This window comes from Sciurus vulgaris, assembly GCF_902686455.1.
Source record: "Sciurus vulgaris genome assembly, chromosome: 16".
NCBI lineage: Eukaryota > Metazoa > Chordata > Mammalia > Rodentia > Sciuridae > Sciurus > Sciurus vulgaris.
In genome coordinates this window covers 15095382-15201886 of record NC_136477.1, presented here as the reverse complement: position 1 = coordinate 15201886, position 106505 = coordinate 15095382, and the positions used below count along the sequence as shown (strand labels likewise).

The 106505-nt window shown below is 45.7% G+C and overlaps 2 protein-coding genes and 3 long non-coding RNA genes across 5 annotated transcripts; 2 read left to right on the top strand and 3 right to left on the bottom strand.

The window, feature by feature from the left end:
- Positions 1-5888: 5888 nt before the first annotated feature.
- On the bottom strand, positions 5889-8970 carry LOC306645937. The gene is made up of 2 exons (XR_013759763.1): positions 8104-8970; positions 5889-6733 (listed from the first exon to the last, which is right to left on the bottom strand). It is a non-coding gene; the product is annotated as an uncharacterized lncRNA (long non-coding RNA).
- Positions 8971-8988: 18 nt separating this feature from the next.
- BRD4 (bromodomain containing 4) lies at positions 8989-93457 on the top strand. The gene is made up of 20 exons (XM_079114069.1): positions 8989-9440; positions 58634-58952; positions 62619-62756; positions 64052-64187; positions 66013-66302; positions 66989-67351; positions 68297-68425; positions 73946-74155; positions 74771-74970; positions 75360-75655; positions 76673-76783; positions 85914-85966; positions 86107-86497; positions 87062-87649; positions 90212-90324; positions 90423-90585; positions 90719-90849; positions 90975-91180; positions 91264-91510; positions 91834-93457. The coding sequence occupies exons 1-20, from the start codon at positions 9058-9060 to the stop codon at positions 91900-91902; spliced, it is 4536 nt and encodes a 1511-aa protein (XP_078970195.1). The 5' UTR covers positions 8989-9057; the 3' UTR covers positions 91903-93457.
- On the bottom strand, positions 27795-33434 carry LOC306645939. Its single transcript, XR_013759765.1, has 2 exons — positions 33060-33434; positions 27795-31322 (listed from the first exon to the last, which is right to left on the bottom strand). It is a non-coding gene; the product is annotated as an uncharacterized lncRNA (long non-coding RNA).
- On the bottom strand, positions 93260-96568 carry LOC306645938. The gene is made up of 2 exons (XR_013759764.1): positions 96369-96568; positions 93260-95979 (listed from the first exon to the last, which is right to left on the bottom strand). It is a non-coding gene; the product is annotated as an uncharacterized lncRNA (long non-coding RNA).
- A 217-nt stretch (positions 96569-96785) lies between these two features.
- On the top strand, positions 96786-101373 carry EPHX3 (epoxide hydrolase 3). Its single transcript, XM_079114091.1, has 7 exons — positions 96786-97427; positions 97577-97662; positions 98057-98214; positions 98334-98462; positions 100251-100354; positions 100445-100581; positions 100676-101373. The coding sequence occupies exons 1-7, from the start codon at positions 97185-97187 to the stop codon at positions 100899-100901; spliced, it is 1083 nt and encodes a 360-aa protein (XP_078970217.1). The 5' UTR covers positions 96786-97184; the 3' UTR covers positions 100902-101373.
- The last annotated feature ends 5132 nt before the right edge of the window (positions 101374-106505 follow it).

The following is a 106505-nucleotide window of genomic DNA, read 5'->3' as shown; positions in this document are numbered from 1 at the left end:
CTGTCTTCAAAATAAAAAATAAGAAGGCCTGGGGATGTAGCTCAGTGGTTAATCCCCCCTGGGTTCAATTCCCAAGATGCCCCCTCCCCCCAGAATGTGAAAGCTGAGGAAGTAGAGTCTAGCTGGATGTATGTCAAAGCTTTAGTAACTTAATGGTGCAAGTTGTTTTCTTTCACTCGCTTTTGCCATACTCTTATTTTTCAGAAGCAAGTCACATACAAGGGAAAGAGATTACACAAGGGCCTGACACTTGGAGGCAGGATCACTGGGATCCATTTGAAATTTACCTACCACACAATGTTTGTATAAATCTAGATTGATCAGTTCATTTTTCTGGAAAGATGAAAGGAACAAGACAAGATTTAAGCTTTCCCTCCTGATATGTACTTAAACCCACAGGGGGAGGATGTTATTCCTGTACATTTTTAGAACAGGCCTTCCCCTGGGCTCCTTGTTGAAATGTTATCAAACATCCTTCTCCAAAATCGGCTAGTTTCAACTACAGTGAAAATCTGCCAAGGCAGGAACCCTTCGCTAGCTGGACACAGTGGCACACAGTTATCCCAGAGACTCAGCAGGCCAAGACCATTGAATCCCACGTTCCAGGCCTGCCTTGGCAACTTGGTGAGATAGGTCTCAAAATAAAAAAATCTAAAGGGCTGGGGGTGTAGCTCCGCGATAGAGTGTCCTGGGTTCATTATTCTCAGTACTACAAAACACAACGAAACAAAAACTTTCTCCTTTCCTGCTCGGCAAATACCAAAGAATTACTTCAACACCCAAAGCAGTCTCACTTAACCCACTGTCACATATTCTGGCCTTGAATTTATGGGATCACCAGAGGCTCAAACCCCAAATTTTATTTATTTATTATGCTGGGGATGGAACCCACAACTTTGCTCACACTAGGTGAGTGCTACAACGCCAGCCTTTGTGCCCAAGATTTTAATAGTACTTTTCACCTTGCTTAGTTTCTATATTTTCAAATTGCCAGCCTTCAGCAGGAGCCTTAACCGCGGTATCTTGCAAAGCTGCCCATTTCCTGGCCACACATTCAGAAGTTTATCCATTTCAATTGCATCATTAACTTTTTCTATTCACTTCTCCTGTATTGTCCTCATAGATTGATTCATGCTTTGTTTTCCCCTCCCTTAAAAGTTTGAGCCAGGTATGGTGGTACACACCTATAATACCAGGAAGTGGGGACGGTGAGGCAAGAGAGTCGCAAGTTTGAGGCCGGTTTCTACAACTTAACTGAGACTCAGCAACTTATCAAGATCCTGTCTCAAAATAAAAAAAAACAAGAAGGGATGGGGGTATAACTCAGTGGTAGAGCACCTTAAGTTCAATCCCCAGTAAACCTCCCACCAAAACAATAAAGATTGAAAAAATACCTGAAATATCAAACAAGAACACATGCATAAAGCATAGGTATAGTGTATGACTACAAACCTAATGCAGATTCAGAAATTTTTAAGTGTATGCTGCAGAGAGATTTACTGTACAACATGGGGCTTATAGTTAACAATATCGCGGCCTACACTTAAAAATTTGTCACTGGAGGGCTGGAGTTGCGGCTTAATGACAGAGCATATGCTTAGAGTGTATGAAGCTCCAGGTTCAATCCCCAAGACAACCCCCCCAAAAAAAAAATTGGTTATGAGTGTAGATTTCACATTATGTGTTTTTTCCCAGTGTGTGTGTGTTGTGGGGTCTGGGCAGGGGGACAGAGGGAAAAAATCAGCAGGGCTATGCCAAGTCTTTGCCTTTTTTTTTTTTTTTTTTTTGGTACCAGGGATTGGAACCAGGGGTGCCTAACTACTGAGTCACAGACCCAGCCCTTTTTATCTTTCACTAAGTTGCTTAGGGTCTCACTAAGTTGCTGAGGCCGGCTTTGAATTTGTGATCCTCCTGCCTCAGCCTCCTGAGACACTGGATTACAGATGTGCATCACCACACCTAGCTGAGTCTTCGATTTGGAAAACAAATTCATAAAAGAGAAATACAACATTGCTAAACCTCAGAAACCTACCATCTCCTCCCTGCCCTCATCCTTTCCTGATCATTCCCTCAGTTGGTTTGTTTTTAAAGTTTATTCAGTCTATTTTTGTCTGCTTTTGACACGTACACAAAAATTAAACCATCATATATGCACATGTGCCCATTTCTTTGGCTTCCCCTTATGTTCATAAAAATCACTCATGTTGCCATACATGGGGCTGGGGAGATAGCTCAGTCAGTAGAGTGCTTGACTTGTAAGCACAAGGCCCTGGGTTCGATCCCCAGCACCCAAAAAAAAAAAAAAGAAAACAAGTAACATGTTGCCATACATGCCTGTGGTATGTTCAGTTGTATTACATTACTATTTATGCTACCATACATGGACATTTGGATTGATTTCTGTGTGAGCTTTTATGAACAGCACCATTGCAAACCTTTAAACTTCCTTAAGTGTGTCAGCAAGTTTCTATGAGATTACAACTACTGGGTCATAGGGTTTACTGATCTTCAGCTTCATCAGATAAAGTCAAACTGTTAGATTCAAAGATGGTTGAACCAACTTAACATGCATGAGGTCCTGGGTTCAATACCCAGTACTGCAAAAACAAACCAAAAAACCGAAGATGGTTTGAATCAAACATCCAGGTATTCCTTGTTTGACCTTCAGATTTATTCCTCCCAAGGACTTAATTTATATATATATATATATACACACACACACACACACACACACACATATATATGTATGTATATATCTATATACACATATACACACACACACATTTTTAATTTTATTATTAAAATTAAATTTATTATTGAGAAGAGTCTCCCTGAGTGACTGAGTCTGGCCTTGAACTTGTGATCCTACTGCTCAATCTCACAAATCACTGGGATTACTGGTGTGTGCACTGTGCCTGGCCTATTTTATATTTTTATTGTGGTGCTGGAATTGAACCTAGGGGCACTATACGACTAAGCTACAGCCCCTGCTCTTTTTCATATTTTACTTTGAGACAGATTCATTAAGTTGCCCAGGCTGGTCTCAAACTTGTGCTCCTCCTGCCTCAGGGCTCCCAAATACCTGAGATGACAGGCATGTATCACTGCGTCTGATCTACCGACTTTTGTCTTATGTACAACCTCTGCATTTTATTTATATTTGAAACTTTGAAAAATTTACTTGCCAAGCATGGTGGTGCATGCCAATAAATTCCAGACTTGGGAGGCTGAAGCCAGAGGATCATGAGTTGGAGGCTAGCCTCAGCAACTTAGGTGAAGCCCTAAGCAATTAAGCAAGACCCTGTCTCAAAATAAAAAATAAAAAGGGCTGTGAATGTGGGTACATGGCTTAGTGGTTAAGCACCCCGGAGTTCAATCTCCCATATTAAAAAAAAAAGAAAACTTAAATTTACTAAGTAAAAACATAGCAAAATACAAATTAATGAAACAGTAGAGACTAAAATGATCCTCAGGGCCAATGTATACCTGTTTTGGCAGGTACAATTATAATGCTGTACTCTGAAGCATACTTTTGTTCCTAGCTAGTTTGGGTCAAAACTTGGTAAGATTAGCTGACCGTCATACCTATAACCCCACCAAGTCAGAAAGCTGAGATAGGAGAGTTGCAAATTCCAGGCCAGCCTGGACAATTTAGTGAGACACTGTGTCAAAATAAAAAGTGGGGATATAGTTCAGTGGCGGAGTACCCCTGGGTTCAATTTCCAGTACCCCCCATAAAAAAAGAAAACCAAAATAGATTATAGAACTAAATATAAGAACTAAAACTATAACTCATAAAACATGGAGATAAATCTCATGACCTTTGACACAAAAAATATACAACAAAAACACTGAACTATGGGCTTAATCTATGGACTTTTGTTAATAACAACCTATTAATATTGTCTAATTGTGTCAAATGTATCACACCAAGGTAAGTTAAGGAGGGAAATGGGGATGGAGGAGTGATGTAGGAACTCTGTACTTTCCACTCAAGTTTTTTTAAAAATAATTCTTTTTGTAGTTGTAGATGGACAGCATGTCTTTGTTTTTTTATGAGGTGCTAAGGATCGAACAGTGTTTCACATGTGCTAGGCAAGCACTCTGAGCTATAGCCTCAGCCACCGCCACTCAAATTTTATATAAATTTAAAATGACTAAAAAAAGTCTATTGCTGGGTCTCATGGTGCATCCCTATAATCCTAACCACTCAGGGGACTAAGGCAGAAGGATCACAAGTGCAAGAAAAACGAAAAGGGCTGGGCTAGGATTATAGCTCAGTGGTAGAGTGACTGCCTGGCATGGCATGTGTGAGGCACTGGGTTCGATCCTCAGCACCACATAAAAATAAATAAAATAAAGGTATTGTGTCCATTCATAAATTAAAATATTAATTAAAAAAAATAAAAAGTACTAAGGATATAGCTCAGTGGTAGAGCCTCTGCAAAGTCCTGGGTTTAATTCCAGCACCACAAAAAAAAAAAAAAAAAAAAAAAAAAATCCACAAATTAAAGTTTCAGAGTATTTTCTATATGACAGTAAAGAAATATCTACTTGAAAGTCCAGAGCTGGGATCAGCAAATTACTGCACATGAGACAAATCTGGCCTCATTATTTTTTAAATTTTTAAAAAATGTTAGAAAAATCAAAAAGACAATATTTCATGACACATGAAATTTAAGGTATTCTAAATTCTAATGTTCATGAAGTTCAACTGGACCACAGCTACATCCATTCACTTACCTACTAAACCTAAGACACTATTCAGTTCTTTTCAGAAATTTTGTCAATCCCTGGGCTATTCCCCGCCCCTGCAACCCTTTTGGTCCTGGGAATTGAATCAGGGATGCTGAGCTACATTCCCAGTCCTTTCATTTATTTACTTATTTTTATTTTGAGACAAGCTCTTGCTAAATTGCTGAGGCTGGCCTCAAATTTGTGATCCTCCTGCCTCAGCCTCCCGAGTTGCTGAGATTATACTGTCCAATAGAAATATGAAGTGAGGGTTAGGGATATAGTCAGCAGGAGAGTGTGTGCTTAGCATGTGTGAGGGCCTGGGTTTAATTGCCAATACCAAAAAGAAAGAAAGAAATATAACGTAAGCCATATACATAATTTTATATTTTCTAGTAGTCTTATTAAGGAAGTTAAAATTAAATATTTTATTTAACACAATAGATTAAAAATATTATTTCAAAATATAATCAATATAAAAATTCAAAATGAGATATTTTACATTTTTTTTCACACTGATGTTTGAAATACAGTATGTATTTTACACTTACAGTAATTTTCAATCTGGGGCAGCCACATTTTAAGTGCTCAAAAGTCACATGTGGCCATTGGATTAGATAGCACAAGACTAAAAGTAAACATTATTAAGATCATAACTTTGGTTATTCTGTTGGGGTAGGGAGAGATGGGAAACTTAATTTTTCCTCTGTTCTCTTGTATTGTTTAGTTAAGCTGGTTTCATGTATTACTTTATTTAAAATGAGTAATAGATATTTAAAATCAATAAGAATTATTAATGTACTTCATGTTTCATTCCTTAATATTTTCATTAATTTCTTTAGGTTTTACTATTACAAATACAGTACAAACAAGAGAAAGTAAAAAGAACTTATTCAAAATGTAAACCATTAGCCACATGCAGTGTGGTGCAAACCTGTTGTAATCCCAGCAACTGGGGAGGCTGAGGCAGGAGGATGGCAAGTTTGAGGCCAGCCTCACAACTTATTTGAGGCCCTAAGCAACTCAGCAAACCTTATCTCAAAATTTTAAAAAAGGGGATGAGAGGCCTGGAGATGTAGCTCAGTGGTTAAACGTCTTTGGGTTCAATACCAAGTACAATAAAAAAAAAAGGAAGAAGAAAGAAAAGCAAACCATTAAGTAACAAGACCATTTTTATTAACCCTATTCAACCAGATAATCATTTTCTGAGTTTGAGCTATATATGAAGAGTTAGGTTAAGCCCTGTGAAAGGAAAAAAAAAAAAGAGAGAGAGAGAGAAATTTTTCTCCTAAAATTGTTTTGGAGATAGTTTCTGGAACTGCCTTTATAGCTTTCACAGTTTTTTTAGGTTAGATTTAATTTCTAGCAATAGGCAACAGTCATCTAGTTGGGTCTAGTCTTTCAAGTTAGACATATGGTTTTGTCTAAAATGAGTGGGACTATATAATAAAATAAAGATATTTTCTTTTTGTTCTGTTAATTGTCTTCTGTACCTCACAACCTCACCCCAGGACTTACTGTTTCCTTGTTCCCTTCCTTCCTTCCTGTACTGGGGATTGAACCCAGGACCACTCTACTGAGTCATATCCCCAGTACTTTTTATTTTTTAGACAGGGTCTCAGTAAATTGCCTAGGCTGAGCTCAAATTTGTGCCAACACACCTGGCTTGTGTAAGTTCTTTTCATAATAACCAATGTATCTCTCAATAGCATTCTATTTTCCTCTAAGTATTCATAAAAAATGACAGATTTTATTGTGTGACTTTCAAACTGGCAGCTCCCAATTCCAAAAATATGTTGCCTGTAATGATAATGCAATATGGATAATGCAAGACAACTAAGGGAAAGGGAAACCTAAAATGGATACATTCTTGTTTCCTTAACAACAAACTAGTTGTCATATTGACACAGTCCTGTGTACATTCCTATTGTTTTTCTTCTGATCATCTTCCACAAATTGCAAAATTAGGAGCCAGAAGATATTCACAAGTTTCAATATTCTGCAACAGAAAATTAGAAGGAGGCTTTGAGGAATGAATTACTATTAATACCTGTAGTTCTTGCAGTTAATCATTTATCCCATGCTCTGTTAAAATAAAGAGTAAATTGAGTACAGTGGTGCATGCCTATAATTCCAGGTACTTGAAAGGCTGATGCAGGAGTCTGAGGTCAGCCTGGGCAATTTAGAGACCCTGTCTCAAAATAAAAATTGCTTCTTGGCCTTTTGGCTAAGATCAAGTGTAACAGCTGATCAAAATAAAAAAGGGCTGGGGATTAGTGGTAGAGGATCTGTCTAGCATTTGAGAGGCCCTGGGTTTCAACCTCCGTAACACGAAAATCAATCAGTAAGTAAATAAATAAATAAAAGGTGAAATTTAGTTTTTAGTTTGCTTATTAGGATTTATCAGTAATTTGTGATTGCCATTTGTTATTCATGAGCAAACACCATAGTAGAAAAAATACACACACACATAATTTTAAAAAAATTGGTGGTACTGAGGATACAGCCCTAGCTCTTTTTATTTTTTACTTTGAGACAGGGTCTCACTAAATTCCCCAGGCTGGCTGCAACCCTGCAATCCTCCTGTCTCAGTTTATGCAGGGGCTAGGATTACAGGCATGTGCCACCATGCCCAGCAAAAAACAATTCATTTTAATGGTATCCAGTCATGTCAATATATTCTAAAATAAGAAACCATGAGGAAAAATTTTACTACCTAGAATATTTTATTTTATTTAACAAAATTTTTTTTGACCTGGGAATTGAACCCAGGGGTGCTTTACTGAGCCACATTCCCTGCCCTTTCCTTAATGTTTGAGACAGGATCCCACTAAATTGCTTAGGTTCTAGCTAAATGGCCCAGACTGGCCTTTCCATCCTCCTGCTGCAGCCTCCCCAGTTGCTGGGGTTATAAATTGCTGGGATTAACGGGGTGCACCATCACCATGCCCTGCTAGCATTTTTTTTTTTTCTTTTTTTCTTTTTTGCTAGAATTTTTACTTTGCTTTCTTTTCTTTCATTCTCTCTCTTGTTTGGTTGTGTTGGGGGTTATGCTTGCTGGGCAAGCATTCTACTACAGAGTTACAATCGTGTCTATTTTTAAAAGACGGAACTAAAAGTGTTGAGAGTGAAGATAAAGGCAAAAGGGAGAGGCGGTGGTTATGTTTCCAGGTTTGAAAAGTTTCACAGAATCGTCACATTAAGTTGCAAGAGACCTAACCTTAACCTCCTTTGACGGATCACAAATAAACCCAGTGTTTAAGACCTTCTGTGCTCCAGGTCGAGTGTTTCTTTGCAAGCCCCAGAAGGGGTGTGTGACTGTCCGAAGTCACATCTAGACTAAGCACATACTAGAAGGAGCTGACTTACGGGCTGAGTCTCAAGGATGCGAAGGTGCCCGGGCTCGGTGACCAGCGCTTTCCGATCTTTAGATCCAAGCGGCCAGCCAAGAAAGGTGGCGCCTCCGCCTAGCGACAGCCTCCTCTTACCTCCTTTCCTTCTCTTCACCTCAGCCCCAGCGCCCCCATCGTAGCTCTCGCCTTCGCTTCCAGGCACCGCCGACTTCAGCGCTCGGCTTCCACTGAGGCGGCCTCCCGCTGACAGGAGTCTCTTCCCCGCCCCGTCCATCAGTCTTCGGGATCGCTGCGCACGTCCTCCCTCGGAGGATCTATCACCGATGCCCTCCTTCAAATGTTGGACGTCGGTCTCAACCTTCAGATCTTTTCCCAGGCGCAGCCTCCGGTCTGTGGGTCTCCCTCGGTCTGCGGGATCCCCGGTCTCGGTCTGAGATCGCCCTCATTAGATCTTCCCGGTCCCCTCTCTCGGTCTGCCACATTACTCCAGGCGGCGCGCCGGCCCCCAGCACTCTCCTCACCTCCAGACCTACCTCTGCGCAGCTTGCTCGCTCCGGGCGCCCGGATAGAGCGCGCACGCAGGGCGGCGGCGACAGCACGTGGTCGCGCGCGCAACGTGCGCGGTGACGTCAGTGCGCTGGCGGCGGCGGCGGCGGCGGCGGCAGGGCTGTTTGTTCTGCTCTCCGCAGCCGAGGAGCCGAAGCAGTGGCGGCGGCGGCTGCGGCGGCGGCAGCTGCCGGCGGTGCCCGCGGGCGAGCTGGGCCTGTGAGTGCGACGGAGCGGCGGGCGCGGCGGGCGGGCCCCGGCGCCGCGCAGGCAGTCCCGGAGAGGGGGCGGCGGCAGCGGGCGGCCGGCGGGGGCGGCGTGCGGCCTAGCGTCTCAGGTAAGGACCGGTGTCCTTCGGGGCGACGGGCGGCGCAGGGCGGGCAGTGGGGGTCCGCCGCGCGTCCCGCGTAACCTGCATTGCGTAATGGGGCCGGTGCGCCACCACCTACGCCATCGGCGCGGCGCGGGGGCGGGGAGGCCGGGGCTACGCGGGCTTGGGCCTGCGGGCCTCCCGCTCCGCTCTCGCCGGGCCGGGTCCGCTGCACCCTTGGTGTCGGGGTGGTTGGGTGGCTTGCCGGCGTCCCACCTTTGGCGTCGTGGTCCCATGCTCAGGTCGACCGGCGGGGCAGGGTTGCAGGCGAGGGGCGCGGGCGCCGCGGCGGGGCGGGCGGCCGGGGGCGGGCGGGGGGCGGGCCGAGGCGCCCGGCACTTCCTGCCGCCGCCATTTTGTCAAGTGAGGAGGAGGAGGAGGAGGAGGAGGAGGAGGAGGAAGCGGCCGCCGCGGGGTCCGCGGCGCGCCGGGCCGGGGTAAGTCCGGGCCCGGCGTGGTGGCCGCGGGCGCCTCTGTGCCGGGCTGAGGTCGTGCGGGTCCGTCAGGGCCTTGGCGCTCACGTGGGTTTTGCCTGGCGCGCTCTTCTTCCGGCACCTGGATTCTTCTGTCCGGGCTGGGGCAGCTCGCCCCCGCCCCATATTCTTACCTTCTGAGACGCCTCCCGTGGCCCTGTGGAGAACCAGGCAGGTTGCCTCTGGAGGGAGGAGGCTGCGGTCTCATGCCTGTCCGAAGACAACCCCCAGGGAACAGGAGAGGTGACTTGGGCGAGCCGGGCTCTCCTGACCCACCCACTCCCAGCTTGGCAGCCCCTCGCTGGGCGCTTTGTTTTGCTGGGTCGGTCTCGCTGGCGTCCTTGCCATGGTCTCTTATTTGAGGTGTTGTGTGTGTGCGTGTTCTGGTTTGGGGTGGGAATGTGGGGGAGTTGTGATTCAGCGAAATAAAATGATCCACCCTGCACGCACACACACACGGAAATAGCACAACTTCACTCTCCTGTGATGCCCCCAAGGCTCGGCCTTGGATGGAGATGGGAAATCCCACTTTGGGTGTAGTGGACGGTGTAAATACTTCTGTTCAGGCCCGTGGATGAGTCATGTGCCTCTGCTGAGTGGCTGACCTCCCTTTTACTGAAGAAAACGCTTTGTTTTTTTAATTGTTGTTTTAATCTTCTTGTTTACTTGTTTACGTTTTGTGCAACCGGGTGAGGTTTATCCTCTCGGTTCGTGGGATCATTTTTGTGTGTATATATTGGTTATAAGTGACCTCTTGTACTCTGTGCCTGCTGAGAATCGAAATGTCTTTTGAGAGGGCTCTACTAATCCCTAGTTACCAAAAAAACCAAGCTGCAGTGTATCTCTAAGCCAGTGATCTTTGGTGCTGTAATAATGGTTGGGAGATTTTTATGAATGGAGCTGTTAGGTTTCCGAAATTTTTAGTTCTTCGAATTTGTAGATCTTTGAAGTTGTAAAGAAAGTGATATTCAGAAGAATTTATGAATGTGTTTCCAGTTTCAAGGAGATCTTGTATGCCACAGTCTGTTTTATGACATTGACAATAATTTGATAAAACATTACTTTTGGTTTAATTTGGATAGGGGTCTTTTCCCACCAAGAAATTGCAGGTAGCCCACTGCTTCCCCAAAAAAACTTTGGAGAAGGATAAACCTCTCAGATGATTTCCATTGATCAGATTGAGATGGAAAAACCTGATCTGGAGCTACACGCATTGCTACTCTGTTATCCACCATACTTGCATAGGCCTGGAAAGCATCTAAAGGCTCAGGCTGGAGTATAGTTGTCTCTAAACCTCTTAAGATGATTTTAGTTGGTTTCAGCTGAAAATGGAAGATTCCACTTCCTTGTATCTTGACGGCATTCCATACATGCAGATTGCTGAAGATTAAAGGAATTTTGCATACAGATAAATTAGAACCATGAGAGTGGCTAAGGATTGTTTGGATGTTCTGGGTTATCTATATTCCTAGCTTGGAGGACAGGGAGGCCGGGGAAAAAAAAAGAAGAAAAGAAAACTCAGCTAGAGCAGGCCTCTTAGTAAAATTTCCACTAAATTATTGAATTGTTTAAAGGAATTTAGACTTTGTTTCCAAAAGTTACCTTTTTGAGTCAGTTTTTGTGATCTTTGTACTAAATTGTTCTTTTGGAGGTGGGGGAGAATGCAATATTTTCACATTACACAATTCAAGTTATTGAATGACTTGAGATCCATAGATTTTGGAGAGATTTGAAGTTTGTTTTTTAAGTAAAAACTGTTCGATGCCTCAGCAATTTGAATCCTGTACTGTTTAAATGAACTTCCTACAACCCACAGTCATGGTCTCAAGATTGTGAGGATGTCAGTTATTTTGATTTCTAATTTTGAATAATCTTGTAAAGTAGACCATGTTGGTCTTATAAAAGGAAAGAAAAGCTTGTCATTGGAAACTGCTACTAATGTTTCATAAATCTTTATGATTTTTAGTGTTTAGGAAAGAGTGGTAGTTTGAATGTGAATGGTGGGGAATTCCTTGTTGATGCTAGCATATAAGACATGTTTGTAAAAACAGTTTCCTTAAGCTCCTTTTTAAAAAAATGTAAGTTCTGGGCTGGGGTTATAGTTGAAGTGGTAACTCGCTCGCCTAGAATATGTGAGGTCCTGGGTTTAATCCTCAGCACCCCATAATAATAAAGATATTGTGTCCACCTACAGCTAAAAAATGTAAAAAGGAGAAATATAAGTTTAATGAAGGCAGGGTTTTTGACTTTGTCATTCTTTCTGTTAGAGATAACTGAGCAAGCATTTGGCATGTCCATATTACAAAATGCAAATAATTCTTTAAAAATATTGTTAGTGGGCATAATTGTTCAATAGCAACTACAAGGAATGTGAACTTTAAGATAACATTGACAATAAAAAAAAAAAAAAAAAAAAAAAAGATAACATTGAGGTCCCTAGGGATTTCCGTAGACCTAATGTGAGCATCATGGCATGCAAATTGCTTCCATGTACTGGCTATTTTACATTTCCCATCTAACTGTTTGTTTATTTATTTTGTGGTGGGAGCACACCCAGGGCCTCACATTCTAGGCAAGCCCTCAACTACAGACCTACATCTGCAGCCCCCCATTTAGCAGTTTGAAAAGTGATGAGTGAGTTTAGGTTGTATTCAACCCAGACATAATAAACATGTATGGGTAACATTTCTTAATGTGAATCTCATGTTGTCAGTAAAAACATAATCACGTTAAAACACACACACACAGTGAGCACATTCTTTTTAATATTGTGATTTCATGGGTATACAATCAGCTCATCTATATAATTACTAGATTCTTACTATGTGGAAGACAAAGATAATTTTGTACAATAACATTGTTTTGATAATATATTTTTTTAAGTGTTCATTCCCCAGATGTTTATTGGATATCAATCATATATAATTTGAGGATGACACTATTGAAAAAAAAATCCTGTCAGACATCTTTTTGTGTTTTTCATTCTTTTTTGTTTGTTTTTCTTTTTGTGGATACGGAGTGTTGAATCCAGGGGCACTTCACCACAGAGCTACATTAGGGCTACATTATTGCGCCCCCGCCCCCCCCCCCCCCACACACACACACAGGGTCTCACCGAAGTTGTTGAATCTGCTAAATTGTGTCGGCTGGCCTCAAACATTCAGTCTTCTTGCCTCAGCCCCTGGAAGGGGCGTGGATTATGGGCAGGGATTACAGGCTTTGCCATAGCGCCTGGCTTCTTTCTATGTTTTTAATAACAGTTTTGAGATACTTTTCACATATGACAAAATAATCAGTATTCAAGCATATTCACAGAATTGAGCATCCATCATTATAATCAATTTTAAGATATTTCCATCTCCCCTAAAAGAAACCCTATACCTGTGTAGCAGTCACTCCCCCTCAACCTTGGAAACCACTAATCTGTACTGTTTTTAGATTGGCCTTTTTTAGGTATTTTTGTAATCATATATAACATTTTGTGTCTTTCTTTCACCCAGGATGTTATCAGAAGGTTCAAGGTTTGTAGTGTGAATCAGTACTACCTTTGTTTTTAATGGCTGAATGATATTCCATTATATGGATATACCATATTTTATTTGTATCTATTGATCAGTGGTGGAATTTGGATTGTTTCCACTTTTTGTTGTGAATAGTGCTGCTATAAATGTTTATATTCAATTGTTTGTGTGACATGTATGAATTTTCCTGGAGCAGCTATCTAGGAATGGAATTGGCTAGGTCGCATAGTAATTGTAATTGCTGAGCCTTTTTAAGGATGGATGCAAAGTGACTTTTTTAAGCTCATTCATTTTCTAGAGTTTTTAGTAGAAGTGTCAAAAGAAAAGCTTTATGGAATGCAATGTAACCATTTAAATGAATGAGGAAATGGAAGTGCGAGGTCAGCATGTTGACATGTTGTACTGTGCTCTGCATGGTTTGATCCTTATTTGATTTTTAACTTGCCTGTGCTTACAGAACAATTTGAAATGCTGGTATATAAAAACATTTTGGAAGATGTACCCCAGTCTTAACCAACTACTGTTACTGTAAAGGTTGATTTTAATATTTAAAAAAAACCTTCATTTTATTTTTTCAGTCTAAACAGGCCTCCAACCTTCTTAAAACCACAGCCGTGTGTACAAGCATAAGTCATAGAATGTATTCCATTCTGAAGAAATAGATGATTTCAGTGTTAGGGTTAGGGAAAAGGGACTATTTGTTCCGTTCTTTATTTTTGGATGTGCTGAGATGGAGCCCTACGCCTCATCCATGCTAGGCAAGCACTTTACCACACTCCTGAGCTACATCCCCAGCCGCCTGTGCCCCCCTCCCCCTCAGTGGGGGAACACAATCTTGTTAAATTGTCCAGGCTGGCCTCTAACTTTGGATCCTTCTGCCACAGCATCCACAGTAGCTGGGATTACAGGTGTGTAAGTGAAGCTTTTAGCATTTTTTCCCTATAAATGATAGTTGTTTAAAAATAAAATGTGTTCTGGGGGATTCTGAGAGGCAAAAGCATTTTTGGCACATGATCTCTGTTCTTTCTCCTCTCTTGCCTGGAGTTGGACTTTGTTTCCTCAAATTAAGTCTCTTGACCCTGGGATAGCAGCCCAGTGTTGTTTGAATGTGCTAGGGAGAGTGACTGTAGAGGACTGAAGCAGCTTTCTGGGCACCCAGTCCAGTCTCACTTTTGCTGTCTGGTCCCAAAGACTCTTGAAACCACCTTTCTGGCACAAACCCAGTTTGATTCCTGGCCCTGTTGCCTCCTGTGCAATCTTTAGTCCCTAATTCAACCTTCCCTGAGCTTCATTTGCCTACCTTTCAGATGAGGGTAAAATGAGGAACTCAGAGGGCACACAGCACAAATCTTGGCACCAGTGCAGTGCCCTCTCAAGGTTAGCTGTCTGCTCTCATTGCCCAAGGTGAAGAATAGAAGTGGGTCTGGACTCAGTGCATGCCTGTTAATACCAGCAAACTCAGGAGACTGAGGTAGGAGGATCACAAGTTTGAGGCCAGCCTGAACTATTCAACAAAGCAATAAGCAACTTTGTGAGACCCTATCTGAAAATTAAAAAATTAAAAGGCTTGGGAATGTGACCTAGCACCCCTGGGTTCAGTTCCCAATACAAGTCAATCAATCAATCAATCAGTAGAAGCAGGAGGAAGACACAAGGGATGAGAGTAGAGCCATTGACAGTTGAGAATGTGTACCAGTTGATGCAGGGGTTGGTTTCCAGCCATGTCAGTAGGTAACACCAGAATCCTCCAGTGCCTTGCAGGGATACTGTGTCATCTTCTAAGGAAGTTGTGAGTGGAGATCAGTGGAGGAGGGGATTTGAAAGGGGATTGCTTTTGTTTTATCTGATAATGAAATAAAGAATGGTGATAATGGGCTTAGTGAAAATGAAGCAACTCTGGAGGCATCCACCCTGGGATGCATCCTGCAGAGTTTAGAAAAATGATCCAGCAGGGGAAGGTGATCCACTGCATCTGCTGGCCTAAAATGTAACTTATCCCTTTTATGAAAACCTAGTTATCTGAACAAAGGTGTTGGACAAGAACCAGAGGTGCTGGTGGACTGAAGCTTTTTCAGTGATAGGCACAACATCTCTTCATTCCTTCTTCACCTCCCTTGGCCTTGATTTAAATTGTATTGGCATCTAGGCTTTGTAAAAGTATTGTGGTCCTCAGGAAGGTATGTGCCACCAGTCATAATCTCCTGAGAAGGGTTTCGTTTTTTGAACCAGGCAGCTAGATGGGCCAGGGGAATGGAGTTCTTGACTGAGAGACTAGGGGTCTACTTCTGGTCTTTGGGTCTTTTGACCAGAAAAACTAGTTGATGCCAGTCACTATTACTAAGGCCATAGGGATCCAGTTCCTTAAGGGATACCTTTTGTTTTTGTGAAATATCATTAGAAGCATGTATTTCTTTCAGACCTTGGTCAGATAATCTGAGCATTAACTTAAGAGAATTTGAATAGATTTCTCATGTGTTCTGTTTGATGTATGACATAAATAAAGACCTTATTTTAAGTTTGTACTAGGTATGGGATCTTCTGTGATATTTTCTTTGATGTGTGTTGACCTGTTGACCCAGTGTAGAAAGGCTGTGGGACCTCATGCTGTGTCAAGTAGGGTTGGTTAGGCTTGGGTGGAACTGTGTGTATGGAAGGAAGAACTGTGGAATCCCGTCAGAGTTCAGACCAGCCCCACCCCTTTGTCCTTGACCTTCAGCAAGTTACATAATCTCATAAGCCTTAGTTCTGTCCTTTGTAAAATTAGGTCAGTATTCCTCAGCATTGATGGTGAACAAAGGTGGCACCATGTGGGTACTTGAGCAGCACGTCTTACTGTAATACTGAGATTCCTTAGGGTAGAAAAGGGGGAGATCAAGAATCTTCCCTTGCCTGAAGGACTATGAGAACAGTTGTTCGGACCCTTCCTATTTTGCATTTGCCACACACTTTGTCTTGATTTCTGCTCAAGGCTGAAATTCATTTTTTTTTTTTTTTCTAGACCCCCGCCCTCCTTTGGCAGTATCAGGAGTTGAAAACTCAGGCATTGTATCACTGAGCCACATCCCCAACCCCTTTTTATTGTTATTATTGTTGGGTTTTTTTTGTTTGTTTCTAGCTGCTGTTTAGTGAAGAGACACTGGCACACTGCGGAGTCAGTGCCAGGGGAGAGGTGTTGGGCTTGGTATTATGCAATTTGGAGAAACTCCCAATTAGTAATTCTCCTGTCCTTGTGTAGGGCTGATATCCCTAGTTGTCCTGCTTCAGGCAGTGACACATACATGCCTGTGGGCAGATTGACCTATTAGGTTATGTTGTTTGTGTAAAAGAATAAGAAGATGGTGTGTTTAATTTGGGCACCTTACATTTGAAACATTTTCTATGCAGTTTGAGGAACACATATTGTGGGAGTGGTTCATTATTTTGAAGGTTGATATGAGCTAGAATATGGAACCTTTCAGTACAGCCCAGCAGTGTGGGCAGCCATACTTCAACTGGGGCAGACCCCATCTGCTGTGTAGCCTTGGACTATTCACCCATCTTCCCTTTTTTTTATTAGTATTTTTACTGGGAATTGAATCTAGGGTGCTCTACCACTGAGCTACATTCCCAGTTCTTTTTTATTTTGAACAGAGTCTCCTTAAATTAGAGGCTGGCTTCAAACTCGGAATTCTGCTTTAACCTCCTGAGTAGCTGGGATTATAAGGCATGCACCATGGTGCCTGGCTCCAAGTCTGGTTTTTTTTTTTTTTTTTTTTTTTTTTTTTTTTTATTTTAAGTGTATTAAATAGATGTGAGTTCCAGAGAACTTGGACTGGAATCTGGGTTTTGGGGTTTTTTTTGTTTGTTTTTTATTTATTTATTTATTTTTTTGTAGTAGTAGATGAACAGAATGCCTTTATTTATTTGTATTTGGTGCTAAGGATTGAACCCAGTGTCTCACGTGCTAGGCAAGCGCTCTGCCACTGAGCTCCAGCTCCAGCCCTGAAATTTGTGTTTTAAGGAAAAGTAATTCTTTGTATCTGGGTTATTCAAATCAGATAATACAGTGAATTTAGTGGGTTGCAATCTCTGTTTAGGGGAAAAGCGAAATGTCAGAGAATGTTACTCATTTCAAGTTTTAATTCACAAAACCTTTGCTCTTACATGTTGTGTACATGATTAGATGTGTTTCTTACTGTGGGTCATGCTGGGAATGTAAATAACATTCTTTTTTGTTGTTATTTTGTGGTAATTGTGAGTACCTTGGGTTTGTTTTGTTTTTTAAGCCCTTTATATTCCATTTTTTCATCAGTGGTTATCCTTATTATGCTTTCTAGTAGCTGGTGAAATGCATGTCTTTATTTTTTCTTCCTTGTACCCACTGATTTCTAGAACCTTTGTTGGAGATGGGGAGAGACTTGAGGAAGTATGTGGTGGTGAAGGTCTAGTTAGTATTTTGAAACAAGAAGTATATAAACAATATTTTGTACATGCTTGTGGTTGTTGTATGGTAAGGTACTTGTTCTTTATTTTAAGATAATGTCCTCCCACCCTGTTTATTAAGATGACTTCTTTTAGAAAATTCTTGACTGATGTGACAAGGAAGTGTGAAGTCAGTCTCAGACACAGCTGAATCCAGGGGTTCAGAATGATGACTTCAGAATTTGTTCTCTCTTTAATATGGTGACTTAAGGTTAAGAGTGCCCTCCCAGTAGCACACTCTTATGGCAGAAGGCTCTGGGTTGAATCGTTGCCCATTCCTCTTGTGCAGAGTGGGATGCTGAACCACCTTGCCTCCAGTACAGCATCTTTGACCAGTCTCTCGTCCATTCATTCACTCATCCCAAGTAGTAGCTCCAGCTGCATCTTGCTCATCATTATGAAGCATACCAGGTGGGATGCTTGTTCAGCAATCTCCCCTGTACTGGAAGTAGCATGTACCCTCTAACTTCAAGCAAGAAATTTTGAATGCCTGAACAGTGGAAGCTAATTTTCCATACTAGGTCATGGTCAACCAGAAGTCATTGAAATCTTTATAGAATGAGTTGCTCGTGAAGAGAGTAAAGTGAAGATGCTAAAGGATGTATGTATCCCAACCAAATCTGTTGTTGGAGGAAGAAATGAAAGACAAGGTTTATCTTGTCAGGCACAGATGGTTCTGCTGTGGGAGCTCTGGGAGGAGTCACGCCAAGTCTTGAGAGTCACTTGGGGCCAGACACAGTGATGTATACCTGTAATCCCACTGACTCAGGAGGCTTAGGGAGGAGAATTGCAATCTGAGGCCAGCCTCAGCAACTTAGTGAGGCCCTAAGCAGCTTAATGAGACCCTGTCTCAAATAAATTTTTTTTTAAAAAGTCACTTGTTTGAGCAGGTGGACTCATTTGCCTTATTAGGGTTAAGTTTGTCAAGAAATAGCCCTGAGAGAGCACAAAGGCTTGACAGTTTCCACTGTCAAAAAATTGAAGGAAAGTCCTAGATTAGAAGCCAGGTAGATAATACATTTCAATGAATGTTTACACAAATGAAATTGTACTGCAGGACATTTCACTATACTAGACTAATCATCTTCCATGCCTGCAAAAGCTACAGTTGTAATTTTGCTGTTTGCTACGCTGTTTCTGTACTCAAGTTCTTGTAGTCTGCTGCTTGGCATTCCTCTAGTATTATAAAAGGCCTACTCAGATTTCCATAATCAAAAACAAGTGTTTAGCTCTACTATAGTAATCTTTTCCCTTTAGCTTCAACCATTGGAAATATTCAGTGTTCTTTAAGGGACTAAAAATAAATGAGAATCCTGTGGCCAAGAATGAGACCAGCCCTGCTTCTCACTAGAGCATCAGTTCTTGAGAAGAGGTTGGAGGACCCCTTGAGAATGTGAAGAATGCTGTGGATTCTTTTCCCCCCAAATTGCCCATGTGTGTGAACCTTGAACCCTATAGACTATCTGAAAGATTTCCTGTACTTTTTACTTCTAGGATAAGAAATTTATAATGTTGTTAATCAAAAGACTCTTGATGGGTTGTTTTGTTTTGTTTGGCACTGGGGATTGAACCCAGCAGCACTTTACCATTGCGCTGTACCCCCAGTTCTTATTTATTTATTTTTTAAGTTTTGAGACAGGATCTTGCTGAGTTGCTGACACTGGCTTCAAATTTGTGATCTTGCTGCCTCAGCCTACCAAGTTGCTGGAATTACAAAAGTGTACATCACCATGCCCAGCTCTTGATGGTTTTGAAGACTCTCATATGTATGCTGCTTTTGTAGACATTTACGAATTTATCACCCAAGTGTGGAACACCCACTTTGTCTTTGTAAAAATTCTACAAAGGGTTTTTGTTGTTGTTATCATTGTTGTCTTTTTTGTTGTTGATGGATTGAACCCAAGGGCGCTTAACCACTGAGCCACATCCCCAGTCCCGCACACCACCCCCCAGTATTTGTTTAATTTTGAGATAGGGTCTCACTAGGTTGCTTACAACCTCATTAAGTTACTGAGACTGGCTTCAAACCTGTGATCCTTCTGCCTCAGGTCCCCCTCCTCCCCGCAGCTGTTGGAATAACAGGTGTGCACCACCACACCCTGCCTACAGAGGGTTTTTAAAAACTCAAGTTACCTGTGTGTAAACAGTGTGTGAACCTGTCCAGGATTGGTGTGTCATCCCCACTTTTTCAGTTTGCGCTCTTTCTGAGGGATGAGGAATTTCAGAATAGGCAAATCGCAGTGTCTACAATTGAGGAAAGGTCTTTGTTCTGGGTCTGTCCCTAAGCTGCTGCTGTTTCATAAAACTGTCCCTAGGATTTTGTGTTTCTGGAGCCTTTGCTACAGAAGATAACACTGTGGGCCTCTAGCCAGCCTGATCATGTATTTGGTGGTATTGGATGTGGGTAGACTTAAAAACTAAGATTTATGGCTGTGGCCTCTTACATGGCTTAGCTCCCGTTTTTAGCTGTGGGACATTTGTTTAACCATGCACTTGAACCTGCAGCCTGAGGAAGACAGCTTGTGGGACAGTACCATCTTAAGAATAACATGCTTATGCTTAGAATTTTGGACACAAAGTGACATGTGAGATGCTACTCTACTCTTCCTCCCCATGTCCCTGTCTGGTGAAAGGCATAGGCTATACAATACCATAAACTAGAATAATTCATACTTCTGTAATTGGGGTGGAATTGAGTCAGAGGGTAGAAAAGAATTACTACTTCTAAGAATGGTGCCTATTGTAGACTTCACCTCCCACATCTCTAAAGTTTAAAAATTAAATCCATATGCCCTAATGGATATTTTCCCTCGTTCATTTACTATTGATGTTGACTTTAATTAATCCTGTTTCACTACTCTGTTGAATTGTGGTCTTACTGTGCAGGCATGACTTCTGTTAAACAGAAACGAGATTGAGTATGTAAATTTTTGTTTTATAAAAGGTGGTGCTATCCATGTGTTTGTTGTTTTCATTTTAATCTTCATAAAAATTACTTGGCTTTGAAGTGCTTTCAGTTATTAAAAATACTGCTAAATAATAAAGTTGTGTGTGTGACTCTTCATTTGTTTCCCTTTTGACACTAGGAAACCATTGAGCTGACAGATTAGCTGTCTGGAAATAACACCACCTTCACATTCATCTGTTTCAAGGTAATAACTCACATATCTTTATAATCCCAAAAGCGCAGTTTTGAATTACCAGTGTTGGAGCAGGTTCTCTGTAGGACCCTTTGAGTTGCACCAAATACTGTCTGCAGCTTACCTATCCTCAGTGTCATCTTACAGGACATATCTGGGCCTTTTTGTTCTGGTAACCAATGTATTTGCTTTTTATGTGGCCTCTGGCTCTCTGGACTCTAGCTCTTCTCACTTGCCTTTCTGATCCCCCATTTCCCATTTTTCACCTGAAGGCAGTGCTTATCTTTGGTGGCTCTATGAAAACTTCAGGATTTTTAGCAAAACAACTGCCAATGAATGGGCTTACCTGTAAAGTTCAGAACTATATTTTGACATCTTTTTTTTTTTTTTTTTTTCTGTTACTTCCTGCATGCCTCCTCTGAAATGGTGATGCCAAAGATCAGCTACTGTGATGTCTGTTCAGCCATAATGTTATCTGGAGCTGCAGTGCTGGTGCCTTTCCTCCTTCACCATGTGCTGTCTCCCCAGGCTATGAGCTTGAGCTCACTGCTTCTGCTCACTCCATTTTAGTGAATATATGAGTAATTGTTGTGTTCTGGCACTGAATCTGTAAATTGCTATGTATTCCTCAAGTCATCAAAAAACCACCTCATTAAAATTGGGGCAGTCGTATCATCTCCACTCCTGATAAGGAAGACTATAACCTGGAAGAGCTGAGTCACTTGGGCAGGTTTGCAAGGTCACAGAGCTGGTTTAGTGGTAGCAACTGGCTACAGAGCCCATGAATTCTGAACTCCTGTGCTACAAATTGTGGGAGGAGGGAATCCATCATGTGTAACTTTGTTTTCAGGAAACTCATGGTTTAGATGATGCATTATATACAAAAGGCAACCCAAGAAATACTCAGTAAGGTACAGTCTGAGGAGGGAAAGAAACTTTTCATCTGAGTGTAAGGAAGGAGGTAGGTAACCTATAGGCTGGCCCTTCAGTGTTCACCAGGGTGGGAGGTTAGAAGAAGACTGCATAACTAATTGGGCAGATCTTATTTTCAGCTATCAGTAAAAGCAGTGCCACCCTGCTGAGGAGTTTGTGAAAATAATCACATAGGTGAAATTTAACCTCATCTTGATGTTTCCACTAGAGCACCAGGCTGCCTTGATATCTTTCACTTCCATTGTTTTGTTTTATTTTGCTTTGTTTGATACTCCAGTGGAAGCTGTGAGTGAGAAGGGGTTTGAGGAAGACTGTAAACTGGAGCGAATTTGTCCTTAATCCAGGTTCCCAGGCTTTTTAAATGGTAGTGTGAGCTAGATGATCTCTTGGGATTTTAGGGAACCTCTCAGTCTTGAAGTACTGCTTTTTTGTAGGATGGTATTAAGTTCTAGACTGTGGGTGCTTTTTTCCAATTTAGGGACTCTTACTCAAAAAGAATTTCCTGCCAGGCACATGCCTGTAATCCTATTTGGGAAGCTATTTGGGAGGCTAAGGCAGGAGGATTGCAAGTTCCAGACCAACCTAACAGACAGTGTAATTTGGTTGAGACCCTGTCTCAGAAAAAATAGAAAGAACTGGGGATGTGGCTCAGTTGTAGAGCGGTGTCTAGCATGCACAAGACCCTGGGTTTGATTCCCCCAGCACCACAGTAAAAGACAGACAAACAGAAACCTGAATTATTTATTTATTTATTTATTTATTTATTTATTTATTTATTTATTTTTGTGGTGCTGGGGATTGAACTCAGGGCCTTATTGCTTGCGAGGTGAGCACTCTACGAACTGAGCTATCTCCCCAGCCCAGAAACCTGAATTTTGATGTGGGAAATAGGCACATCACTCTTTCCCCTGTTGAAGTTTGGAAATGGAGTTCCAGTAGGATCCCAGGCTTGAGAAGAGTTCAAGCTCGTGGGAGGGTAGGAACACTTAAATTTGCCCTCATCAGTGGAAGGACTTTTCTTTTCAAAATGGTTGTCCTGGAATGAATGCTAATTATCTAGATAAGGATCATGTCCTCTAGTTTTATTCTTCTGTTCTTGGAGAAAGTTCCCCACCTCTCTTTGGAATTTGCTTTATATGACATCTTTCATTTCATTTCCCCCCTCCCGTTTTGTGAGCAGTGCTTGGGAGCAAGACTGACCCATTTTGGTGCATTATCTTTATGTGTAGAGAATGGGAACAAAAGTTCGAGTGAGGACTTAGGTTGAACTGTGATTCTGGAAGATGCCACTAATGTTGGGTCCACATGGAGTGAGTCAACTCAAGATGGCTTAAAAGTATTACCTGATGGATGAGGCAGGATGACTCCTGAGCTCCCATAGCAGATTCCAAAATTTGACCTATATACCCCTTCCTGTCCTTTATTATGGGTTTTTTCTAGTGAGCACTTGTTCTGTCTTGTCATTTAGCAGTTTGTGCTGAGTGTCAGGGACCATCCAGAGCTGGATGTCAGCTATGAAGAAGGTGGATAAATCCTGTCTTCCTACAGAACTCATTTGCTAGTGGACTGCAGGGCAAACTGTGCCACCACTTGGTTTTACTCCATGATCATAGGTTTATGAAATGTAAATATTTAAAAGTTGTTAGTAAATTATGACTTTATTAATTTGGGGTGTTTATTGAGCACTTTTGTGTAGCTTCTCTTTTGACATTAGACCATCCCTGTGAGGGTTTTGCCTTCATTTTATTTTATTTTATTTACTTATTTATTTAGTGGTGCTGGGGATCGAACCTGGGCCTTGAGCTTGCGAGGCAAGTACTCTATGAACTGAGCTATATCTCCAGCCCCTTGCCTTCATTTTAGAGTTGAAGAATCTCAGATAAAGCTTCTTGTATACATGTGTGTTGGTTTGGGGGTTTGTCAAGATGCATTAACATAAGCCGAATGTGGTGGTGCACACTTATGATCCTAGCTAGGCAGGAGACTGAGGCTCTAAGTTTTAGACTGCCCTGGCAACTAAGGGAGGGCCTATCTCAAAATTAGAAAGGACTGGGGGTTATACCAGTGGTAGAGTGCTTGCCTAGCATGTGCAAATTCCTGGGTTCAATCTCCATTATTTCACACACAAATTTGCCACTTTAACCAGTTTTCAGTATAAAACATGTTTATATATGCACGTAGTTGTGCAGTAGATGTTTAAAAATTTGGGTTTTTTTTTTTTTTTTTTTTGGTACTGGGGATTGAGCCTGGGGGTATTTAACCACCACGTCCCCATGTCCCCAACCCTTTATTTTATATTCTATTTAGAGATGGGGTCTTGCTGAGTTGCTTAGGGGCCTTGCTGATTTGCTGAGACTGGCTTTGAACACAGGATCCTCCTGTCTCAGTCTCCCAAGTTGCTGGGATTATAGGTGTGCTCCATCACACCCAGCTAAAATTTTTTTTCTCTTGCAAAACAAAGTATTGAACAATTCATTTTCCTCCCCTCAACAAACTGTGACAGTTACCTGTCTACTTTGTGTTTCTGTCAGTTGACTATTCAAGATATGTTATATAAATGAAATCAGATAGGATTTGTTTTTTGTGACTGGCATTTCACTTAGCATAATGTCTTCCAGATTGATCAGTGTTGTAGCATGTGTCAGAATTTCATTTTAAAAACTGAATAATACTCCACTGTGTGGATATGCAGCATTTTATCTCCTGCTCTTGGACACTTGGGTTTCTTCCACCTCTTTACTGTTGTGAATAATGCTGCAGTGAACATGGGTGTGTGAATAACCACAAGGCAAGTGGTTATTCACACATACTTGTTCACTTTGTGAACACAGAAGACTGCTGGTCCCTACAAACCTCCCTGGATACTGCCTGCACACTGCAACTGATTGGGGATTGGGAGAATTTTGTAGGGGTGGCTGTAAAAAGTGGACCCAAGGGCAGTGGAGATGGTTCAAGCAGTGGCATCAGGATGTTTAGCCAGTTGTTTTTCAGAGCAGCCTAAAAGAAAAATCAGAGGCCTGTTAAAGATGGATTAGGCCTCACTCCTTTACTTGCTAGGATCTTACCTTATAAGTTATCTCACCCTGTGCACTTTACATAAAAATTCACATAGCAGGTAGTTTGAATTCTGTCTTGATTTCAGCTCTCTCCTCCAGAAATGACTCCGAGAATCAAAGTAGCTTAACATTTCTCTATGTATTGCCTCAGAAGGTATTCAGAGAGCTTAATTTCTGAAATGCTTTAAGCCAGGGGGTCTCCTCTGACTCTTGATAAAATGTAGCAGAGGGTAGGCAAGCCTCTAGTGATGCCTGTAATGGCAAGCTGTCTGTTTAATGACTTACGCCTGGACAACTTCTTTTACTTTCTACTCTTCTTCCTTTAGTGATCCTTGGATATTGAACATTAGTCCTTGTAAGTGGGGTAGCTTGGAGATTGATTACCATATTATATAATTTGCTCCCCAAAAAGGATGTCCCCCCACCCGCGAAAATCTGGTTCATCCTTATAGATGAGATGGTTTACTCATCAGTTCATGGGTTTGTTTTTTTTTTTTTTTTTTTTTTTTTTTTTGTTTTGTTTTGTTTTGTTTTGTTTTTGTTTTTTGCAGTGCTGGGGATCGAACCCAGGGCCTTGTGCTTGCAAGGCAAGGCAAGCACTCTACCGACTGAGCTATCTCCCCAGCCCTATTTTTTATTTTTTTATGTGGTACTAAGGATCCTCACAAGTGGTGCTTGTGTCCTACAAGTGCTAGGCAACCACTCTGCCACTGAGCTACAGCCCCAGCCCCTCATGGGTATTTTGGTAATTCTACTTTTTGCTTTTATGAATGTTCATATGTTTTTGTGTACAAATGTTTTCCTTTCTTTTTGGTATATACTTAGGAGTATAGGGGATTTCTGGATCATACAGTACCTTTGTTTAGGTACCTTTTGTAGAACTGCCATACTGTTTTCCAAAGTGGCTGCTCCATTTTACATTCCCACCAGCAGTGTTTGAGGTTCTGATTTCTTCACATTTTTACAGTACTTGTTGATTTTTATTATTATTATTTTTTATTACAGCACAAATTCCTTTTAAACTCACCAGATACTGAGGATTGAACCCAGGGGCCTTCAATTACAGAGCTACATCTCTAAACCTTTTTACTTTTTATTTGGAAAGGGTTGTGCCAAGTTGTTCATACTGACTGCCAACTTGTGATCCTCCTGCCTCAGCATCCTAAATAACTGAGATTACAGAGGACACACCACACCTGGCTTCTGCTTTGTAACCCTTCCCTTACCACTCTGAGCAGCAGTTGAATGAAAAGTGGTTATGTTTTCAGGTTCTTGGAGGATATATTTTCTTCAAGTGAGTCTTGTTATGTGACCAGTTACAAGATGGTCCTTGGTGCAGACCTGAATGCATGGTGTAGACAAGATGATGTTTGTTTGTTGATCATACTAGAGATTAAGCCCAGGGGTGCTCTACCATTGAACTTCACCACCAGCCATTTTTATTTTTGAGACGTTGTTGTGCTATGTTGCAGAGGTTGACCTTGAACTTGAGTTCTTTCTGAATCTCAAGTACCTGGGATTACAAGTGTGGACCACTGCACCATCTAAGTTGTTAAATTCAAAGTCTGTATTATTGGGCTTATTTTATGTGTTTTTATTCAGCTAGTATTTTAATTGATCTTTTTAGTAGTTCGATACTGAGATCTTGGTTCAAGGATTCCAGTTCACATTTGAGTTTACTCACAAGCAAACCATCTTACTCTTTGAGCTTGTGCTGAACAACTTCTGGTTGACAGCTTCATCTGGAAGATGAAGACTTGATTCATTAGGGATCTTCTGCAGGTGGTACCTCACAGGTTTGGCAACCAGACATATCAGTGAAGCTGCTCTTTACTGTTTCACCATCATTGATGTTATTTTGTCTTGGGAAAGGAATGGGATAGTCACTGAGTGTTGGATTTCTTGATTAGTTGATTAGTTGAATTACCTGTTTCTCTGATGTGTTTGGTAGCCTGGTGAAAATGGAGTAGACTACCTAAGAGGTAAGCAGATGAGTACCATTGTGGCTCTTAGTACTGAAGCTGAAAACAGTTGCTCACTGAAATTTGGGTAGTCATCCTGGGATAAGCTACTTGGCCTCCAGGCCTGTTTTCCTATCCAAAAAAAAAGGGGGGGGGGGGTTGGATAACAAGCCTTCCACCTACCATTCCAGGATTATGGAGGTCCTACATTTGGGATCAAGTTCTGCTTGGGACAAATAGAAGTCAAGCATAGAAGAGAGCATTGTACCTACCCACCCTGAAATGCTCAGTTTTCCTGGAGATGCTGTGAGACTCAGTTGTAGGTGATTGTTTGGTTTGCACTTAAAATTTGAATGACTGATTTGTAACTCCCAGTGTGAGATTTTTTAAAGTTCTTTTCTTGTGATTAGGCAAATGATTAGAGCATTTGAAAAATATATTTCATGTTTATGAAAGTATATATAAGGTATGTATAAGATCTAGATTATGATTTCCTAGCTATTTTAATGCATCTTTGTCAGTTTCATTGAAATAGTAACAATTTAAAACTTGGGGCTTATGGGGTTAGTGATTCAAATATGCTGCAGTAGGTATAGCTCACTCATCTTCACTGAAGTGTGAATGTGGCATGGATTATTTATTCTTGTACTGGTGAACATTTGGGTCATTAGAGTTGTTGTTTTGTTTTGTTTTGTTTTGTTTTGTTTTGTTTTGTTTTGTTTTTGGGTGCTGGGGATCGAACCCAGGGCCTTGTGCTTACAAGGCAAGCACTCTACTGACTAGAGTTGTTCTTTTTCTTTCCCTTGGGCAGTACTGGGATTGAACCCAGGACCTTGCACATGCTAGGCAAGTGCTCAACTACTGAACTGCATTCCCAGCCCTTAGAGTTGTTCATATTGAAGGGTGAAAGAAACACCGTTATGAACATTCTGCATTCATGTGAGATGTGCAGGTTTCTCAGCAAATGACCAGGAAAGGATTTGCAAGGCTATCAGGGATAACCACAGTGTCAGATTATTTTCAAAAATAGTTGCAGCAGTTTACCTTCCTATATCCCAAAATGTTGAACCATGTTTTTGCTACCATTAAATTAATGGATTTTTTTTTCTAGTTTTGATCATATACAATGTCATTGTGACCAGAGTTATAAATTAATGAAGCTGAACGACTGTCCTTCCTCTCCCCACTCCAGTACTGAAGGTTGAACCCAGGGGTGCTTTACCATTGAGGTATAGCCCCAGCCCTGTTTTTTCTTTTTCTTTTCCTTTTTTATTTTGAAACAAGTTCTCACTAAGTTCGCTGGCCTGGAACTTGGAATCCTTTTGCCTCAGACTTCCACATTTTGGGAGTATAGGCATGTGTCTGGCTGAGCATCCCTTGTATTTATTCATTGTCTATGTTTACAGTGTCTGTGTAAGTCTTTTGTTTAATTTCTTTTAGGTTGTATATCTTTTTTAAAAAAATTATTTGTAGTTCTTTATAGGATCATTGTGGATAATATATTTTGAAAATATCTTCCCCTCATTTGATGACCCCTCAATAGTATCTTTTGATGAACAGAAGATCTTAATTTTAATGTGTCTGAATTTATGAATCCTTGTTTTGTGGTTTATGGGAAGAACATTACCCTGAAGTCAAATATATTCTCTATTCTAAGAATAATGTTGTAAGATTTTGCCTATCCAGTTTATGCCCTTGATTCATCCAAAAATGATTTGTGGGGGGGGGTAATAGGGTGAGGAGTCATGTAGATTCTAAATCTCTTATGGATTCTGTGATCTCAGATAAATCGCTGATTTCTTTAGTATCCCTTCCTCAACTGTAAAACTGAGTTCCTAGATCCTACCATGTGCAAGGCTCTCATGAGATTGGAATATAACATACAAACACATTGAGCCTTCTGCCTCATAGGCATTCAGTAATTGCTTCTTGATCTGAATCCAGCAGTGTTCCCTAAGCATGTGGACACTCAGGGAAAGTTGGCACTTAACTGGGAAAATTGCTGCTAGCATATTGCCTGCCAACTACTACAGGCATTGTGGCCAGCCTGGGTTTGGCTGCTCAGCAATTCCCTGGCAGGGCACTAGCAGCCTGGAGAATGTATAGCTACATGGAAAGCTTTCCCAGTGCACACAGGTGTTCAGTGAGTCCTAGAGCTGAGTTTATTTGGTGTGAAATGAAATGCATTCTAGAAATGAAAGCATAAGAACATGTTCTAACTGCTCACTATGTCCCTAGTGTCGTCACAAGGCTAAATCCAGACAACCGCTTGCTTAACCATTGTGAGGAGCCTTAAGGCCATGAGTGGAACAAAGCTTTCTGAGGTAGAAATGCTTTAGTGACCACAGTTGAAGACATCGTCAGTTCGTGAGGGCAAGCAAACAGATTGCTAGGGATCTGGTGGTTGCCTGGCATTTGTGTTGCAATGTGTCTTCTCTGGATGACTTGTGAAGGGATAGGATGGATTGGGATTGTATGGTAGGCTTAAGATGGTGGAATAAGAGAGGCTTTAAATTTGTCTTCTCTGGAGGAGAGTAATGACCGTGAAGCTTGGGTTGGTCATTTCTTTGTGTGCTCTGAACTCTTTCAGTCCTAGCCCTTGATGGTGAGACATCAGAATGAGGGCCTCAGTTGTCCAAAGGGCACTAAGTCCAAGCATTGCCAATGGAGTCTGTTGTGGTGAATGTTTTTGTTGGCATCTTAGTCAAGGGCTTTGACCTGTATCTTTCACGGTGGGGACTGTGGAGCAGGGCACATAATAATTAGATGTCAAATGCTTGTTGATCCCTCTCTTGACCCTGTAATGATAATACCTGAAAAACTGGAAACATCCCAACATAAATAGCTAGGAGTGGTTATATGCTCATGGGCCCTTCACAAGGTAGTGGCTATAACATCACAGTTAAAGGTGACTGACATACAATATTCCATTAAAAACAGAACACAAGACTGAGACAAACTTTGATTGCAGGTAATCCTGTGGTCTGGGTGTGGAGATAGAGGTTATGGTGCCAGGAGGCCTTATCTCTAGCACTTTTTTCAGGGAGGGGGTGGTGGTAACTGAGGCTGTACCCTAGGGTCGCTACATCCCCAATCCTTTTTATATTTTATTTTGTGACAGGGTTGTGCTAAGTGGCGAGGCTGACCTTGAACTTTTAATGATCCTTCTGTCTCAGCTTCCTGAGTCTCTGGAATTATAGGCATGAGCTGCCATATCCAGCTCTTCCCTCGCTCTTTTGTATTTTATTGTAATAGCAGTTATATGATTTAATCACAGGAACTCAGTTCACAGGCAGAATTGTTCAATGCTGCTTTTTCCCTCTGAACCTGAAGATGTTCTGCTATTGAAGCCGAAGGAGGTTTTGAATCTGGCTCTTTGTTGTCTAGGAATTCTTTTCCTTTCCCCATTGTTGCAGAGACAAATATCTTTACTAGTTTGAGATTTAATCAACACTTTAAAAATTGGGCCAAGTTCCTCCAGGAAACATTAGTATGAAAAACATTCTAAATAGCAGCTTTGCTCTGTTAGCACAATTGAGTTCTCTCAAATGATTAGCTATACATTAAATTCTCTTGGATACCTGGGTATCAGCTTTTCCCCACTCTAAGCTAGGAGTTGCTTCTCTTCTCCAGCAGGTGTAAATGCAGGGGTCCCACAACCTACTCCAATTCTTGATTACTTTCAAGTTACAGAATCCTTTCTTTATCTTAACTAGAGATTTTGTTTCAGAAAAGCACTTTGTAATTGTTACTTGTTCAGCAGTGTTCCAGTAGCCCTTTGTCTTGGAGGAACTCCCAGTCTACACTAGATAGATGAATCTTTCCAGAAAGAGAATAGTTTGCATTATATATCCCTCCACAGTGGAGTCTGATTGAACATCTGTTGAGCAAACCATCAGGCACTATTTGTAAGCCTGCTAATCTTTGGAAAAAACCTGAACTTGGATCCTCTGAACCATTTTGGGCTTTTTTTTTGCTTGGGTAGGGTGAAGGGATCTAAGCCTAATGATGTCTGTCACTTAGTCTCCCGGGTTAGCATTGGACCTTGGGGTTCTGAATAGACCGTCCTTGCCTGATCTCTCTCCTCCCCTGCAAAACAGCACCCTCAGGACCTCCCTGCAGTGGTGGGGGAGGGGTCTCAGTGGTTGTTTTGAATGAAGCTGCTGCTATAAAATGGTCTCTGTGTGAACATATTTTCCTTTTTTTTGTGATACGGGGATTTGAACTCAGTACTGTACCACTGAGCTACATCCTCAGCAATTATTTTTTATTTTGAGACAAGGTCTTACTAAGCTGACCATGCTGGCCTTGAACTTGTGATTTTACTATGTCAGTCTCTCAGCTTGAATTACAGGTGTGTGTGTGTGTGTGTCTCCATGCGCAGCCATGTTTTCTCTCCTCCCTCCCCTTCTCTGTAGGTCTCAGTTAAAGACCTGTACATGGGATGGCTGGGTAATTAGAATAAGTATATTTGAGCTTTATAAGAAACTGTCAGACATTTCCAGAGTGTCTATGCTATTTTTCTTTCCTATCAGCAGTGGATGAGAGTTCTTCACTGGCACTTAGTTTTGTCAGGGGTTTGTGCCGAGTATTGAACCCAGGGCCTCACACAAGCCAGGCAAGTGCTCTACCACTGAGCCACTCTCCAGCCCTGCATTTCTTTTTCTTTTTCTTTCTTTTTTTGGGGGGGGGGGGGCTGGGGATCGAACCTAGGGCCTTGTGCTTACAAAGCAAGCACTCTACCGACTGAGCTATCTCCCCAGCCCCTGTATTTCTTAATAAATAATTATTGAGCATCTTTTCAGATGTCTGTTGGCCCTATATTGCTCTTTGATAAAGTATTTCCAAATCTTTTCTAAAAAGTTTTTTCCTTGAGTTTGGGGCTTCTTTATATATTCTGAATACTAGTCCTTTGTGAGATAAGTAATTTTAAAATATTTTCTCTCTATCTCTTAACCAACTATAATTGTATTTTCTGGTTTTGTGTGTATGCATCGCCCCCCACACATACACACCTGCCTCTCCCCCACCCCCCGCCCCTTTTGTGGTACTGGGGATTGAACTCATGTACTCAGACCTGCTGGGCAACACTACTGAGCTATATTCCCAGACTAGTGTGTGCAACTTTTCATTTTGCTACAGGTGGTCCTTCCCCTACCCCACACATGGATTTTTAAAACAAGCTCCCTAGCGATTGTTCAGTGAGAGATGAGAGCTACTACTTTGCAGGCTCTCTCTAGAGCAGCAATTAAGTTGTGTTTTTGTTTATAATCCTTAGAAGACCAGAGTGGGCAGAAGCAGATGACTGCTTACTATAAGGAAAGGTAGCCCTGAAATTCTAGGTCCTGCTTCCCAGAGTAATGGTGATTTACTACTGAAGCCTTGCCCTGGGGAGGAGGAAGGAGAAAATTATGCCCCAGAGTTCACTTACATTGGAACTAAAAAACACTATAGAAGTATGCCCCTGTTTTCATGTGCCTCTCAACATGTAGTCATATTTGAGAGTTCTGCCTGAGGCTGAAAAATCATAAAACAGACTGCAAATTCTGTGAGCCAGCTCCTTAGCTGGAATTGGCAACTGAGTCTGGATACCTAGGTCCTACTTCATGCCCCTTCCTCCCATCCCCCATCCCTGCCATGATACTCTCCAGTTGATAACTCTGCTGACTGGGCACCTTTATCACTGCAAAAGAATTGGGTGACTTTATATGAAAGCTGCAGAATTTCCTGGTAACCATGAATCTGAATTACTGGAGAATTCTTTTAAAAATGTACACTGGGAGTGGGGGTGGAGGGTTTTGTCCATTCATTGCTTAACAATCACCTTCTAGTAGAGTGATGCAGCGTCCTACCTGAGACAAGACACAGGTCACAAATAAGCAGCTCCTAGGGCTGGGATCGTGGCTCAGTGGTAGCACACTCACCCAGCATGTGTGAGGCACTGGGTTCGATTCTCAGCACCACATATAAATAAATTAAAAAAAAAATAAATGTCCATCAACAACTAAAAAAAAAAACCAAATTAGCAGCTCCTGACCAGGAGAGCCTCTCTTGCCCAGTGTGGAAGTCTCTGCCTCTATGAAGTGGGATGTCTTACTTAGGCAGATGGTTGGGATAACTGAGTGTATTTGTGCCCTGACTGTCCACTCCTGCAAGTGTTTATGTTGCCCCTATAACTGAGGAAGTGCTATATGCCAATAGAAGCAGGTTGTTGCTATAATGTTTAGGATATGACCTGCAGGGATGACATCAGAATGTGCCCACAGTTATCCGAGTGCTGGAATCCAGGGATATCTTCGTGTGTGGCCAGTTTTCTTTCTTTAGGTCTTGGGTGGAGTTGGATTGATTATTTCACAAAGGATGTGATTTTATATATTTGTGTGCTGCTGATTTTCTTGTTGGAAATAGATTGTTACAATTTTGGTTTAGTCCATAGGTGTTGGGGAAGCTGTGTGGGAGTTCTTTTCATTTGTTTTTCAGGGTGGGATGGGAAAAAAAGGGATGTGACCACAGCTTTTTACATGAAGAATGCAAGGAAAGTGTGTTACAGTTGTTCTCTTGAAAACCATTTGAGTTAACTAGTCTTGCACAGACTTAGCGAAGGTCTAGGCAAAAAGAAGCCAAATATTCCAGTAGTGTGTACACTGTTTCTGTTTGTAAACATGTACCCATGTTTGTGTCCTCTCCAGAGTCCACAAATAAGCCATTGCTTAATAATGAAGTCCAAATTGGGTTTTGAGTAACTGGGTCTTGCATAGGACAGGCAGAGAGGCACCTTTCTGGTGATTGTTGGCTGCTGGTGTTGGGCAGCTCATCATATTGTGACTCTAGTGGTACTCCCAACTAGGAACATGACTGGTTATAACTGAGGTTCCTTTAACTTCCCTTTCACCTCACAGGTGAGATTGCAGAAATGCCTGACACTGGGAATGGGAACACACACAGGCTCCAGCAGCACCCCCGCCCCCGCTGCTGGGTCCTTGTGTGCTACTCTACATTTCACCTAACTTTCTGACTCTTCCATCATTTCCTGTGATGAGGGCTGGCCTCAGACAGAGGAAACAAGACTCTCCTAGTTGGAGCCCACAACTGCATTCCTTTTGTGGGTAAGTGTGGCATTCCCCACTAGACCTGAACCCTGTACAAATGCAGGTCTCTGAAAGAGACCCATTAGCTATGCAAGTAAAGTCCCTCGTGTTTGCCCAGTAGACAATAGTATTGGGAGTATGTCAGCCATTGATGATTAAAGACTCAAAAAGTATTCAGAGCAAAAAGAGCAATTTAAAAACCCCAAGGCAATTCAAAAATCAAGTGAAGGCAAATTGGGGGGCCTCAGTCCTCTGGTATATTTTGTAGATTGATTGATTAGGAAAGTGAGGAAGCAATTTTCCATCTCCTGTTTTCTTAGCAGAAGGAACAACTTGGAAAGCATCTCAGTCTCTATGACCTAGTTAGTAGAAGGGCTCAGTTCAAGTCCTCCTACATTTGAGGGTGCCATAAAGAGATAATACCTGCCCTGGCTGTCTTCTTGTGTCTTTTGTCAAGGTGGTGAGAATGTAGCTGAGGACTGTTCCTATTTTATATCCTGTGAAGACCATTTTTAGTAGGGGAACATACCTTTTGTCTGTGTATGTATTATTTTTATGTGTATTTATCTGTTAGAAACTTGCTGACTGCTTTTACTTTTTCTTTCTTTCTTTTTTTTTGTAATAGTCCTTATAAAAATACAAGGTAGATTTTAGAATCCCTTCCCCCTTGGTCTGAGGTGCCTGCAGAGATCTAGTTGGTTCACCTAGGGTGGAGTTGGTCACCACCATCCCCAGACACACAAAATGAGGAAGGAGCAGCTGCAACTGGGGTTATGTGCTTAGAAAAACAAACATGTTGATGTTACTGAAGTCTCTGTCAACACACCCCCTTTGTTAAATTTATTTTCAGAGGATTTAAGACAAGTTGGTTTGTTTTCTTCTATGACCCTGAATTTTCATACTTGAAGCCCTGCTGTTGGGTGAAGGGGTGCTATAGAAGCTCACTGAGATTGGGAGGTCAGGAGACTGAACTTGTGTACCACCTCACACCTTGTTTTGGTCCCCTTGGCACCCTGCTCACTTCAGCAGCTGTAATATTGTCTGCAGACATCTGGCCTCTTTAAACATTTATTGAGACCTTCAACTTGCTAGGTACTCACATAATGCTGTCCATATGAACTTGGAAGAAGAAGAATAAATATGATCACAGTATCACAGTATGGAAGGTGTAGTGATTGTAATTTCAAATTTTAATTCTTTGTTGCTGGTATGTAGGAGAGTAATTGACTTTTATCTATTAACCTGGTATCAATAACCTTGCTTCTTAGTTCCAGTAGATGGTCATGTAAATAAGTAAATAAATAGTTTTATTTCCTCCTTTCCAACCTGTATCACTCTTGTTTCCTTAATTTCATTTAGTTTGATTTTCAGTGTGATTGAAAGGACATCCTTGCCTTGTTCCATATCACAAAGGGAGAGCATCTAGTTTCTTAGCATTAAGTAGATCCTGTGATTATAAGATGAAATCTGACCCCAGGAACAGCTGGGAAGGCCACTCACACCAGACTTGGTGGTAGGCAGGTGAGGTGCCATGAAGAGGACAGGATATTCCAAGCATGGGAGACCTAGTGTATTCAGAGGACATTTCACAGCAAGTACCTGTGAGAGCAAGGAGGAACCTGCTCGAGTCCTTGGGTTCCTTCTATGTGCTAGGTGCCCTGAGGTGCAGGGCAATCTGTGTAAATGTGTAGACATCAGATGCGCACACCTGGCACCCCCTGGCTACAATTTGGTGTGGCATAGCTTCCTTCAGCACACTGTTTTTTGGTGGGTGGACAGGTTCTATCAAGGTTCAGCTTTAGCCATATGATTTGTTCCCTGGGCTGCCGTCCCCCTTCACAGAATCTCTAATTGGTTGCAGACTAGGAAATTATAATGGCACATGGTGTGATGGTGAGTGTTGAAACAATTAAGAAAATGTTCATAACTGAGGTGGAATTTTATCTCCTCCCTTTTTGGAGCGGGGTATAATGGTTCTTTGCTTTCTGAATGGCAGTTTGGGCATGGACCCTGGGACAGCCTGCCCACCTTTTACTATCCTTTACTGCCGTACAGCTTCACCACTGAGGGCCCTAGATATGCCCCTCAGTGTGACTCTGCCTCTCAGCGATCTTGGAGGTAAGCCAGGCCCTTGAGCCCCAGGCTCTGAGGGGATTTGCAATTCTGTTCATTTTGGATTAGTCCTGGCACTCAGCCATCATTACAGCATTCTTCTCTGGGAACCCAGCAGAAAAGTCCCAAAAATTGGCTCCATGAACCTTTGGAAACACAAGCCTGTCCTAGGTTGTTGACTGACTGTGGTATTTTGAGAAGACTTATGCAGAAACAGTGGGAAAAGGGGGAAGAGATTAACCTTGAGTTCCTTCCGTGTGCTAGGTGCCCTGGGATTTCTGGGCCATTTTCAGTGTCATCTGCTTCCCCCCACCCCCACTCCCCACCCTCCACAGTGGCAGTATAGCCAAATTTCAGTTATGTTCAGTTCTGGCAGCAGAAATTGCATTCATCAGTCCTCCTCTTAATCCTTTTGACTTTTAGATTGGAGAGGAATCCAACAGGCCCAGGGCATCTGCCTTCCATGAGGACATATGCCACTTAGCTACAAAGGAAATCAATCAGCCAGTCTCACTCCTCCATTGTGAACTACACATCCAGACCTTTAATGGTTACAGGTGCAGAAACACAGGGAAAGAGAATATTCCACTTTGGCATTTTCTTTTGTTTTACTTAATACAGAGATGTTTTGCTTCAGATTATAGGAAAATTACTGCGTTACATTTGTGAAAACTCAAAAACTCTTGGTGTGTTCTGCCATGAATCTCCATTACTTGATCATACAGTAGTTGAAAAGCATGTCTTCATTGTTAGAATCACACTTAAAAGGGGGGAACTTTTGAAAATTCCAATACTTGGGCTCCAGCTGGGGACCCTTTTTATTGAAATCTCTGTGGGAAAGGGCCCAGACAGCAGTATTTTTTAAGGTGTCCCAGATGCTGCCGGGTATGTGTACACCACTTTTTTGTAGCACATCGCATCTGGAGTCAGAAGCGGCACAATCTTGCAAGAGGAAACATAAACTAGTCAAGTTGCATACTTTCCTGGACCTGATTGACTAAACACTTTTCTTTATGTCTGTTCCTCTGTTGTCTTATTGCAGAGTACCTCCTTCTTAGTCTGAGGATGGTGACAATGGTAATCTGGTTTATGAAGACCCATAGGCTACACCTGGGCCCTATGAAATCTAGGAAGTAGGGTCCTAATTTAAATACTGAAGCTACTTTTGCTAAGTCATTTGAGATGGAAAAATTAACTTAAATGAATGAATGAAATAGACAGTCTTTGCTCTGAGGTAAAAATAGGTATGCCTTCATTGATTCTGATAGCAGCACTATTTCCAGTAGTCAAAATGTAGAAACAGCACCATATGTCCCTATTAGAGATAGATGGGTAAGCAAAACATAGTATTCATGCAGTGGGATATTATTTGGCCTTGAAAAATAAGGTTTTTCATTTTCTTTTTTTTTTTCTTTTTCGATGTGTATTCTTTTAGTCGTCAGTGAATCTTTTGTTTAATTTCATTTATTCATATGCGGTGCTGAGTTTCGAACCTAGGGCCTCACACATGCCAGGCAGGCACTCTACCACTGAGCCACAACTTCAGCCCTCATTTTCTTTTATTTATTATTATTTTCCTTTTTTTCTGTTTTTGCAATGCTGGGATTCAAACCCAGTGCCTTACGTAGACTAGGCAAGCCCTCTGCCAGCCCAGGAAGGAAATTCTGACAAGTGCTACAACACGGTTCAACCTTGAATTCTTTATACAAAGTGAAAGCAGCCAGACACAAAAGGACAAAGACTGTGATTCCACTTGTAGGAGGTACCTGTAGTAATTAAATTTCCTAGAGACAGAAAATAGAATAGTGGTTACCCACAGGTAGGAGGAGGGAGTGAGGAGTTACTGTTAGCAGATAGAGTTTCTGTTTGGGATGATGAAAAGTTCTGAAGAAGGATAATGGTGATGAGTGCTCAACAATATAAATGTACTTGATGCTATTGAATCAGACACTTAAAATGGGCAAAATGGTTAATTTTATGTTCTTTGTATTTTATCACAATTTTTTACCCCTTAATGTGTGTGCCTTACCTCTTTCCAGTAGCTAACTTATAGGGACACCTTAGTGGTCATTCGTTGTATTCAGCAAGGATTGAAACAAGTGGTGCCTGCACAGATCAGCTAAGGCTGTTGCCCTTGGCCATGGCAGTTAAAAATTTTTGGCTGGTTTTTCTTTTGGTGAAACAGCATTGCTGTCTCTCTGCATGCTGTCAAATTGCCAGCTGTTGCTTCCTGTTTCTGTACCTTTATCTGCTGGTGTTCTCTTTCGTGGGATACTTCTAATCTGTTTTCCTGGGACCTGGGATAAGCTCGCCTTCTAGGTGGTGCTGGGTTTTGTGGTAGCTTTATGCCTGGCACTGCCCTCCTGGAACCTTTGGTTTGGGGCTATATTTTGAGGCTCAAATGGCCAGGAATTCCTGAACCACTCAGTACAGTTTCAGCTTTGTTTTTTAGTTCCAGTTTTTACATGGGCATCCAGGTTCAACTAATCTTGCTTTGAGTTAAAGATATTTATTGTTTGTTAGTTTTTCAGTTCAAATGTCACTGTTTCAAGTTGTACTGTCATTGGCCTCCTTGAACTGGTGGTAGACAGCTATTTCAAGGTTTACCTTACACAGTGAGGTGGTGTGGGTGGAGCCACCCTTAACTCCAGGAGGTGATGCTTGTTCTCCGGCCTACCCAGTACGAGCAGAGCATTGCCTTCCTTCCTTCCTTGACTGGAATCCTCTCAGAGAGGTCCAAAGTTATGAAACTTGAGACCTATTCTCAAGGAAACATCCGTAGATTTGCCTCTTCACCAAACAGTTTTCTCTGTAGTCCATCATGTCATAATAATGCTGTGGCTTCTGAATCCAGTGTTTCCACTAGTGCAGTGACTTTTTGGGTGTAAGTTATCTGAATCTACAGCCATGGGAAGGCACCTCCCCAGATGGTTGTAAAATTTTTTTTTTTTTTTTTTTTTTTTTGGGTGGTACTGGGGTTTGAACCCAGGGCCTTGTGCATGCTAGGCAAGCACCCTACTAACTGAGCTATATCCCCAGCCCATAAAATGTTCTTTTGCTCATAGGAGCTGAATTCTAGCCTCCAGAGAAGACCTGGGTAGGGTCATTAAGTGCAGTGGCAATTTATAACCAGCAGTCTCTCTTTGGCTTGCTTTCCCAGTTAAAACTGGAATGTATATTATTGAACTAAAAAAATTTGACTTTGGTTAACTGAGTAGTTGTCATTCAGCAGTGCTTATAACGTTGACATTGATTTAAAGAATCATTTTGTTACTACCTAGCAAAATGATTTTACTAGAAGGAATAACCACTTCTGCCTGTGTAATAGTGTAAACCTTCAGGTTGCTATTGTAACCCATCTAAGGGGTGGAGTCAGGATAATTGGCTTATACTTGTCTCTGCAGAATAATATCTAGGCAAAATACAAAAAGCATGTAAATCACTGAAGTTGTAGTATAGAATTGATTACATGAGCTGCATTGCAGTTTTTAAAGTTATACATGACAGGAGAATGTATTTTGACATATACATACATAGAGTCTAATTTCCCATTTTTGTGGTTTGTTGTACATGATACGGAGTTACACTGGTCATGTATTCATATAAGAACATAGGAAAGTTATGTCCTATTCATTGTACTGTCTTTCTTATTTCCATTCCCCTTTGTCTAATCCAGTGAACGCCCCCACCTCCCTGCTATTGTGGGTTAGCATTCACATATCAGAGAGAACATTTTGCCTTTGGTTTTTGGGATTGGCTTGTTCACTTAGCTTGATAGTCTCCAGTTCCATCCATTTACCAGCAAATGCCATAATTTTATTCTTCTTTATGGCTGAGTAATATTCCATTGTATGTATGTATCACATTTTCTTTATCCATTCATCTGTTGAAGGGCACTTAGCTTGGTTCCATAGCTTAACTGTTGTGAATTGAGCTGCTGTGAACATTGATGTGGCTGTGTCACTTTAATGAGCTGATTTTAAGTCCTTTGGTTATATACTGAGGAGTGGGATGATTAGGTCAAATGGTGTTTCCATTTCAAGTTTTCTGAGGAATCTTCATACTGCTTTCTAGAGTGGTTGCATCATTTTGCAGTTCCACAGCAATGTACGAGTGTACCTTTTTCCCCTAATCCTCACCAACATTTATTGTTAATTGTATTCTTTGGGGGGGGGCAGATATCAGGGATTGAACACAGGGACACTCGACCACTGAGCCACATCCCCAACCCTAGTTTGTATTTTATTTAGAGACAGGGTCTTACTGAGTTGCTTAGTGCCTTGCTTTTGCTTTGAACTCATGATCCTCCTGCTTGTACCACTGCACACAGCCTCATATTCTTGATAATTGCCATTCTGATTGGACTGAGATGAAATCTCAGTGTAGTTTTAATTTGCATTTCTCTAAAACTACATTTTCTTATACGTAACTTCCCAAAGGTAAATAAATTCAGTCCTTTTTCATTAACTTTAAAGATGGTAGTGTAGCTAGCTATTACAGAGTGGAAGCCCTGGTTTTAAGTAAGCCATAGCCCCCAGTGTTCAAAATAGATACATATCTTGGAAACCTGCTTTAGAGTAATTTGTGCATGAATAAGATGGTCTAGGGGAGAAGGTTTGTTCACTATATTTAATACATTATTTGGAGGAATTGAGAAGAGATTAGGACCCACAGAACCTTACTAGTGAAAGGCACAAGGAACAGGAAGTTAAAATGCCCTATTCCATCTGTCCCTTTTTTTTTTTTCTCTCATTGCACTTACCACATGCTAATATATCACATGGATTTTGTTGTTGTTTTAACACTTCCAAGAAGTGGGTGAGTGGTTTTTTGTTTTTTTGGTTTTTTTCCGTAACTTTATTTATTTTTTTGTGTGGTGCTAAGGATTGAACCCAGTGCCACATGCTAGGCAAGTGCTCTACCCCTAAGCCACAACCCCAGCCCTTTTGTTTTTGTTTTTGATTATCCTTGTGAACCATGAAAGCAAGAATCTTTGTGTCAAATCCCAAGAGCCTATGGCATTGTGAAATATGTAGGGTGTTGTTGAATGGATGAATCTAGTATCCACAGTTTTCATCTAAGCCAGAAACAACTCAAGCGACTGAGTAGCAGGGGGAGGAGAGTCATACCAAGGCAAATGCCTGCTACTTGTCCCGCCTCTGCTTTCCAGCAGCTCCTAAAAGGAAGCCAAGTGTTGGGGCAGCAGAAGTCTGAAGCAGACCCCATATAAACATGTTAGTGAACAGGAGGTGGTAAGCAGTAGTGGGATCACAGAAACAAAGTTAATGGAAGGAGCAAGCTGAACCCTTAATATACCCCTTAACTTGGCTTTACAGGGTCTGAAGTGCCATCAAGTCTGCTTCTTTCCTTTTGGGTCTTGCTGGAATCAAAAATACCATCTGCCTCTATAATTCAATAGGAACCCCACCACTACCTTTACCCTCTGCCCCCACTTGGTACTTGGGATTGAACCCAGAAGCACTGTACTACTGAGCTACAGTCCCAACCCTTTTTCTTTTTTATTTTGAGATGTCATCTCCTTAAGTTGCCCAGGCTGCCCTTGAATTCACAATCCTCTTGCCTCAGTGTCTCAAGTAGTTGGAATTACAGTTGTGCATCATACTTTTTAAGATTTTCTCTTTTTTGTTTGAAATACAATCTCTAATAGCCTCTCTCTCTATCACTGCCCAGTAGAGATAGTGAACCCAACCCACAAAGAACTTGTTTCTGTTGCATGAGGTGGGTATTGTTTTATAAATATGTGCCGGTATGAGAATGTCATCAACCAGAAACATGAAAACTGAACTTAGGGAAGGGGTATGTGTTTTGTGAGCGCCATCCCTCTGGGACCCAGCTCCTGCAGAATATGGTGTAACCTAGAGGGGAGGGCAGAGCAGGGCAGCTGTGTTTTCCGTGGGTTGGTGTACTGTACCTTAAAATGAATGAGTGAAACTCCTCTTCCCCAATCCTGGAATACATGTTTAGGTGGTATTCTGGGTGTACTTGCTCCCATTTATTATTAAAAGGGTTTGAGTTTGTATTGGATGTGATGAGGATTTTTCTTCTTTAGCACCAGTGGTGCGTTTCTTCACCTTAACATGTACTGCATTTTGATGCCATTTGTGTGGCAACCAGTGAACTCCAAGGGAACAAATTCTATTTTTGTAATATGGTATAACAGGATTACTGAAGGCACATAGAAAATTCCATTACAAGTCACTTCTGTGTTTTGAAGAGAATGTACTGGTCTAGTACTAAATTTTTAACATTGACTCTAATTGTGTACTCTTCTAATAATCTACATGTCCCTCAATTTAGTCTTGGCTTTTAAATGTCATTAGAGGTTTTTTTTGTTTTGTTTCGTTTTGTTTTTAAGGGGAGAGGCCTTGATGGGGGAACTTTTGATTCCAATAAAGAATCCTTTGTAAAGTTTTTAGGGACTTCAGTCTTTTGAGTTTCAAAGATATGCACACCTGCTAAGAGTGGTGGTGCATGTCTGTAATCTTAGCAGTTTGTGAGGCTAGGGCAAGAGGATTGCAAATTCAAGGCCAGCCTTGGCAATTTAGAACCTGTCTCAAATTTACAAAAAAAAAAAAAAATGGTGAGGGGGTCTGAGGATATAGTTCAGGGGTAAACCCCCCCGGTTCAATCCCCAATACTCCCAAAGGGAAAGAAAAGAAAAGAAATAGTGTATGTATACACATATATCGATCATTAGGGGTTCACGTATTTGCAGTATAACCACCCTTCTGCCCCAAGATTTAGTGGTCTCTGATTGTTTCAACTTTTCTTTGGCCTTAACAATGCAGGGAGTTCTATCATTTCAGTTTCTCTTCACCCCCCCCCCCATGCTGGGTATTGAACCAAGGGACCCTCTGCCACTGAGCTACATCCCCAGCCCTCTTCATTTTTTTGAGACAGGGGACAGGGTCTTGCTATATTGCCTTGACTGCCCTTGAATTTGTGATCCTCCTGTCTCAGCATCACAAGGTAGCTGGGATTGTGGGATTATAGGCATGTGTGATGCCTGAGCCTTGAAGTAAAGTGACTTTAGTCAGTACAGGAACTCTCATCCTCAAGGGATCAGGAGCTTCTCTTTTCAGTTTTCTCAGTCCTTCCTGTGACTTCAAGGATGTGGGTGCTAATTTGTTCCCTTTGTTCAGATCAAGTACACCTCAGAACCTTGGGCCAACAGCCTGTTTTTGTTACTGTTACTTTCTTTTCATAGTACCTGCTGCTGGATTTTGCATTAGTGGCCTTTTTTCTTTTAATTTTTGAAAAATTACAGATTTAGAAAAAACTAGATCTGCCAGTGTATTCATCACTGCACACAAAGGTTCCCCCTCCATTTCTTTAAAATAAATTGCAGAGGGTTGGGGTTGTGGCTCAGTGGTAGAGTGCTTGCCTAGCATGTGTGAGGCACTGGTTTCAGTCCTCAGCACTGCATATAAATAAATAAATAAAATAAAGGTCCATGGACAACTAAAAAGAATTTAAAAAAAGTAAATTGCATATGTGATTTTATCTCTGTGTATTCAGACATCTCAAGAACAGGGCATTCTTGGAGCTCCAGGCGTATGGTTGGTTAGTGCATGGTACTTATAAGAATAGGGCATTCTCTTGAATGCAGGAACTTGACCAGGTATTTATACATCTGTGTTCATAACAGGACTGTTCATAGTAACCAGAAACAACCCAGATATCCCATGATGGGATGAATGGGTAGGTAAAATGTGATGTATTTATAATATGCAGACAGCTCTAAAAAGGAACAAAATACTGGCATATGTTATAACGTGGATGAACCTGGAAAACATGCTGAGTGAAACAAGCTAGTCATAAGAGGGTAAATACTATGGGTGGGGGGGTTCCACTCAAGAGAGATCCCTGGAATAGTCAAATCCATAATGACAGAAGGGAGAATGGTAGTTGCCAGGGGCTGGAAGAGGCGGGAATGGAGGGTTAGTGCTCATGGGGTACAGAGTTTCCCTTTTGAGGAATGCAAAGAGTTCCAGAGATACATGGTGATAATGGCTGTACAATAACATTAAAATTTTTATGTTACTTTAAAAAGAAAAGAATAAGAGCATTTTTCTCTAAAACCAAGTAGGAACAGGGATGTAGTACAGTGGTTAGTACATTTATTAGCAGACTCCAGGCCTTGGGTTCCGTCCCCAACACCACAGTAAACATGGTTACATACAGGAAAGTTGGCAATTTTTGCATCTGATATTGAGATTTCCTGTTGTTGTCCAAAAATGTGTCTCCTCTGTTCACACATTGTGATGCTAATATTTTCTTTTACATAAATATATTTGGGTTTGTAAAAAGCAAGTTGATTTGAAACACAGGTGAATACATGGATGATAGAGGTTGGTGGGTGGAGAGGGTCCAACAGGAGTTAACCCAGCCCTGAATATGTAATGATTTGGGTCTCTGTGGCTCTGCAGCCAAGTTCCTAAAATTCCTGCACTTGAAAACTTATAGTGCGATCTTCACAGTGCGGTTATTAACAAACCTGTGTATGTGTGTGTCTGTGTCTGTCATGGAATCTTGCTAAGCTACCCAGGCTGGCATTTAACTCGCAATATTTCTGCCTCAACCTTGATAATGGCTGGGATTACAGGCGTGTGCCACTGCATGCAGCTTGTGTGTCTGTCGAGCATCATAATATGGTCAATGCTATTGAGGAACTAGATTTAATTATGTTTGGGGTACTTTGATCCTCCAAATCTACCTTTTCAACTGCAGGTTTTATGGAATCTTTATGTATTTCATTCAAATTTTAAATAATTTAGCACCCAAATTGAGATGTGCCATAGTGTGGAGTATATACAATTGAACTTCGAAGATTTAGTGTGGAACAAAATGTTAAATATCTCAATTTTTTTTACAGTGATTTCATGTTGAAATGTTTTAGATATATTGGGTTCAGGGAAACATACTATTAATTTTATCTGTTTCTCTTACTGTGCCTACTAGAAAATCTTAAATTGCATGAGTCACCACAGTAGATTTCTGTTGGATGCACACAGGTATGGAATTTCACTTCCTCACTGTAGCCCCACGGCGGATGCCTTCCATCCAGTCAGTCTTCTTACTTTCCTTCCTGTGCTGGCATGTCTTTCCTTTCTATCCTAACTAGGCTTTAGGCCTGCGAGTGCCCCTGGTACCCAGTCTCTGCCTTGGTATAGCTCTGTGATGACTTCTACACTAAGTGTTAGGATGGTGGAAGGGTAGGGTGCATCTGTTACCTGATGAGGACTGATTTTGGTAGTGGATATATGGGAGAAGACTCCTCTCTTTGTCACTTTGCCTAAACAGCAGGACGGAGACATGGGAAATATTGGTAGGAGGGCGTTGGTACCCTCCCTGGATGAGACCTAAGCAGAACTAGATATTGAGGAAAGCTGTGATGCGTGGTTCTCTCTCTTTGCCCACACATGCATTGTAAATCAGGGGATGCTCCATTCTGACTAAGTTGTTTGTTGTTCCTGGTATTTTATACCCCTACCTACCTCTGACCAAAGTATTTTTTTTCCTTGTTCCTGATTGAAAACTATATACATGTCATTTCAGGAGTTGGAAAACACAAATGTGTCAAGTAGAAAATTAAAAACTGAAGATATATATTGTCTTTCTTTTCTACCCTAGGATGCTTGTGTACTCATATTTTCCTTAATTCAGTCATTCTGTACTCTAGACCCTGGTGTAAAACTTCATATGTAATGAACACTGTTTCTACATTCTTTAATATTTTTTCAGTTGTCAATGGACCTTTATTTTTATTTATTTATATGTGGTGCTGAGAACAAGCACTCTACCACTGAGCCACAACTCCCACACCTGTTTCTACATTCTTAAATATTTGTTGAGTTTTTAATACAAGAGCAATGAGGAGTTAATGTTTCAGGTTCAGTGGGAGTTTGATAGTCCTTGCCTTGGCTTTTGGTTTCCCCAAACTGAAGAAAGCTCTCTACGTAGCAGCAAGGGGCTCTTAACTCCTAATTGGACTTAAAGAACAAAGGGAGTCTGCAGGGAAGCACACTTGGACTGTATGATGAGTTTGTGAGGTACCAGTCCAAGGCTGCCCCTGAGGCTCCCTTAGATGCTGTGTACGAGTAACTGACTATGCTGCTGGTTGATGCCTACCTGCAAAGGCTAGAAGAGGATGTTGAGTGAGCCCTTTGAGGAAATGAGACACACTTTGTGTTATCTTTTCCTCTCCAGCACCTACATCCTCCTTGTTAGTGTCAGTTGGACATCTTCACATTTGTAGGTTATTTGTGGACTATAATGTGAAAGTAATGACAAACAGTATTTTGAGTTCTTGCAAAGTGATTGCTTCCTGCCAAGTTCTTTACTTCCTTAATTGTTCTAATCCAAAGTGGTGTGGAATTTTGTCCCCATTCAGTGCCTTGCGTCCTGAAAGTTCCTGAGATCCAGAAGTTATCAGTTATTATGATCCAAGCATCCCTCTCAAGCTGACTTGGTTAAGTGATCTGGGCAGGAGACATGGAATGTTGGCTGAGGGTGTCCTGGCAATGCATGGAGGTGGTTGTCTGGGCAGCTTACTCAGATAAGAAAGAGTAAGACTAAAAGGAAGTCAAGGTGGTGTAGAAGCTAGAGCCTCTTGTTCTGTTTCCCTGGGGTCACACGACTGTCAGAGGCTTCTATGAATATGGAGTAAGTGACCTTTCCTGTACTCTTGGGTTATTTATTAGATGTGAACCTGGCAATTTAAACACTGTCAGCTTTCACTGACTTGCCATCCTTGGTCCTTGGGTTAGTCTTCAGTTCCTCCTCTGTAAACTGGGGGTTTGGGTGGGGTCTTTCCAGTTCTGGCTTTTTTTTTTTTTTTTTTTTTTTGAGAAAAGTGGTTCTCTCCCTTCCCCCACCCCTTGTAGTTGGAATTGAGTACCTCATGAGAGGAGAGGCAGGGTGAAAGAAAAAGTTGTCTTTCCTGGAATGACTTATTAAGAGTGTACCTGGATATTCACCAGTATAACCCAGATCTTTCTTTCAAAGTTCACCTTCACAACAAAGGGGTAATGTTCTTGAAAAAAGGGTCATCCCAGTAATATCAGCTTTTCATCAAGGTAACCAGACTAGATATCTCAACCCTAAGTTGAGTAAATGTGTTTCCTTGTCCTGCTCCTGGGTCCCTAGTACGTCTCCCTGTCTCCTTTTGGCATCAGAGACCTGGTTTGACTTTCTTCTCCAGCTGCGACTTCACTATTGCTCCAGAATGTCTAGAAGCATTTTGCTACCTTTGTTCTCTAAGTCCTTTTTGTTCCAGTTAGCATAGGCCAATCCTAGGGATAACTGGGTTTGTGCAGTCTCAGTCATTGTTCTGCTGCTTTGAGAGGAAATTTAGAGGCACAATGTGCTCTTGTTGTCTGGGCTGCTTCCCAGTGGAAGGCAATTGCTGAAAGTTGGTTGCATTTCACTTTTCCTGCTCCATTGGATTTGCTTATGAATTCAGGCTGTTTCCACTTACACATGAGCAACCAGTGTGCCAAGCTGATGTGTTCTGGAGTATTTTCGCCACAGGCAGTGTGGTCATCAGCTATGTGGTAGATTATTTGTTGTCTGCATCTAGTTTATCTCCCTTTTCTTAGCCTCCAGATTCCCAGTTTAATCTTGACCACATGCATGGAGGTTGACATTAATGTTTTCTTGGTATTTGTTGTGGCAGAAGTGCTATATAGTTATCTTTAAATATGTGTGTGTGTGTGTGTACGTACGTACACGCATATGCACATGTGGGGAGGGTGTTTGTGAAGCTTGTTAACTTTGTTTTTAATCCTTTTGTGGAGAATGAAAGGTTTGAGAAGACAAATGTAATGTCATCCTCAGAAGCTTTCTGATCTATACAAAGGATGGCCCAAGACTGCATTATCAGCCCGGTTTGACTAATTTAGGTTTCTCACTTTTAGATCTTTTCCCCATTTCAATTCTTTGGGTCCTTCAAGTGAACATTACCTCCCACTCTTGGCTGCTTTGAATTTTTTTTTTTTTTTTTTTTTTTTTTCGGTGCTGGGTATTGAACCCAGGGCCTTGTGCCTTTGTGCTTACGAGGCAAGGACGCTACCAACTGAGCTATATCCCCAGCCCTGCTTTGAAAATTCTTCTATTCTCCAGTGACTCCTATATTTTCTTCCTACCAGAATCCTCTAATTAGAAGGAAGTACTCGGCTTACTCTCTAGCTATCCTGCAGTTAGCTTCTCTCTCCCTTCCTCCTTCCTCCTTACACTCTTTTTTTTTTTTTTTTTTTTTTTGTTTGTTTGTTTGCTTGTTTGTTTTTCGCAGTGCTGGGGATCAAACACAGGGTCTTGCACATGGTAGGCAAGCACAGTACCACTGAGTTACACCACAGTCCTTTTTCTTGAGATAGGATCTTGCTAAGTTGCCTAGGTTAGTCTTGAACATGTGATTCTTCCTGCCTCAGCCTCCCAAATAGCTGGGATTACAGATGTGAGCCAGAGCAGAGTCTGTTAAATCAGAATTTTTCTACACAACAGTTCTGTTCTCTCATGTTTCATATTATGGTATAGATTGAGCTTAGGGCCTTATATCCTGCACCAGCTCTATTGAAAAAAAAGAATAACCAAAGAAGTATAAAGTGAAGACAGGTGAAAAAGATGAAGTAATAGCTTCAAAGAGGCAACCAGAGAAACTGTTGCTTTTAACCTGTGAAAGGCCCAACCTGAAACACACTCCTGGCACAGCCTGAATTGGTTGGGGATGCATAATTTGAATTAATGATGTCCTGTTTCTCTCATTATGTTTCAGCCTCTTATTTGGGTTTTAGCCAAGTCACAGCTCCTTTGGAAAATAGTGGTTGGAAGCCAACTTACCAGGTAGACACACAGACACCCAGAGAGGCTGGTGGAGGCTTTTGAAACAGGGCAGATGGCAGGGGTTGGACTGTTTTTTACATAGATAAAGTCATTCACAAACCTGCTACCATATCCTACTTCACTCTGTGGTCCCACACCCACATGTTTATTGTTACCTAATTTCATCTGAAAATTACTTTTCTAGTGTAACATTTTTTCATGTACACTTCCCTTACCTTCACAATGTCTATAAACCTGTGGAATGGGGGCCACAAACTGTCATCCTGGAACCAATCAGAGTTCTATTGGCACACAGCTAGGCTTATCTCTTTAATTGTCTATGGTTGGTTTCATGTTGTAGAGACAGCAAAATGGGTTATTTTGACCTATATCCTGCACAGCTGACTGTGCTTATTCTCTGGCACTTGATAGGAAAAGTTAGCCTCGTCTGTCCCTGCTGGAGTATGTTTTAGCCCAGCGGTCTTGATCTTGTCCACAACAGTGTTTGTTGTGATTTTTTTTATTGCATGTGCCTCACAGACATCTTTTAAATTCATGAATTCATCTGCCCAGATTTAGTAATCGATACCATGATGTAACCTGTATGTAACAATGGAACCTTTTATTGTACCTGAAAGTCTCTTGCCTCCAGCTGCTGGCAACTTTTACAGAGAAGAGAGAAAAGTGCAGCATTCTCAGTGCTCCTAATGTAACTGGCCTCCTGCTTGCTTTTTAAAGGAAAGGGACTAGAATTCTGGTTGGCAGGGCTGTGTCCATCCCAGGTCTGGCTCCTTGTCCTCCTGGCTGCAAGATCCTTGTTGGCCTGTGTCCCTTTCAGTAAGGGACAGTTTGAGACTGTTTCACATCCCCCTACTGGGAAGGCTGGCTTATCTCTGCCTTTTGGGTCAGGGCAAGCTGCAGAGTCTGAGGTAATGGGACCTCACTTGGCAGGTCCAAGAAACAGGGGGCAGGGTGTGTACAAGCGGCATGAAGGAGGATTAAGTCTTTTAAGGGCTGCCTCCGCACATGGCCACTGGCCCAGCTCCAGGCAGTGCAGTCTGGCTGATGACATGAGCACTGTTCTCACCAGCTGCCTGAGCCAGTCAGATGGAAAAGTAATCCTGTTTGTACTTCCCCACTGACACAGATTGCACAATTATATAGTGCTGTCATCATGGATATGAAGTAGCCACTGCACTAAGAACAGGAGGGGAACAGGCCTTCTGATACTCAATGTTGTGTAACCAGCATTTCAGCAAAGCTGTCCCTAGGATAGGGTAAGATACTCCACAGATTGATTAATATTTGAGAAATTACCAGGTTTTTACACAAGTTAGGATTCTCCCCAACCCCCTTCTCTTTGTCCCTGGTAGAATCTTTCATTTCCTCAAATGATTGTTTAGACAAGAGCCTTGCAGCAGTGGGGAGGTAACACCTCTGTCTGAAAGTTAAATGTGTGCATGAACTTGTATTTTCGAGATAGGGTGAATCCACCAGCATTGGTCAGCACGAAACAAATTCAAGCTGTATTCCCTCAGGTTTTTTCTGCTTGAGATGCATAAATAAGAACTTGGTATTCATACCCCTTGTCCTGTGTCCCATGGCTTCAGTGGAGAACTGTGCTTCAGTTTCACCTGTGATGTGCACCAGATTTCATGTAGATGGCCAGGTGCTGTGAGAATTGTTTCAGCTCTGATTTGTTTATGGGGTGAAACTCTTTGGAATTTTTTTTTTTTTTTTTTTTTTCTAAAGGAAAGGGACTGAACTTCTGGTTAGCTGGACTGTATTCAGCCCAGGCCTGGTTCCTGGCTTCAGGCTCCAGAAATCTGACTTCAGCATTCAGATACCTTTTCAGTGAGAGTCGGCCCACTGGTGGATACAGGAAGTGTGGTGCTGATCAGTGGGGCCTCCCCATCTCCTGTCCCCCTTGTGGTTTTTCTGTGCTTAGTTTGAAGACAGCTCTGGAGCAGAGCACACTTGAATAAGTGCTGCTCCAAGTGACCTTCAGACAACCAGGCCACCACCTACGCTGCTTCTGTGTTGCCATGGATAGGATACTGATGCTGATGATGCTGTTGCTGCTGCTGCCACCGCCACTACTGTGTGTTCTGTAGTGTTGCTCTGAGGATTAAGCTGATGCAGGTCAAATGCTCGTAAAGAGCATTAGCCCATGAAGTGGCAGGTACCATCTGACAAACTTTCCTAGGCCCCTAGTGTAGATGCATTTGGTGGTGGTTTGCATAAAGGTCTGCTGAAAATATAGTTGCCATTATTTCATGGAAGGATTCAGAAAGCTTTCAGTTAGCTAACACTTGTCCTTAAAACTGCTCTTGCCTTTCTGTCATCTTGCTGCCTATGCACCGACACTTAAGAAAAAAGAGAGTCTGAATAGATAAGATGGAGTTGAGATGGGGCCACTGGGCTTCATTGGACCCCAAGACCAGAACTTCAGGTGAAGACACAGGTACAAAGAGTAGCTGGTCACAACTCTCTTGGTTTACTCAGCCTCTATCAGTAGAACTAGAAACTGAATCTTTAGAAATCAATTATGTGTGCTCTGTCTTCCTCTCTTTCTTGCTAGCCCTCTAACTCCCAGAACAACTCTGTTTCTCTCTTCTTCCCCTGCTCCTCCTCAGAACAGCCCATCTAGAGTTCCTAAAAGCCCAAAGGACAGGAGCCAGTGGTGGTGGTATGATGAGGGAGGCAGTGAGAACCGCCACTTGACCAAGGAAGCCAGTGAAGAGGGCTCACCGCCACCTACTTTACAAGTAGGACTCTGTCATTTTAGAAAATACTTTTTGAACTTGCTTTGGATTTATGTGAAATATAAGTTTCTGTATCTACAGATTTCTAATTTGTTTAGACTATTAGCTAGATTATAAACAAGGTTAAGATTGTAAAAGGAAATCAAATAACTTCTGTAGAAAGCTAAAAAAAAAAACCACTACAGTGGTGCTGTTAAATACTATTCATAAATATTCTGAAATCATATAAATGAGGGCTGAGACAATAGAAGCAAAGAATATCCTTGAAAATAAGCCATGTTTAATCAGAAACCTAGAAGTAGGAGAAATATTTTAATTTTCATTATCCCAGAGGTTCCCAAACTTTTGATTCTCAGCATCCTTGAGTGTTTCATTTTTTTCACAATGCTCCCATGACAAAGAAAGCATTCTACCAGTTTTTGTTAGGTATAAACAACCGAATAGTACTAATGTTCCAGCAGCTAAACTGTATAGCTGTTGAAAAAAAATGAAACATGCAAATTGAAGACCTAAATATTCTTATTTTATCCTTCCATAAACCATAGCTAACTCCTAATGCAATATGTGCACCCATCAGGCACTGTACAAAACAGCTTGTCAGTCTCAGAATCAGATTAGACACCACTGCTTACATTTTCTATTCACATCGATTTTTATATGGTATTTGCTATATTTTACAGCAACTTCTAAACACCAATCTTTGCAAGTTACAGGATTGTCAAAAGGAATATGATGCAGTTGAATGTTGAAATTGTGATTACATTGTGCCAATCCTGCAGTGGTTTTGGGGTTTATCATGTCATGCTGGGGCACCTTAACACTAACCATGACACCACCTAACCCTTATTTCATCTTTTTCTTCTTATTCTTTTAAACTGCTTTGAACATGCTTTGAAAGATTTCTTTGGGGTGCAAATCCAGAAATAGGACATCCAGTTGGATCATGCAGCCATTTTTGGGGTTGGAAACACTCAGATGAAATTCTCTTAACTGTCACTTGACCTTCATCTAGCACCTAACAGTAAATGACTGTTCCTGCCTCTTGGCCACAGGTCAGAATGAAAGTGAGAAGGGAACAGCATTTTTTTTTTTTTTTTAATCTTTAGCTAGGAAAGTGGTTGAAAACAATGTCCAACTGTCAAATCCTGCCTGCCATCCTGTCCAGCTTCTCACATGTGCCAATGTCTCTCTTGTGTAGACTGGTGCCTGTGCTATTACTGCGTTGCATGGATCAGGGGAGTCCTTCCTACCCCTGCCTCCCTCATTCATCACAGGAGCACATGTTCTGCCTCTCTCTTCCATTCCCATTCTGGCCCTTCTTAAGTGGTCCAATTTTGTCCCTCCAGGTCAGCAAAGGTCTCTTTCTCCCTGTCCGTGGCCAGAGCAGTCCTGCTTCATGATATTCTCCCAGATATTACTTCATCACTCAGGAGAATGTCATGTTGACTTCTCAGTCCCCAGGCCTGCCACTTAGTTCAGACGAGACACATTGGCTGAGTGACTTGAATCTGGCAGTCGGCCACATTTTCCTGAGAGCTACTTTCCTTTTCTATTGCATTGAGATTGAACTGGGAGCCCCAGAGTGACAACTGGGTGTGGTTGCTATAGGGCACACCTACTGTGTTCGAGGAAGGCAAGAATGAAGTCAAGGTGGGCCTACTCTTGGGCTCTCAAGGGTGTACCTCCAGGGCTGACTGGAAACTACTAGATGGAGATCAGGGAAGCCCCTGGTGCTGGGTACGGGTTGTTGCCTGCCTCTGTGTCCTCCTAGCTGGGGTAGGAAATGAAAGGTCTAAAGGTGATAGAGACATTGTTTGGAGCACAGATGTTAGGGACCTGGGGCAGTGTGGGGTGAGTGACCAAACTGGGAAGCACCCCAGGAGGCTGACCTCATCAGCTCTGTGCCTTAGAAAAGTTGTCTGGCTCTGAGTAGAACTTCTCAGTGGACCTCTTCCTTGGCCTGTAACAGACTAGAAGTTCTGGTTAACTTTCCTCCTGTTCCTTGTCATGGCAGTAGGAGTGGTTCTTGAAGTTCTCAAGTATTTTACTATCCTATGGTTATGTATAGGAAGGCTGAGCCTCAACATGTAAGCTGTCTGGGCTTAGGAACATTGTGACGAGTCAGATCATGGGTACAGAACAGTAGTGCCGTGCATCTCATGGTGATCCTCTGACTCAGTTGTCATTACCTGATGGTCTCTCTCTGGGGGGGGGTAGGAGGCATACATGACACCTGTCACTGGTTGTCCAGAGCCTCCTAAAAGAAACTTTTCAACGGGTTCTCAGGTCTGTCCTAATCTATTGATCATGTCATGCTTTTGCATTTCATCCAACAGCTTTCAGTTTCTTTCCTTGTGGGATTGCCCTCAGTCATCATGAGTGTGTCAATCTTTTCATATTAGTTAAGGATGATTACTAATCTGTCCAACTATCTTTTAGACCCTCTGGGGTGTGTTCAGCTCACTCATTGGCACTTCCTTGGTTCAGAGGCAATTTAAATTGTACATAAATCAAATGCCAGGTTCTAGGCCACCCTCCTTGCTCAGACCTGGTCTGTACACATCCTGGATAAGTTACTTTTAATCTGTTAATTGGAGATGAGGCCAGAAGCATTGTCAAGAGTAGGGATCTAAATGTTACTGTGTATCAAATGTGAGCTGCCTGGCTAGGAAAGATTTTTTGTAGTGTCTAAGATGGGGTGATGTTTCAGAATCAGACTTTCTGCAAAAAAAGTCTCCCATCTGTCTTGTATATAGAAAATTCAGCTTCCTTGGCCTGGAATAAAACTGAAGAAATGTAGTCACAGACCCAAAGTACATGAGTCCTCTGTTGCTTGGCTTTGCTGTGAGCCCCTTTGGAAAGAGAGAAAGCATAGCCCAACCCAGAAGCTTCAAAAATCAGCTACCTTGGCATTCAGTTTGCCTCAGGGACATTACTTGGCGATTTCCAGAATGTCATTACTTAATGGAAAATTTATGGGACTGCTTCCTCTTGGTAGAATGAGTGTGGTTGCGCCCCCTGGTGACTTGTGTTCTTACTACCTGCTTCTCTGCCCCAGGACTGTAGCTTCTTCTAGGTGGGGCTACCCCTCACACACACTTGCTGCAGCTCACCTGGCACATGCTAAGTGTACAGCACCAGCTGTGTTCTTCCTGGGCTGCTTTCTAGGAGAAATCTGATCATGGCAACCAACTAGACATCATGCTTTAGCCCTACTCTCTGCACCCTCCTTTCCCCATTCCAGGCTTCTCTTGTGCACTGAAACTTCCCCTTCTGACAGGACTAAGTCGAACTCATCCCCTATCTCTTTGGACATGTTGGTCCTGCTGCATGTGAGTCCTTTCATGTCAGACTCCAGGCATCCTTAAACCCTTCTGACACATGTCCTCTAATGCTGCTTCCCTGAGAATGAGGTCCTGCCCTTTGGGACTAAACCTCAGTCAGGTTTTGATCAGATCTATTTCTTGTCTCCTCAGGATGAAAGCATATCCCTTCTGCAAGGCTCCACAATGCTGGATGCCATTTCTAAGGTGATGCCTTCCTCCAGTCGTTCCTTGGACTGCCTGGCCCACCTGCTATACCTCCCTGCCCAGCAGTAGTATGTTTGAGGTCATACACGCACACACTGTGTCATGCTCTCGGGTGATTTGACCCAGGCCCTAGGTTTCTCATCCCTTTCTACTCTTTCTCCTTTGAGCAAGCACTTTCTGACAGTTCATATCCTGCCCACAGTTTCTGAGTGCTCCCTCTCCATGGATTTGAGAGTGACTGCTTTCTTTCTTTAATTGGGGTGTGTTCGCTTAGGCCTCCAGGGCTCACTGTCTTTTCCAGGCTTTCAGCTTGGCCTGAGCAGCCATTAGTTTTTCCCAGGCAGCCCTTATTCATGCACCTCCTTCCTACCAGCAGCTTGTCAGTTCCAACTGCCTTGATTCGTGCCACAGGCACTTCTAGGTCTGCATGGCATTTGCATCTGACCAGACTTGTCACCAGAAGCAACCCTGATGAGATGAGGGAATATTTGGTGTCCCCAGCACCTGAGGCAGGCCCACCCAGTTAGACATCTGCCTTTAGAAACCACTGGAGAGGATTAGTCAAGTGTGTGCTTAGCATGCTTAAGGACCTGAGTTCAATCCACAGCATCAAAAAGAAAAGGAAAGGAATGGACGGAAGGAATGGACCTTAGTGTGTGATGCTTGCTAGGTACTTATTAGATTATTTCGATGTTTCACAAGGCCAACCCTCAAGGAAGTTGCGTCAGGGAAATGCCCCATCTTGCCCCTAAATTCATAGCTCACTGCTCTCTTCACTTAGGACATATTCCATAGGCTGCTGCCTAACTGGTCTTCACCTCAGGGCCCATTTCACTTTGGTGCAAGGTGCCAGTCTGGTTTCAACTCGCATCTTTCCCCTGTCTCTAGCACTCTTGGTGGGAGAGGTGTTGGGACAAGACTTCACATGTACAAAAGACCTCCCTGCTGTCCTTCCTGTAAGTGGTCAGACCTCACCAAGTAATTGTTTAGCAGTGAATGCAAAGAACACCCCCCACACGCACATGCGTGCACACAAACACACATCAAAGGCTGCTACACCATGCCTTCCTTCCTCTCCTCAGATGTCTTCATGCAGGTGGCAAGGGGGTTTCTCCCCTCAGTGTTGTCTTCTCCTGTGAGTTTAAGAAGTCGTGAGTTTTGTTTGTTGTAGGTGATTCAATCCCTACTCTGGCTTGGGGGGGGGGGGGGTTGGGGTTGGGGTAGCATTTAGGATTGAACCCAGGGTTTCATACTTGTTCTGCAAGTGTTTTACCACTGAGCTACAACCCCAGTACCAGCATTTAATTTTTTTTTTTTTTTAAACAGGGTGAAAAAGGAAAAACCATCTTCCCTCTTAAACAAGAACTCAGTTCTGAGACTGAGTCTGAGCAATCCATAGTACAAATGTGTTCATCACTGCCAATCATTTGTGAATTTGTGAGTTGCATTCACACCCTGCCCCCTTCAGAGTCTTCTGAGAGGTAGCCCTAGGCTGCTGCCATTCTGATCCCTCCCTATGCAGCCTCTTAGAGCATGATGCTGCTTTCTCCATGCATTCTTTTTTAGCCAGTTGATAGCTGAACTTGAAGTCAGCCAGAGTACTATGAAAGGAAGAAGCCGTCTTCCTTGAAGGTGAGCTCTTAGGACTATTCTTCATCCAGAAATTTGGTGTGTAGCAAGGGATGTTAAGGGGTGCTCAGTGGCTAGAACCTATGTGCATGGCTTCTAGCCTGCCTTCCACAGGCCAGGAGGTCCAGCTGTTAGCAGCCAACAACAGACTTCTGAGTTGCTTTATGTAGCAAGTTCTCCCTTGGCAGTTTTAAAATATGTTAATTTGCCAGAACTGTTTACAAAAGGATTCTGGGAGCCTTGGTTTAAATTCACTTGATGTGAATTATAAAGTATTTGATCAACAACACCTAGAGGGCCTAGCCATAAAACTACTTCTTGACAAAGTTCATTCCAGAATGTTCCAGAATAAAAGCCATGACAGAGCCAGCTAGCTTGACCTGCCTTTTCTTGTCCCTCTGCCTACCTGTGGTCCTGAAACCTCCCCTCTTTTCTGAAAGCCTTGACTGACTCCCTGAATCAGAAAGGTTTTCTTACCTCTGCTCAACTCCCAGGTTCATTCCTAGAGATACATGTTAGATGCAGGCGGCCCCCAGCTTACTATTTTTCTTACTGCTGAGACTGAGTTTAAAGCTGGTCATGTGACTCTTTCTTGCCAGTAGAAAAGTATCATACAACAGTACACAAAAAGGATGCAAATGGCTGGTCCACATTTGAGCAGATGTTTCATCTCATTAATAAGAACTCCTGGCATCGTGAGTAGAGGGTGGATTGCTGTGTTTCTTCTTTTCTTTTTTCTTTTTGGTGGGGGGTAGTACTGGGGATTGAACCCAAGGTTGCTTAACCACTGAGCCACATCTCCAGCCTTTTTTGTGTGTTTTAAAGAGACAGGGTCACACTGAGTTGCTAAGTGCCTTGCTTAAGTTGCTGAGACTGGCTTTGAACTCATGATCCTCCTGCCTCAGCCTTCCAAGATACTGGGATTACAGGCATGCACCACTGTGCTGGGCTGTTTGAATTGCTGTGTTTCTGAAGAGCAGTTTGCAATAAAAATTCATATATCATCAACTGGCAGTTGTATGTACATCTTGGAGTTTGTGACATTATAATATATGAATGATTACATGAAGTCACCCTTGCAGGGATTCTTGCAGCGTGGTTTGCAGAGTTGGTGTGACCTTTAGCAGGAGTTGTTCAGGACAGGGAATAGGATGACACCAAATGAGGTGTGTGTTCATATGGGCACTGACAGTCAAGCAAGATTTTGTCATGAGAGGTGCCCCTTTCTGGTTAATAAAACGGTAAGTGGAATATGGATATCCACCCCTTCCCCCTGTGTTTGGAAATGGAATGCAGGGGCTCTTTATGCTGAGCTATATCCCCAATCATTTTTTATTTTGAGACACGGTCTTGCTAAGTTGCTGAGGCTGGTCTCAAACTTGTACTCTTTTTACCTCTACTTCCCAAGTTGTTGGAGATTTTTGTTTGTTTAATTCTAATTAGCAGTAACCTTTTGTGGGATTTTCTTTTTCTTTCTTTCTTTTTTTTTTTTTTCCCCCATCAGCAAACACACATAATTTAAGTTACCAAGAAAATGTTCTTAGTAAGTGTGAGCTATGCTCAGAGCATTCGACACTGGGCTGTGTGGGCCACCCAAGGGTGGGTGGGTACTCAGGCCTACTCTTCCCTGCCTGGCCCTGGTTCACCAAATGGAATTACTGACTTGACTTAGTGCTTTGTGAGCCACAAATACAAATAAGAATTTGAATATAAATGCCAAATTGAGGGCTTTGTAAATCTTCCTCATCGTCCCCTGAAGGATTGCAGATGGGATCGAGGACATACAGATTTGTGGAACAGCTTTATTGTACCTCCTCCCCTGGAAACTCTCTAGTGTCCAGTGCCCCACACCCCAACCCCTGGCTTCTGGTTGGCTCTCACTTCTATGCCCTGCCCCTCGCCGTTCGTAGGTTCTCTCTTTTTCATCCCTGCTCTGTGTCAAATCTTGGAGGAGAACAGGCATTGTAGCCCTTTTAGTTGGGTATGGAGTTGAGACCTGGCCAGTCACTGTCAGAGGAACCTCAGTCCTTGGAGGCCCCAGACACAGGGGCACATGTCATTTTGAGTGGTACCCTTCTGCTGCCTGGTCTCTGATGGGACTTTTCTCTTCCCTTGTAGAGTGCCTGGTGAAGAATGTGATGGGATCACTAGCATGTCTGCGGAGAGTGGCCCTGGGACAAGATTGAGAAATCTGCCAGTAATGGGGGATGGACTAGAAACCTCCCAAATGTCTACAACACAGGCCCAGGCCCAACCCCAGCCAGCCAACGCAGCCAGCACCAACCCCCCACCCCCGGAGACCTCCAATCCCAACAAGCCCAAGAGGCAGACCAACCAACTGCAATATCTGCTCAGAGTGGTGCTCAAGACACTATGGAAACACCAGTTTGCATGGCCTTTCCAACAGCCTGTGGATGCGGTCAAGCTAAACCTCCCTGTGAGTAATTTGGGCAGGGCCCAGGGTTGCTGCCCTTCTCTATGTCTCCAGGTGAAGGGCACATTCCAAGGGAAGGAACAGATGGGTTTGGAGCCATGGTGAAAGCTCTGAATACCAGCACCTGTGGGATCTTTGAGTGTGTTGTTTAAGCAGTCCTGATGAATTAGAATGGGGAAGGAGAGGCCAGGCTCAGGATGGCACATACCTGTAATCCCAGCTACCTGAGAGGTGGAGGCAGGAAGATCACAAGTTCAGGGCTAACATGGGCAATTTAGCAAGACCCTGTCTTAAAAAGATCTGGGAGTGTGGCTCAGAGGTACAATGCTCCTGGGTTCAATCCCCAGTAACAAAAGGGGAAGGAAAAAAAAGAAAGAAAGAAAAAGAAGAAAAGAGAAAGAACAAAGTAACTGGCTTATATAGTCACTGTTGCTTTAGTTACTGGGACCCCAGAGACAGTTGGGAAGAGTTTGGTTAAGATGGATTGAAATAAGAGAGTAAAGACTGCTTACAGGTTTCTGTCCAGTTCTACCATGAGCTGAAATCACAGCACATGGTGGTCCTCAGCTGTGGTTTACTGAACGTAGTAGTAGTTATGGTCAGACTCCGCTGAAGAACTGGCCTCATGCAAGCAGCAGAAGCTAGTATCATTGTTACTATCACCTAATGAAGGCTGGGGAAAAACAACAGATTATATCCCAAGGAGCAAATACATGGAGGTGACCCCATGGGAGGTGAACAGGCCGAGTCCCTTGGGAAACAGCTTTGCCCATCTCCTCGTTGTGGCTGCAGTGTGCTTATTACACTTTTCTTTTGTACTCTACTCCTTTCCCTGGAGACTTTGCTTTCCATTTGTCCACATCCACAGCACTGTAAACATAACTTGTCTCCCTTACTGAACCTCAGGGAACCTTAAAATAAATTTTTAAATTTTTTCTTACCTTCAAAGTCTCAAGGCCTTATTTCTAAATTGCCCTCTGCTGTATGCTAGTCTTATGTAACTTGGCGAGTGAATTAGAGGTAGTAAGCAGTGACCCAGGTTGGGACTACGAGTGCTGGAACCGCTTATGTGAAGGAGCAGCCTTAGCCTCCACCAGGCATCTAGATTCTAGAAGGAGGGATACCCAGTTTGACCTTCCTGGCTTGGAAATATTGTCTGCAACTATCCACTGCTATCTGCCCACCAAATACATATCATAAACACTCAAGGAAAGAGGAGGTTGGAGAGGGGTAATGAACTGGCTCAGGAAAGGGGTAAAGGCAAAGGGGGGACCATGTGAACCATTGACCAAGACAAGGAATGAAAGCAGCTGGCTGGGGTTGCAAACACAAAGAACCCCAATGCAGAAGGGAACCCAGGGCTGGAACCCAAGGATTTCATGGGGAGAGGAGGACAGGGTCAGTAGAAGGCCCATAAAAAGATGGGAGACTCTCCAGCAGACAACAGTTCTCCAAATTTCTGCATCAGAGACTACAGGGAAATCAGAGATGAGGATTTCAATCTGACCACCCTGTCAGACTTTAGAAAGGCATTGGTGACCTTAGGAAGACGTGATGGAGAAATAGTAACCAGATTTGTGATGGTGTGATTGAGAAGGATTTCAAGAAACTTGGCTTTGAAAGATAGTGGATCAGAGCCAAAATAATGGACAGATCAGTTTGTTACAGGAAACTGCACAAATGGGAAACAAAGGCGTGGAGGACTGAGAGGGCAAAGACCAAGGAATGGGGAGCTTAGGGAACTTGAGATTTCTGAGAAGGCAGCATCCCAGGCCATATGTCCAATATGACAGTTGGGTAGTATGACATACTGGGTAGGGGTATGGTTGGTAAGACAAAGGGGTCAGTTTGTGTGAAATGGAGGCTGACTTCCAAGGGTGGCCATCATTTCACTGCTCCTGATAGACCACCTGTCTCCCCACCTGAGCAGTCTGACATGGGGCAAAGAAGCTGATTGCTGGGGACACTGATCCTGTGTCCTCAGATGGGAGAGTGAGGAGCCAAGAGGAGGGAGGTTGTTGGGTGAGAATAGTCTCAGAACCCTTAGGTGGGCTGATTCAGAGAAACCAGTCATTCATCACACTAACACTATTTCCTGGAAGCTGGAAAGAAAAACTCCCTATCAGGAGCTGTTAATAGAGCCACTCCCTTTTTGTTTTCTGATGCCTTTGCTGCTCTTCACTTGCATTTTGGCCTCTTCTTATCTCCTAGACATACTGCCTCAGCCTTCATTCCAGCTCCCTCCTAGTCTACCCTCTACCGTTATTCTCTTTGCCTCTGAGTCACTTGACACCCTGTGGCCAATGCAAACACTGAATACTATCTTAGAGACCTTTGATCAAGAATAAAATATAGATTTCCATTGAGTCTGGCATATTTAGGCGTGGTTCTCTTGGGAAAGGCGACTAGAGCATAGTGCAGTGGTAAGTTTAGTTTTGAGTCCCTTTCTTGGTCTCCTACCTGGGATACCTGCTGTGTGCACGTGCAGATCTTACATTGAAGTGGTGACTTTTACTACCTTGTTGGTTTCCGAGCAACCCAAAACCCCACTACCCACCACCAATTTTGGGCAGGATCTGGTGTTTTGGATGGTAGTTTTACCCTCTCCTCTGCAACAGCCTTTCTACCCCTAGCTGCCCCACTAAACTTGGTTCTGATATTCTACCAGAGCTTAGCTTAATTACAGGAATCCTCATCCTGAATGGGGAAGATGGTCTCAGAGAATGCAGTTCTTAGTGGGTTTGGCCAAGTGACCGGAGCTGGACCAACACTTAGTTGACTGTCTGTGAGCCTCCTTCCTGGTCCGTTGTGGTCCTTCTACCTGGAGAGCCAGCACTGTTTGATGGATCTTCAGTTTCCTTGTATGTTTTTGAAAATAAGCTCTTGGTTTTAGAATAGTTTAGATGTAGAGAAAAACTGTGAGAATAGTACAAAGTTTGATTTCAAAGACCGTAGAACATACATAAGCTCTCTTTGGTACTTTTAAGACTTAAGATCCAAAGGTTTGAGGATTGTGTCTGTTGGATTCTTTCATTGAAACTACATCATGGCAATTAACCTGGTGATTCATTGTATACCCATATTCCAATACTAAGGAATCCTTAGTGGTATAATGCTTGCTAGTGAAAGAAGTATTGAAGTACAGTGAACTTGACTGAAGGTTGAGGTTTATGCTTCATAGTTCTTCATAAGCAATTGTTGGGGAGAGGCACCAATGCTGGTGCCAGGGGAATTTGCATTTTTATGGATGATAAAATATCAAATGATAAGGACAAAGGAGGCCCTGCTGTGATTGTTTTACTGGGTAAAAACTGCTTTTTAAAGGCCATATGTACTTGCACTATTATTTATTTTAAAAGACCATTTTAAAAACATTGAGAAGAAAAGGGAAAGAAAACATTTTGATAAAGAACCTGTTTCAGGATGGGGCAGTTGGCAGCTTGCAAATTTTCCTTCCAAATTGCCACCCAGCATTTAGGAATCTTTCCCTGATTCACTTTTTGGGGTTCCCCTGGAGGTCACTTACTGGCATCATAGAAAGGCTTTGGTATGTGCTCTGACTCTCCTCACTTTACCAGTGGAGTCACCTGGAGTGAGACCCACAGACAACCTGGCTATCCCAACATGGCTGCTGAGATGACACTGGCCTTTGCTCTCTCTGCTCCCCAGGATTACTATAAGATCATTAAAACACCTATGGATATGGGAACAATAAAGAAACGCTTGGAAAACAACTATTACTGGAATGCTCAGGAATGTATCCAGGACTTCAACACTATGTTTACAAATTGTTACATCTACAACAAGGTGAGATGTTGGGGTGGGTACTCAGCTGTTCTGGGTGAAGGAGGTGGGGGACTTGTCAGGAGCCTTAGGGTAGGAATGCTGGGAACTGGGTTTGGAGTCTTGACAGCATGAGAGTTGGAGGTGGAGGCGACAGACCTGTGGATTTGCCTGGGACTGGGTGTGTTTCATTTGAGGGGAGGAGGGTACTGGCCACTTAAAGCTGCCCCTATGAGCCTGAAGCATGTGCTTCTGGTACCTTTGGGATTTTGGTTCCTCTGCATGTCTAGTAGAGAGATTTGAGAAGGACAGTCCACTGGGATGGTGTAAATTGTCAGGGAAAGCCTATTCAAATGTAGTATGCAGAGGTGTGTGCAGACAGAAACCTCAATGTGAGAGAGGGTACATTGGAGCTGACCACAGAGCCTGCCAGTTCTGTGGGTCACAGTCTCCTGGAACTGTGGACATGACCATTGATAAAACTTGGCCATAGAATTGAGTGTCCCCCAATCTTACATGTAGACCCAAGGGTCACTTCCTAACCCCCTAGTCAAACCTTTCGGCTCGGCTGTGCCATGAAGCCAGATCATTTGTTTACAGTTCAGACCACAGATGTGATTAAAACCAACCCTTTCATAGAACGACTCTGGAGGGAGACACTATACAGAACTCAGCTTTTGACCTCTGCTGGTGTAGTGGGTAAAATTGCCCAGAAGAGATGGGTAGGTGAGTTTCTTGAAGTTTACCATGTTTTGTAAAGTCTTAGCTCTCCCCACTTAGGTGGCAGTGACCTGTACAGACTAGGCCCTTGGTTTAGAGCTGAATGGGAAGAGCATGTTCTGGACAAGGTGATAGATGGGGACCCATGAAGAAGTGTGAGATGAGCCTTGTCCATACCCCACTAAGCTGCCTTGGGGGTACATTGGGGAGTACTCTTGGAGCCCTGCTAAAGTATTCATGGCAAGAAATCCTGTGTAATTCAAGTATTTCTAGTGAAATAATTTTTAAGTTGTGTCCAAGGAGGCCCTAAAGCAAGGAGAGCCCCTGTCAGGGATTGACTGAACTTGGTACATGCTTTAGGCAGTAGGATGGTTTCTCAGGCCAGAACTTAAACTATGAGAGAGGAGTTGCAATAGACAAGTGCAGACTCAGTACCCCTATAGGGACACCTGGTAGTGTAAAAACTTGGGATCCAGATCAGGGAAGGAGCCTGAATATGATGCTTTATGTGTTGGGGCAAGGGGTGGCCCTAGGTGGCCCATCCATAGAGGTGGGGAGTGGAGGGCTTCCAGCTCTACCCCGTGTGTCTCCTCATCCAGCCTGGAGATGACATCGTCTTAATGGCAGAAGCTCTGGAGAAGCTCTTCTTGCAAAAAATCAATGAACTGCCCACAGAAGAAACTGAGATCATGATAGTCCAGGCAAAAGGAAGAGGACGTGGGAGGAAAGAAGCAGGTGAAGTACTGAAACAGCAAACAAATTGGTTTTGTTTCTCCCTTCCCCAGATTTAATGGAGGACTAGGGGTTGTGGGGAAGTAGATGGTGACCACATACACTAAAGTGGCACTGTTTGGACTCAGTGGGATCAATTTCAGTATTGGGTCTGCCCCACAGGATCCCTTGACCTTGTGACCTCCTCCAAGTAGCCATTGTTGGGCCTTACCTTGTAGAAGATGGTTGATTTACTTAGAGCAAAAAGAAAACACAGCTTTTTTAAGCATGTGGACATTGTTTGAGCTCTCACCTTACTAGTACTGTAGACGGTTTTTACTTTTCCATTTTATATTTTATTTAATCTGTCCAGAAGCAGTTTTAACCAGTGTGTCTATCCTAAAGCCTTGAGGTTTGTTATCTGAATTACCTTGATGCACTTGTGTCACAGCCTTGCCTTTCTGATGCTTAGTCATCTAAAGTCAGTTATGCCCTCCTTGTGTATCTCTGCATGTCCTGTCATGCCTTCCCCCACACATACCCCAAATTGACACAGGATTCCAAAGGCTAGCTGGCAGAGAGTTGCCCACTCGAAGACATGTTTTTGTCTAAGAAAATGTCTTAACTACTTCCTGTATCTTGTCCTTTGTGACTCTGTGCTGCAGAAGGGTTTTTTTTGGGGGGGCGGGGGGCAGTGCTGGGGATTTGAACCCAGGGCCTTGTGCTTGTGAGGCAAGCACTCTACCAACTGAGCTATATCCCCAACCTCTTGTGCTTCTCTTAAGGAGAAACCTTTAGCTTGGCTTCCCATCCGGTTCTGAAGTGGCACAGTGGTCCACCGAATCCCCTGCAGTACCTAGAGTAACCAAGAAAATCAGTCTTGCTGATCACCTCTTGACTGCCCCCTTTTTTTTTTTTTTTTTTTTTTACACACAAGGAGCCTATTCTTTGCTTTGCTCTGGGGCCAGGGTTTGGTCCCCACATGTGGCAGACATGGTGACAATTTCTGTGTTCTGATTCTGGGAGAAGCCAAAATGTAGTGTCTGGGGAAGGAGAATTGGGGAAACTCAGTAGAAACCACAGAACCTCCCCTTTGCTCTTCATAGGGAGCCTGGACAGCCTGGAGATCAAGTCTGCTTTTAGAGAGCGTTGGGCTTCTGTATTTCTTTGCATGGCAGCCAGTGTGCATGCAAAGGATGTGGCAATCCAGGTCATGCTTCCAGGTTCAGATTTCATAGTCCACTTGCTCATGTTAGAGACTGTGGTCATAACCCCATGTTTTTGGAGCTGGTTGCTCATGCTGTATGACCATTTTGTTTTCCCACTTATCCACACAGCTGTAGGGATGCAGGCTGAGATAGTCACAAAAGGCAGCAGCTGTCCACTGAATCCAGTGGTGCCAGGAGGTGGGGTTGTGCCAGTTTCCAGAAACCTTGGTGAAGGTGGTTACTGCTGGCATCTGCCAGGAACACCTACACAGAAAGCAGCACTTCAGGGAGTGAGAACAGCTTTGGCTGGATGCTCCAAGGAGGATTTTTCTAATGTCCACTTACGATCCTTATCCTCACATTCAGCATGAGTTTCCTGCTCCTTCATCCCAGGCCTGTATTCTTTGAAGTGACATTGGTACCCAAATGGGGAGTTGTGATCAGGATGCCCCAGGAATTGCGAATGCAGTGTGCCCTTGCTCTCCAGGCCTCAGGGATGAGTTTGGTACAGTGGCATCTGGGGTTTGGGGGACATTGTCTGTGAGGCATATGCACCATGCAGATGTGTGCTGGTACGCTGGGAAAGTCAGCCAGTATGTTCAGTACGTCTTCTAACTTCCTGTCCTTTTTATGATTGGTAGGGACAGCAAAACCCGGCGTCTCCACGGTACCAAACACAACTCAAGCATCAACTCCTCCGCAGACCCAGACCCCTCAGCAGAACCCTCCACCTGTGCAGGCCACACCTCACCCCTTCCCTGCTGTCACCCCAGACCCCATCGGTCAGACCCCTGTTATGACAGTGGTGCCTCCCCAGCCACTGCAGACACCCCCACCAGTGCCACCTCAGCCACCACCCCCACCTGCTCCAGCCCCACAGCCCGTGCAGAGCCATCCACCCATCATCGCGGCCACCCCACAGCCTGTGAAGGTGAGCATCTAGAGTACTGGCAGATTGTTGCCACCAAGAAATTGGGTCTTACAGGAGACAGGTAGCCCTGTCCTTGCTAATGGTTTGTGCAGAACCTGTCCTAGGCACTGACACGTGATCCTGGGGGTATCTTACTATATTTAAAATGCATTCCAGAAGCAAGTACCCTGCTGACCCAAAGATTCATAACTACATTACATCTTCCAGTGGATAACTGGCCCGTTCCCCTGTCTCTAAACTGCATGTTTGCAGGTGTCATCTTGAATAGTCTCTGAGTTGTGCCTGCTGTGGGAAAGGTCTTTGGCATTAAGTAGAAAATGGCTTCAGTAGGTTTCTTTGACCTCTGAATCCTGCACTCAGTTGTGTACTTTCTCCTATCATTCACTGTCTGGTCCTGTCCCAGCTACAAAGCAGATGATGGGACAGAGTCTCCTTGTCCTCAACATTTTGCTTATCCATTTCCCTTTTTTTTTTTTTTTTTTTTAATGGTGCTGGGGATTGAACCCAGGGCCTTGTGTGTGCGAAGCAAGCACTCGCCAACTGAGCTATATCCCCAGCCTTCCAGTTACCTTTGAGCCCTGTGAGTGTTAGAACCCTATACGGGGCCTGGTTTAGGGGTGATCCTGAGGAGTGACTGTACTGACTGCCAAATTTGACCAAACCTGTCACATCTGTACTCACGGCAGACAAAGAAGGGGGTGAAGAGGAAAGCAGATACCACCACTCCCACCACCATTGACCCCATTCATGAGCCACCCTCACTGGCCCCCGAGCCCAAGACCACCAAGCTGGGCCCCCGGCGGGAGAGCAGCCGGCCTGTGAAGCCCCCAAAGAAGGATGTGCCAGACTCACAGCAGCACCCATTGCCAGAAAAGAGTAGCAAGGTCTCAGAGCAGCTCAAGTGCTGCAGTGGCATCCTCAAGGAGATGTTCGCCAAGAAGCATGCTGCCTACGCCTGGCCTTTCTACAAGCCTGTGGATGTGGAGGCACTGGGCCTGCATGACTACTGTGACATCATCAAGCACCCCATGGACATGAGTACAATCAAGGTGAGCCCACGTGTACTCCTGGGTTGGAGGGGCGGGGGAGCCAAGATGGGTCAGAGACCTGCCTCCCCAGATTTCCTTCTGGACCAGTCCAAGAAGGCCCTGACCTTCAGCTTCAGCTCGCACAAGCTATGTAGCTATATACTTTCCCGAAGAAACCTGGTGCCCCCTGCTGGGATTTGGGAGGCATGCACTGAGAGTGTGCTTTATTTTGGTTGCAAGCAGTGGTGCTGCCCCATTCCCCTTGTCTCAGGAAAACTAAGGTGTGTCCTCCATTGCCCGGGTAGATATTCCAAAAGAGCTGAAAGATTGGTGATTTTGCCAGGTTCTGTGTAATAGAGAGGACCTTGCTATCTCCTCTGTGGGAGACAATGCTATAAGTGCTGACATTTGCACTGGAGTAAAAGCATTCGAGCCTTTTTGGGTTTGTTTAAGATTTTTTATGTTTCTCTTATTCCAAGAGTAGAGTAAGGCTGCCCAAATACAAGATAGGAAGAGTAGAGGGTGGTGCTGGGTCCTTGGATCAGGGTCTTCTTTCATGTCCCCAAGACAAGTATATGCAAAAATCAGAACTGGACCCAGCCCTCCTTTCATCTTCCTTTTCTTCAGTTCTAGCCTAAGTTTTGCCTCCTGGGATTCTGTCTCTTGCCTTTTAGCTAGTCGCCGAGATGAGTTTGGGTTGTTAAACTGGGATGTTCTTTGCTCTGAGACTTGATTTTGAGTGACTCCTTGGGCATTGGATGCTGAGAATGGCTGAGAATGAAGGTGGTAGCTTCTCCCTTTCACCTCCAGCACCACAAACCCCCACCTGGACCTGGTTTAAACCTAGAGCCACTAAGAAACCAAATAGCTCCTTCAAGCAGCCTTTGCTGCTGCCACATTGAATGGCCACTTCCCCATGGAAACACAGACAAGCAAGGCTAAATGGAATCTGTCTTGTTTTTCTAGTCTAAACTAGAGTCCCGTGAGTACCGAGATGCTCAGGAATTTGGTGCCGATGTCCGATTGATGTTTTCCAACTGCTACAAGTACAACCCTCCTGACCATGAGGTGGTAGCCATGGCCCGAAAGCTCCAGGTGAGGCTTTGGGGAGAGCAGGTCAAACCTCTTAGGAATATTAACAGATTTTATTTCTTGGGGTATTTCTTCCTTTTTTTTTTACTTTGGGATAAGGCCATGTGGCTATGGAAGTGTTGATTCAACTCAAGTTAATGCATGCATTTTAAGTTGGGGTCATTTAATTATTACTGAAGCAGGGTGGCTAGTTTTTTTGCGGGGAGGGGTGTTCCGTTGAAAACCCCCTTCTTGCCCTTCATCTACATTCTGATGCCCTTGGCCACAAGAGCGAATGTGCTGTGCATGGCCCAAACTCTTCTCCAAAACAGACTTAAGTCAACAGGTAAACACTTTATCACACTTGTGAGCCAAAGGAACTGCTCACCTCTGGGTATTTCTTCACCATAGCCTTGAAAGGCTTTGTTTGCCTTTTGGCTGCAGGGTGCCTCTTCCTCCATGTTGCACATGACCACAGTTCTCTAAGGGAAGAAGTTCACAGGCTCTTCCTTCAAGTTAAGTCCTGGGTGGTATACTGTAAAATTCACACATGGGGGAGATTACAGCTTAAATGTGTAAACTAATTCTGCTTTTCTTTATTTTAAATAAATAAAACTAGATGCCTAGAAATAGATACCTGGTTATTTTGGGTAAAAAGAATTTCAAAATTTTGAAAATTTGGAGATATAGGGCTGGGGATGTGGTTCAGTGGTAGGGTGCTTCCCTAGCATGTACAGGGTCCTAGCCTTAATCCCTCTCACCATAATTTAAAAAAAAAAAAAAAATCTTTTTTTTTTTGAGAATAAAGCCATTATTTAATGCTTTTATAACCTGCTTTTTAAAATTCTTAGAAAGTAAGCATATAAGATCATTGAAATTCCCCACCTTTTCTCCCCAAGGCCATGAGTTGCTTCTGCTTTTAGGCTCCTAACAGGCTTAGGGCTGAGCTACCTGCTGTTGCAAGATGCAGGTTGACTTAGTTGTGACCTCAAAGCTTTCTCCCTCCTGGTTTATACAATCATCTGCAAAGTCCTTCTGCAAAGTGAGGACTTGGTAAACTTTTGGTAACCTGTGAGTTTGCCACACAGGTCACACCTGAGTCCCACTTGTCCACCTGTCTTCCAGTTCTGCTAGTTCTTCGCACTGTCCCAGACTCGCACCATAGTGTCTCCCTTCTCCTCCTTTGTTATGCATCCCCATCCTGATTCTGTCATTCAGCCTATGTCTGGTCAGGGATTGCCTTCAGTTTAGAGGATGTGTTCTCAAATTCTGGCATGAGAAATAAAACACTTCCCTATAGGGCTGGGTGGGCTTGCTCTTACTAGTGTGGACCTGGCCTTGTTACTCAAATGCATGCTCAGATTCAAAGGTTTTATTTCTAGGGGTTGTTTCTTGGTTTTATTTTTCCTGACTTTGGCAGGGAGTGGAGGGTTGTGCTCCCTTTTCATTTTGGTGCTACCCATCTTCATAAAGAAGACTGCCCTTTGCCCCTTAGTGTTTACATGTCCCATTCTTGAAAGAGTTCCGGCTTTTAAATTTTACTGCAGTGGTGGCTACAGATTTGTAGTCTCTTGAGAAGACAGGCAGCTTTTGCACATATCTAATAGTTATGCCCTTTCTTTGCCCTCAGGGATACAGCAGAACACAAACAAGTTCTTTGCCAACCTTGGAGGATGCTATTTGGAGCCACTTTGTTAGGGAAAGGAAAGAAAAAGCACCCTCTAATATGTCCTCTCTTACTAATTTCTGTGTCTTTTTTTCCTATCCTCAACTCAAACTAGAGCTGCTTTCCCTTCACAATATCTGCTTTTCCAAAAATAAGTTTTAAGATTTTTCTTTTTGACCAGTTGTGGTTGAGAGGCTGAGGCAGGAGGATTGCAAGTTCAAATCCAGCCTCAGCAACTTAGGGAGGCACTAAGCAACTCAGGGAGACCCTGTCTCTAAATAAAATACAAAAAGGATTGGGGATGTGACTCAGTGGTTAAGTTCCTCTGAGTTAAGTTTCTTAATTAGGTTATGCCAAAGGAGTGGGATTTATCTTAAAAAGTTAAATGGAAAAGAATCTTATTTTCTTCCAGCCACTGAATTCTGGGGCTTGAGAAAATCTCTACCAGTCTGGCAGCCATGGTCATAAAGATGGCCAGTGGCCTCTAGACTTAAGAATTTCCTTAGGCACCTAAGGGAGGTTTGGACTAAAGGCCATATGTACATGTAGTGGATCCAGAGCTGCTTCTGGTCCTGTCTTCTATTCTCTGTTGTGAAGAGTAATTTAGAAAGTTTGGTAGTGATTGCAACCTTGTGGCTACCACCAGAGTTTTATTTGTGGAGGGGAAAAAAAAATCAGGAATTCAAGGTGATATGCAGTTTTTTTCATAGTGAGGAAAAAATAAACTGAAAAGTACACTGGGCCGCCTGGCGTGGATCCCAGAGGCAGGGTTTTGAGATAGGTGTACATGTGTCTTTATGTCTTGCATGCACAGCTGCATCCCTAGCACCTGAAACCTAATGAACCTCCCACTTCTGTGTTCTGTAGCTCCCACTCTTGGCTCCAGGTCTGGTTCATCTGGTAGTCTTGAGGCACTGTGATTGTTTAGCACCTGAGCATGTCTATTTCCTTAAAGGGTGAGGTGTGCTTCCCCAGGGAATCAGATGCAGCCAGGGGTATGTGACCCTGGGTCAGAATTTCTAGCAAGAAGAGATACTTGGCTTTGAAACTTGTGGGGCATGCTGAGGCTGAGAAACGCATATGACCCAGACCCACAGAGGAAGGAGTTGGGAGTTATGGGATGCCAGGTGGGGACCTGGGCCCACCTTGAAATGCTGTCCACCCAACAGCAGAAGGCCTAAGGCCTATTTTTTCCTAGTATGCTTTTGTGCACTGTTCTCATCATCTGTGTCCTCCCTTGGGAGATGCTTGCTGTGGATTATATCTCAGAATGGCTTCTCTGGTCCATTTACTGACCCTACAACAGCCCCCTCTCTGTACTTTTGCCCCTCTTCCTTTCTTCTTTGGTGCTGTCCTCCCTGGTCTCTGTAGCAATGTTTTTCATCCAGCTCTGAGTCTAATGTCCATCTCTTAGCTCAGGTCACAGCATACCATTTTCAGTTATTCCCAGTTCATTCCTACCTTGCTCTTTCCCTCTTAGCACTTAGAACAGTTTATTTGTTTATTCATCTTTTCTCTCTCCCACTAGACTTAGTTCCTTCAGGGCAGGGAGCTTACGTGGTGGGCATTTGGTAGCTATGTGTCTGTTGCAGGTTTTCCTGCCATGTCTCTGGGCCAGTCAGTATATGGACACTCCCACCCTCACTCCATGTAGGCTGGAGCAGGGTTCTTGTATCCCACAGTCATGAGAAGGATAAAGTCACAGCTGGACACAACCAGGAAGCTGACAATCCCAGCCCTGCCTGACGTTAGTTTCTTATCCCAACTGACTTCCTGTCTTGTACTCCTTGTTATTTGGTCTTGACTTTGGGTAAGACAGAGCCAAAAATACTGAGGGAGTAGGAATAGGCCTCAGAGTGAGTGCCACCCGGGCTGGGATATAGCTCAGTTGGTAAAGTTCTTGCCTTATGTGCACAGGGCTCTGGGTTCAGTCTTCAGCACCACAAAAAAAAAAAAAAAAAAAAAAAAAATGAGGGCCACCCACTTCATCCCCATTGTCCAAAACAATAACCACAGTCTAGAGTGCAGGAACCGAGATGTCCTTGTGGTAAGTGTACTGCTATCTCAAAGCCAGCCCAGAGAGGTTGGATATACAGACAGGTGACCTGAGGCAACTTATATTCTAGGCCTTCCTTCTGACCTGAGAAGGAGAGTTGGTCACCTCTGTTTGTGATGTCCTGATATCCTAACACTTCTCAGGAACACTTCTCCACTATCCTTCCCTCTGTGTCTTGCCTATGGGCCTGATTCTTCCAGGAGCTTGTAGAGCTAGCTGCCTCTTGTGGGGTCTGAGCCTACCAACCAGCATCTAAGATGCCGTGGGTGGGTTAGGGTGGAGGTGACAACTCTCCTGGCACATGACCAGGTGCTGTGGGGCTTAAGGGTCTTACCTGCTGCCCCATTAGGGGCCTTCTCTGGTGTGAAACTCCTTCTTCCTGCCCGGTTCCTTCTCCTCAATAGGTTCTAGGCATCTGTTGTGTATCTTTGTCCTTGTCCTTAGGCCTGCTCAAGGATTTATTTCTGAGTAAATTAGAAAGTTATTGCCCTTCTAGTACTTGATCAGCCAAAGCACTCAACACACCACAGAATCCCAGGCAGGCCCTACTGGAAGAAGGAAGCTGTGCACTGGGTAGTCTGGAAGGGAGGGAGGAGATATGCCTGCTATAGAAGACACCCTCTCCTGTAGCTGCCTGGAAGAGGAAATCTCAGTGTGTTTCTTGATCCTTCAAGAGGTAGTCCTAGGGCAGGCTTCATCAAGTGTGCACTGAGTTGGAACAGCAGCCTCAGTACATGACCCCACACACTGTTCTCTGAAGCATGAACATACACTTTAGGGAAGGTACCTTTTGTTGTGTGTTTTTCTACATTGATCAATTTGTTCTGGGCTTAATGCCTGTCTCAGTACTACTGGGAGGGCTGGGACTGGCTTGCTGGTAGAGTGCTTGCCTAGTGTGCATGAAGCCTGGGTTCCATCCCCAGCACCATCGACAACAAAAAATACCACCAGGAAGCCTGTTCCTTCAACATTTGTCTAGAGTAATCACTGGATTGATGGTGGAGTCATCAGAATAGAGGGACCCTGCCAGCTGGTTTGATGTGTGTCCTGACGGTTGGAACCCCAGACAGGGCTCCTATTCTGTGAGCTCTGAAACCTCGCAAGTTCCATATGACTCTTGAATCTTGGAGGTCTTAGGGTCTTTTGGAATAAATTCCTATGCCCAGTCATCTCCCTGGCCTCTGCTCAGGTCACTTGGATCTCACAAAGTGACTGAGCCTTTCCTCAGCACTCAGCCTTATGTACCCTGGAGTTGTCTCAGTCAGGAACTTGGCCCTGCTAATGTGAAGAATGGGGATATAGACTCAAGCATGTGGCCTTGCACTCTCCCAAGCACCCTCCCACCTGTGGCCTTTTCATATATACTTCCTTCTGCCTGGAAGATTCTCTGTAATTGCAATCCTTCCTGCTCCCTCTGTATCAAAGGCTGGCAGAGCCTTCTGTTCTGGGAACCATAAACCTGGCCACAGCATCAGGGCCCTCTTTGTGAGGTTTTTTTTTTACCCTGAGCCCAGCATTTTTCAACTCCCTCAGACTAAAGTTCTCAGTAAGCTGGACCTGGGTCATTGTGAGTCATTATGTACCCTAGGCGGTAAGTACCCAGCCGTGTTAGGACCACCTGGCTCTTCAAAGTGAGATTTGAGAAAGTAGTATTGAATGACCTGTCAGAGGGCCTGAGCCAGCTCCTCATTACCCATGTTAGTGTCAGAGAGGATTCCTCATCCTTGCATACCTCTTATCCTCTTGCATACTTCGCCATTGAGTTGACTCCAGCAGCCAGTAAGATCAAGGTGACCCTTGTGGGCATGGCTTCCCTCCCCAGGATGTTTTTGAAATGCGCTTTGCCAAGATGCCAGACGAGCCTGAGGAGCCAGTGGTGGCTGTGTCCTCCCCAGCAGTGCCACCCCCCACCAAGGTGGTGGCCCCACCCTCATCCAGTGACAGCAGCAGTGATAGCTCCTCGGACAGTGACAGTTCCACTGATGACTCTGAGGAAGAGCGAGCCCAGCGGCTGGCTGAGCTCCAAGAGCAGGTGAGGAAACCAACCTTCAGGGTTCATGGACCTAGAGGTTTCCAAGAGATGTCTGTCCATTCCTACTTGTTCCCTTGTGGCCTTTTCCCATCTGCTAGGTCGAGTACTACATGTTGATCATACACATGGTAGGGCGGGGGCCGAGCTGGGATGGAACATGGTCATTTTCTGGGCAGAGATGAGGCTTCTATATCCTTCCCATATCTCAGAGGAGGAGGCCAAGCCAGGATATCCATCTTTCCTGGGGCTGTCTGCTTTCTTCTCTCCCTCCGAGCTAGTACTTGGGTCCTTAGTGCCTGATGTATCTATATGCGCTTGCCCAACCTTTTAGGAGGTTGCATCCTGGGACCAGGATGGCCAAGGGCTTAGCATCTGCCAGCTTGGGCAACTCCTCCCCTGAGGAGTACCCTGGCAAACTTTGGAGTTCGGGGAATGGTTGAGCATGGGGACTTCGAAATCTGGTTATTGCAGCAGGTCACTTGACTAACGACCAGCCCTGACTCTGCCTCTTGGGACTTCCTGGTGTCCTGTATGGTACAAGGTTGATGCCCAGGGTATGGGTTAGAGAAAGGAAGTTTCAGCCCCGGGTGTAAATCTTGCCTGTCTGCTCTGCAGCTCAAAGCCGTGCACGAACAACTTGCAGCCCTCTCGCAGCCCCAGCAGAACAAACCAAAGAAAAAGGAGAAAGACAAGAAGGAAAAGAAAAAGGAAAAGCACAAAAAGAAAGAGGAAGTAGAGGAGAACAAGAAAAGCAAAGCCAAGGAACTTCCTCCCAAAAAGACAAAGAAAAACAACAGCAGCAGCAACAGTGCAAGGTCTGTGCTTCCCAAGTCTACTCTGGGTGGGGATCCTTTTTCCAGCACACCCATGGTGAGGTGGGCCAGGCAGGCAGCTGCTCACTTGTAGCAGCATTTAGTTATTCCTTCTTCCCTTTTCTCTGGAATGAGCCTTTGGAGCTCCCCATGCTTGGTAAGAAAGGATAGCATGGTGTAGACACCAAGGGTGCAAACACAGCAGAGTCCCAGCTCATGCATCCCCTGGTCAGTTTGCTGTCCATCTCTACTGGGTATATTCAAGCCTGTTTCTTGTGAAGACCAGCTGGGTAGGATGGGGGAAGCCCCCTGCCCCCATACATGTGGAGGAATGAGTGCCCGGCTTCCTCAGGGGACCTGTTCTTGATGGTGTCTGCATCGTCCCTTCATAGCAAGAAGGAGCCAGCACCCATGAAGAGCAAGCCCCCTCCCACATATGAGTCTGAAGAAGAGGACAAATGCAAGCCCATGTCATATGAGGAGAAGCGACAGCTCAGCCTGGACATCAACAAGCTCCCGGGTGAGAAGCTGGGCCGCGTGGTGCACATCATTCAGTCACGGGAGCCTTCACTCAAGAACTCCAACCCTGATGAGATCGAGATTGACTTTGAGACTCTGAAGCCGTCCACGTTGCGCGAGTTGGAGCGCTACGTCACCTCCTGTTTGCGGAAGAAAAGGAAACCTCAAGGTGCCCTTGGGCCCTCTGGGTATGGGGGTCCTTCCCATGGACATCCTGACTCTCCCTTCTCCCTCTGTAGCCTTCTTTTCCAATTGTAAAATACATGGACTCAACACAGAAACCCCTGGAAGGTTTTGGCATTTATGCTTCACCTGTCAGAGCCTTCTAGATTTCCCTAACTGATGGCTGTCTGCAGCCCATCTGCACCTCTGTGTTTTGAGCCTTTCTCTTAGCGGCAGCTGCTTCTATTCTCAGCTGCCTGGCAGTCGGTCCCCCAAAAGTCTTGCCTCTGGAGCCAGGGTAGAGCAAGGCCAGGAAGAAAGATAAGCCTGCCATACCCCAGGGACCTGTGTACTGACTTTATGTCAGAACTGAGCCAGACTCTGTCCTTCTCTAGCAGGGATGATATGGACCCCTCTCCAGGCATCTTTTTCAAGTTGTATATGCCTCACCTTGGCACACAAGTTTTTTCTTGGGACCACAGTACTTGGGATCTGTGTCAGAGCATTTTTGCACATGTTTATATTCCCAGCCCAGGCTGGCTCCTCTTCAAGTGTACTTCATTATTACATTCACCTGGGTTTCCATCTGCATACTAGATGAGAGCTCGAGGAGACCACTGGGGTTCTTCCCTTGTCTTGCTTTGTCTCTGAGCATCATGTTCCTTATAGGTTCTTTTCATCCTCTTCCAGAGAGTAACTGAGAATGCCCCAAAGCCAACAGTACCTCAAAATTACTCCTCTGCCTTGTCCCCTGAATCCCTGAGCAGCCCTCCAAAGAATTTTCTGATTAATTGATATGGCCTTGAAATTCCAGCATCAGCCAGTGTGCAGTAGCTTACTAGCAGGAAACACAGGACCACTCAGGTCCTGTGACAATGGCAGCTGGTAGGTTGGATCAGTGATTAGGCCCATGGGGCACAGGCTTCCCACTTGTCCTTCTCTGGTATTTGTCATACACCATACCTAACAGCAGCCTCCTGGGTTCCAGTTTTACCTGACATGGTTCCTGTTGCTTGAATTGCAGCTGAGAAAGTCGATGTGATTGCTGGCTCCTCCAAGATGAAGGGCTTCTCGTCCTCTGAGTCAGAGAGCACCAGCGAGTCCAGCTCCTCTGACAGTGAAGACTCCGAAACAGGTTAGGTGACTCCTTATTAAGCATCTTGTCAGTCCCCTCCCTCCAGCGCCCAGAGGCAACAGTCTGTCAAACTTGGTGGGCCCTTCTGTCTGTCCATCTACCTTGTTAACTTTCTCCCTAGGGGGTGGTGGGTAACCCTGTGCTGCAGTGGTCCATTCTCTTTATGTGACGCTCACATTCTTACTCTGGAGGACTGAACTAGGAAGTACTAGTAGCCAAAGGTATTGACACTGCAGAACCCAGGTAGGAAACAAGCAGAGAGCTAGGGCTTCAGAACTGTTGGTGTTGGGGGCCCCAGGTGGTCCCATCCTGCCTGGCCTTTTGTCCCAGAGAAGACTGCATCCCTACATCTTGCCCACATCACTGTTGCATGCAGTGCCACATTGCAGAAAAAGTGCTTGGCCATACTGGTGAAAGCTGAACCACCTGCAGCTGACAGACCACATTGCCCGTCTGCTCTTGGTCCTGTTTTCATTTGGGCTCTGGCACTTAATCCTCTCCAGAGTGTGCTTACTGCTGTGTAGGCTGCTCCTTGTTCTGCTCTCACTCTGCATGTACCTGGGCACCTGTGTCCTGCACTTTTAACAGTTCTTTGTGTTCCATGGACCTGCACTGGTGCCCCATCAGAGCCCACCTTCTGTGTAGCAGCTTTAGAGCTGGAGGGCATGGGCAGGCAAGTGGCAGTGCTGGGAGCTAGCTTAGGTAGGGCAGAAGCCGCTTTCCCTGGGTGTACATTTTTTCTCATTCTCAGGAGTGCAGGTACTCAGACTGGCTGAAAGGAGAGGTAGAGAAGGAACCATGACAGCTGGGGCACCTGGTGCATATATCATGCAAGTGAGCTTGCCCCTGGAAAGGTCATGTTCCATCAGCTGAGTAGACCAGCAGAACACTGGGGACCCAGCCATGGGGTCTCAGGCATGCTCTGCCAGGTGGACTGGGGTGTGCAGATCCATTGGGAAATGTGTATTTGAGTCAAAAGGTTCCTGGCATGTTCTTCCACAGGCCTATCCCAGTTAGAATTTTATTCTAACTGGAAATAAATGCTAACCCCCACAAATTGAATGCATGGAAATAGTGGCCTAATATTTTCAAAGGTCTAGGCTTCAGTGCAGCAGGTGGGAAGATCCATGTTGCTGCAAGGTATGTGTTCATAGGTCAAGTGGACTGAGCCCACCTCTGCCTTGGTAATCTTGGGTTGGGTGAAAGAGGCACTTCCAGACCTTGGGGTCATCTGGGGGCTTCTGGTGCTCTGGACTACCTCATTTTTGATGAACCCAAATGAGATGCAATCTGCTAAGCCCCGTTTATTCAGCACTGGCTGCAGATGTTGCCTGGGGCAGGTTGCTGGCCTCCCCTGGTGCCATCCTTTCACCTTCTTTTTTTTTTTTTCCCTAATCAAAACCAACCTTGCTTTTTTTTTTTTTTTTTTTTTTTTTTTTTTATTGCTAGTATTCTTTCTCCCCATCCTTACTTTTTTATTGCATCAGCCAGCAGGGGGTGCTGTACACCTGGGCTGCCTGTGGGAGGGGAGTCGGGGCATCCACAGGGTATGGGTGACTAGCTGTATTCTTGGGCCCAATTAGCATTCCTGGTAGACACTGAGTTTTCACTTTAAGTGCCAGCCAAGCCTCTGGTTTGCCATTCCTCTGGGTTTTTGCACTTCTTGCATTTTCTACCAGACTGCTCCTTCCAGGGGTTTTTCAGATCTGCGTAACCAAAAGAAAGCCCCAAAGGCTGGAACTGGCAGTGGACCTTATCACTAAAACAACTTAGCTGGATTGTGCAGGGGAACTGCTTTGGCCTGATGCTGTACTTCAGGGGGCTGTGGTCATCATGTCCTAATTGCAAGTCTGTGACTATGGACTTTGCTTCTGGTCCCCTCCAGCCCTCTTCTCCATATTTGCTTTAGGCAGAAACCCTCCTGGGCTCCCATGAGTGCCCTGTCCCGCTTCTGCCACTGGCGATTCCACAACACAATTTTCAACCGCTCTCTGTTGCTGCCTTTTTTCCCCTTGCCTTTAAAGAAAGTGGAAAGATTGTGCAACCAGTAATTTGAGAGTCCTGGGAACAGCCTTCCTGGCGGGATAGAGGGAGAGATTTACGGTCTTAGGACTGCCGGCTTGCATGCTCTCAGGCCCTTCATCCAGCTCTAGCCACTCCCTTAGCTGCCTCAAGCGGGACTCTCCCCTCTACCCAAATGTTCTCCCCACCGTGGATATTGCCTGACTCCATTTTATCTTCGGAGTGCTGGCAAACAGGGCTGGTGATGGAGCAGGAGCTTTCTTTGCCTTCTGTATGGACTGGCAAGCTCTGTCATGAGCTGACTGGGCACTTCTGCTCAGGAAGGGTCTACTGTAAGTGGTTTGTACAACAGATCCCAAAGTGGGAGCACACGTGGCACTGGTGAATAGTGAATGTAACCTTCTGCTGCCCCATACCACAGAGGACATTGCATTGTTCCTGGTGGTGGGATAAGGGTGCCCAGTAGGCAGCTGTCCAACAGCTTTTTTCCTGGCTCCCAAAGAAGCAGGGAAGCCCCAATCTCTATGGTGGATGGAGGCAGTTTTGCCTTGAGGGGAGTGGAAAGAGTAGTGGGGTGTTAAAGATAGTTTCCTTTGGTCTTTTGGGGCTTGTTTTGCCCTCCTTGTTCTTATGTTTCCATCTGGATTAGAATTGAAATTCCTGAAGAGGCCTATTTTTTTCACTTGTATTAAGGGGTAGTTCTGCTGACTTGGTCCAGGACATGGATTGCCAAAAGAAACTGAAGAGTGATGCTGAATCAGTCTGGAAGCGAGTGGTAAATGGAACCCTCTTCTGGCAGCCATCCATGGCAAAAATGCTGCAGGCTGCCCAGGACAGGGGTCCTGGGCCTCTAGGGCCAGGTTGCAATTTAGGAAGGCTGTGCCCAGATGAGAGTATGGAAGCTGCTTTCCCAGCTGGGTCCTAACCACTGTGTATTCCCTTGTCTCTTGCCCAGCAGCACGCACACCAACGACCAGTCCCATTACTTCTTCTGAACCCAGCTATTACTTGAGTTGTGTGGTTTTCAGTGAGCTTCTGTCTAGCTCAAGTCCAGAACTGCGGGAAGTTTCATTGTTGGCTTAGGCAAGGTTAGAACCCAGATATCACCCTTCCCCACTTCTAGGCAAGCTGAAGGCAGGCACTGAAGGGACTCCCCTTCTCACTGCCATCCCAAGTAGGCTGCAGCCTTTGCTTTTACCAGCACTGGGATAAGGTCTCCCTGGCATATGGGTTATGGAATATCCTAGAACTTCCCACCAGATCTCATTTATCACATTGTTGATGTCTGGCACTTCTCAGATGCCATGCACAGGTCTTGTTAGGCAGTGGTGGCCACACAGTTTGTATCTCTCTCAGGAGCATCCCCCACATCCCCAGCTCTCCATACTGAGACAGGGGTTCCAGGACATATGGGGAGATTTTCTCTGATTCTGTCCTGGTCTTCTGGTTACAGCAGAAGGCAGAACAGCTATTTTAGTCTCCTGATTTCCTTTTCCCAGGATTGGAGCATGTGGGCGTTTCTTACTAGCTCCAGGGTAAAAAGGAATGTTGGATGTTTTGGAAGGATTTGAGCTGGGAAGTGCAGACAGAGGCCATGGGACGCTCTTAACCACACAACCAGTCTGGGCTTCTTTGCCCCCAGAGTCTTGGAGGGACTCATTCCAGTCATATCTGTAGGCCATGGATTGCCTGCTCCCAGCATATGACATTTGCCCTTGGGAAGGGGTGAAGTTCCTATAAGGGTTGGGGGTCTACACAGATGACAACCCTACACAAACACACACACAGACACACACACACACACACACACACACAGGAGTTACAGCTGGAGGAGTTTGGGGCTTCACTGGGTTGAGGGCGATCCTTATGGAATGTGGCCTTGCAGTGAGAGGCCATGGTGGGCGGGATTTTCCCAGGCATGTGCTGAGGACCAGGGAGCAGTATATTGTTGCATCTGGGACTCCAGCAGAGGTGTGGTTCTGCTGCTGCTTCAAGAGTGGGCTTGCCTGGTGCCCCTCCTGGAAAGGGAAGGAAAGGACAAGACTTTCCTCCTTGGTCCTTCTGTACCCACCTCCTCAGTAGTGTCATGGATTCCTCTTTATAATTCATGTTTTTTTTGCTTTGGGGATCTGGAGGAATGCAGAGATGAGGCTCTGCTCTTTGCCTCCCTCATCTGGAGATCCTGCACTCCACACCTCTGTCAGGGGTGGTGGTTCTCTGACCACACCAAAGAAGAAGGGCTGACATTGCCTCCCTCAGACTGGAGTTAGCAGATGACTAATGGGCTTAACAAACTGGCTAGTGGGACAAGGAGAGGTACCTCTTGACATTCAAAGGGAGCAGCTTCAGTAATGGTGAAGGAAATGTAGCAGACAGTCAGGCAGAACACAGATGGAATGTGTTAGTGGAAGCAGTTCTGTCTAGAAGGATGAACAGACTCAGGGCAGTTTTGGAGAGGTCTGAATATGCTAGATCCATGACCCTTCTAAGGGAAAGGTGGGGTCTGTTCCTGCCTTAGGCAGGATTCCTGGTCTCCAGCACCATTCTGTCGTGCCCTGTCAGCCACTGGGGCACAGAAGGCTGACTCAGTCTGCAGTTCTTCTGTTCTTGTGACTTGAATGGTACATTCCACACCATTTCTCTCACACTGGTTTCTCTCTCCCTCTATGTAGGTCCTGCCTAATCATTGGACACGGACTCTTAATAAAACGGTCTTCAGTTCCAGATTCCTTCCCAGCAAGCTATAGCTTAAGTCCATTTTCTTCTGTGAAAGGGACAGGACTCCATCAAGTTATGGAATTCCTCAGAGCCCTGGGCCTGTCCCCTGGGGTGGATTAGTCATGTCCAGCAGCACACGCCTAATCCCGCCTTTGGGAAGGCTGCCTGCCTGGCCGGCCGCCCGGGCCTCCCTGTGCAAAGACTGCCTGGCTATCCTGCCCAGCCTCCCTGGTCATCTGGGGTCTCTGGGTGGGTAGCATCTCCTGGAGGGTGATGACAATCCCCCCACATATGTGTACATGTGGTGCTGCTCCGTGTGCAAAGCCTGATCACAGTATATTTTCTTTCTTCATTCCCTCTTTTTCTGAGACTCCAGACCCTAAGTGCTTCCCTCTCAGGCCTTCAAGTGACTTTAGCCTAGGAAAGATTTCATTCAGCATAAGGAAGAATACTCTGACCTCTCCAACTTTCCCATATAAGGAGTGGGGGCTTTAGAGGCAAAGCCAGCTGGGCCCTGGAAGACTCAATGGGGCCATCCTGGTTGACTTAATTAGGGGGCTATCACCAGCCACAGCTGACTCAAGCCTCCTGAAGTCTACCTTCCATCCCCGTTGTTTCTATTTCTAGAAGTTTATGTTGCCTGGTGTGCATTTTCACAACTTCTTTGGCCTCTTCTTCTCAAGAGGAAAACACCTTCAGAACTTCTGGTGAGGGTCACTCAGGCCCATCAACCACAGCCCCTCGTGGGCTGCCTGCTGCCCATCTTAAGGGGCATTACCAGTCTTCAGTCCCCTAGAATGATGACAGGCACTGGGGCTGGGGTAATCAAGAGTAGCCACATCATCCAAGCCCTTCCAGGGGCACCAAATAGACTTTTTTGCTCTAAAAATAAATATCAACCCTTTTTTGGTCATGAATCCAGCATCTCAGCAAGACACTGCCTAAAATGTAATGTTCCTTAAGAAACTGCATCTACATTCTAGAGGGCTCTTTTTTCCCTTCTTTTTTTAAAGTGAAGTTTATGTGTACTTAGATATCTGCCATCTCCTAAAACCTTGGAGTCTGCCTTCTGGAGCTGGAAACAGGTTGAGGAGGTGCCATTTATTATTGTCAGGCTATGGGTGCCTGCCTAGAGAAATCTGGCAGCCCTCCTCAGCTCCTCATGTCCTTGTGCTGCTTACTGCCCCAGACCTGCTATGGCTACAGGGTCTAGCCCCAGCCTCCCCCAAATTTCCCAGGCCCCTACAGTGATGCTTCTGAGTTCCTAAGCCACTCCCAATCTTTTCCAGGCATCCGGCTTCCAGTCAGCTCCATTTGCCAAACAGACTATTTTGAGCTGCCCTTTGGCCTGCGCCTTATGTGTTCCAAGTGAACTTGGCTTGGCTGGGGTGGTGCGATTTGTGCCCAGAGATTCCCACAGGACACTTGGGAAGCTGCTGGCATTATCTTTCTGGGAAGATTCTGCTGTCTTGGACCAAATGGCAGCCTCGATTCCCACAGTATCTCAGCCACATGCCACCCCTTCTCTTCCCCATACAAAGTATACCCAAGCTGTAGTTACAGGCCAGCTCTCCTGCAGGGTCCTCACACCTTTGCTGTCCAGGGATCCCATCTTTCTTGCCTGTGGGGCTTCCATCTGCCAGAGCATATCCAGAGCCCATTGAGCTTGAGAGCTCTTTAGACTTAAACTGTCACCTGTGCTGGGTGCCTGGAGAACACAGGAGACAGGACAGTATCCACCCACTCTTCCTTGTTGGCAGCTTCCTGATCTAGGCAATAGAAGAGTTCAGCCAAGGGCTTGCTGGGGTCCTGTGGCAGAACTAGCAAGGGCTCCTCTCCTCTACCCGCCCTGCCCTGCCCTGCCCTGCCCTGCCCTGCCCTTAACCCTCCTTTCTGTCTCCTTGGCTAAAGTGGGTCTGGGTGGGGGGTGGGGTGGGAGAAATCAGTGTTTTAATCAGATTTTACAAAACGTTTTATTCCTTTGTACAATTACTATCCTATGTAAAGATGAAATTTGTGTTGAGTTGAAGATTGTCATGGAATAAAGATCACACAGTACTTGAGGCCATCTCCATGTAACCCTTTCCAGAGAGTTTTGTGTGGGGGTGTCTGGGACTGGTGTGTTGTGAAGCTGTGCACTTCCTGTCTTGTCTTCTTACTGGTAACTCCAACACAAGGCTCAGGCTATGGGAGCCAAATGGGTCTGCCCCAAAACACACTCCGGCTCTCCTTGGCCCCCACCACTGGCTCCTTTAATCTCATCTGGGCCCAGGGGTCTGCCTTGTGCCTTCCACCTTCTCCACTCTGGAGACAAACCCTGGAACACACTCCTGTGAGCTTTCCAAGGCAGCCAAGACCCTCCCTGGAACCCCCAGGAGCCCATTGTCCTTGTTCACATGCCTGTTCATGTGGACCTCTGCTCAACTGCTCCTCCTTTCTCTAAGGGGAAAAGGAATGGTTTATTCAAGGTTACTGGTCAACAGGTCGCCATGGCTCCACCCAGCCACCTTTCCACCACTGGACAGTGTCTGGACATATTCCTGAGGCTTATCGAGGTCAGACTTCACATGGTGACCTGGCTTCTTTCCCTAACTTCCCCTTTCTGTGCCCAGTTCCCTCATAAGTATGCCCTGCATTTGAGCAGCCACCCTGACCCACAACCACCTTGCACTGGAACAGGTGCTAGAAGAGCCCATCCTGGAGAGGTCCAGGACTGCTCCTCCTGTTCCCTTGGCTCAGTGACCTCTGCTGCTAAGACCAGAGCTCTGCAGACCTCACCTCACCTCTGGTCCTGGGATATCCAGCCTCTCCAGCTAGCATTTCTTCAACCTCACAGCAAACACACCTTGTTGCCTTGACCCTGCAAGTCTACCCAAACTGTCCCCTTTTGTATATCTCACCTACAAGAACATCCCTCTAGATTTTTACTCTGACCTAGAGTCCTGAGCCCTATATCCTGGTGTTCAGGTTTGGGACCTCATCTTTGGTTCCCATGTCCTAGGTTCCTCACTTGCTGCCCTTTGCCATTTGTTATGAGGACATGTGTCTATAGCTGCTGAGGTGTGTGTCCATGTCTTGTCTTTTGCATGGAGTGGTGAGCTTTACAGGGCGTGAGGTCCTGTCTCATCCCTTTTGGTGGTACGTTGCACCTCAAGGTCATGCATCTCACAAGCTTAGCACGGCCCTCGTGAAGCAACCCTGAACAGAGAGGTAGCCGTGATTTGGACAAAGCATGCATCCTCTGAAATCAGCAGTAAGGTTGGACATCCTGGCAAGGAGTTCAGGGGAAGCCAGGCAAAGGTACAAGGTTCAAGATTCTTGCCTCCATGACAAGAATCTGAAAGACTACATATATTACTTGCCAACCTGGAAGCACAAGCTAGGGTGGTTTCCTTCTCTGGAACTGGTACACCATCTATTATGTGAGGAGGCATCCAGCTGGTAAACATTCTTTAACATGAACCTCTGGGGAAGGAGCAGAGGTAGTGCACAGGCCTTTATAAAGGATGCCTTGAGGAGGCAGGCACATCCTAGAAATATCTACGTGGTGTCAGCACCAAGCTGACTCCAGAGAATTCTGTTAGGGTACATGCTGCCTTCTCTGCAACACCTTGGTTCTGCCCCAGAGAATGGAAATCTCTCGAGTTCTGTCTCCCCCAAGGAAAGAGGAAGCAGGCTTGTGTCCTCCTTTGATAGCCATGACTATGAGCATCTGCCCTGTTTGTACCTGTTAGTGCTGGGGGAGGCTGATTTGCTTCCTTGCCTCCCCAGAGGTGCTCACTTGGCGGCCGGTGGCGGGGGGGGGGGGGGGGGGGGGGGGGCTGTGGTTCTGTGACCAGGCTGTGACTCACCAACAGCATTAGTCTCAGCTCCAGCCATTGCTTCCCCTGGGAGTGTGAGAAGGTAGGGGTCTCAAAAGGCAATGCAGTTAGAGGCCCCAGATTGCTACATTTTAACTGTGTGACCCTGAACAAGTCTCCTTAACTTCTCAGAGCTCACTTTTCTCAACTGTTAAATGAATTGGATCATTTCCAACATCACAGGTTATCCAAAACAGCCAGTTCAGGTCCAGAGTATGTGAACACCCAAAGCAACATGTGACTAGGGGAAGATCTTGGGCAAGATCTCAGCTTCTAGTGCGTTCAGCAAATCAGCCTTCGATAGCACTGGTGGTCTGAAGCTTGGGGGGCAGGACTGGGGGTGCTTTTTTCAGGCATAACCCCCACTAGGAAAGGCAGATGGCTAGGTGACACCCATTATTCCCCTTCCCCATGACTATTCTGGGCCCCACCTACCCTCAAAAAAAGCCCTGCACCCTTTTTCTCTTCTGCATTCAGAGCCAGCTTATGATCCTCCGCCAGAGCCTTACCACCTTCTCTTTTCTCTGCAGAGATGGCTCCGAAGTCAAAAAAGAAGGGGCACCCCGGGAGGGACCAGAAGAAGGTATGTGGCTCAGGGTTGCCCTCTCTTAGGTGAGAGCTGGCCAGCCACTCGGCTCTTTCAGCCACAGGGGCACCCTGGGTCTGATTGAGTCTGTTCTGCCTGCCTGATGTCAGCCTATATATCTTTCTGTCTGCCTACAGCACCATCACCACCACCATCAGCAGATGCAGCCAGCCCCGGCCCCTGTGCCCCAGCAGCCACCCCCTCCTCCCCAGCAGCCCCCACCGCCTCAGCAGCAGCAGCAGCAGCAGCAGCAGCAGCAGCAGCAACCACCACCCCCACCCCCGCCGCCCCCACCCTCCATGCCACAGCAGGCAGCCCCAGTGATGAAGTCCTCACCCCCGCCCTTCATCGCGGCCCAGGTACCTGTTCTGGAGCCGCAGCTCCCAGGCAGCGTCTTCGACCCCATCGGCCACTTCACACAGCCCATCCTGCACCTACCGCAGCCTGAGCTGCCCCCTCACCTGCCCCAACCACCTGAGCACAGCACTCCGCCCCATCTCAACCAGCACGCCGTGGTCTCTCCTCCAGGTGAGCGGTGGCCACTGCCCCCTTTCTACCTGGGTTCCACCCTACCATAATGGATACTTCAGACAATTTCTTAGCCTCAGTTGCCCAGATCAGCAACTTCTTGGGACTGTCTTAGAAATAAAAGTGGCAAGGAACTAGCATTTTAATTCAGAAGCTACAGATTCATTTTTGTGGGGCCAGACGTTGTATTAAGTGAAAAATGATGGGATCCCTCTGCAGTTCCCAGTTGGGGGATGTAGGAACATACTCATCCTGATAAAAGTTAGTCCTGTGGAGCCTGGGTAGCATGTACTGGGTGATGTAGGACAGGACCACTCCCTCCTGATGAACTGGTGAAGGTCTATGAGTGGTGACCAACGCCTGTCCAAAGGAAGCTGTGTGAGAGCATGAGCCAGCAGAAGGGTTAGGGGAACAGCACAGCTGTAGAGGGTGGGGAGAGAATGCTGGTTGACAAGAGACCAAAAGGAGGTCACTAGAGTCCAGACAGGGTCAGCATAGAGCAGGAAGGCCAGCCTTGGTAACAGGGCTCTTGGACCTCACTGCCACACTATTGTGTTCTTCCAGCTTTGCACAACGCACTGCCCCAGCAGCCATCACGGCCCAGCAACCGAGCTGCCGCCCTCCCCCCTAAGCCCACCCGGCCCCCTGCCGTGTCTCCTGCCCTGACCCAGCCACCACTGCTCCCACAGCCCCCTATGGCCCAGCCCCCTCAAGTGTTGCTGGAGGACGAAGAGCCACCTGCCCCACCCCTCACCTCCATGCAGATGCAGCTGTATCTGCAGCAACTGCAGAAGGTGCAGCCCCCAACGCCGCTACTCCCTTCCGTGAAGGTGCAGTCCCAACCCCCTCCACCCCTGCCACCTCCTCCCCATCCTTCTGTGCAGCAGCAACTCCAACAGCAGCCGCCGCCACCCCCACCACCCCAGCCCCAGCCGCCACCCCAGCAGCAACACCAGCCCCCACCACGACCAGTGCACTTGCAGCCCATGCAGTTCTCCGCCCACATCCAGCAACCTCCACCACCCCCAGGCCAGCAGCCCCCCCACCCACCCCCAGGCCAGCAGCCACCCCCACCCCAGCCCGCCAAACCTCAACAAGTCATCCAGCATCACCCTTCACCCCGGCACCACAAGTCGGATCCCTACTCAACTGGTAAGTGGCCCTGCCCTTGGGCTCTGGGGAAGCTGGTATTGGGCCTGGAGTTTTATTCTTGAAAAAACCAAAAGAGTTAGCTTATGTTTCAGACTACAGTGAGCTCAGAATTGAGCTCTAAAGGCTTGGGGCAGTTAAAGAGAGGAGCTGTACTCAGGGAACATTGGTGCTTCCTACAGTGTCTTTATCGGCGCTCTCTCCTGCTTGCACATCGAGATTGCCCAAAGTAAGGCTTCCTTTCTTCTCTTAGAACACACAGTTCTTTTTTTTTTTTTTTTTTTTTTTTTTTTTTAAGTATCTTTTAGATGTTGATAGACCTTTATTTTATTCATTTATTTATATGTGGTGCTGAGAATCAAACCCAGTGCCTCACTCCTGCTAGGCAAGTGCTCAACCACTGAGCCACAATCCCAGCCCTAGAACACACAGTTCTAAGAGAACATGGCAATGCACCCTTAACTCCTGCAAGATGGGGAATCCAGGAGCCCCAGAGAGGCATCTAATCCACGTTTGGAGTTCAGAATAGGCTTTCTGGAAGAGATGACTATAGTACAAGCAATTGCTAATTTAGTAAACAGTATGGAAATGAGATTCAGGTAGAGCCAGAATCAGGTCTGGGCTGTGGGCACTGTTTTGGAACAGTGGGGCTCTTCTCTCAACACCAAAATATTTTGGCCAGAAAATGTTCATTCATGTCTTGTGATGTGGAACACTTAAGGATCAGGGCAGTTGTCCTGGACTGATAGCATAGGTTGTACAGTCTGCCTTGGAGGATCTCCAAGTGCAGCCCACAAACTTGAGTAGTAGAAACTGCCAGGTGCAAGTGGGTTGCCTGTGTCCTGAGCTGAGAGCAGCTGTCTATTCTCCCTGGGAAAAACTGGTTTTGGGCTTCATCACTGTGCAGCTGTGGCTATTCTCACTCAGAGAAGGCCAAGCTTCCCTGTGGGAGGAAGGTGATAGGTGACAGAACAACTGGCATTTGGGGGGGCTTAGGTCAGTAGCCTAGGATATCTGGCCACCTCTTCTTTGAGTCCCAAGCCCTGACTCAAGCTCCTACAGCCTAGGAAGGGGCATGAGGAATGGTGAAGGTTGGAACACAGTTGGGGACTTTGAGCCAAAAATGAGGTTGTCAAGAGTTCCACAGAGGCTCAGCAGGCATCCCTGGGCACCCAGCCAGCTTTCCAGTGCCGTATCTTAATTGCCAGCCCTCTAAGGCTACCAGAAGGTGGGTGGTTCCTTATAGCATCAGCCCAAGAGCCTTCTGTTGGCCTAATCAGCTTCAGCAGATTCTCCCCAACAACCTAGCCCTAGCTGGGAGCCTGTCATGTTCATGTGACCTGTGGATCGCTGGCACCAGGCCAAAACCAGGGCCAGCAAGATAAGATGGTAGTTGTCCTGAACCACTACAATGGAGATAAGTGTCAAAGCCAATAAAACCAACCCCAGAGGATTATGAGACTGCAGGGACTGGGCAAACCGTGCAACAGTTATAGACTCCAAACAACAAACAACTTTGAAGGGCGAGTCCTGTCTTTAGAGAGTGACAGGAGGGTGTGACACACCTGGGGCATTATGGTCTACTCCAGGCATATCAAAATAGAGACCTTCAACTGGGGGGCTCTTGGCAGACCCAAGAGTGTCTTTGCTGGCAGACAGTGGCTTGGAAGCAGGACCTGGAGGTTGGCATGTAGGACCAAATTAAATTGCTCAGCGTGAAGCATGAAGCAGAACTCAGAATGTGTTGGAAAGGCGGTACTTATTCTTGTGGATAGCTTGGCTTGTCCTGAGCTGTAGCTGGCCACATTGTATCAGGTGGCAAGGCCCCTTCAGGCAAGAATTTGGGCAGAGGGGTGTCTGGGTTGCATTGGGTTGGGTGGGACTTAGCTCCTTCAGTTGCCCAGTTTTGAGCTGCTGGCTCACTGTGACCTGGGTTTCAGTTTCCTCGCTACACAGCTAAGGACACTAAAGTACTTCAGGGTCTATTTCTCAGTGGCCATCAGCAGGGCTCTCCAGGGTTCCTCTGACCTGCAACTCTTTGGGTCTCTCCTAGCCACAAGGCGAGGTCCCAGGACCTATTCTACTTACTCTGTCCAGGTGGAGGCCAGTTCCTGACTTCCCTGTTTTACAGACAGGCTGAGTTAGAGGACAGGACTTTAGGAAGGGTTCTGAAAATCCCCACCCTCACCCCCAAGGACTAGGCCCCAGGTCCTCAGCAACCACCCAGGTGATCCAGGCTGCTCAGGGGCAAAGTGGGGACCAGGCTCATCCTTGTAGATTGACATCCCTTATGTTTAGCTCAAGCCACATTTTAGAACTGTCTGAAACTATTTTTAAAAAGTTCTAGTGCCTGGACCCCACCTGAGACCCCACACTCAGTCCTTTGGGGGAAGGGAGTCAAATCCTTATCAGGCCCAGGAGATTTTTTTGGATCTTTTACTCTGTCAAGCCCAGCCAGGCCTCATGCTGGTTCTACATCCCCTTCCCCTGTTACAATTTTCTTGTGGCCCAGGGCTGGTGGACTTTATGCTAGCCCCCTGAAATGCTCCTTGTGCCCTCTCCTAGGTCACCTCCGTGAAGCCCCCTCCCCGCTTATGATACATTCCCCCCAGATGCCACCGTTCCAGAGCCTGACCCACCAGTCTCCACCCCAGCAAAATGTCCAGCCTAAGAAGCAGGTAAGGGCCGAGCCAGGCCACATCCCTCACGGGTAGGCGTGGGCCACAGCCAGGAGTGCCTGCCTGTCTCACAGACCATGGTGCCTCTGCTGTTTCAGGATTTGCATAAGGCCTCAGTGGTCCAGCCCCAGCCCCTGGTGGTGGTGAAAGAGGAGAAAATCCACTCACCCATCATCCGCAGTGAGCCCTTCAGTCCCACACTGCGGCCGGAGCCCCCCAAGCACCCGGAGAGCATCAAGGCCCCAGTCCACATGCCCCAGCGTGAGTGTCCTCCCTGCCCACACCTGGAGCTCAGGGCCCCAGGCCTATGCCAGACATGAGCTTACTCTGGGGCCATGGATCTTGTCCTACTGGGATAAGGTGGGCCCAGGCCCACAGGCTGTTTGTATTCCAGGGCCTGAGTTGAAACCTGTGGATGTTGGGAGACCTGTGATCCGACCCCCTGAACAGAATGCAGCCCCTCCAGGGGCCCCTGACAAGGACAAACAGAAACAGGAGCCTAAGACACCAGTGGCACCAAAAAAGGTAGGGATAGTAGACCAGTGGTTGCCCTGTGGTCCTCACGCCAGGGAGGCACCTTGGAGTTGGAGGGCATGAACTCCCTAAGGCATAGTAGGCTTCTTACTCCTCTTGGTTTCTGTGCCCTGCAGGACCTGAAAATCAAGAACATGGGCTCCTGGGCCAGCCTGGTACAGAAGCATCCAACCACCCCATCCTCTACAGCTAAGTCATCAAGTGACAGTTTTGAACAGTTTCGCCGTGCTGCTCGGGAGAAGGAAGAGCGGGAGAAGGCCCTGAAGGCACAGGCTGAGCATGCAGAGAAGGAGAAAGAGCGACTGCGGCAGGAGCGCATGAGGTGGGCTGTGGTCCGGGCAGGGCACCGGGGCTCTCAGGGCCACACCAAGGCCCCAGGCTGACCCAGGGCCCTGCTCTGCCCAGGAGCCGAGAGGACGAAGATGCACTGGAGCAGGCACGGCGAGCCCATGAGGAGGCGCGGCGGCGCCAGGAGCAGCAGCAGCAGCAGCAGCAACAACGGCAAGAACAGCAGCAGCAGCAGCAGCAGCAGGCTGCCGCTGTGGCTGCCGCCGCCGCCCCCCAGGCCCAAAGCTCCCAGCCCCAGTCCATGCTGGACCAGCAGAGGGAATTGGCCCGGAAGCGGGAGCAGGAGCGAAGGCGCCGGGAGGCCGTGAGTCTGGGACCCTAGTGGGAACTCTTGGGCAGAAATCTACCTGGAGGAAGTAGCAAAGGAGGCCTGGGAGAGGGAGGAGGGGCAGATGGTGAGCCCAGGCCTGCTGGTGCACACCAGGCTAGCCTCTGGACTCAGAGGTGACTCAGCTGGTATATAGACAACCCAGGTGCTCTGAGGATGGGCCCTGAGGGAAGAGTCCTGGGGAAGGTCTGGGGCCAAACACAGACAGCATGGGTGCTGGGTTATGAAGGAAGTCTTAGAGCCACAGCAGGAGCAGGGCACCCAAACTCATTCCCACCTTCCTTCCTCTTCCCCTCCAGATGGCAGCTACGATTGACATGAATTTCCAGAGTGATCTATTGTCAATATTTGAAGAAAATCTTTTCTGAGAGCACCTAGGTGACTTCTGACTTTGATTTTCTGGCAAAACATTGACTCTCCATAGTGTTAGGGACGGCAGTGGAGGCGGTAGCAGGGGCCGGGGTGTCTCCAGGCCTGGCCCTACTGCATGCTATGCCCAGGGCAGGCCTGACGGGCAGCTGAAGATCGCAGAGCCCATCTGCCTTACAGCCAGCCGGAGGGACGTCCCGCCACCCCTCTCACAGGACGTCAGCTCAGAGCACGCCTCAATACGAGCAAGAGCAAGTGCCGGCCGGACTCAAGGCCTGTGTCCCCGCGTGTGGGGCAGAAGCCCTTCTCTCCGCCAAATGTCTACACAGTATACACAGGACACTGTCGCTGCCGCCATGACTGATTTTCTGTCCCTGAGAACGTGACGTTTGTGACGTCCTGCCCGATGGGAGTCCTTCCCCACACCCCAGCCATCGCCGCTTGCTCCTAAGAGGCCAGGACAGGTCCAAGTGGGCTGCAGCGGACGAGGGCAGTGGCTCACATCCCCTTGCTGGCACTGACTTTGCCTTGAACAGACCCCTCCCTCCCCTCCCCCCACAAGCCTTTAATTGAGAGCCGCTCTCTATAAGTGTTCGCTTGTGCAAAAGGGAATAGTGCCGTGGAGGTGTGTGTGTGTCCATGGCAATTCTGATCGAGGTGACCGTCCCATGAGTGTGGGCGGGCCTTGCCCGGGGAGTGAGGCCACCAACCAAAGTCAGTTCCTTCCCACCTGTGTTTCTGTTTTGTTTTTGTTTTTGTTTTTTTCTATATATATATTTTTTTGTTGAATTCTATTTTATTTTTAATTCTCTCTTCTCCAGACACAATGGCACTGCTTATCTCCGAAATGGTGTGATCGTCTCATTGAGCGGCGGCTCCCACCGCACTGTGGGTAGTGTGTGACCGTGGCTGTACTGTATAGTGAACATAGTTGGCATATCTTTGTTTGAAGTTTGTTGGTGACTCCACCAAACCAGTGTAAAAAACAAAACAAAAAAATTCACAAAAAAAAAAGCAAAATAGAAAAAAAAAAAAAAAAAAAAAAAACCCTGCCTATATTTTACTCAGTTTCAAACTCTATTAGTCTATTTTTAATTATAAACCAGAAAGCTGCGATCCCCCTCTCCCTGCCATTTGTTGGCTTTTCTTTCTTTGTTTTTAATGTCAAATCTGTGTTTTTTGTTTTTGGGGTGTTTTTGTTTTGTTTTGTTTTTGTTTTTGTTTTTTTAACCAAGAAAGGAAGGGACTGAGGATTAGGTGGGCTTCAGGAACTAGGGGGTGAGGGGGCACAGACTGAGGCAGAGGCTTTCCCTGCCCAGTGCCCAGTCCCAACCAGGTGGCTGCTCCCTCCCATAATTTTTTTTTTTTTTTTTTTTTTTTTAATAATCGGAGCCCTTGGCGAGGTTATGAGTGCCATGAGAACCCACTACACCACAATGCTGGTGCCTCAGTGTTGGCCAAACTCTGGAGTCACTGACTGGTTTGACTTTCATACGGTGAATATGCATTTGGTCTGTACTGATCATGGAATAAACACATCTCTCTTTTTTAATACTGGTGTCTCCCTGACATTTCTTTGTGAACCAGCGGTTGCCTAGGCTAGGCCCAGGTTCCTCTATGCTCTCAGGACCCCGGGCCACCTCTGCACAAGAACTACCAACAATGACAACATAGCCCCTTTCCTGTGGCCTGTTCCTGCCTTTCCTGGGCAGGAACCACTCAGGCTCACAGCAACCACCCTAAGCTGAGGGTGTGACAGGGAGCCCAGATAACCCATCAGCCTTCCTGTGGATCTTGGCCTAAGTGGGTGACATGCCCCAATAGAACTCTGGCCAAACTCCAGACCATACTTGTCCCATTTGCTCTCCTCCATCCCTGTCCCCCACTTACCAAAGGATTTGGGCCACTTATCCCACCTTGCTTGCCTCTACCTAACTTCTCCTTTCATTTAAGCTCAGGGTTAACCAGATGTTCTTAGGTAAGTGTACACTCGCCCCAAATAGGATCCTCGTTCACCTCACGCACATGCGCATACACATGGAACACACCCCAGAAAGCCCACAAGTGGCCTCCCTGCCAGTGGGCTTACTGTACGCACATACCCCAGCCACAAGGCATGGGTGGCACCCAAGAACAGCCCCAAGGATGTAAGGTTCGAGTATATATATGTATGCAGAGACAAACGGAAACATTTCTAGCACTGTTTATTAACCCACATTCCCCTTTTCAACCAGAAAGGTTCTTCCTTGTCTTGTGTTTAGGATCTGCCAAACCTCCTAGGGAGGGTGTAGTTAAGGCATCCAGTCAGTGGCCCCCCCCACTTCCTCAGTGTCCCTGCCCACACCAGGCACTTCATATACCTGTGCCTGTTTGAACTGTGCCAGTTCAAATTTGACACATTTTGGTTTTTGGGGATTTCTTCCATCTCATCTCACCCTCCTCATTTTTGTTCTTTGTTTTGTTCAGAAACTTCCCCAGGCTCAGTCAATGGTTGAGTTAGATGGTTTTGTCTGCACCTTCCTGCTAAAGATTTTTAACTCTGCCATGGCCTTCTCCACACCTCTCTGATGTTTCTCTAACTGGGTTGTAATTAGAACTGGGATTTATTTAATTTCTCTGGCCATTTCCAAATCCCTCCCACAGTACTAGAAATCTTAGTCCTATACAAGAGTTAAGAGGTGTGTACAAGCCCCATTGTACTGTATGCACGGATCGCTTGGCCAATAATCATGTCAGTGAATCTGAGACTTGTATTAATATACAACACTTTAGACATTTGTAGAAGGGAATTCGTAGACTTTTCACTTATATACTAAAAGGTTCTTTTTTTTTTGTGCAGTTCTCATTGCAAAAATAAACATTTGTACTGAATATCAAATTACCCTCCTATGACTACTGCTGTCTTTTTTTTTTTTAATGGAATGCTTGGGGAATTTGTGTGTGATCCTTGTGCAGGGGCCATGCTAATTTTCTCTAATCTTTCACTTTTAGTATATGTACTACTGAAGTGAGCACTAGTGCTGTCTTTTTGAGGGTAGAGTTGGGAGGAAGGGTAAAGTGAGTGCCAGGGTCAGGGTTCTGTCAAAAAAAAGAGGTTCCCAGACAACTAGAGCAGCCATACAGCCAGATTAGAGAATTCAGGAAAGATCTGGGACAATGAAGTTGTCAGAGGACTGATTTGATGAAATATAAAAGAAACCAAATTTATGATATAGACTAATCACAAGAAAAATCTTTAGAGAGAACAAAAATGAGTGCAATGGCTGGGCACAGTAGCACAAGCCTGTAATCTCAGCTACTTGGGAGGCTGAGGCAGAAGGTTGAGTTCTAGACCAACTTCAGCAATTTAGCAAGACCCTGTTTGAATAAAAAGGGCTGCAGATGTAGCTCAGTGGTAAAGCACCCCTGGGTTCAATGCCCAGTACCACCAAAAACACAAAAATTAAAATATAGGCAATGTAATCAGTGTCATTCCTTTCCAAGACGCAGTGTTTACTGAGGCAGAACATAAACAGCCATTCTCCTTCAAGTAGCAACCCATGGGCTTAATTATGGTCCCAGGAAGTACAGTTCTGGGACCATAATTAAACAGTCTGTTTAATAATACAAAGGTATAAAGATAACTAGAAAGAGAGCTGGAAGGTTACAAGGGATGGAGTGTTTTAAGTTAGATGAAACCAAGAGAGAAAGTAAAAATGGAAACTGCATGTCCACTGGTGATGACTGTAAGTAAATAGATAAGCTCCAAAATGGTAAATCAAGAAACAGCCACAGAGGCTGGGGTTGTGGCTTAGTGGTAAGTGCTTGCCTAGCATGTGAGGCGCTGGGTTTGATTCTTGGCACCACATAAAAATAAAGGTTCATCAACTAATAAACATATTTTTTTAAAAAGAATAGCCACAGAAACACATTATAGGTAATCTAGGTAACCACCAGAAGAAAGATGAACGCTTTCCAGTGGCTGTAGGGTTGGAGCCACAGATTAATGTTTTCCTCTGTAAATATTCCTGGGTTGTGTTTAGCCAGAGGTATGACTTCAGGCAAATAACTTCATCCTGAAACTTGAGGTTCATGATCTGTAATGCAAGAACATCAAAATAATATTACCCACACTTAATAACCTTGCTATAAGGGTTAAATGAATGTCCCTAAAATCTTGGGGGAGGGCTGCAAGAGAGTGGAAGAAAGTGGCTCCTTGTAGGGACGTGACTCTGACCCGGGGCTCCATCATGCTCGGCCCCGCCCTCCTCCCGCTCCCAAGCTGGCTCTAGGAGTCCAGGTCTCCCGCTCCACTGGTCTCCACCCACGGAGCCCAGACCCCAACATTCGGCTAAGGGTATCAGGCCAGGACCTGTAGCTCGGACATCAATGGCCGCCACCGTCCAATCACAGCCGCGTAGGGGTGGGCTGGCGGGTCCGCTGGACCAATGGGAAGACTGCGCGGGGCGGAGGCCTCAAGACCCACCGTTGAAACCAGACCTGGGCGCAGATGCCGCCGGGTCTCTCGGAGTCAGGCCGAGAAGAAAGTCACGCGCTCCAAGGCGGGAGCCACTCGGGTGGGATGATAGCCGAGGCTACCGAGACCTACCTGGTTGCTTCGACTAACCGCCACAGCTTTGCCTGCTCTTCTTCCGCTTTCGGGCCTTCCCTGCCATATTAGGTTCCGGCCCCGCCTCCCCGTCTCATTGGCCCAGCTACAGACCAATCCCAGTTCATTGGCCCAGCCTCCGACCTTCTCCGCCCAATGTTAAGCCCCCACCTCCTTCAAGCTCCACCCGCTCTCCACCCACCTACATATGTCACGCCCCTTCATTCGAGGCCCCGCCCATTTCGCCCAGGGTCTGCTTTTGTCTGGGTTCGGAATTTCCCTCTAGTGTTTAGAACCACCCACCTGCTTCAGGTGTCCTCCTAGGTCCAGCCCCTATCTTAAGCTCCACCCAGACCTTCGTAGGCCACGCCCACGGTCATCTTTTCCCCCAAGGCCCCTCCCCAGCCACAGAAGGTCCTCGAGGGCTCTGTCCCCACACCCTTCTAGACTTGTTTCCTGTCCGTGTCACACCCAGGTATTTACCTGGCACTTAGGTGAGTCTTGTGCGGTGGTGGTTTCTGTCTGAGCTGCCCATCTATTTTTCTCAGCGAGTCCCACAGCCCAGACGGCACGGAGGGTCCTCAGACCAAAGGCGGTGGGGTCCCGGGGCCAGATCCCGCCTTGCCACTGCTGCCAGAGCCCCTGGCCCAGGTTCCCGACCGCAGCGCCGTCGTCATCCCGGGGCGCGGCGACATGCCGGAGCTGGTGGTGACGGCCCTGTTGGCGCCGTCGCGCCTCACGCTGAAGCTGCTGCGCGCCTTCATGTGGAGTTTAGTGTACTCGGCGGCGCTGGTGGCCGGGGCAATCTATGGCTGCATCGCGCTCACGCACGTGCTGTGTCGACCCAGACGTGGCTGTTGCGGGCGCCCCAGGCGAGCGGCTCCAGCTTGCCTGAAGGACCCCACGCTGGGCAAGCATGGCTTTCTGAGCCTCAGGGTGAGTGCTCCAAGGCTGCGGAATCTCAAGGGTTTGGGGTGGAATGAGCAAGGAGGAAATGATTGAATCCAAATCCAGCTCAGTAGAGTCCTGGTGGCTCAAGTCTAGGGAGGAAGGATTCCCAGGCCTTACATCTTGCCCTCCTGCAGAGCTCTGGTCTGCGCCTGCACTATGTCTCCGCTGGCCATGGCAACCGGACCCTCATGCTGTTTCTGCATGGCTTCCCTGAGAACTGGTATGTCTGGGGCGCGTGGAACTGTGGAGAGAAGGAGCTTCTACCACTATGGCACCCAAGAGGTGGGGATGAGGACTGAGGAGTCCCGTGGTTACAGAGCAGCATTTTAGGGCCCTGACAGTGCCAAGAGGACAGAAGGACCACACCAGGATGCCTCAGGATCTGTAGACCCTGAGGGGATGGGACCAAGGAGCATTGAGATTGAAGCTGGCCTGTTTTTTGAATGCAGCTTGCCTCTGCCTTTGCCTCTGCATCTGCCTGGGTTTTCCCCATCCTTTCTTCTGGGAAGTCCAGAGCAGGAAGGTGGGGTCACCAGTCTCTGTTGTGCGTAGGATGGAAGTTCCTCCTGGGGGCCTTGACTCAACTTCCCCCCACACTCCCTCCTGCTGAGCAGGTTCTCCTGGCGCCACCAGCTCAGGGAGTTTCAGAGCCACTTCCATGTTGTGGCTGTGGACCTGCGTGGTTACGGCCCCTCTGATGCTCCAAGGGATGTGGACTGCTACACCACCGACCTGCTCATGGCTGACATCCAGGATGTTATCCTGGGCCTAGGTGAGAAGTCAACACCATCCCAGACAAGGCTTCCCCCGTACTGTCCATGCCCATCTCCTACGTTGCCCACCCTGCCTCGCTCCTACCTGGCGTCTTACACCAGCTCCTCTGTCCTCCAGGTTACTCCAAGTGCATCCTTGTGAGCCATGACTGGGGCGCTCTCCTTGCCTGGAATTTCTCCATCTACTTCCCATCCCTGGTAGAACGGATGGTTGTGGTCAGTGCTGCCCCCATGTCAGTGTACCAAGGTGTGTCCTGATGCTGGAATGTGCCAGTGTGCAGGGCATTGTGTTTGTATTTGCACTTCTCCATTCACCTGTCATGTGCCAAGGGCTAGGGGTGTAGCAGTGAACCTGGATCCCTTCCCTGTGGCACTCCTCAATCTAAAATCAATGACAGTTACACTTAAGAGTGACCCACAGGGCTGGGGATATAGCTCATTTGGTAGAGTGCTTGCCTTACATGCACAAGGCCCTGGGTTCAATCCCCAGCATCATAGAAATCAAACAAACAAAAAAGAGTGACCCACATTTTTAAAGAACTTACAAATAAGAGCCAAGAGGTTATAGCTTAGTGGTAAGATGCTTATCTAGCATGCTTGAGGCTTAGGTTCAATTCCCCCAGCACTGAAAAAAAAAAAAAAAAAAAAAAAAAAAAAATTTGTCTAGGACCAGAATTGTTTTGGATTTCAAAATTTTTAGATGTTAGAATATGTGCATACACACAATATCTTACAGATGGGACTGGGGTCTAAACATGAAATAGTTCATAACTCAGCCAGGTGCAGTGATGCACAGCTGTTATCCCTGTGACTGGAGAGGCTGAGGCAAGAGAATCACAAGTTCAAAGCCAGCCTCAGCACTTAGTGTGGCCCTAACAACTCAACGAGACCCTGTCTCTAAATAAAATACAAAAAAGGGCTGGGGATGTGGCTGAGTGCCTAAGTGCCCTTAGGTTCAATCTCCGGTACCAAAAAGAAAGAAAGAAAGAAAATAATTTGTAATTCATTATTTCCTACCTACCTTGCACATGTAGACTGAAGGTAATTTATAGAGTAGTTTTAATAATTTTGTGTGTGAAAAAAGCTTGTATACATTGAACCATCAGAGGTCCAGTGTGGAATTTTCAATGCGTGGCATCATATTGGCATTCAAAAGTTTTGAATTTTGGAACATTTCGGATTTTCAGATGAGCGATGTTCAATCTGTAGCAATTGCCTGTGACAGGGAGCACGTACACAGTTGCCTATCCAGGGTTCCTGGGCTTACGAAAATATATTGCAACTGGAGGAGACTGAGGCAAGGGGGTCTAAATGGCCTGCTTTTGGTGAAGACATAGACAACTAAGCAACCACACACTGTGATAGCAGAGCCTTATCACACACGTGATCTGGGAATTTCGGGGGTGTGGGTTTGGTGCTGGGGATTGTACACAGGGCCTTGAGCATGTTCAGCTTGTGTTCTACTACTTATACCCCCGAATCCACGTTACCTGATTTTATTTATTATTTATTTATTTTTGTGATACTGGGGTTGAAACCAGGGCCTCGCGCATGCCGGTCGAGCAAGCACTCTGCCCTCACCTGATTTCAGTGTCCAGCAGCACAGTCATGACGTTCTTCCCCCACTATCACCATTGTTGTTTCTTATCTGTTTCCAGCCCTAGACCGAAAGCTCTTGAGGGTAGAGAGTGTTTCTCTCCTGTTCACTTTTGGGTCTCCAAGAGCCAGACCTGGCACATAAATGTTTGCCAAATGAAACAGGGATTGCATCCAGACCTAGGCAGGGGAAGCCTACTGGGGGCTGTGGGAGCTTCGAAGAGCTACAGAGGGAGGCACCCCGTTCTGTGAATACAGGGACTGCCTGGCAAGGAAGAAAGCTGGTACCTGGGCCAGGAAGGGGACAAGTGTCTTCACAGACAGGAGGGCAGTGGTGGCATTCTTGAGGACTGTGTGCCTGACCTGGGTGTTGGACGATAAGGTGCAGAGCCATTCCAGACCCAAGCCTCACATTCTTTCCCCCTCATTCCCTTCCCAGACTATTCGATACGCCACATTGGCCAGTTCTTCCGATCGAACTACATGTTCCTGTTCCAGCTTCCTTGGCTGCCAGAGAAGTTGCTGTCCATGTCTGACTTCCAGGTGCAGTGGGGTGAAGGCCTAGGGGTGTGGGGTAGCAGGTTGGGACCAGGAAGGTTGGACACTGAAGCCAGAACCCTGTTCTGTACCCAGATCTTGAAGACCACCCTTACCCACCGCAAGAGAGGCATCCCACACCTGACCCCCAGTGAACTCGAGGCCTTCCTTTATAACTTCTCTCAGCCCGGTGGCCTCACAGGGCCCATCAACTACTACCGAAACCTCTTCAGGTAAGGCTGGACCCAGGGTAGAAGCTCAGAGGAGTTCCAGGGGCAGGGAATAGGGGTAGCCATTCTTCTGCCTATCTGTCTGTCTTGGCCATAGGAACTTCCCCCTGGAACCCCAGGAACTGGCCACACCCACACTGCTGCTGTGGGGGGAGAAGGACCCCTACTTCCAGCTGGGGCTGGTGGAAGCCATTGGTAGACGCTTTGTGCCAGGCCGCCTGGAGGCTCACATCCTGCCAGGTGTGGGGCACTGGATCCCACAGAGCAACCCCCAGGAGATGCACCAGTATATGTGGGCCTTTTTGCAAGATCTGCTGGAATAGTGTTTCTTCCTCACTGGCCTGCCCAGGTACACAAGCACGTGTATACTTGGGAACACATCATCTGTGTGGGCCTGAGAGTCTGTAAAGTGTACATAACGTGGTGAACTTCTGAATCAGCCATGGGTGTGAGTCTTCTAGATGGCACAAAAAACGTGTCTATGGATTCCCTGAGGCACACCATCCAGGCAGGTGTGTGCATGTGTTGCAAGCACTTGGACCCTAGGAACCAGGTTTACCTCTCCTTCACGGAGCTAGGTGATACAATTTGGTGTCTTAACCCTTCTTACCAAAGCTGCCCCCGGCATAGCTGTAGAGACTATAAACACATTTCTGTCTCTAGCTTCCACCTCCAGTCTGGATCTCAAGTCTTCTCCAATATTGTGTCCAATATGGTAGTGCTAGCCACGGTTGGCTACTTCAATATGAATGTAAATTAATTAAAATGAAATACAATTTTAAATGTGGTGCCTCAGTCACACTGGCTATATTTCAAGTGCTCAATTGTCACTTCAGTGTAGAAAACTCTATTAGTCAGTGTCAATGAGAATGCGTCTAGTTTAAGAGTGGGGGACCTCCTTGCCTACCTCTTGACTACCCTGCAAAGGTAAGACCTTCAATAGGAAGGAGGTGGGTATGCAGATTCCTCTCCAGCTGGGCTCAGGGCAGCTCCCACAATCCCCTTCCCCATTATAACCAAGTTCAAGTCAGGTCAAGTTCTCTCACCCCAGCCTGTACCAGCCTGTCTCAGATCCCTGGGAATACAGCTCTGGGTTCTGTTAGCATACATGAGATTCTGGTCTCAGCACAGAAAGAGACCAGCTCCCTGAATGACTCTCTGGGATCTGAGGCCTTGCCTTTCAGCTCCTAGAATCTTCTGCTGACTCTGGAGGCTTCTGGGTCCAGCCTCCAAATGAGGAGGTTATAAGTGGAGGGTGGACCTTCAGATCAACTTCCATCTTCCTGGCTTTAGAATTTAGTGTCTTGGGGACAGTGTCTTCACCTGTAGCATGAGGACTCAGGGGCCTTCTAGTTTTGTGATGAGCCTACCTAAACAAAGCCCAACTGCTAAGCCTTCCCCTTCTGCCCTCTCTTATCCCCAAAGAGACATATTTTCACTCAACATAGATGCCAGGCATTGTTCTAGATCCTAGGGATCCAGTGTGCACTATCAGGCCATCTTAAGCTAAAGCTTGCAAAGATTTGATCCAGCTCACAGAAACCTCCCATGCACAAGTTTAGCATTTCTGTGAAACTGGAGGAAAGTTTGGGATAGGAAGATGTGGGATTGTAAGCCATAGCCCATTCCTGGAGCTCACAGGGAGGAAAGAGGGCTATTCAAGTGAGTGACAGCTCAGGTAAGACTTCCCTGAGGAACCAGAGGCTGGATCCTAGTCGGGGAATTCACTTTTCCCAGGAGTAGGAAACCATCAATAGGCAGGGAATGAGCTCTGGCTGTTGGAGTAACAATGTGGGGGCCAATAGCTGCTAACCAGACCGCCAGGGGCTGTGAGGAGTTTGAAATCGATTCTCAAGGGAAGCTAGAGCGGGGTTTTCAGCAGGGGAGGGACATGGCTTGCATTTTGAAGAGCTCCCTGTGGCGGCTGGACAGTCCCATAGTTCCCTGCAAGAATGCGAGTGAAGAGACAGCAATGGACTGTCAGCACAGCGCAGTGCCTCGGCCTCCACAGGACAGGCCTCCCCTGCAGGGGGCAATGTATACCGCCGTGGGGGCCAGGAGGAGGGCCCTTGGGACTTGGGGCCCACGAACCTCGGAGCCTAGGGTGGAGGCGTGGGGCGAGGAGGCCTGCAGACGGGATGAAGACGACGTCCAAGGGGTCAGGCGATGGTTGCCAGGGTGATGAGGGAAGGGTTGATGGTTGACCGGAACGGGTAGCGGTTGTCTGGGTGATTGGAGAGGCCCCGGCAAAAGTTGACGGGAGGTCTGGGATAGTTGCTGGGACGACGAGGGTCCGCTGACGGTTGCCGCGGCAACCAGAAGGCGCTGTCTTCCGCCTCCTTGGTTGCAGGCGGGGTCTTATAAAGGAAGCGATCGCGTTGATTGGGCAAAGTTCTGGCCAGTGAGCCATTACAAACTCGTGGCTCAGTGGATGCCCGCCTCCCCAAGGCCGAGCCAATCAAGGAGCGTCCTTTCTCCAGCCGGGGGCTGGACGAGCGCAGCACTTTGGGCGGGAGTAGAGACCCCGAGAGCTCCAGCTGGGGCTCCTCCCGGAATTGGACTCACGCTCTCCCTGTTCAAAATCCTGCCTCTAGACCACTTTATGTCATTCAGTCATTCGTGCATTCATTCATTCAGCCATGCAGTCACTCACTCACGCATCTGCTGGTGCCACCGTTGGCCTCCCATCAGAGGAGGGGCGGAGGAGACAGCCGAACACTGCCAGCCGAGTGTGTCCAGGCACCTTTGGAATGTGGAACCGGTGGGCAGTGACCAGGAGGCGGGGAGGGAGGGAGAGAAGTCTGCCTGGAGGAGGCGATCTTGGAGCTGAACCTTGCAAAACAAAAGTGCTCCGACCAGCGGAAGGCTCCTACGCACGCAGTTTATCGTTTCCGTGAGACTGGAAGAAAAGTTTGGGATAGGAAGACGTGGGATTGTAAAGGACTTTCACTGCCAGCAAGGGAAAATCTTGGACAAACCTGCGTGTCTGGAATATTACTTGGGGACTGGGGAGGGGGCTGGACCAGAGGGGAAAGACAGGGTGGGAAACCCGGCAGGAGGATTGGTGTATTTCGAGCAGTATAGAATGATACTCCAGTCTAGGCACTGGTGGGGGGAGCACATATGCAGGGAAGGCACAAAGGCAAGTTTGGGTCATGTCGGAGGGTTCTGGACCCTTGGAACAGAGACAGACTGAAGACAGATGGCCCAACATGCATCAGTGTTCTATAGGGGAGGGAGACACTGAAGCTGGGAGAGTGACTGAAGTCTGCACAAAACAGAGTGGAGATTGAGACTGAGCCCTTGGGTCCCCAACATCTAAGGGACAGGCAGAAGAGAGGCCAAAGTGTGCATGTGTGGTGCCCCAGCAACAGAGGAGGAGGGAGCAGCAAGAACCAGCAGCATCATTCAACCTGCTGAGAGATCAACCGTGAGGACTGAACCAGGCAAACTGACCCCCGCCCCCGCCAAAATCATGAGGGAGGAAAGCTGGGGGTGAAGACTTAGGACAGAAGGCTTGGATGCTCAGGGAGGTTAAGCAGGGATGGGGAGGGGAAGATTGGGACAAGGGTTCAGGGAAACAATTGAGACTTTTGAAAGGGAATTTAAGGCAAGCTTACTTACTACAAGGACCATCCTCAACCAATGGGGTGGGCAGAGGTTGGGGAAACCAACAGGGGTTCATGCAGCACCCTGGGCAGACACCTGCGGAGATCCATTGTTATTGCTGGGTGCCCTGCCAGACAATGGGAATTAAAACAGAGCCTAGAGAGAAGGTCATGTGGGCAGGATTTTTGGTCAAGGAATACAGCCAGCTGAACCGACCCTGGAAGGAGGGGTCCAAGAGGGCCAATGTCCCTTTCTCACTGTTTTTTTCTCCAACTTCATCTTCTGCCAGTGCTTGTTGCTGCCCAAATGCATCCAGAACTAGAGGATAAGAACAGCTTCAGCAAGCAGAGTGGAGTGGAGAAGGAAAGAATGGAGTTGGGGTGTGGCAGAGCAAGGAGAGGGGAAAGGAGCTGGGGCTGAGCAGATGTTGGATGAACATTCACTGTGGGTTTATTTTACCAGGAAGGAGACCTCAGCCTATGGCTGAGGGAGGAGGCAATGAAAAGCCCACGGGAGAAACTGCTCTCTGAAGTAGAAAGAAAGGAGGAAAAGATTAGGGGCCAGGGAGATAAGAACAAGTAGTTAAGAGACATCAGAGTGTCATGGTTCAGAATTGAGCAGGAGGAAATGGGGTCCGGGTGAGGCCATGGGCATGGATGGTCGGTTATGGTCTGAAGCCCAGGGTCTGAGAAGACCAGATGGACGATGGGGCATTGGGTCCGGATAGGGAAACCTCCACCCTCAGAAGAGGTGGGGGTGACCTTCCCTGTTCTCCCTTCCAAAACTGCAGAGCCCACAAGTGCTCAATTGAATTGAATTCCCTTCTCTCCACTTCCTTTTCTTCCCCATCAAATCTCACATCCCCTCCCTAGGAAAGCACCTCCAGCCCCCATCTCTTCCTCTGATCTAGCCCCTGATCTAATGAGAGCTGAACATATATATCCATGTCAGGAAGAGAGGTCTGGGGACAGGGGTAGAGGTCTAGCTTTGGGCACATTCAAGTCCCAGCTCCTGATTCATGAATTCAACCGACAGTAATGAGGGCTATGAGTGCACCTCTGTGGGAGAGTATTTATCTAACATGTGTGAGACCCTAGATTTGATCCCAGCACTACCATAAATAAATAAATAAATGGCAATTATTTCACCTCCTATGCATCAAGCTCTGTATTAGACATTGGGGATCCAGCATGGAACAAGATAGATGCCCACAGAGCTCACAATCCATTGGGGAAGCCAGACAGGATCACATGGAGGGGTTGGCAAAGCTTTCAGAGTGATCATAAATGAATCAGGGCTGGGCTTGTGGCTCAGTGGTAGAGCACTCGCCTAGCATGTGTGAGGCACTGGGTTCATTTCTCAGCAGCACATATAAATAATAAAATAGAGCTTCATCAACCACTAAAAAAATAATTTAAAAATTAAAAAATAAATAAGTGAATGAAGCAGATCAACTTCCCCTGCAAAATCCCCCAGTGGCTTCCACTTGGGGTAGATTCCCAGACCTTCTGGTCCCTCAGGACTCAGCTCCCCAAATTCCCTGACCTCTCACCTCTCACTCGCTCTGCATTTTCTCATTGCTCCTCTCATCTGTTGTCTTCCTCCTCTGGGATTTTGCACTTGTGGTTCCCTCTGCCTGGAGCACCCTTCCCTGGCTCTTTGTCTTGCCAGCTCCTCTCCTCCTTTAAGTCTTGGCTATAGTCTTCCATCCTCAGTGAAGCCTGTCTTGGCTCCCCACACCAAAATCACTCCCTCCTTCCCGTCACACTTAACCATCTCATATTGATAATTCCTATTTCTTTGCCTTCTTGTTTCTTATCCTCCTCTCCCATCGGAAGAACGGGCTCTGTCTTGGCTCAGTTTGATCTAAAATAGGGCCTAGCACCAAGTAGGAACTCAATAAAGTGTTTACCATGCCTGTAGTCCTAGCTACTCAGGAGGCTGAGGCAGAGGATTGCAAGTTTGGGGTCATACCCTGCAACTTAGTGAGACTTGGTCTCAAAATAAAAATTAAAAGGGGCTGGGAATGTAACTCAGTCGTAGAGTGCTTGCCTAGCACGTGCAAGGCTCTGAGTTCAATCCTAGTCTTGCAAATAATAATAATAATAATAACAATAATAATGTCCAATGACTGAATGAAGGTGAGAACTGGAGAGTCAGAGTGAGCAGACAGGTGAAAGCAGCCTTTGGAGAACAAGAACAGGGTTTGTGGTTGTGAGAACAGCCTGTACACAGTCTGGGAAGGCTGAGAGGCAGGGCAGTGAAGCTGGCCAGGTGTAGAGGCTGTGCTGCTCTGAGCAGAGGGGAGCAACAGAGGG

Coding starts and splice junctions, on each gene's coding strand:
- EPHX3 (XM_079114091.1), top strand. CDS start 97,185: ATGCCGGAGCTGGTGGTGACGGCCCTGTTGGCGCCGTCGCGCCTCACG. Junction 97,428..97,576: donor ATGGCTTTCTGAGCCTCAGG/GTGAGTGCTCCA, acceptor GCCCTCCTGCAG/AGCTCTGGTCTGCGCCTGCA. Junction 100,355..100,444: donor TGTCCATGTCTGACTTCCAG/GTGCAGTGGGGT, acceptor TTCTGTACCCAG/ATCTTGAAGACCACCCTTAC.
- BRD4 (XM_079114069.1), top strand. CDS start 9,058: ATGGGGCCGGTGCGCCACCACCTACGCCATCGGCGCGGCGCGGGGGCG. Junction 64,188..66,012: donor ACGTGGGAGGAAAGAAGCAG/GTGAAGTACTGA, acceptor TATGATTGGTAG/GGACAGCAAAACCCGGCGTC. Junction 90,850..90,974: donor CACCAGTGGCACCAAAAAAG/GTAGGGATAGTA, acceptor TGTGCCCTGCAG/GACCTGAAAATCAAGAACAT.